The 144,179-nt window shown below is 39.1% G+C and overlaps 3 protein-coding genes and 1 non-coding gene across 8 annotated transcripts in view; 3 read left to right on the top strand and 1 right to left on the bottom strand.

Moving 5' to 3' along the window:
- The first annotated feature begins 6,790 nt into the window (after nucleotides 1-6,790).
- Klra5 (killer cell lectin-like receptor, subfamily A, member 5) lies at nucleotides 6,791-21,040 on the top strand. 3 transcript variants are annotated; one of them, NM_008463.2, is made up of 8 exons: nucleotides 6,804-6,888; nucleotides 8,544-8,678; nucleotides 10,077-10,166; nucleotides 11,036-11,254; nucleotides 13,287-13,426; nucleotides 16,386-16,489; nucleotides 20,581-20,736; nucleotides 20,815-21,040. In NM_008463.2, the coding sequence occupies exons 2-7, from the start codon at nucleotides 8,567-8,569 to the stop codon at nucleotides 20,714-20,716; spliced, it is 801 nt and encodes a 266-aa protein (NP_032489.1). In that variant the 5' UTR covers nucleotides 6,804-6,888; nucleotides 8,544-8,566; the 3' UTR covers nucleotides 20,717-20,736; nucleotides 20,815-21,040. The 3 variants fall into 3 exon arrangements, with proteins under 3 accessions (XP_030111061.1, NP_032489.1, XP_006505711.1); XM_030255201.1 differs by having other exon boundaries at nucleotides 6,791-6,888; nucleotides 20,581-21,026; XM_006505648.3 differs by lacking the exon at nucleotides 10,077-10,166 and having other exon boundaries at nucleotides 6,807-6,888.
- A 951-nt stretch (nucleotides 21,041-21,991) lies between these two features.
- Nucleotides 21,992-22,096, bottom strand: Gm23977. The gene has a single exon (XR_003956563.1). It is a non-coding gene; the product is annotated as a U6 spliceosomal RNA (small nuclear RNA).
- Nucleotides 22,097-43,355: 21,259 nt separating this feature from the next.
- Nucleotides 43,356-88,874, top strand: Klra17 (killer cell lectin-like receptor, subfamily A, member 17). 2 transcript variants are annotated; one of them, NM_133203.5, is made up of 8 exons: nucleotides 43,356-43,471; nucleotides 45,096-45,232; nucleotides 46,655-46,744; nucleotides 47,621-47,839; nucleotides 51,200-51,342; nucleotides 54,259-54,362; nucleotides 88,428-88,583; nucleotides 88,663-88,874. In NM_133203.5, exons 2-7 carry the CDS (start codon nucleotides 45,121-45,123, stop codon nucleotides 88,579-88,581), a joined length of 822 nt encoding a protein of 273 aa, NP_573466.3. In that variant the 5' UTR covers nucleotides 43,356-43,471; nucleotides 45,096-45,120; the 3' UTR covers nucleotides 88,582-88,583; nucleotides 88,663-88,874. The 2 variants fall into 2 exon arrangements, with proteins under 2 accessions (NP_573466.3, NP_001368891.1); NM_001381962.1 differs by having other exon boundaries at nucleotides 45,081-45,232; nucleotides 88,663-88,872.
- Nucleotides 88,875-135,757: 46,883 nt separating this feature from the next.
- The window catches only part of Klrh1 (killer cell lectin-like receptor subfamily H, member 1), a 17,703-nt gene continuing 9,281 nt past the window's right edge, over nucleotides 135,758-144,179 (top strand). For both annotated transcript variants that reach the window (NM_001014997.2, NM_001356340.1), the window contains exons 1-2: nucleotides 135,758-135,855; nucleotide 144,179. The exon at nucleotide 144,179 is cut by the window's right edge and continues 93 nt beyond it. The gene's annotated coding sequence lies outside the window, so the exon portion shown is untranslated. The remainder of the gene's footprint in view (nucleotides 135,856-144,178) is intronic.

The raw sequence follows: 144,179 nt of genomic DNA, 5'->3' as shown, positions 1-144,179 counted from the left end.
AACATGATGGTTGACCTAGAGAAGGAATTTGCTATGAAAAAGGGACTTTTCATACAGGACATTAGAATGCATCCCTTTCACATGTGGGTGCTTTGTGGAGTCAATGGCAGTTGTACAGAACTCAATCATTTGATCTTTATCCAGGGAGGAGCAGTTGGAAAGGCTTCTTTTACTGGCATCTCAAGAACTGCTCAGTATTGGGGAATGAATGCTGCCTCCCTGAACTCTAATTCCAGTGTAGAGATCACTGGGTTCAATAAAACTTTGGTAAACCAGATTAATTATCCAGCTACCCCAGTCTGTGTTTACCCCCCTGTCTTGTTTATCCTTTCAAATGATTCATTTGAAGGCTGTTCCAATGATTCTTGTTGGATTTCTAAATGTTGGGATGTAACAAAGGACACCGGCGCCATGGTGGCCCAGATCCCACTTTGGATCCCTGTTCCAGTGGAAACACCCTCCACCTTATCCCTGTTTAGAAAAAAAGAGATTATGGCATTACCGCCGCTGTGATCATAGCGATTTCAGCCAGTGCAGCTGCTGCTACAACTGCAGGGTACGCTGTGGCTAATCTGGTTCAAGCAGGCACAAAATTAAATCAGCTTTCAGTCGATCTGGCTGATGCCATCAATGTTCAAACTTCTGCTAGTGCTCAGTTGAAGGGAGAGCTGATGATTTTGAATGAGCGCCTCGATCTGGTTGAGGAACAAATAAGTGTTCTATACCAGTTGGCCCAGTTGGGCTGTGAAAGAAAATTGGGTGCTCTGTCCATTACCAGTGTCCAATATGAAAATTTTACTCGTGAAGCTAATCTGTATGGACAGCTCTCCTTGTACCTTGGAGTAAATTGGTCTGAGGGGTTCGATGAGACTCTTGAGGCCCTGAGGGCGGCAGTTTTAAGGATCAACTCGACACAAGTGGACCTGTCATTGACAGAGGGCCTCTCCTCCTGGATTTCATCTGCATTTTCTTATTTTAAGGAATGGGTGGGGGTAGTTTTATGTGTGTTCATGCTCTGGTTGGTTTGTAAGCTCAGAGCCCAACAAAACCGTGACAAGGTCGTTATTACTCAGGCACTTGCAGCCATTGAACAAGGGGCTTCCCCTGAAATTTTGCTATCCATGCTTAAGACTTAGATGGCATTTGCGTTCTCTGTTATTGCGTCCCACGGATTTGTGGATCCATTGCACTAGAATGAGAGATACTCAATGCTCATTGATCAGCACTTGCACTTCGCTGAGTTTTACTAATTCCTTTTTTTGGCTGGCCTCTTTTATAGAGTTTGCCCTAGGTCATTTGGCAGTTACTGTCACACAGTACTGCGGTATCCAGAGATGGGCAATTTTCCTCATGTACAGACCAACCTAAGACACGGGACCCCGTGGCGATAGGGTTGCCGTATGACAGGAAAGGCTGTGACATTGGAGGAATGACCTAAGACAGAAGCCACAGCAGATGGACATGACTGCAGAGGCCTAGACCAGCCTCAAATTTTAATAAAATAAAAAGGGGGAGATGTGGAGAGCCGTGCCGTGAGCAATCGCCATTATAAGATGGTGCTGGCTTCTACTGTGCCTAACTAGTAAACAAGCCTTATGTGCAAGTGCAAGAATGAATTCACGCCCAGTCACTGCCCATCTCAGGGCGTAGTAATGGGGTGATGGGTGAACAACTAATCAGGTGCTGTCATGCCATATCAGGTGCTGAAAAGTCACACTGCAGGCTATATAAGCAGCATCATTTTCTGGGGTCAGGGTATTCCTTATGTTGAAGCAATAAAAGCTTTGCAGTAGAAAGATCCGGTTGTCCCAGTGAATTCTTGCCGGCCAGATAATAGCTCGGGCTGTACTGAACTACAGCAGACCATACACTAGGAAAAAGAAATAAATTATAGAAAATGAGTGCTTTAAGGCAGATGAGCTGATCCTGAAGACTCCACAGAGGATGCAGTAGAGCTGGATTAAAGTCTCTGCTCTGAAGTATGACACAGTGAGAGAAAAGGGACTGAAGAGGCAAAGGTCTTATGGATTTTTGCCTTACTGTCTTCTCCAAAAGTGAATAATTGTATCCCTGGGTATTAAAGAGTCCTGATATCCTGGGCCCCTGTTATCATGTTTATTACATTCCTGAATCATCTTCCTCATTTCCTTGCTCTCAGTGCTTTAGCCCATCCAGGGTTATGTGTATTGGCAGATAAGGCAGAATGGTAAAATAGCTGTGAGTATAAATGCACAGGGTGGATACAAGCACAGGAAATCTCAAAAATAGAGCTGTTTGTGGTTTTCCTGAGACCTGTGAAGTTTACCATATTTCATGGTGTAAATGTTGCACCTTAAAAGACAGATGCACCAAGAGGTGGGATTCTGGACAGGATAAACAAGTCCTCCCAGTGAAGCAAGTGATCAACCCTTTCCTGTGGCCTGGTGACTACAACAGGTTTTCCTCACCTCAGCCTGGGACAGGAAAAGCAGCTTGCAGCTGTGCAATGATAGCTCTACAGTCCAAGGGTCTGACTGGAAGGTTTGAATGTGGGATTAATGTTGTGTCTGTCTCAACATAAAGGATTGGGCAATTGTGCTTTCACAACTAAAGTCTTTTACAAGAAAACCAGGAAAATAAATACATATGCATATATATATATATATATATATATATATATATATATATATATATATATATATATTGTGTTTATGTGTGGTTTTGTTTGTTGTTTGCTTTTTTCACAAAAAAAAATGTTTTTAGAAGACAGAACTTAAGAAAACAAAAATGTTTTCTCCTTTCTCTCCCCTGGTTTATTAGTCATTCTGTGAGTTCATTACTTCCTGTATTATGCTGCACTTTGGTGAAGGAAACAAAACTGGACTGTCACTCAATTTCACGACAAATGCTGTCACTATATCTTTCAGTGATAATTGTGCTCCTTAACAGTTTACATTCATCTATAAATTCAGAGCTCAGTTGTATAGAGCTTAGAGGAAGCTGCTACTCTTTGCCTGTACAGTTTTGGACATACTCCTATATCTGTTTAAAAAAACAAATATACAATCAAACAAAGAAACCCCCTCTCTGTTCAGTTTCTATTAACTACTCTTTCTTCATTGAGCACACTAGAAGGTCTCTAAGCTCCTGACTATGCTATAGTCACAGTAAGGAACAAACAGCTCTGATATTGTGCTCACAGTGTTTACATGATGTTAGACAAGACAAACAATATCCTTAAAGCACAAAGAAATGTGTCCTCTCTATGTGGTTTGCCTCCTTGTAAGGATGAGACCTTCTCAGCGGAGATAAACATGCAAGAAGGTCTCAACACAATTAATATTTCTGTGGACAGTGTGATATAAACCTCTCAGATGAGGGAGGGACATGTTCTGTAGAGCAACAATGTTGCAGTGCTGTAGAAGTGTCAGCTTCTCTCTTTTTCTCATGCACTCTCCCTGTCCTGTCCTTTAAAACACCTGCAATCTTTGAAATGATCAGGTAGAAAATCTACCCTGTTTTGTGTCTTAGAGTAGCTTCTTGAGACTAGAAGGCTCAAAAAGAGTTTTCTTGAAATATATGATCTTCTGTCTATACTCGTGATTACAGTAATTCGAAAGCCTAGGAAGTAGGTGACACACTCCTGACTATGTGAAAAACACAGGCTTGAAGAATCAGTGTTTTGCTCAGTGCTATAGGCTAAAAAATTTGGAGTGTTGCACTGCAAATAATAATGTTTAATGTAAATGCATCTTTCTACCCATTTATCAGATTATCATTACAAACTTTATTTGACACTGGATGTGTTGATTCATACCTTAATCCTAGAACTTGGGAAACAGACTCAGGCAAACCAGGTGCCTCTAGTGAGGTGCAGGCCAGCCAGGGTAAAATAGTGAAACACTGTCTCAGACATAACAAAATACAAAAAAAAAAGTTATTTGTGTATCTTTTTAAACCTTCAAGGCAACTTTGTAAAGAAATGGCTGGTCTAATTTGTCTGGTCAAAGAACTTTTGAATGATGGGACTTACAAGAAGTTACAAGAGCCTGGGTTGGTGTTTCCACTCATGTCTACTCATGTCACAGACTCATGGTTTGTGGGAAATCAAGGCCCAGGCCCTTCTAAGTTCTCATTGTATCCATATCGCGTGCAGTTGTTGATGGTGTATTTGAAGCATAGGCTCAGTGTGAGATATACAGTGTCCTTAAATACATTGGCTGAATTCTTCAGAGTCTTTCATGTGGAAAGCCCGCACAGGGACACTGGAATCACTTTCTTCAAAACTGCTGCTATGCCTTTCCCATATTCTCTAAAGGTGTGTGTGTGTGTGTGTGTGTGTGTGTGTGTGTAGGTGTGTGCGTAGGTGTGTGTATAGATATAGAGGGATTACCCCTGGGAAAGGGGTAGAGAAAAATAGACCAGCTTTTGAGATAAGTTAAAGCCTGTCATCAGTTTCAGGGGACCTTGGATGCATGATAATGGCAGACTTTAATGGTGACTCAGAGATATTTGGATTAAAGACCCAAAACCTGGAGTTTTGAAATATCTCAAAGTGTAAAAGCACTGGCCACACAAAGCCTAATGATATCCCCAAATTTGATCCATGGAATACTTGGTAGAAGAAAAGAACTAACTCCCCATAACTCCCCAAAGTTGTCTTCTGACAACCATGTGCACTACCTGGCAAGTATGCACTCAAAATCTATTTCACAATACACACACACACACACACACACACACACACAAACACAAACACAAACATTAAGAGTCAGGCTTCTCATTGCATCTTCAGTTCCTCTTCTAGTTTCAAACCATCTGCAATTTCCCAGTGCTTGGATAACCACTGTCACTTGATTTGAAGAACAGTTTAAACTGTTTTATCAAAAACAAGCCAGCAGGTTGGAAAAACTACAATCAAATGAAAGTGCAGTTTAGTGAGAGACTTATATATTTTTATCATGGGAAGAGACTATTGAAAACAAATAGTCTTTTAACTCCTCTCTTTATTCTATTATTATAGTCATTTTTTGTTACTATTATTGTCACTTGTGTTATTATTATTATCACTATTGTATGATATATGGTTAAGGCTTTGTATATGCCAAGCATGGCCCTACACTGAACTGCACCCTCAATCCCAGTGAAGTGTCTGAAGTATTCACTATGTGCATCCTCATTAGCAATGTGCACAGCAAGAGCTTTCAATGGAGGGCTACTGATACAAAAACCAGCTTTCACCTTATATGGAATAAAAATATATTCTGGAACCATTATGAGTGATCATGTATCCATGTTCCAATGTGGAAGCAGTTTCATGAAGTTTTAGAGTTTTAAGGAACCCAGATAGTCATGAATCCAGCCAATTTCAGTGTATAATAGTAGATTCATCAGAGAGGAGGCTGCAGTAAGATAGGAGAAACTTTTCTATAGGATATCTGAGGATATTCTTAGCCTTCATGTTGGTGGAAGGTAGTGGTCTGGTAGGTTCATAGATTTCATGAAGTTTTTATCTGCCAGTGACAGGATGTTTGTTCTGACACAGGTTATTTATAGGGCTAAACCTATTAACTGGTAAGATAATTACTTGTTAGATCCACAAAACAACAAAGTTCACCCTTCTCTGGACTTTCAATCTGTCTTTGCTGAAACATCTTCTTTCCAACAATTTTCATCACAAACCAATAGGAAAAACTCATAGAAGAAAACTCACCTCATCTACTCTCTAAAAAGTCAACTGTGAGAATTTTCACTATTTACCAATTGAATGAAAATAAAGGAGATGTCATCTGATATCCTATAATAGAGTTCTTTAAATGTATATCTCCTTGAGTCAGATGACTTCATGCATAAAATGTCTTGCTTAGTATGTTCTAAGAATATCTCATATAGTTTTTAAACTAAAAATAGCAAAATAGTATAAAACAACTAGGATATTCAGTAGCATTAGGTTAGCTAATTAATTTATGCTGTACATAAGTAATTAGTAATTATACATTACTTTAAATATATATATATATATATATATATATATATATATATATATATATATATATGAAATGCTTGTTCTTTATTTATTAACCTGGACTAAATTGGTGTCATGGTATACAGCTATAATTCTAAAACAGAAAAGAGTGAGAACTGAGGAATGTGAGTGTAAGGTCAGCCTATGCTACATAGTAACATAAAACATCTCAAACAATAACAATAACAAACAAAACAAAATAAAACAAATTAAAAAAAAACACCAGAACAAAACAAAACCAAGTCCTGAGTCTGTAGCTCAGGGAAAGAATATTTGCTGAGCATTTTCATTGTCTTAGATTTAATTTTCAGCACCATGACAACATAAGCATCAAAACACTCCATACAGAATGACATTAATGTTCAATGGAAATATTATCTATGATTGAAGATCTAGAAAATTAAAAAAAAAGACTTCAGCAGTGTAAATGTGAGTGCTTAAAAGCATTCTTAATATATACTTAGCTGCAATTAGCATAATTCAAAATCAAGGAGTAACTAAAAAATATAGTAACATAAGAATAAATTTCAAACAGTCTATGACAAAATTAGCCTACAAACTTCAGTCCCTCTTTTTCCTATTTGTTTTGCTAAAGGCAGTGTTTTGCCTTCTCTGTAGGAGTGTCTATCTTCTCTGTCTTAAAATATAAATTATTCACATTTGTTTTGTCCACCTGATACTATATGTTGTTTCAAATTGCAATAAGCAATTTCCTCCTTTTGCTTAGATAAAGAGGAGGGGCAGAAAATCATGAGGTTGAGTATCACTAGGTGGAAATTTAGTTCCGTCTTTCATTTTTGAAACTCGTAGGGGATATAGACCAGAAAACGCCAACTTTTCACCCAACTTTTCCCTCCACCAGAATCACTCCGGTAGAGACACAGGTAAAAATAACTGCTTTTTTCTACTAAATGATCAAATATAATCAAGAGAATTTCAAGGGGTGTGATATGAGATCTGGATTGATGGGGAAGCACACTGGGTTGTGTTAGATCTGGTTAACTCTGGCAGCATGTGACAACGGTTATTCTGCACTAATTGTTTTCTTAGGAGTATACTGTGACTTGTGTGCTAAGAAATTAAAGTAGAGGGATCTCTAAAGTTCATTACTCTATAACTGCATCAAATGTTTATATATTATCCATCTGAAAGATGTAATAATAGGATCCAGGTAAAACGGGTCAGTGTGTAAATGTACTTGCTACATAAGGCTGACTGACCACCTAGTTTGATCCCTGGACTTCACATGAATGTGGAGTGGGAGGATTCACTTAGTAAAATTGTCTTCTGGACATGTGTACCTCAGTTTACCCAGCCAAAGAGCAATGATAATAAATAAGAATTTTGAAAAAGAATTCTATGACAGAATGATTCTTTGTCAAAGCAAATTGTGAATCAATTCTGAAAACTTAATAAATTGAAAAACTAGTTAAGAATGTTCTCACATGTATATCTTGTATTTGTTATCTGCTGGCCCTCAGCTTAGTTATTAATGTAAGGGTAATGTCAGTTATAAATACTATTTACAAATACATTGATGTCTATTATCAGATGGTATCTATGTACTTTAGCTAATATGTACTGCATAGAGGCAAAATTTATTTTCATATAGCCTCCTCTTACAACATCATGTGCTTATTTATTATATGTGACATGATCATGTACATGGAATTATGTGAGATTAAAAATTCACATTGTATCCTCTATACCTCTCTCTCTGTTGCTCCTACACCCTAGCTGGCAATGGCCCTTTATGACTTTTCTGTTTGCTGCAGTTACTAAAAGTTACAAAGCATTTGTGATGACTTTGATCCAGGAGTCTCAGATAAGATAGACTATACCACATTTTTCTTTTTTCCCTACTCATTAGGAACTTATCTGTTTGAATTCACTTACCAGGTCCAACCATGGATAAGGATGTATAGAATATGGCTAGGTGGGCAGGTTGGACATCTCAGCTGATTGGGGCTTCAGGCCAATAAATATTTATGTGCCTTGGATCACCTGCAGTATTAATCTTCAAATATCTTATTGGGAAATTCTGAGAGTCATGTATAAATAAAAAAACTGAAAAAACAATTATATTATGTATTATCAAAATATATAAATAATTCTAAAACAACATTTTTATTTATTCTTAAATTTTCAACTCTTTGTTCTTTGAACTGATTGTTTAAATGTATGTAAATCATTTTTAGTGGTACCAATTTTACCTAATATTTCTCTTGCTAAATATTTTGAACAAATAGGCTGTATCAATGGTAGAATGGCATAGTAAATTTTTAATTTTTTTTCATATTTCTTAGGAATAATTGCTGTTACCATTAGAAATTTAAACAACTTTAGCAGAAATCTACAATGAGTTCTCACATGTAATGGAAATCGGGATCAATCTATGTCAGGGCGTTTGGATTATTAAGTGAGCTAGTCAGACTCTACATTTTTCCAACCCTCTGTCTCATCAGCTTCAGTTATCTTCCTATAGGTGAACACTTTAACATTTTTCTTAGAATTCACTCAAAGGCCCATTTTACCACAGAACATACTTCATGCACTCCCACGATGAGTGAACCAGAGGTCACTTACTCAACTGTGAGACTTCATAAGTCTTCAGGGTTGCAGAGACTAGTGAGCCATGAGGAGATTCAAGGGCCCGGAGAAGCTGGCTACAGAAGTAAGTGTTTAAAGTATCTAATATTACATATATTTTAAAATGCACTTTAAACTTGAAAAAAATAGAAATATTCTAGTTAAAACTATAATGATCCATCTCACCGGGGCTTGGTTATGCACAAGGATGGGAGGGAAGAAAAGAGTATTAGTTGGATGGTAGTCATGTACAAAATTAGTCAAATCTAAGTTTTAAAAAGAAAGCAAGTCCAGTTTTAAATTTTAAAAAAGAAAGAATAATTTATAACCCAACTTCTACACTTTAGTTATAACTGACTACAAAAGAAATAAAATTGGCAGAAAATAATTATGGAAATATATAAGAAAAAATTTTCTTGCTAATCAAGAAGAAATGAAAAATCATTAGGAGGTTTTTCATTATTCATACTAGTCAGGAAGTATTTTGAAAAAAATAAATAAATCTAACAGACAAACTAGAGTTTGAAAGTACACCAAATGTTCTAGAGAAAAAAATCCTAAGGAAACACAGATTTTTCATTTTTTCCTTCTCAAAAGAACTTCTTAAAAATATATCTAACACAACATCTAACACAACAGGCAATAACAGTTGACTATCAGAACAAGAAATCTCCTACTGGAAATAGTTTCAGATGAAAAAGGAAGAGATGACAGGATAGTGGGAATAGAAATGAATAAACCCCAGTAACAGTTCCAGAAAATGTTGAAGAACAATTTCATTTTTAGGGAAAAGCAGAAATCTCACTTTTTAATTTTTTTTTCTCATTTTACACTGTACCATGGTGCTTCAAGCTGAGATCTTTATCTTTTTCGATGTAGTGGTAACAAAAGGCATGAGTTTCAGATTCCAAATGCCTAAGATAAACCAAAATGTTTAGTATTACAGAGAGCACAATCAAACTTACAGGGACAAAGAGATAGTTGACTTATAGGCCCTTTCAAGAATCGGGATACATACAGGTCAAGAGGATCTGTGGTTCCCTACCAGTTCTGAAGAACATACATCACTCTTTCTTCCTCTCCATTCTCATTTACATTTCTTGGTGGACTGCATGCTCCAGTTTGGCATCTTGTACTGAGATTGTATCTATGCCTTCAGTGCCTTCTATAGAATTTAATTTTCTTTGTGTAGAACTGGGTCAGGGCACATGCCTGTTATCCAGCTCATTCTAGGCTGAGTCAGGAGAATGCACAATAAAAGGACAAGGCAGAAATAAGTTCAAATTTTTGTGGAAATTCACACACATTGGATTTCTACAATGGGTGAATTTTAGGTAGAAATGAAAATGTCGAGAGCATATTTTCAGTTTGTTTGTATCATTCACTTGTGAAAATTTTTCGCCTTGTTTCCATGCTACAAAAAATTAAAATTAGTCCTGAGATATGATCTTTTCATGATTTTCCTGCTTTTTTTAAATTTAAGAGTGTTCAGTACCCTGGCAGCTCACTGTGAGATCGCTTGGAATCTTCTGTTTCCTTCTTCTAGTAACAGTTGCAGTGTTGGCAGTAAAGAGTGAGTAATTGAGAGATATGTTGCTTTTCCTTCTGCCTACAGCTTTAGACATGAACTATGCAGTTATACACACTGTCCATGGTTCTGCCTAAAATCAGGGGATAAGCCAAAAATCTTTGGTGTTATAATGTTTTTTACCCACAAAGTGGAGTGTTCTGTTCTCTATCATACTTTATCTGTTGGCTCTGGGGCTGTTGAGAGTTCCCCTGTTCTGTCACTTTTGGTCATGTTCCTTCTGAGGACTGGGTGGTAGTCTACTTTCTGAGCTCAGGGGATTGTAAATCTAATGTAAACATTTTTTGAAAAACACCTATGCAAAGAATCGATGACCTTCCTTTTATAGTTTTTTCAATGTATACTGAAGTCTTGCTTAAGTAAAAACTTTTCATCTGTACAAAGACATTAAGGTTAAACTTAATTGGGTTTCTCTATATTAACATAGGGAATTACTTTCAGGCTGTGCTAAAATATAACTATATATGTGCATATATTATACTCCATATGCTCCAAGAATTGTGCCATTTCTTAACATGTTTTTTAGTTCACATTTTCATAGTGTGTTAAGTATTCACTGAATATTTTACTTAAGTAATTATCTGTAAATTTTTGCTGTAAAATTGAAGTGAATGGAAGTTACTTCTACCATAATTTTATTCAGCTGTATTATTTATTTTACAGTAAACTTAATTTAGAGAAAAATGAAGTATCTGTTTCTATAGTGAGTTAATTGAAGTGCTAATTTATGAATGTTAAAATTCCAATGATATTCATGATATGTGTTGGCTATCCACATGAAGCTATTTCTCTACCTTAAATTTTGATATGTATTTCTTATAAGCATTTAGATTTTATATCTGTGATTAATTTAGTTTTTCAGTATAGTCAACACAAACAAGAAATCCACGAAACTCTAAACCACAACCATAACTGCAGCAACATGCAAAGTGACATCAAATTAAAGGAAGAAATGTTGAGAAATAAGTCTATAGATTGCAGTCCAGGTGAGGAACTTCTGGAATCCCTCAACAGAGAACAGAACAGATGGTACAGTGAAACCAAGACAGATTTAGATTCCTCACAAGACACAGGTATGTAGCAGAGGAAAACCATGAGTACAGAATTGCATTATTATATATTATTTCTTCTCTGGAAGCTTTGACGTACATCCAGCAGCTGAAGATGCTTGTGATCTTTGGGTTAATCATTTGGGGGGTCACTTACTTCATGTAGAGATATGAAAAATCCGAAATCCATATTTGGATGAGGAGAATCTTAGAGTTTCTAGAAGCCAAATTCTGTTTGGCACTCCTACTGCACCCTGGAGAGGGAATTACAAATTGATACATTTGATACTTTTGATTTTTTTTTCTGTCTAGCAGAAAATCTGAGTCTCAAACTTTGCTCTTGACAGAATGTGGAAGGTTTTAATAAGAGTGCATTTATGAACTTTTTATGCTAAAATGGACTTAGTGCATTTACATGGATGCAGTTATAAGAAGAATTTTTGTTTGTGCATGTGTGTTTCCCATCTGACAGGTTTTGAAAGATCTGTACTATTTGTAAATAGGACCCTCTCTGGGACAGACAAGGGAGTTTAACCATGGTGTTTAAATGTTGCAACTCTGCCAGTGACACAGTGAATGAATGAGGCTGGGAAAATGAAAAAATCAAGAGTCACAAGGAACCTTTCTTGCCTATGCCAGTGACTGGTCATTTTTACTGACACAGTTTATCAATTATCATTAACTACTTTTTCAAGATTTGTAACAAAGAGCTCTTGTATATAATCTCACCACTCTGTGACAATAGGATGTGATGATTCTCATTATGTCAGGATTAATATATTTAAAACTGTTACATTATAAAATTTGTGATAGGAAAAAATAGCTCCAAAACAATCTTTGAAGTATTCCAGAGCCATGGAAAAACTTTTGTGCCATTACTTTAAAATAACTTAATTATCTGTATAGGACAGCACAATGATGTAATCCCTATGACTGTGAGATTGAGGGAGGAGTATTATAACATTCAGTAATATAAGGACATCCCAGAAATTTCAAGTCCAGCCTGAGCTACACATTGATTCCTCTTCACAGAAAAGTAATGGTTAGAAATAAACTTACCAAATAGATCATGGACATTCCCAGACACTATCTAAACAAAACATTCATATTGAGAGGATCTTGCGAAACCAACTGCACACATTTTAATGTATTCAACTTTAAAGATTTGGGCATGTGGGCACAACACTGGTGGAATCAACATAATCAGGAGAACAGACTTTCAACACCAAAACCTTTCTCATTTGGCTCTTATTTCTCTTAAAGTAAAAGAATTTAACACAGATTTCGGCACAATGCTAACCATATACAAGTGTGTGGATGAGTGTGGGCACAACGCAGTACTGCATATCTAGAATTCTGTCAGCAGTTTAACTGCCTCTGAGTAGCAAGTGCTCATTATCTGCCTCTAGTCCCTGGTATCTTGCAAGCCTCTGTTTCACAGAACTTGTTTTTTTTTTTTTTCAAAAAAAAAAAAAACAGATCTCTATGGAATCATATTGTGTGGCCCTATGCCCAGTGTGTTTCACTTTGCAAACCATCCTCAAGTTCAGTGATGTTTGTCACATAGGTCAGCATCTTGCTTTTGGATTTGCTGTGGAACAAGATGTCATCTGAATCCCAGGATGACTGGGAACTCACAATGTAGAGAAGACTGACATGAAAGTCATTGTTTAGCCAAGGAAGGCCTCAAACTGTTAGTGATCTTCCTGTCTTTCTCTTTAGAGTTCTCATGTCATAGACATAAATCATCCTGCCAAGCTGATTCATTTTCCTTTAAAGGATAAACTATATTTTTGTGTGTATGTGCTTCATTTTCTCTAATGATTCATCCATGATTGACACAGGAAATATTTTTAGATCTCTAGTGGTATTAACCATGTTGCATAGATCATGCATGAGTATGCAGGGGTGTTTGGCCATTATAGAATTCTACTTTCTGAGACCTATGAGATTTTACCTCTTTTTTTTAAAAAAAAAACAGATTTAATAAATATATTCCACTGATAACACAATACCAGAAAATAATAAGTTTAGACATTTACCTTCTCTGTTGTAGGGACAGGTGTTAAACACTGGTTCTGCTATGGTACTAAATGTTTTTATTTCATCATGAGCAAAAATACATGGAGTGGATGTAAACAGACCTGCCAGCATTACAGCTTACCCCTTGTGAAGATAGAAGATGAAGATGAACTGGTACTGTAGAGGCTCACTTGCCCCTTATTTTCTTAGACTCTGGCTCTAAACCTGAATAATGAGGTACTGGATCGATTTTTTGCATTTGTATATGATTTTCCTGTAATGTGAACATAACTGTGGGACACAAGTCTGTTAAGTGGAAACTCATTATTACAAAGACACTTGTGTCTTTCAGTCTCCTCCCTTTCTCAGGAGTGTACAAAAGAATCCTTCAGAAAGCATGTCTTTCCCAGATGAAGTACAATCTGTTGGTATAGCATATCCTGTTAACTGAGAGTCATTTATCTCCATCGAGGGCCAAGTAAACCCCTCTTTTTTAGGATTTGCTCTTTGGAACCTTTAAGTGAGTCTGCCTGAGATGAGCAATCAGATGACAACAGGGAAAGCAGTTGTGCTCTGGTCCTGTCTTCAAAATGAGATGATATGAGAAATGTGGAATTAAATGGTTGACCAGTTAGCTCCATAGTGATTGCCACTGAAATTGTTCACAATACTTACTGTATAGTATTCCTATGTCCTGTAAAAAGGATATCCATCTTTAGAAATGACTATTAAAAAAAAGTTTTCAAGATTCTGTCATTTCCTCTTTTAATTATTACTTATGAAATCTTTTCAAATATGAAGACTGTATTTTTCTAGAGAAAAAATTACAGGATCACCTTGAAAACTTTGTTATTTATAACATGGTATGATATTTATACATCAATTTAATAGATTTTTAAATAACATTCTAAAAGGATATTTGATGCCAAACAATAGTGTAATGTTCCTTTTGATACAGTAAAAAAAAAGTTTCTAAAATTTATTATTATTATTATTATTAGCTGCCTTAGTAACAGTAGTATTTGTAGTTGTAGTCATAGTTGTAGTCGTATTTATATTCATCGTAGTAGTATTTTATTTATTCATTTTAAATCCTGCTCACTGCCCCCTCTTGGTTACCCCTTCAATAATCCATCCCTAACCATCCTTCTCCTCTGGTTGGATGGGTGCACCCTAGGTATCACCACAACCTGGCCCAATACATTTCCATAAGAATAGGTGAATGTGCTCCCACTGAAACTAGACAAGGCAGCCCAGTTACAAGAACTTAACCCATGTACAGGCAATAGCTTTTGGGATAGTGCCTACTCCACTTGTTCAGAACATACACTGAAGGCCAAGCTGCACATATGCAGGGAGGCTGAGGTCCAACCTCACGTATGCTCTTTGTTTGTGGTTCCATATCTGAGAGTCCCAAGAGTCTTGATTAGTTGATTCTCTTGGTCTTACTATGGAGATCCTATCCCTTTCATAGCCCATAATCCTTCCACCTGTTCTTCCATAGATGTCCTCAAGCTCCATCCACTGTTTAGCTATGGGTGTTTGTATATGTATGATTCAGACTGTGGACCAAGACTCACAGAGGACATCTATGCTAGATTCCTGTTTGCAAGCATAACTGTGTATCATTTGTTGGGTCAAGGATTGATGATTTTTCATGGAATGTGACTCAAGTTAAGTTGGTTATTGGTTGGTTATTCCCTTAGACTTTGCTCCAACCACAATCCCTGTGTTTCTTATAGATGGGATAAGTTTAGGGACAAAGTTTTGTGGTTATATTGGTGGCCCTGTCACTCCTCCAGGATTCTTTATAGGCCACAGGAGGCAGCCTCTCCAGGTTACATAGAGATACAGCTAAGGATTCCCTGGACAATTCTTGTGTATTTTCCCTATGACTGGTATCTATCTCTTCTGGGAGATGTCCAAAACCAACCCCCCCATCAGTTGCAGATTTCCATTCATTCTCATGCCCATCAGGCCATTCCTCCTCCCCTATTCACAACAGATTATTAACCCTGACTAATCTCTTGATCTAATTTTTCACTCAGTTCCCTCCCTCTATCTACCTTCTATGATTATTCCATTTCTGCTTCCAAGTGGGACTCAAGCATTCTTGCTTGTGCATTTCTTTTATCCAGCCACTGGGGTCTGTGAAGGGTATCATGGACACCAGAATTTTATGTATAATATCAACTGGTACGTGAAGACATACCCTGAATGCCATTTTTGGATTTGGTTACCTCAGTTATGGTGACATTCTTACGTTCCATAAACATGCCTGCAAAATTCGTGATTTTTTTCCATAGCTGAATAGTACTCCATTGTATAGATGTAGCACATTTTCTTTATCCATTTTTCAGTGAAGGGACATCTAAGATATTTCCAATTTCTAGGTATTATGAATAAATCTGCTATGAACATATCTGACAATGAGTCTTTTTGGGATGGTGGAGAATCCTTGAGTATATGCCCTGGAGTGGCATAACTGGTTCTTGAGGTAGAACCAGTATCCTGAGAAACAACCAAATTGATTTCTACAAGTGTACCCCCCATCAGAAGTGTAGTGGTGTTCCCCTTTCTCCATATCCTTGTCATCATGTGCTATCACTTGACTTTTTAAACTTAGCCATTCCTATTAGGGAAAGACATGATCTTAGTTTTGTTTTAATTGGCATTTCTATAGTGGATAAGAGCCTTGAACATTTATTAATGTGCTTCTTGGTCATTCGAGATTCCTCTGTTGAGAATTCTCTGCTTAGCTCACTCATAGTAGATGCAATAGAATGAATTGATACAACAGTCAAAAAATGACAAACCTAAAACATGCCAGCCTTAAGTAGGAAGATTTTGAGTTCAAGGATCTCTTGGTTAAGTTCAGAGACTTGGTATAAGAAAAAAAATAACAAATCCTGTCATAAACTGAGGATTCTTGAAGTTTTTATTTAAATAGCTTATTGAATTGACATTAATTTGATATAAATAGGAAATCAGTTTAGAAAATGAATATGGTGGGACTGAGTGGTGGGAGGACAGGACATCAGAGAATGACATAGTGATGCTGGGAACTTTTCCTGCTTGTTCTCTCATCCAACAGATAGAAATTTCATCATAAGCAATGTTGTTTCCTTTACAGAAATTCCTTCAGTTCCAGGTTATTTCAGACAGTTACTGGATTGGATTGTCATATGATAAGAAAAAAAAGCAATGGGCATGGATTGACAATGGCCCATCTAAACTGTGAGTTTCTGATCCCTTCAGACTCTAACCCTCCCTTGGGGATTGAGAGGGTTGTCTGCAAAGGCTTTTCTCCATTTCTCATGGTTTTCCTCATTTTCTATGGAGCTCAGAAGTAAGGACAAGTTGTATAAGGCAGTTCCTGATAAAGTGTTACCAAAAGAAGATGTATAGTCAAGGAGATGACCAAAAGTGACTTAGTATTGCACACATCTAAGGATGGTGTGTTCTAACATGGGAAGGGCACTAGAAAGTCAATAACTTAAGATAGTTTATTTATTTATTATATGTAAGTACACTGTAGCTGTCTTCAGACACACCAGAAGAGGGAGTCAGATCTCATTACGGATGGTTGTGAGCCACCATGTGGTTGCTGGGATTGAACTCAGGACCTTTGGAAGAACAGTCGGGTGCTCTTACCTGCTGAGCCATCTCACCAGCCCTTAAGAAGGTTTAAAGTTAGGGAATGGTCAAGACAGATACAATGAGTCTGAGTATAACAGATATTCATTTGACTTTTTATTGTTGTTAGCTTTTATTATTGCCAGTTATTTATAAATATAAGAGCATTTTTATGTATACATACACATACATTCCATTTAAAGGTGTTATGTGTAAATCTTAAGTTTATTGTTTACCTATAATCTGTACAAATTTGTTTACTCATTAACTTTTTAAATAATATTACTTTTTCTTGAGTATCACATATACATCATATAATATATGAACATATATGCTCCTTCTCCTACTCAAATCTCTATCATGTGCCATTGATAGCTCTTGCCTTCGTAATTAACTGTCCAAAGGTTCATGGTGATAAGCCATGCACTGGAACAAGGAAAGCCACAAGTAGCCACACCCTCAATAAAGAATTGAAACTTACTTTTTCAGCAGCTGTCACCTAATAATGATTTCTAAAAAGAACAAATCTTTACAAAATTTCTTCTTTTCCAGAAGGCAGAATTTCACAGAGCCTTTCCCCTTCTCTGGTGCTTACATTTTTAATTTCCTCTTCCCTGTTGTTTGCTGACTCTTGCTGGTGGTATAGAGACTAAGAAGTTGATGTAGATGTCTCCTTTAGGGCTCAGCACATAAACACTTCTCCAAAGCACTTTGGACCATTCTGCCACACTGCATGGACTCTCCCTCACTGAATAAAGAAGCTTTCTCATGAAGGTTGAGAGTATCACATTTCTAGGCTACAACTGAAAATGTTAACTTAAACAGTATCCACTTAGCAGAGAGATTATACCAAGTTCCAACCTAGGGCATGTGACCTTCCCAATACTGGATTTTTTTATTTAGATTACAACACCAAGCATGCGTGCCTCCCATGGTAAAGGCTTCAGTTCCAATAAGAAATCATTTATCTTATTTTTTTTTAAATTTTTATTAGGTATTTTCCTCGTTTACATTTTCAATGCTATCCCAAAAGTCCCCCATACCCACCCCCTGAATCCCCTACCCACCCACTCCCCCTTTTTGGCCCTGGTGTTCCCCTGTACTGGGGCATATAAAGTTTGCAAGTCCAGTGGGCCTCTCTTTGCAGTGATGGCCAATTAGGCCATCTTTTGATACATATGCAGCTAAAGACAAGAGCTTCCAGGTACTGGTTAGTTCATAATGTTGTTCCACCTATAGGGTTGCAGTTCCCTTTAGCTCCTTGGGTAATTTCTCTAGCTCCTCCATTGGGGGCCGTGTGACCCATCCAATAGCTGACTGTGATTATCCACTTCTGTGTTTGCTAGGCCCCGGCATAGTCTCACAAGAGATTGCTATATCTGGGTCCTTTCAGCAAAATCTTGCTAGTGTTTGCAATAGTGTCAGCATTTGGAAGCTGATTATGGGATGGATCCCTGCATATGGCAATCACTAGATGGTCCATCCTTTCATCACAGCTCCAAATTTTGTCTCTGTAACTCCTTCTATGGGTGTTTTGTTCCCATTTCTAAGAAAGGGTAAAGTGTCCACACTTTGGTCTTCGTTCTTCTTGAATTTCATGCGTTTGGCAAGTTGTATCTTATAGCAGGTCACCATTGTAGCATACAGGGTCCAGTGCAGGATAGGACTACTCATACCCTTCTCCCCTGAAACCTGTAGATAGCCTACTAACCCTTTGCCTACCCAGGGGAAGGTATTTCCATATCGGTTTGAGATTGACTTCTCATGTCTTGATGTCAAGATGGGGAGTATCTTCAGCAACAAGGCCTTACCACATAGTTATGGAACCCAAGGGCAGGAGCAATATCCTGTGCTGTGTGGGAGCCCTCTGTCATCTCCTTGAGCAGTTAGTAATTTCTCTGAAGGTATCTTTTGCCTTGCACTCTGGTTTTCTTTCAAAAACTCATATCTTCTGTAATTGTTATTCTTTTCTAAAGTTTAATTTTTATTTTAATTACATTTTTCATAGAATATATTTTGATCTGTTTCCAGTCTCACACCTTGTTGCTCCCTACCTTCCTAAAGACTCAACGTCATGTTATTTTTCTCTGTAAAACAACCAAAACAAAAGGAAAATTAAATCAAGCAAGTAAATAAACAAACCAAAATCACAATAAGAAAATTTACTCCCCCATAACAAATAGGCAAACACCCAAACACACACACACATACACACACACACAAACACACACACACACACACACACACACACACACACAGAGGGAGAGAGATAGAGAGAGAGAGAGAGAGAGAGAGAGAGAGAGAGAGAGAGAGAGAGAGAGAGAGAGAGAGAGAAGCACACGCACATACAATACTCTAAACCACTGAAGAAATATGGAGTCTGTTTTGTCTTTGTCAAATATAAGCTTGCTAAATAGTGGTTTTCCTTAAGGCCTATATACATCCTTAGTTTTATTTTACACATCCTTTATTCTCTCTTGTTTCTTATTTTTCATAATCTTCCTTTGTCCTTGAACCCTCAGAATCCAAATCATATATTTTTTCATTTTTATCTGATTTGTTAAATTTTTTGCCATTCCTAAATTTGGTAAATTTAAATATTCAATTTCTCCTCATCCTAAATCCAAAATTCAAAAATGCTTTATTTTGCTAAAGACTCTCCTTTGGAAGTCTAGCTTCCATGTGCTTTCTGTGGATTTCATTCTCTTTCTCTCATGTGACAGGTTCTCATTAATCCAGTCTAGCCTCAAACATCCTACATATTGAAGGTTAAACTTGAACTGTTATCGCTCTACCTTCATTCCCTAAAAACTTGAAAGATGGATTGTGCCCCACAATGGCTGGCTGGATTTATTAGTACATTCCTTAGTCAGTTTCTGCTTTTAGGGGAAAAATAGCAACAGTGCTTCCCTGACCATCTGAGGTTTGTCCAACTCCTCCTAACACCTCGACCTGAGGAGAAATCTCATTTCTGTTGATTTATACAAGAGGATCTAAATTATCAATTACTAAATAATTACCTTTTTACTTCTAGTTTTGCTATGTAGCCCATGTGTACCAGAATGCACAGTACTCCTGTTTTTGTGGTAATTTGTCTGTGTTCTAATTTACCTTTTTAAATTAGCTTCAGTTTTTAAACAGAAAGTTAGTTGAGGCCCCTAAAATATCATACTGCAGAAATCAGCGTTCTGTTGCAGACATGGAATACAGTAGGATACTATGTGTCTGTGAAGACCCTTTAGTTATGGGGTGGTTAGGAATATAGGGAAACAATACAAAAACATTAGTTACAAGCACTCATCTCTGACTATATTTCAAATATGCCCTTTCTCCTTAAAACACAAACCTATAAGACCTTGTTTTGTGTGCCAAACACATCGGCTTTACTATTGTCCTCGCATTCTTATTGACAAAATGTAAATGTGAAAGCAAGATTGGTAAAATAATTTTTGGAAATATGGAAAATCAGATATATCCACTGATCAAACACTTGTGAGTGGGAAATGTGATGTAGAGTTTTGGTGTGATGAGACCATTTCTTTTTAATGAACTTAGATGAAAATATTTCGTGATGAACTTAGGATAAACAGTTCTATATTCTGTATAAATTGGCCAATAGAATTTTCAAAATCATGATTTTTTTTCAGTGAATGTTCAAATTTTACCAGTTGCCCACTCTTGTCTTTCTTCAGTGACATGAAAACAAGGAAAATGAACTTTAAGCCTGGAGGTTGTATATTTTTATCTAAAACAAGACTAGAAGATACTAACTGTAATAATTCCTACTTCTGCATTTGTGGGAAGAAACTGGATCATTTCCCTGGTTAACTTTCCAAAGAGAGTTAAAGGTAAAAATGAAATGTGTTGATCCTTATTAGTTTCTTGTAATAATTCATGACTCCAACAAACAATTATTTTGATTACAGAACATAGTCTGCTGTGAAGAGAAACAAAGCTGCAGGAGCATTGGGACTGTTCTCTGGTATCTATTTTGACAGAACAGAGTTCATCTTCCTTCCTCTTGGAGACAGAACACATCTACTCTGGGGAATGGGCACCCTTTGCATAAAGCCTTCAGAATTTTGTTCTTTCTGATTTCTTATACTCCTATAAAACTGAATAAAGAACCCTATCCCCCCCCCCGAAAAAAAACATCCTGAGTTTCCATTAATGATAAGACAAATTGTCCCATGTGCTGGGATCAAAGGTGTGTGCTGCCACTGCCAGGCAAGACAAACTGTCTCAATTGAAAGTACAATTAAGAGAAGAAATTTCTTTGTAGGCTTCGATTTCTCATGTTAGTTGATTACCATTTTGTTTTGTTTTGATTTTTGTTTCATGTAGAAGTTTTTCTCAATGGTTTAAATGTTTGCTTTGTCCATAAAATATAATATAAAATTTGGTGAACATTTGCAAGGGTAGGCCAAGGATATGGGGAATAACTTTTACCCAAATCATCTGTTGTCCTATCTACCCACTTTAATTCATATATAATTTTAGGTCTTACAAAAAAGGTGGTAATATTTGAAGTTTGCTAAATGTAGTAGATTACACTGTGATTCTGGCAATTAATAGGCTAAGACATGATTGTTGAAAAATGAATATAGCAAGATCCTAGGTCATAGAATCAAAAACAAACAAACAAACAAAATTGAGGCACACATGTTCCTCATTTTATACGAGGGACAATACTTTATATTATACAAGTGTATCCAAATGATCAAACTCAGGACAGTTAGTATTGATTCAGTAACTTGTTTTAATCTGGGAGCCATGTACCTCTCCACTGACTGGATACTGCCATGCTGGGAGTTTCCTCCATGTTCAGGTTCAGGTGCACTCAGTGATGGTGTCATTTTAATGTCTTTTTGTCCTGAAATTTTTTTATGCTTTCTGGGGTGTTGGTTTTTGTTTGTTTGGGATGTGTTTGTTTGTTTTTTCTGAGTCAGCTTTTCTTTGTGCTACCCTAGCTGCTCTGGAGCTCATTCTGTAGGACTGAGAGGGACTCAGATTCCTTTGCTTCTGCCTCCTGAGTGATGAGGTAAAGGCGTGCTTGTTGCTTTTTTTAAACCTTAATATTTTGTAAATGAACTTTAGAAGTGAGACAATGAAGTACAAAAAAAAAATAGACACACCTTGCACAGGGGCCATGCTAATCTTTTCTGTATCATTCCAATTTTTTATATGTGCTGCAGAAATTGATAAAACAACTTTGGAAGACAATCTGGAAGTCCCTCTGGTAACTGGAAATAGTTCTACCTGAAGACCCAGCTATACCACTACTGGGCATATACCCAAAACATACTCCAACATATAACAAGTACACATGCTGCACCATGTTTATAGCAGACTTTTTATAATAAACAGAAACTGGAAAAAACCCAGATGTCCCTCAACAGAGAAATGGATACAGAAAATGTGGTACATTTACACAATGGAATACTATAAAGCTATCAATGAATCAATGAGTTCATGAAATGCACAGGCAAGTTGATGTAACTAGAAAATATCATCCTGAATAAGTGTCAGAGACCATCCCGTAGGAAAGCGAGCCCTTCACAATCTCCCTAACAGGCCAAATGGCCTTGTGCTAGGAGCTGGTTATCACCCCCTCCTCCCTATTCCCTTCCTGGAACATGAAGCTGTAAAAGCTGAATTGTGGTCCCTCTTCCCTATCTCTTCCTGAACTCCCATGCCATCCAACATGAGTTACGCCTGAGCCCAGCCTGACACCCAAGCTGTCAAGGAGGATCTATTTTCCGGAGATAAGATGCAGAGTGCCCACTGCCTGGCGCCTGACTTCGGCCCCCATGTCAGCAGATGCCCGCTTCTTTGTTCTTTGTAAAATTCCCCCTCAACCCCTCCCCTATTCTCCGTGATGCATGCTTTAAAAAGAAGGCACCTCAGCATAATAAACTTGGTCTCCTGCCTCTACTTCCCTTCGTCCCATTTGCTTCTAGGTTTGCAGTCCCCCTCGCACCCACAAATAACTGAATCCTGCGGGACAGGATAAATGAGGTAACCCACACACAAAAGAACACACATTGTCCATACTCACTGATATGTGTATATTAGCCCTAAGGCTCAGAATACCCATGATATGACCCACAAACCGTATGGAGTTGAAGAAGATGGAAGACCAAAGCATACATACTTCAATTCTGCATAGAAGGGGGAACAAAATAATCACAGAAGATAGAGGGAGGGAGGGAGGGAGGGAGGGAGGGAGGGAGGGAGGGAGGGAGGGAGGGATCACCTGGGAGGGAGACAGGAGGTGGTGGGAAAAAAAGGCGGGGGCAGGATCAGGTAATGAATGGGATAAGAAAGAAGTATATATGGTCAGGAAATCAAATAAAAATATGTAGCATTACCTAAAATATGCTCCAATATATCACAAGTAAATCTTCCCAAATATTTTTATACCGGCTCTATTTGTACTAGCAAAATATGTGAAACAACTTAGATGCCTCTCACCTGAAGAATGGATAAAGAAAAGGTGGTAAATCTAAACAATGGAAAACAATATAGCCATTCAAAACAATTACATCAGGAAATTTGCAGGAAAGATGAATGGAACTATAAAATATAATCTGAAGTGAGGTAACCCTGACCAAACATATTATTCATTTCTAAGTGAACATTAGCTATAAAGTACAGGATACCCATGCTACAGTCCACAGAGTCAAAGACTCTAAGTCACAAGGAGGACTCAAGTCAAGAAGCTTATATCTCACTCAGATGGAGAAAGAAAATATGCATGATAGATGGATAAATGGAGTGAACTAGGTAAGAGAGTGGGTGAAGAGAGGAATGGGGATGGGGATCCAGTGTGGTGGGTGTGAGGGTGCAGGAAAAGGCTGAGACAGAGAAAGGAAACCAATAGGAGGGCATCTCAGGGAATAGCCTGAGACCTGGGATAGGGGATGCTCTAGTGTTTATGTGGTTCTTCCTTATTGAAACTCCTGGCAGCTGAAGATACAGAGTCTGAAGTGGCCACCTCCCATTAGCAAAGTGGGACTTCCATTGGAAAGAAATGGACAAAAACCTACCCACAATACCTTGAGTCAAATTTTGTCCAGCCTACAAGATTCACTTAAATTAATATGGAGCAGAGATGGTAGGAATAGCCAACCAATGACTGCTCCAACTTGATACCTATTTCTTGGAAAATACTCAAGCTATGACAAGATTAATGATATTCTCTGTGCATGCAGACTGGGACCTAGCATAACTGTCTCCTGAGAGTCTTTATCCATTCATTCATCTGAAGGAAACAGATGTAGAGTCCCCACTTTCAAATATTAGTCAAGGCTCAGGGAATCTTGTGGAACAGTGGGGGATAGGATTGAGGGAGCCTGAGAGGTCAAGGACACCACAGGAAGATCTACAGTGACAACTGACCTGGACATAAGGGTGAACATAGAATCTGAACCAGCAACCAAAGAGCATGCAAGGGCTGGACCTATAACCTCTACATATTTTAACAGCTGTACATCTTGGTTTTCATATGGATCCTCTAAGAATCAGAGAGGAGGCTTGTGGGATTGTGTTAGGCAGCCTATTTTTGTTGAATGGTGCTTGCTCCAGTGTTCCAATAGAGAAATCTACAAGGGATAGAAAGGTGAGCCATGTTCCCATAGTTCAAGCCTGTCCATAATTCTATGACTATCAGTCATGAAATGTTCCAAACTTCTGGCATTCTGGCTAGATTCCACCGCCACAGTTACCTGACTATAGCCAGGTATGCTTCTTACCACAGTTACCTATCAACAGAAAGATAGCTCAGCAGACGATAATAAGGGCTTCTTGGCCCCTCCTTGCTCTCTTTATCTCTCATCTTTCTTACTCTCTAGCCCTTCTTCTCTCTCTTCCTTCCCTATTCTCTCCACATGGCCATGGCCATGGCAAGCCTCTCTCTATCTCCTTCCTCCCTGCCTTTCTACAATAAAGCTCTAAAACCGTAGCCTGTCTCTGCTCATCAAGACCAGCCATGCTTGAAGGATGGGATGGGCTTTCCCCTAATGAGCATCATCTAACCTTCATCTAGAAAGCCATCCTGTGCTCCAGCCACAGACCTGACCTCTTGCCTACATGGGAACCATCCAGTGCCCCTTCTCCCTCTTCCCTCCCCTTCCTTCATCCCCGGGGCTGAGTGCCACCCCAGGGCCCCTATTCTATTCTCAGCTCCTCTTCTGTATCTATTGTGAAATGCAGGAGGCTGAGATCCAGGTACCTAGGGCTGCCTCTTATCCACCACCTGCCTAGATGGGGTCAGTGGCTTAACACAGACAGACACCCACACAGGTCTGCATGTCAAGCATGTGGCTGTCCACCGACCCAGAGCACCTGAACTCTGGCAGGACACGGGTTCTCTCCCACACCCTTCTTTCCCCCATACCCACGGCCCTGCAAGGCTCTGTTGCTTACCTTGGATCCCCTTCCTCAAGCTGGACTGCCTGGTCTGGCTTTAGTGGTAGACGATGTGTGTGCTGTAATTAGAGGTGCCAGGTCAGGTTCTTTTTTATGAATTATTATGTTTTTATATTAATTGATATTTTTATTTGATATTCTATTTACTCTTCAAACTTTGTACTCTTTCCAGTTTCCCCTTAGCAAACCCCTTATCCTATCCCCCATTTCCCCTGCTTGTACACCCTGTGAAGGTGTTCACCCACCCTTATGCCCATTCCTGCCTCACCACCAGAGCATTCCCCTATACTAGGGCATCACAGGATAAAGGGCTTCCCCTCCCAGAGAAGCCAGAAAAGGCTGTCTTCTGCTACATATGTAGGTGGAGCCACAGGCCCCTGCATGTATACATTTTGGTTAGTGATTTAATCCTTGGGAACACTGTGGGTTATGGTTGGTTGATATTGTTGTTCTTCCTATGGGGATACAAATCCCTTCAGTTCCTTCAGGCCTCCCCTAAGCCCTCCATTTGGGTCCCCATGTTTTGTAGACTAAGGGCTGGCTGCAATCATCAGCATCTGTATTGTTCATTTCCAGGCAAAGCCTCTCGGGAAACAGCTATAGCAGGATCCTTTCAGCCAGAATTTCTTGGCATCAGCAATAGTGTCTGGGTTTGGTGACTGCATATAGGATGGATCCACATCTAGAAGGGGCAGTTTCTGGATGGACTTTCCTTCAGTCTCTGCTCCATTATTTGTCCCTGTATTTCATTTAGACAGAACTAATTCCGTGTTAAATTTTTTTGATACATGGGTGACCCTCTCTGTCAACTGGGGGCCACATCTAACCACTGGATTGGCCTCTACAGATTCTCTGCCCCCTCCCTTTGTTTGGGTATTTCAGCTAATATCATTCTTTTGGGTCCTGGGACCCTCTTGCTTTTATGGGATCTGTGACTTTCTAGTGGCTACACCCAGTTCCCAATCCCCCACTGATACACACCTCTGTTCAATTTCCTGATCTGTTGTACATCTACCGAGTCTCATCCCACACCTGACCTTGTCACCCTTTTTCCCCATCGCCCTCCTCTCTCAATCCAAGCCCCTCCCTCCTATGATTATTTTGTTCTTACTCATGGAGGGTTTTCCCTTCTCTGAGAAAATGGCAAAGGGTTAATGTGGAAGGGGTATGTGAGGCTGGGAATAGGAGGAGAGGAGAGAGTGGTGAATAGTGAAATAAATTATGAAAAAAGGAAGAAATGAAAGAAATGAAAATAGCTAAACCTGAGCTATATTTCAAGTCAGAAAAATAGTTCCCCTGTGGTTTCTTCTTTGAGCCTTCACCTAAATTCTTATTCCATATTCCTTTAACATTCAGTAGTAACATGTAAAATGAAATAATCCATTCCCTCATAAGTGTGTTTGGTTTAGTGTCCAGAATGAGACAGAGACCTGAGATAAGGCAGACACCCAAGACTCAGTGAGGGTATCCTTAAATGTGACTAACTATGTTGGGGATATGGAACTTGAAGTGGTGTATGAATACCATTTGTTTTCAAGCTAGTAACTCTAAGAAAACATATATGGGGATTTATTAATTCTGCACATGCTACACAGTTAACAATTGTATATTGTGATCCTTAACAGTTTATAGTGCAATTTGTATCCCTTTAATCTCTTTTTGTTGTCTAATTGCTCTGGCTTGGGATTCAAGTACTATATTAAATAGGTAGAGAAAGAGTGGGCAGCTTTGTCTAGTTCCTGATTTTAGTGGGATTGCTTCAAGTTTCTTTCCATTTAGTTTGATGTTGGTGACTGATTTGATGTTTATTGTTTTTACTATGTTTCTGTATGGACCTTGGAGTCCTAATCTTTCAAAGATTTTTACCATGAAGGGATGTTGAAAATAATAGAAGAGAAAATGAGGAAAGCTCTCAAATACAAGTACACAGCAGAAAAAAATCCTGAACAGAACACCAACTGTGCATGTGATAACATCAAGTGTTGTCAAATAAGACCTCATAAAATTGTAAAGCTTCTGTAAGGCAAAAGACACTGTCAATAAGACAAAAAGGCAACCAACAGATTGGGAAAAGATCTTTACCAACACTAAATCTGATAGAGACCTAATATCGAATATATACAAGAATTCAAGAAGTTAGACTCTGGAAAACCAAATAACCATTAAAAATGGGATGCAGAGGTAAACAAAGAATTCTCAAATGAGGAATACTGAATGGCTGAGAAGCACCTACAATAGTGTTCATCATCCTTATTATCAGCGAAATGCAAATAAAAACAACCCTGAGATTCCACCTCACAACAGTCAGAATGGCTAAGATCAAAAACTCAGGTGACAGCAGATGCTGGCAAGGATTTGGAGAAAGAGGAACACTCTTCCATTACTGGTGGGATTGCAAGCTTGGACAACCACTCTGTAAATCAGTCTGGCATTTCCTCAGAAAATTAGACATAATACTACCGGAAGATCCAGTAATACCAGTCCTGGTCATATACCCAGAAGATGCTCCAACTTGTAATAAGGATATATAATACACTATGTTCATAGAAGCCTTTTTTATAATATCCAGAAGTTGGAAAGAACACAGATGTCCCTCAAAAGAAGAGAAAGCAGATACATAAAACGTGATACATTTATACAATGGAAGACTACTCAACTATTAAAAGCAATGAATTTATGAAATTCTTGGAAAATTGGATGGATCTGAAGGATATTCTGAGCAAGGTAAACCAATCACAAAAGAACATACATGATATGCACTCACTGATAACTGGATTTTAGCCCAGCAGCTAGGAATACCCAAGACACAGTTCCCAAAATACATGAAACTCAAGAAGGAACACCAAAGTGTGATTCTTCAATCCTTCTTAGAAGGGGGAACAAAATACTCATGGAAGGAGTTGCAGAGTCAAAGTGTGAAACAGAAACTGTAAGAATGACCATCCAGATACTGCCCAACCTGGGAAACCATCCTATATACAATCACCAAACACAGACACTACTGTGGATGCCAACAAGTGCTTGCTGACAGGAGCCTCATATAGCTATCTCCTGAGAGGCTCTGCCAGTGCCTTACAAATACAGAAGTGGATGCTCACAGCCATCCATTGGACAGAGCACAGGGTCCCAAATGAAGAAGCTAGAGAGAGTACCCAAGGTTCTGAAGAAGTTTGCAGACCCATAGAAGGAACAACAATATTAACTAACCAGTACCTCCAGAGATCCCTGGGACTAAACCACCAACCAAAGATTATACATGGTGGAACTTGTGGCATTGGCTGCATATGTAGAAGAGGATGGCCTAGTTGGTCATCAATGGAAGAAGAGACCCTTGGTCCTGTGAAGGTTCTATGCCCCCATACAGGGGAATGCCAGGTCCAGGAAGTAGGAGTCTGTGGGTTGATGAGCAGGGGAAGTGGGGAGTGGATAGGAAGGCTTCGGAGGGGAAACTAGGAAAGGGGATAACATTTGAAATGTAAATAAATAAAATATCTAATAAAAATTTTAAAAATTACAATAGTCTATAGACTCAGACCTCATTTATACAAGGCATAAAGGAAGCTACTGCTCTTTGGCTTTACATGTATGGGTATATTCCTACATCTGACCAAACAAAGAACCTCCAACTCTGTGCTCAGTTTCAGTTTACTACCCTTCTCCTTCATAAAACACACTGATAGACCCCCTCAATTCCTGCTAATGCTATGTCCACAGTAATGAACAAACAACTCTGAGGTTTGTGCTCACAGTCTATGAATGATGTTAGAGGGCCAAATTATATGCCAAAGCCACAAAGAAGTGAGTGTGCATGTGGTTAGCCTCCATGGTAATGATGACACTCTCCCAGCAGTGATAAGGATGCAAAAAGGTCTCAGCACTCTTAATATTTCCATGGGCAGTGTCACATAAACCTCTCAGGTGAGGGAGGAATGTGAGATTTCTAGAGCAGCAATGGCTCAGTGCTGTAGATGTGTCAGTTTCTCACTTTTGCTCAAGTACCTGTGTCCTGTCCTTCCAAAACCTGCACTCTTTAAAATGGTCAGGTAGGAAATCTAGCTCATTTTTTGTTTTAGAGAATCTTTGGGAGGCTAAAGGCTTATATATATAGAGAGATATAGTTATAGATGATAGATAGATAGATAGATAGATAGATAGATAGATAGATAGATAGATGTGTGTATACACACACACATACAAACACACACACACACACACACACACACACACACACACACACACACACACACACACACACACACATATATATATATATATATATATATATATATATATATATATATATATATATATATATTCTCTTGTAAACTATGATATTCTGTAAATATTCCTAATTAATTCCTCAAAACCCAGGAAGTAGATGACACACTCTTGATGACCACATGATCACAGACTTGAAGAGTCAATACTTTTCTCAGATTTACATTCTAATCAAAGATTGGAGTGTTGCACTGGAAATTATAATGTTTAACTTAAATGCAACTTACAATCAATTTGCCAGGTTGTAATTAAATTTTTAGTTTTACAAATTAATTTTTATTGGATATTTTCTTTATTTACATTTTAAATGTTATTCCCTTTGCTGGTCCCACCCCTCCTGGAAGACATCTATGCCATCCACCATATCCCTGCTTCTATTAGGGTGTTACAACACCTACACAAACACTCCAACCTCCCTGCCCTTGATTCCCCTACACTAGGGTATCCATCAAGCCTTCATAGAACCAAGGACCTCTCCTCCCACTGATGCCTGACAAGTTCATCCTCTGCTACATATGCACATGGAGTCCTGTGTAATAATTTTGTTGGTGGCTTAGTCTCTAGGAGCCACTAACCTATAGGGTCTGGTCAGTTGATTATTTTTTGTTTTTCCTATGGGGTTGCAAACCCCTTCAGCTCTTTCAGTCCTCTTTCTTACTCATACATTGTGGACCCCACTCTCAGTCCAATGGTTGGCTACAAGCATATACCTCTGTTAAGTCTCTCGCAAGGCCTCTCAAGAAAAAAACTATATCAGGTTCCTTTCAGCAAGCATTTCTTGGCATCCACAGTAGTGTCTCGATTTTGTGTCTGTATATGGGAATGAATCCCCAAATGGGACAAACTCTGGATGGCCTTTCTTTCCTTCAGTCTCTGCTCTACACTTTGTCTCCTTATTTGCTCTTATCATTATTTTGTTCCCCTTTCTAAGAAGAACCAAAGCACCAATACTTTGGTCTTCCTTTTTCTTGAGCGTCATGTAATCTGTGAATTGTATCTTGGGTATTTGCAGCTTTAGGCTAATATACACTTATCAGTGAATATGGACCATTTGTTTTATTTTGTGGTTGGGTTACCTCACTCAGGAAGATATTTTCTAGTTCCATTCATTTAGCTAAGCATTTCATGGATTCGTCTTCTTTAATTGTGGTGTAGTACTCCATTGTTTAAATGTACCACATTTTAAGTGTCCATTCCTATGTTGAAACACATCTAGATTGCTTCCAGCTTCTGGATATTATAAATGAGGGATGCTATGAACATAATAGAGCATGTGTCTTTGTTATATGTTGGAAAATCTTTTGGGTATATGAACAGGAGGGATATAGCTATGTTCAACTTTCTTAGGAACGTCCAGACAGGTTTCTAGAATGATTGTACCAGCTTGACATTCCACCAACAATGGAGGAGTGTTCATCTTTCTCCACATCCTCACCATTATCTGCTATCACCTGAGTTTTGAATATTAGCCATTTTGACTGGTGTGAAGTGGAATCTCAGAGTTGTTTTAATTTGCTTTTCCCTGATGACTAAAATGTTGAACATTTCTTTAGGTGCTTCTCAACCATTTGATATTCATAAGTTGAAAATTCTTTCTTTTGCACTGTACCCCATTTTTAATAGGGTCATTTGGTTTTCTGTAGTCTATCTTGTTAAGTTCTTTGTATATACTGAATATTAGCTGTCTGTCAGATACATGGTTGGTAAAGATCTTGTCTCAATCTGTCAGTTGCCATTTTGTCCTATTGACAGTGTCCTTTTTCTTATAGAAGCTTTGAAATTTATGAAGTCCTATTTGCTGATTTTTATTCTCAGAGCATAAGCCATTGGTGTTCTGTTCAGGAAGTTTTCCCTGTGCCCATGTTTTTGAGGTTCTTCCCCACTTTATCCTCTATATGTTTCAGTGTATCTGGCTACATGTGGAATTCCTTGATCTACTTTTACTTGACCTTTGTTCAAGAAGATATGAATATGTCGATTTGAATTTTCCTACATGCTAACAACCAGTTGTACCAGCACCATTTGTTAAAATGCTTTCTTTTTTCAACTGGATGGTTTTAGCTCCTTTGTACAATATAATGTGACCAGAGGTAAATGGGTTCATTTCTGGGCCTTCAATTCATTTCCATTGATCTTCCTGCCTGTCTTTGTACAAATACCACACAGTTTTTGGTACTATTTCTTTTTAATAAAACTTGATGTCAGGAATGGTGTTTCCCCCAGAAGGTTTTTTATTGTTGAGAATCATTTTTGCTATCATGGGTTTTTGGTTATTCCAAATGAATTTGCAAATTGTTCTTTCTAAATCTGTGAAGATTTGAGTTGGAAATTTGATGGGGATTGCATTGAATCTGTAGATTGCTTTTGCCAAGAAGACCATTTTTACTATATTAAACCTGGAAATCCATGTGCATGGGAGATTTTTCCATCTTCTGAGAACTTCCTCAATTTCTTTCTTCAGATTCTTGAAGTTCTTGTCATACAGATTTTTCACTTGCTTGGTTGAAGTCACACCAAGGTATATGATGATATTTGTGAGTATTGGGAATAGTGTCATTTGCCAGAGTTCTAATCAATAATTAGCATTTCTTCATTTTATATATCTAGATCTCAAGATATTTAAAGCCATATATATCAATTAATCACTTATATACAGCATGAATTAATTAGATAATTCTTCACTGCTGAACGTTCTGGTTGTTTTGTAGTATTTTATTATTGTTAGTTTGCAAAATTCATGGGATATACTTTAGAACACACTAACAAAGTTATTTTATGAACGAAGTCACTGGATTCAAAGGGATATATATTTTAGGAACTCTAATATAGATTACTACATGACAACTAACTAACTTAATTATCAGTTGGCATGAAAATATTCAAAATTGAATATTTTAGAGATGAGATGGGGCAATTTTTCTTTTATGAATGTTGGTCACATATTTGAGATGAGAACTCCTGGAAAGAAGCTGTTTCAGCAAGGACTGATTTAAACTACAAAGATGTGGTTACATTATAATGGTGTGGATCTGGGAACTAATTATCTTACCAGAGGCTAGTTTTAGCCCTCTAAGTAATCTGTATCAGAACTAACATCCAGTAACTGATGGATAAAGTTCATGAAATATATAAACAGAGCAAACCACTAAGTTCTACCAACCTAAAGGCTAAGAATTTCTTCTGATGACCTGTAGAAAATTTTTACCTACATTACATATTAAAGAAAGTTGGTGGGCTCCTCTGATAAATGGATGTTCCCTACAGACACATAAAGTAACATCTAAGTCACTCCCATATGCAGGTGTTTACAATGGTCTAGGAGGAATGTGAGTTGTGGTCTAAGAAGGAACTAGAGTAAATACTTAAAATAACAGCTGAGTCACTCCCATATACAGAAATTTACAATGGCCTAGGGAGAAGGTGGATTATACAATAGAGTAGAGTTGGAACTATGTCAAGTGCATAAAGACCTTGCCCCTGTCTTCTAAGAATATGATGACCTTAGGTAGGGCTGATTTTTATTCCAATTGTAAACACTGATTTTTATCCCAGTTGTAAACACTGCCTGAGTCCTGCAACTTTTATGTATGCCTTTCTCTGTTTTGTGTAGAGTCCTTTTTGCATTGAGTAAACTCAGTGTACCTTGGATGACCTTAATCTATCACCTAACTTCCTTGTTTTCTTCTGTAATATAAGTCTGATGCTCACTTTGAGAAATTACACAAAGATCCAGCACTCCCTTTTGTTAGTGTCTGTTTGTCATTTCATAGACTCCTTGCCCACAAGTGTACCAGGACCCTGACCCTACCACGGGTTCAGGGACCAATTGAGTCCAGTCTGTGGCATGAGCTATTACTTATCCTCTTACTACTGCTTTCATTGTGTCTCATAAATTTTGGAATGGTGTGTCTTCATTTTCATTAAATTCTAAAACGTATTTAATGTTTTCTTCATTTCTTCCTTGACCAAGGTATCATTGAGTAGAGTGTTGTTAAACATCCAAATGCATGTGTGCTTTTTTTTTGATATTGAAGACCAGCCTTAGTCTGTGGTAATCTTATAGGATGCATGGGATTATGTCAATCTTCATTTATCTGTTGAGGCCTGCTTTGTGACCAATAATATGGCCAGTTTTGGAGAAGGTACCATGAGGGACTGAGATGGTTTGCTTTAGGATGAAATATTCTATAAATATCTGTTAGACCCATTTGTTTCATAACTTCTGTTAGTTTTACTGTATCTCTGTTTAATTTCTGTTTCCATGATCTATCCATTGCTAAGAGTGAGGTGTTGAGGTCCCCCATTATTATTTTGTGAGGTACAATGTGTACTTTGAGCTTTAGTAAATCATTTTATGAATGTGGGTGCCCTTGCATTTGAAGCATAGGTGTTCAGAATTGAGAGTTCATCTTGGTAGATTTTTTTCTTTGATGAGTATGATTTGCACTCCCTTATCTTTTTGATAACTTTTGGTTGAAACTTGATTTTATTCAATGTTAGAATGGCTACTAAAGCTTGTTTCTTGGTACCACTTGCTTGAAATAGTGTTTTCCAACCTTTTATTCTGGAGTAGTTAGGGCCTTTCTTTGTCACTGAGGTCCTTTTCCTGTATGTAGCAAAGTACTGTGTCCTGTTTATGTATCCAGACTGTTAGTCTGTATTTTTATTGGGGAATTGAGTTGATTGATGCTGAGATATATTAGGGAAAAGTGATTGTTGGTTCCTGTTATTTTTGTTGTTAGAGGTGAAAATAAGTTTGTGTGACTATCTTCTTTTTGGTTTGTTGAAAGATTACTTTCTTGCTTTTTCCTAGGGTAGTGTTTCCCTCTTTGTGTTGGTGTTTTCCATCTATTATCCTTTGTAGGGCTTGATTTCTGGAAAGATATAGTGTAAATTTAGCTTTGTCATGGAATATCTTATTTTCTCTATCAATTGTAATTGAGAGTTTTGCTGAGTACAGTAGCCCTGGCTGGCATTTGTGTTTTCTTAGGGTTTGTATAACATCTGCCCAGGATCTCCAAGATTTTGTGGTATCTGGTGAGAAGTCTGGTGTAATTACTTTATGCCTGTCTTTATATGTTACTTGTAACTTTTTCCCTACTGCTTTTAATGTTCTTTCTTTGTTTAGGTCATTTGGTGTTTTGATTATTAGGTAATGGTAGGAATTTCTTTTCAGGGCCACTCTACTTCAAGTTCTGGAAGCTTCTTTTATGTTCCTGGGCATCACTTTCTTTGGGTTGGTAAGTTTTCTTCTATATATTTGAAGATATTTACTGGTACTTTAATTTGGAAATCTTCACTCTCTTCTACATCTATTATCCTTAGGCTTGGTCTTCTCATTGTGTCCTGAATTTCCTGGATGTTTTGGGTTAGAAGCTTTCTGCTTTTGGGGTTTTCTTTGAATGTTTTTCAATGTATTCTATGTTATCTTCTGCCTCTGAGATTCTCTCTTCTATATCTTGTATTCTGTTGGTGATGCTTGCTTGCATCTATGGCTCCTGATCTCTTTCCTAGGTTTTCTAACTCCAAGGTTGTCTCCCTTTGTGATTTCTTCATTATTTCTATTTCCATTTTTAGATCCTGGATGGTTTTGTTCATTTCCTTTGCTTCTTTGATTGTGTTTTTCTGTAATTCTTCAAGAAAATTTTGTCTTCTACCTGCTTACCTGTGTTCTCCTGTATTTCTTTAAGGGAGTTATTTATGCCCTTTTAAATTTCTCTGTCATCATCATGAGAAGCGATTTTAGATTCAAATCCTTCTTTTCCAGTTTGATGGTGCATCCAGGACTTGATATGGTGGGGTAATTGGGTTTTGATGATGCCAAGTAACCTTGGTTTCTGCTGCTTATGTTCTTACACTTACCTCCCACGTTCTGGTTATCTCTAGTACTAAGTGCCCTCACTATATCTGACTGGAGCCTTTCCCTCCTCTGATTCTGGTTGAGTCAGAACTCCACAGAATCCAGATTATCCTTTGATACTGAGATCCTGGGATCCAGAAATCCTGGGTGTGTCAGAATGCCTGGGAGTCAATCTCTCTTTGGGACCTTGAGATACTGGTATGACCAAGTTCCAGTGATCCTGTGATCCTGTGATCCTGTGATCCCAGTTGTGTTAGAGCATCTATGACTGCAGCTTCCTCTGGGAAAAGTGAGACTGGATGCAGATTTGCACCCAAGGTCTGCTCAGGACCCTGGCCCAGACTGGAAAGAACCCTTAACTCTGGTTGGGCAGGGTGTTGGGACAGATGCCATGTCCTCCTCACCTCTGATCCTATGATCATGAGTGTGTTAGAATGCCTGGGAGTGGACCTTCCTCCAAATGCTGTGGGACTGGCTATGGAGTTAACACCCAAGGTCATGATTAAAAATTTTATTTGAAGCTGAGTATGGTGATTCATACCAGCATTTGGGAAATAGACTCTGGCAATCTCTATGATTTTGAAGTCAATCGGGTGTCTATACCAAGTTCCAGGCCATCCAGTGCTAACTAGTGAAACTGAGACACAACAAAATAATAAGCTATTTGTGTATCTTATTAAACCTTCACAGCAACCCTGTAAAGATATAGCTCTTTGGGATTTTGTGGTCAAGAAAATTGAATGATATAACTTACATGAAATCACAAGAGCCTGGGTTGGTGTTTCCACTCATATCTCCCCAATTCCCATATTCCTGCTTTGTGGGAAGCTAAAACTCAGGCCCTTCTAAGTGCTCATTGTATCCACATTATGTGCATGCATTAGTGATGTATTTGAAGCAGAGGCTCAGTGTTAGTTATACAGTGTCCTTAAGTAAGCCATCTGACTTCTTCAAAGTCTTTCCGTTGGAAATTTGAGATATCACAAACATCTGCCTGCACTGGTACACTATGAACACTTTGTTAAACCCTGCTGCTTCTCCAACCCACGTCCCATGTCCTCCAAGACTATATGGGGATGTGAGTGTGTGTGAGGGGGTTGTGTGTGTGTAGGGTAGAAATACAGGGTTTCCCCCAGGGCACGGGGTAGAGGCAATAGAGACTGGGGATAATACAGAAATATCTACACTCCATCCTTGGAACTTTTCTTGTGCAGTTGATATGATTTAATATCTGTCAACTCTTTCAGGGGACTTCAGGTGTATTATAATGGCAGACTTGAATGGTGACTCAGAGATATTTGGGTTAAAAAAACAAAAATTAGACTTTGAAATGTCTCTGAGTGTAAGATCACTGGCCACACAAAGCCTGATGACATCCCCATATTTGATTCATGGAATCCTCTGTAAAAGAAAAGAACTAACTCCCCAAAGTTGTTTTCAAATGCACCACATGGAATGTATGCACTCAATCTCTCTCTCTCTCTCTCTCTCTCTCTCTCTCTCTCTCTCTCTCTCTCTCTCTCTCTCTCTTCTCTCTCCCTCAGTACACATTCACAGACATGTACAAAAATAATGTTCAATATTCACAGACATGTACAACAATAATGTTCAATATACAAGTTCTTTTTTTCTTTAAGGCTATAAAAGAAATGATTTATGAAACAGAACCTAATCATCTAAGACAAAGGCAGCTCAGGCTTTTGGTAAGTACATGAGTAGATTAAGAAGTGGGATAGAACATTGGAGGTGGGAGTGAAAAAAGAAATAAAGAAACCTCTGAGCAGTGCAGACTTAAAACTGGCTAAAGTTTTGTGTTTTGGTACTTCCTGTTTTATGCTGCACTTTGGTCAATACTTCCGCCAAGTCTCTTTTGTATCTACCCCCTTTCCCTGGTGGGATCCCTATATTTCTAGCCTTCAAATTTCTACCTTTCACACGCACACACACACACACACACACACACACACTCAAACACACTTGCACACACATACACATGGGCAAAGCAATTTCATGAAGTTTTCTAGATTTTTTTTTCCTTTAGGAATTTTATTTATTTACACACACACACACACACACACACACACACTCAAACACACTTGCACACACATACACATGGGCAAAGCAATTTCATGAAGTTTTCTAGATTTTTTTTTCCTTTAGGAATTTTATTTATTTACACACACACACACACACACACACACACACACACACACACACACTTGGAGGATATGGGAAGTGTGGTTGAGGAGCAATGGTACTCAAGAATGTGTTTACAATGTCCCAGTTCAGGAAAGATGCGTGTGCTGTCTTAGCTTTCCACAGGAAAAGTCAGCTGACTTAAGGACACCATATAACTAACACTGGACCAATTATTCTCATTGATATTATTCTTGTTGTTATTATCATTATATTGCATAAGTTCAAGTCTTTGTACATGTCAAGCATGACCCTACCCTGAACTGTAACCTCAATTCCTCTGAAGTGTCTAAAATAATATACATATGCAGCCTCCCTAGAATATATAGTCTCACTTGCAGCATTCACAGCAAGATCTTTGAAAGTAGCCCTATTCATGCAAAAACAAGCTTTCACCTTAAAATGAATAAAAGATAGTATATTATGAAAACATTGTGAGTGACTATTGCTCTGTGTTCCAATGTGGAAGCAATTTCATGAAGTTTTGTAGTTTTTTTTTTCCTTTAGGAATTTTATTTATTTACATTTCAAATGTTATCCCCTTTCCTGGCTTAGCCCCTGAAAGCCCCCATCCCCTCCCCCAGCTCATCAACCAAGGGCCCCTCCTCCCATTGATGACCGGACTAGGCCATCCTCTGCTACATATTCAGCTATAGCCATGAGTCCCACCATGTGTTTTCTTTGGTTGGTGGTTTAATCCCAGGGAGCTCTAGGGGTACTTGTTAGTTCATATTGTTGTTTCTCCTATGGGTATGCAAACTCCTTCAGCTTCTTGGGTACTTTCTCTAGCTCCTTCATTGGGGACCCTGTGCTTCGTTCAATGGATGGCTGTGAGCATCCACTTCTATAATTGTCAGGCACTGGCAGCATCTCTCAGGAAACAGCTGTATCAGGATCTGCCACATACTATCCCCGTTTTGGGTCTCCTATCTGCGTGGAACAGATCTCTGGTTGTAGGTGGACAAGGAGTTGGCGAATGACAAACAGAAGCAACACACGAGATTGTGTAGAATCTGAATGTAATTTGTCAATTGAGCATCAGACTTTATACTTTTTTCTTCTTTTATCAGAAGAAAATAGGGAAGTTGGGTGACACACCAGCAAGGTACAAAGAGGTTACTGGATTCTTATACAAAACAGAGGAATGTAAACATAAAAGGACTGGCAGGAACCAACTGGGATAAAATTCAATATTAACAACTGGGATCAAAAACAGCTCCACCTAAGGTCCACTTAATCTTAGAAGCCAGGAGCAAGGGTTTCGTGCCCTTGTCATAGTTCCTATACTAGTCTATTGTATAGTCCACCTTCCCCCCTAGGCCATTGTAAATACTTGTGTATGGGTATAACTCAGTTATCTATAGTTCTAAGTGTCTACTCTGGTTCCTTCTTAGATCACAAACTTCTTTCTTCCTAGATAATGGTAAATTCCTGTGTAGAGCAGTGACTTAGATATTCATGCCTAAGATCGGATCAAGGACTGCCTAGAATCTAACTTAGCGATATGTAAAAAAATCAATCGTTAGAAGAACTTCTAATAAAGCAATATTAAGGGAAAGCACACAGATCTGTTTACCAACTAAAGCAAGGACTTTGGAACATTCGTTATACAGGATGTCATGATTCCAGGAGACTAAGTTTCCATGAACTTTTCGCCTCAGGACAGCACCTAGGTTTTCGGGGCCTGTCGCACTTATCACTACTGGAGTGGATATAGCAAGGATCTGGTCAGCAAATACTTGTTCCATAAGAAATAGTGTCTGGGTTTGATTTCTGTATGTGGGATGGATTCCCATATGGGGCAGTCTCTGGGTAGTCTTTCCTTCAGTCTCTGCTTCAATCTTTGTTCTTGCATTTCCTTTAAACAAAAGCAATTCTGGATTAAAATTTTGGAGATGGGTGTGTTGCCCCATCCCTGAATCTAAGGCCATGCCTAATCTCTGGAAAATGGACTCAACAGGTTCTCCTTTCCCTTTGTGGAGTATTTCAGCTAATGTCATCCCTGCAGGGACCTGTGAGTCTCTTGATTTCCTAAAATCAGGGACCCTCTGGTTACTACCTCCAGTTCCCCATTCCCCATTGCTACACATGTCTGTTCAATTTCACAAACTTCTGAACTTCTCTTCCCACACCTGATTCTTCCCTATTTCCCCTCCCCCTCTTCTCTTCCTCCCAAGTTCCTTTCACCCTCTACTTTCCTTGACTGTTTTGCCCCCCCCTTCAAAGTAGAACTGAAGCATTCCACCAACCCTGCATCCAATAGAGGGATAATATCCAATATATAAAAGGAACTCAAGAAGTTAGACTCCAGAGAACGAAATAAACCTATTTAAAAATGGGGAACAGTGCTAAACAGAGAATTCTCAACTGATGAAATTCAAATGGTGGAGTAATACCTAAAGAAATGTTCTTTTGTGATTGGGTTACCTCACTCAGGATGATGCCCTCCAGGTCCAACCATTTGCCTAGGAATTTCGTGAATTCATTCTTTTTAATAGCTGAGTAGTACTCCATCTGATAAGTGGATATTAACCCAGAAACTTAGTATAGCGAGATATAAGGTACAATATGTAAAACATATGAAACTGAAGAAGAACGAAGACCAAAGTGTGGACACTTTGCTCATTCTTAGAATTGGAAACAATCACCCATGGAAGGAGTTACAGAGACAAAGTTTGGAGCTGAGACAAAAGGATGGTCCATCTAGAGACTGCCATATCCAGGGATCCATCCCATAATTAGCCTCCAAGCGATGACATCATTGCATACACTAGCAAGCCTTTGTTGCAAGGACAGTGATATAGCTGTCCCTTGTGAGACTAGGCCAGGGCCTAGCAAACACAGAAGTGGATGCTCACAGTCAACTATTGGATGGATCACAGGGACCCCCCAATGGAGGAGCTAGAGAAAGTATCCAAGGAGCTAAAGAGATCTGCAACCCTATCGGAGGAACAACATTATGAACTAACCAGTACCCCAGAGCTCTTGACTCTAGCTGCATATGTATCAAAAGACGGCCATCACTGGAAAGATCAGCCCATTGGTCAGGCAAACGTTACATGCCCCAGTACAGGGGAATGCCAGGGCCAAAAAATGGGAATGGGTGGGTAGGGGGTGGGGGGGGGAATTTTTGGGATAGCATTGGAAATGCAATTGAAGAAACTACGTAATAAAAAAAAAAAAAGAAAGAAAGAAATGTTCAACATCCTTAGTCATCAGTGAAATGCAAATTGAAATGACCCTGAGGCGAAATTTTTTCTATAGGTTATCAGAAGAAATTCTTAGCCTTCAGGTTGTTAGAACTTAGTGATTTTCTCTGTTTATAGATTTCACGAACTTTTTATCTATTAGTTACTGAATGCTAGTTCTGATACAGGTTACTTAGAGGGCTAGAACTAGCCTCTGGTAAGATAATTAGTTCCCAGATCCACACCACTGTAATGTAACTACATCTCTGTAGTTTAAATCAGTCCTTGCTGAAACAGCTTCTTTCCAGGAATTCTCATCTCAAATATGTGACCAACATTCATAAAAGAAAAATTGCCCCATCTCATCTCTAAAATATTCAATTTTGAATATTTTCATGCCAACTGATAGTTAAGTTAGTTAGTTGTCATGTAGTAATCTATATTAGAGTTCCTAAAATGTATATTCCTTTGAATCCAGTGACTTCATTCCTAAAATATCTTTGTTAGTGTGTTCTAAAGTATATTCCATGAATTTTGTAAGCTGACAACAATAAAATACTATAAAACAACCTGAACGTTCAGCAGCAGAGAATTATCTAATTAATTTATGTTGTATATAAGTGATTAATTGATATATATGGCTTTAAATATCTTGAGATCTAGATATATAAAATGAAGAAATTCTCATTATTGATTAGAAAAATTACTATGACAAAAATGGAGTATATTGGTGTAGTGGTATACAGCTATAAATCTAAGACAGAAAAGAGTGAGTCCAGAGAATTGTGAGTATATGGTGAATCTATGCCACAGGTAAGATGCAACAACTATCTCAGATAACAGCAACTAAAATCAAATCATAATAAAATACCTGAACAAAACAAAATCAAGTCCTTTGCTCAGTGGAAGATATTTTCTGAGAATGCTCATTGTCTTAGATTCAATACTGCAGCACCATGAAAACATCAGCAGTAAATCACTCCACATATAATAACATCAGGACAAAACAGGATTGATATTATCTGAAATGCCCTACAAAGGGCAGAAAAAAACCTAAAGAGACCATATCCAGGTTAGTTAAGGCTACTGTTTAAAGGAGGGGGCCAAAAACACATGTCAAAATTTATAACACAGAATTGCTCCTGTCTAAACAAAATGCAGGGACAAAGAGTAGAGAAGAGACTGAAGGAAAGGCTACCCAGAGACTGTCTCATCTAGGTAGGTAACCATGCTATATTCAGCCACTAATCCCAGACACTATTGCTGATGTCAAGAAGTGCTTGCTGACAGGAGCCTGGTATGACTGTCTCCTGAAAGGTTCTACTAGATCCTGACCAATATAGATGCTGAAGCTGGAAGCCAACAACCATACACAGATAGGGACACCAATGGAGGAGGTAGGAGAAAGCCTGAAAGAGATGAAGGGATTTGCAACCTTATTGGAAAAAACAACATTATCAACCAACCATATCCCCCAGAGCTCCCAGGGACTAACCCACAACCAAAGAGGGAGGGACCCATGGTTCCAGCTGCTTATGTAGCAGAGGATGGCCTTATCTGGCATCAATGGGAGGGGAGTATGCTCCAATGTAGGGGAATATTGGGCAGTGAGGCAGGAGTGCGTGGGTAGATAGGGAAGCTAGAGAAAGTAGCCAAGTAGCTAAAAGGATCTGCAATCCTATAGGTGGAACAACAATATGAACTAACCAGTACCACCACCACCATCCTCCCCCTCCCCCGGAGCTCGTGTCTCTAGCTGCATATGAATCAGAAGATGGCCTAGTCAGCCATCAGTGGAAAGAGAGGCCCATTGGTTGTACAAACTTTATATGCCTCAGTACAGGGTAACGCCAGGGCCAAGAAGTGGGAGTGGGTGGGTGGGGGAGTGGGTGGGGGAGCCTGTGGGGGACTTTTGGTATAGCATTGGAAATGTAAATGAAATAAATACCTAATTTAAAAAAGAAAACAATAAAATAAAAAGAAGCAGAGGGAGAGTTGAGAGGGTAGGGAGTTTGGGGAAGTGATAATGGGGAAGGGGATAACATTTGAAATGTAAATAAGTAAAATAACCAATAAAAGAAAAATCAAAGTTAAAAAAATAGCAAGAAGATTATAATGAAGACTTTACCAGTGGAAATATGTGTGCTTTAAAGCATTCCTAATACACACTTAGCTGCAATTAGCATAACTCAAAATCAAAGAGTAACTTAGAAAACAGTAACATAAGAGAAATTTTTCAACAGCCTATTACAAACCTGGAGCTGAGGAACCTGAGCTGCACATTTTTCTAGTTGTTTTGCTAAGGACACTGGTTTTGCTCTCTCTGCAGCAGTGTTCATCTTCTCAGTCTTCAAGTTTCAATTATGGACATTTCTTTTGCAGCATCTGGCACAATATGTTACTTCTTTCCTTTGCTTTCAGAGTCAGGTTTCATTAAGCAATTTCCTCTTTTCGATTTGGTCAAGGAGGAGGGGCAGAAAATCATGAGATAGAGTATCACTCAGAGGAAAAAATTAGTTCTGCCTTTCTTCTTGGAGCCTCTTACAGGATAGAGACCAGGAAAGACAACTTTTCCCCCATAACTGCAGGATCTATTATCTTCACCAGAATCTCTTCAGGGTAGAGACACAGGTAACAATAGTTGTTCTTATTGGTTTTCTATCAAATGATCACTTATACTCTAGAGAATTTCACATGGTGTGACATGAGATCAGGATTGATGCAGAAGCTCTGTTGGTTGTGTTAGATCAGCTAAAGGCTGGTAGCATGTGAAAACTGTCATTGTGTACTGGTTATTTTCTTTCAGAATGTGCAGTGACTTGTGTTGTGTACTAAGAAATTAAGGTAGAGGGAACTACAGTGTTCATTAATGTTTAACTTCATCAAATGTTTATATATTATCCATCTTAAAGATGTCATAATAAGAGCCAGATAAGATGGGTCAGTGTGAAAAGATAATTTCTCTAACACGTACATGAGGGCAGAGTGAGAGAACTCACGTTGTAAAGTTGTCTTCTGTACACATGTATCTTGGCTTGGCCAGCACCACTCCAAAAGCAAAAATAAAAAATAACAATTTTATAAAGAATTCTGTACTGGAAGGATTTTTTTTGGACCAAGGAATAAGGCAAAACGTAAATCATGTCATAAAACTTCATGAATTAAAAAAAACTATATAATAATGCTGTGACATGTCAACCTTGTCCTTATTATCTTCTAGTTCTCCTCTGAGATCTTAATGTGAGGGTAAGGTCAGTTACGAATACTTACTATTTACTAATATGTTGATATCTATTATCACATTGTACCTTTTATGGGCATTAGCTCATGTATGCTGCATAGTGACAAAATTCATTTTCATATATCCACATCTTGTAATATCATTTTATATTATATGTGACATGATTTTGTACATGGAATGACGAGTTTAATACTTCATATTTTATTCTCCATGCTTTGCTATGATGCTCCCACACCCCACCAGGCAATGTCCCGTTATACTTTCCTGGTTGCTACAGTTACTAAATGTTATGAAACATTTCTGAGGACTTTGAGCAGAAACTCAGATGAGAGAGGATATTTAATATTGCCTTTCTGGGTCTGAATTATTCCATTTAGTAGGATCTTTTCTAGTTGAATCCATTTACCAGGTCCAAGAATGGTAAGGAATATGTAGATGATGGCTGGGTGGAGATGTTGGACATCTTCGCTGATTGAGGCTTTAAACCAAAAGATATACATGTGTCTTGGATCACCTGCAGTATTCACCTTCAAATAGTGTTTTGAATATAGTATCTGAGAAACTCTGAGAGTTGTGCATAAATAAAAAGTTTGAAAGAACATTTAATATTTGTGTTTTTATCAAAATGTGTAAATAATTTTAAAGCAACAGTTTATTCCTAAAGCCTTGCCTCTTTGTTATTTGAGTAGATTGTTTTACAAGTTTTTCAATGATTTCCAGTGGTTCCAATTTTACCTAAACTTTTTACATGCCAAATATTTTATACAAACGAATGTGTCAATATCATAATGACTTATTAGTTAATTTCATTTCTTTCATATTTCCTAAAAGTAATTGCTGTGACTATTAGAAATATAATGGATTTTAATATGCAGAGTGAGTCCCAGTCAGGGTCATTAAGTGAGTTAGGAAGACCCCACCCTTTCCCAGCCCTCTGAATCATCAGATTCAGGTACCTACTTAAAAGTGAACACTTTGTTTCTTTAAATATCACTAAAGGCACCATTTTAACAGAGAACACACTCTACATACACCCATGATGAGTGAGCAGGAGGTCACTTATTCAACTGTGAGATTTCATAAATCTTCAGGATTGCAGAACCAAGTGAGGCCTGAGGACAATCAAGGGTCAAGAGAAGCTGGCCACAAAGGTAAGTGTTTTACATTTCTTTTTACATATTTTAAGGTTTAAAAATTAGAAATATCATACTAGCATCTATGGAAAACTATAATATTCCAGTTCATCTGGGCTTGTTTATGAACAAGGGTGGGAGGGAAGAAAAGAATTTTAGTTGGAGGGTAATCATGTACAAAGTTGTTCAAAACTAAGCTTAAAAACTAAGCAGTCAAGAAAAAATTGTAAACTTACTTCTACTGTTGTTAGCTAGTTAGAAAGGAAGCCAGATGGGCAAAGGAGAACAATGATAGTCTATACAAAAAAAAAAAAAAAAAAAAAATCTTGAGAATCGAGAAGTGAGAAACCATTAGGAGTTTTTTTTTATTATTATTATCATTTAGTCTAGTCAAGAAGAATTCTGAAACCTTTATAACTAACAGACAAACTGGAGTCTGAAAAACCACCAAATGTTCTAGACAAACAAAATTTTAAGTAAATGAAGATTGCATTAGGAACAATACTTTCAATCTCTAAGAAAGTATTTTAATAGTCATAAATATTCCCAGCATTTAATGCAACAAGGCAAAAACAGTTGTCCATCAGAAGAGGAAGTTTCCCCTGGAAATAACATTGCATAAGAAAGAAGAGAGGATGACAGGTGAGGAGGGCTGGAAATTAGTAAACCCCAGTGTGAGTTCCTGAAATCATCAAATAATAATTCTGTTCATGAATAAAAAGCAGATATATAACTCTTTTTTTTCTCTTTTTAGTTACTCTGTAAACACTGTCACAGCTGTGTTCCAAGCTGAGATCTTTCTCTTCTTAGATATAATGGTAATCAGAAGCATGAGTTTCAGATTCCAAATTTCTTATATACATCAAAATGTTCAATATTATATTGAGCAAAATCAAACTTGCAGGGACGAAGATATCGTTGACTTATAGAGCCTTTCAAGGACAGGGATGTATACAGATCAGGTCCAGAGCAGCTGTGGTTCCCTACCAGTTCTCAAGAACATCCATCCCTCTTTCCTCCTCTCTGTCCTCAGTTATCTTTTTGGTGGACTGCATGCTCCACTTTGTTATCTTGTACTTGGATTGTATCTATGCCTCCCGTACATTCTCTAGAGTATACTTTGGATCCTGTAGAAATGGCTATGGGCATGTTCCTAACATGTAGCTCCTAGTTTGAGTCGGGAGGATTCACAATACAGGGCAAAAGCTGAAATAAGTTCAAAATATTGTTAAACTTCACAGACATATGATTTCTACAGTGGGTTCATTTTACAAAGAAATCTACAATTTTGAGAGCACATTTACAGTCTATTTGAATCATTCACTTGTGCAAAATTTCCCCTAGTTTTCAGGCTACAGAAAATTGTAACTAGTATTGAGATGTGCCCTTTTCATGTTGATGGGGTTTACTCATTTTCTTGCTTTCTTTTGTTCATTTAAGAGTGCTCTATCCCCTGGCATCTCATTGTGATAGCTTTTGGAATCCTCTGTGTCCTTCTTCTGGTAATTGTTGCAGTGTTGGTGACAAACAGTGAGTAACTGAGATACATCTTCTTTGACCTTCTCCCTAAAGAGTAGCTTTAGACAGGGACTATGCAGTTACACACTCTATTTTCCTGTCTCTAATCAGGTGATGATCCAGAATCTCTGGACTTTAATATTTTTTCCTGACAGACTGCAGTGTCTGTTCTCTTTCATACCTAATGTGTTAGCTCTGGAGCAGTTTGGAGTTGCTCTGTTCTGTCACATGTTTTGGTTATGTTCATTCTGAAGTCTTGGTGATAGACAGTCTGTCTGCTTTCTGATCACAGATGATTGATAATATTAAAAAAATTAGTGAGAAACAGCTATGCAAAGAATTAATGTCTTTCTTTTCCTACTTCTTCTGAGTATATTGAGGTCATGTTTAAGTAAAAAGACTTCATCTGTACAAAGAAATTAAAAGTTAAACTGTATTGGATTTCTCTACATTAGCAGAAGAAATGACTTCCAGGCTGTGCTAAAACATATCTATGTATGTGAATATATTGTATTACATATGATCCAATAAGAATTATGCTATTTCTTAATATTTTTAGTTCATATTTTATGGTGTGTTAACTATTCACTGAATATTTTACTTAGGTTAATATTTGTACAATTGTCTTTCAAAAAATTAAGTGATTGGAAATTACTTCCAACATAATTTTGTTCAGTTGTATCATTTTATTTTACAAATAACTTACCTTAGAGGAAAAATTGATCTATCTATTTTTATAATGAGTTAATTTAAGTGCTAATTTATAAATATTAAAATATAAATGAAAGCAATTATATTTATTGAATGTCAAGATGAAGCTTTTTCTCATCTTAAATTTTAATATATACCCCTTATAACATTTTGATATTATATCTGTGCCTAATTTAGTTTTGCAGTATAAGCAAGAAAAACATGAACTGCAGGAAACTCTAAACTGCCACCATAACTGTAGCACCATGCAAAATGACATCAACGCAAAGGAAGAAATGCTGAGAAATATGCCTCTAGAGTGTAGTACAGGAGATGATCTTCTGAAATCCCTCAACAGAGAACAGAAGAGATGGTACAGTGAAACCAAGAGTGTTTTAAATTCCTCAAAGCACCCAGGTATGTAGTGGGGGAGGGATGTGAATACAGAATTGCATTATCCTTTATTCTTTATTCTCCAGAAGCTTTGAAGTCCAACCAGGAGCTTAAGATCATGATAATGTTTGGGTTGATTATTTGGGGGTTCCTTATTTCATGTAGGGACATAGAAATCCAGAAGTCTGTGTTTGCATTAGGAGAATCTTATCATTTCTAGAAGTCAGTAAATCTTTGGTACTCTTACTACTCCCTGGGGATGGAATTAAAAAATTAGTACCCCTGAGAATTTTGATAGTGTTGGACTTTGTGAAAATCTGATTCTCCAACTTTGTTGCTTACAGAACATGGAACATTTTTTTTTACATTTTTTTATTTTATATTTTCTTCATTTACATTTCAAATGATATTCTCTTTCCTAGTTTCCTCTCTGAAACTCCCATATACCCTGCCCTCTCCCCCTGCTACCCAACTCACCCACTCCCACTTCCTGGCCCTTGCATTCCCCTATACTGGGGGATATAATCTTCACAAGACCAAGGGCCTCTTCTCCCACTGATGGCCAACTAGCCCATCATCTGCTACATATGCAGCTAGAGACACGAGCTCTGGGGGTACTGGTCAGTTCATATTATTGTTCCTCCTATAGGACTGCAGACCCTTTCAGCTCCTTGAGTACTTTCTCTAGATCCTTCACTGTGGACCCTGTTTTGCATCCAATAAATGACTGTAAGTATCCATTTCTGTATTTGCCAGGCACTGGCATTAGCCTCACAGGAGACAGCTATATCAGGGTCCTGTCAGCAAAATCTTGTTGGTATATGCAATAGTGTCTGGGATTGGTGGTTGTTTATGGAATGGATCACCAGGTGGGGCATTCTCTGGATGGTCCTTCCTTAAGTCTCAGCTCTGAACTTTGTCTTTGTAACTCCTCCCATGGATATATTGTTCCACCTTTTAAGAAGGAATGAAGTATCCACACTTTGGTTTTCCTTCTTCTTGAGTTTCATGAGTTTTACAAATTGTATCTTGCGTATTCTAAGTTTCTGGGCTAATATCCACCTATCAGTGTGTGCACATCATGTGTGTTCTTTTGTGTTTAGGTTACTGCACTCAGGATGGTATCCTCCAGATCCATCCATTTGCCTAAGTATTTCATAAATTTGTTGTTTTTAATAGCTGAGTAGTACTCCATTGTGTAAATGTACCACATTTTCTGTATCCAGTCCTCTATTGCGGGACATCTAGGTTCTTTCCGGCTTCTGGCACTTGATTTTTGACAAAGGATCTAAAACCATCCAGTGAAAAAAAGACAGTATTTTCAACAAATGGTGCTGGCTCAATGGGCTGCTATCATATATAAGAATGCGAATTGATCCATTCATATCCTCTTGTAAAAAGCTCAAGTTGAAGTGGATCAAGAAACTCCACATAAAATTAAAGACACTGCAACTGATAGAGGAGAAAGTGGGGAAGAACCTCGAAGATATGGGCACAGGGGAAAAAAATCCTGAACAGAACAGCAATGACCTGTGCTGTAAGATGAAGACTTGACAAATGGAACCTCATAAAATTGCAAAGCTTCTGTAAGGCGAAGGACACGGTCAATAAGACAAAAAAGGCCACCAACAGATTGGGAACTGTTTAGAAAGGATGTATTTATCAGCTATTTATGCTAAAATGGACTTAGAGCATTTACATGGATACAGTTACAAAACTAATTTATGTGTGTTTGTGTGAGTGTGTGAGTGTGTGAGTGAGTGTGTGTGTGTGTGTGTGTGTGTGTGTGTGTGTGTGTGTGTGTGTGTGTATGTGTGTGTGCACCTGTATTTTATATGACTTCTTGGAGAGAGTTGGCCTGTTTGTAACAAAGGAACACTCCCTGGAGCAAACATGGTAACTTCACCATGGTGTGCACACATTGCAGCTCTGTCAGTGACACAGTCAATGAAGCTAGGATGATGAAAAGATCAAGTGTCTCAAGCAATGTTTCTCACCCTTCATTCTGATTGGTCATCTTTAATTGACACAGTTTATCAATCATCATTAAATATATTTTTCAGGATTCAGAGTTTACAAAGACATATTGCATATAATCTCAAAATGCTGTGATAGTAAGAGGTGACAATTCTCATTATGTAAGGACTAATATATTTAAAATTGCTACATTATAAAATTTGTGACCAAGAAAGTTCCAAAAACATCTTTGAAGTATTCCAGACCCATGGAAAATGTATTGTGTTATTACTTTAAAATAAATTAATCATCAGAAGAGGGTAGCATAATGATGTAATGTCTATGATTATGAGGTTGAGGAAGGAGTAGTACAGCTTTCAGGACAATCCAGACATCCAGCAAATTCTAGGCCCACGTGAACTACACCTGGTACCTCTTCACAGAAAATGAAGGTTGGAGATAAAATTTGTTAATAAAGAATGGCCATTCCCAGACCTTCACCAAAGAAAATATTCATATTGAGTTGATCTTGATATACAAACTGCAGACATTATAAAGTATTCAACTTGACACATTTGTGAATGTGGGTATACCATGAATGCATCAACATAATCATGAGAATAGACTATGATCATCTAAACCACCTTAGTATGTCTCTTTCTCCTCTTATGGTATGAACATGTAACACAGACCATGCTGAGTGCACAGTAGTTTGTGGACCAGTGTGGGTACAATGCACTACTGCAGATCTAGAGTTCTGACATCAGTTTGACTGCCTCTGAGTAACAAGTGCTCATTGCCTCTTCTACAGACCCTTGTATCTTACAAACTTCTGATTCATAGAGTTGGGCTGTTTTAGAAACCTGATCAGTATGAGATTATAAAGTTGTTCCTATACCTGGTGTGTTTCACCTTGTACACCATCCTCAGGTTCATCCATTTTCAACATATACATCAGCATCTCTCTTTGGGTTTTACTGTCAGACATGATGTCATTCTCCAACCCAGTGTGACTTGGAACTCACTGTATAACCATGGCTGGACTGCAATTTACCACTTAGCCTAGGCCGGTCTTAAACTGGTGGTGACCCTACAGTCTTTCTCTTTTGAGTGCTCAGTTTATAGGGATAAGTCATCATGCTGGGCTGATTCATTTCACTTTAAAGGATAAATCATATTCTTTTGTGGATTTGTACTACATTTTCTCTACTGACTCATCAGTGGTTGACACATAAAATGTTTTTCTGTATGTCTACTGTTACAAACAATGTTGCATAGATCATAGGTATACAGGGGTCTCTGGGCATTATAGAATCTCAATTTCTGAGACGAGTGATATTTTACATTTTTTACACAGGCTTAATACATTGATCTGATAAGAGAATATCAGAAAATAATAAGCTTAACAATTTACATTCTCTATTGTAGGTGGAAGCCTGGAAATACACTGGTTCTGCTATGGTATAAAGTGTTATTATTTCATCATGAATAAAAAAGGATGGCGTAAATGTAAACAGATATGTGAGCATTACAGCTTATCCCTTCTGAAGATAGATGCTGAGGATGAACTGGTACTGTACTGTAGACACCCCTTATTCTCTTAGACTCTGTCTGTAACCCTGGACAATAACATACTGATTCCAATTTTACTTTTTTTTTTTACATTTGTATATGGTTTTCATATAATGTGACTAAGACTGTGGAACACGGGTCTGTTAAGAAGAGACTCATTATTATAGAGACACTTCTGTCTTTCAGTCTCCTCTCTTTCTCAGGAGTCTATAAGAGAGACACTGGGAATGCATGTCTTTCCCTGATGAAGTTTAACCCTTTGATACAGCACATCCTCTGGCTGACTGTAATTCATCTCCATAGAGTGCCAAGTAAATTCCCTTTGTCTAGGGTCTGTTCATTGAAACTTGAAAGTGAGGCTGCCTGAGATGAGTAGTCTAATCTGATGACAACAGGGAAAGTAGTTGAGCTCTGGACCTGTCTGCACAATGAGATGATATGAGAAATGTGGAATTAAATGGCCCCATGATGACTTTCATTGAAATTGTCCACAATTCTTACAGCATATAATTCTTATGTTCTTTTTTAGAAATGACTATTTAAAAGAAAATTTACAAGATTCTGTCATTTCCTTTTATAATTATTAGTAATGAAATCTCTTCAAATATGAAGACTATATTTTTCTAGGGAAATAATTGCATCATCACCAATACTTATACATGTATTTAATACATGCTTAAACAAATGAAAAAGATGATTAATGTAAAATAATTGTGTAATTTTTGACACAGTAAACATAACCAATTTTAAAAGTGTAGTAGTAGTAGTAGTAGTAGTAGTAGTAGTAGTAGTAGTAGTAATATTTTACTTACTTATTCTCCATCCTGCTCCCTGCCTCCTTCCTAGTCATCCTCTATCATAATCCATCCCCTTTCACCCACACCTCCTCTGATAGGGTGGTGGCCTCCTAGGTATTCCCAAACCCTGGCACATCAAATCTCCATGAGACTAAGTGTGTCTGCTCTCAGTGAGGCAGGCAAGGCAGCCCAGTTAGAAGAACATAGCCAATGTATAGGCAGTATCTTTTGGGATAGTGCCTTATCCAGTTGTTGAGAACTCACATGAAGACCAAGCTGCACATATGCAGGTAAGCTGAGGTCCATCCTGGTGTATCTTCTTTGTCTGGTGGTTCTATCTCTGAGAGCCCCAGGGGTCCAGGTTAGTTGATTCTCTTGGTTTTCCTTGGAATTTCTATCTCATTCACAGCCAACAATCCTTCCACCTGTTCTTCCATAAAAGTCCCCTAGCTTTATCCACTGTTTGGCTGTGAGTATCTGTGTATGTATGAGTGAAATGGTGGACCGAGCCTCACAGAGGACAGCCATGTTAAACTCCTGTCTGTGAGTGTAACTGAGTATCATTAGTGTGGTCCAGGATTGATGTTTTTTTCATGGAATGTGTCTAAAGTTAAGCAGGTTATTGGTTATTCCATGAGACTTTGCTCCATCCCCATTCCCTGCATTGCCTGTAGACAGGGTAAGTTTAGGGCGAAAAGTTTTGTGGAAGTATTGGTGCCTCATCACTCCTCAAGAGTTCTTTTCTGGCCACAGGAGGCAGCCTCAAAGGCTACACAGAGTCAGAGCTAAAGATGCCCCCATTGATTCTTATATGTCTCCCCTATCACTAGTTTCCATGTATTCAGGGAATTGGTCCCAAACCAATCCCCACCCCATCAAATGCAGATTTCCATTGATTTTCATGGCCTCAGGCCATCCTCCAAACCCTCTGCATACCCTACCCCAAACCTTCACTCGTCTCTGGATCTCTTTCCCCACTCAGTTCCCTACCTCTGTTTGCCTTCTTTGATTATTCCATTCTTGCTTCCAAGTGAGACACAAGCATCCTTGCTTGTGCCCTTCTTCCTGTCCTGCCTACTTGGGTATTTATATTATAGCATGGGAATCCTGAATTCTATGGCTAATGTCCACCTATAAGTAAATATATACCATGCATATACTTTTTTGACTTGATTAGCTCACTGAGGATATTTTCAAGTTTCATCCATTTACCTGAAAATTTGATGATGCCTTTATTTTTCACAGCAGAATAGTATTCCATTGTATACATGTACCACATTTTCTTTATCCATTATTCAATTGGTGTAAGAGGGACATCTAAGATGTTTCCAGTTTCTGGCTACTACAAATAAAATTGCTATGAACATAGCTGACAATGAGTCTTTGTGGGATGGTGGAGCATCTTTTGGGTATATGTACAAGAGTGGTATAGCTGGTGCTTGAGATAGAACTATTACTAGTTTTCTGAGAAACCAATGAATTGATTTCCAAAGTGGTTGTACAAATATGCCTTCTCACCGGCAGTGCAGTAGTGTTCCCCTTTCTCCACATCTTTGCCAGCATGTGCTATCACTTGACATTTTAATCATAGCCATTCCTATTGGTATAAGATGGGATCTCAGTGTTGTTTTGATTTGCATTTCCCTGATGGCTAAGGACTTTAAACATTTACTTATGTGCTTGGGAGACATTTGAGAGTCCTCTACTGAAAATTCTCTGTTTATCTCAGGCATAGAATATGTAATAGAAGACATTGATACAACAGTCAAAGAAAAATGATAAATCTAAAACATTCCTTCTTTAATTAAGAAGATTGTAAGTTCAAGGCCAGCCTTGATTACATAGTGAGACTTTGTCTAAGAAACACAGTCATGAATCATCCCAATATTCTCAGGACACTTGGAGTTTTTATTTTAAATGACATATTGAACTGACATTTATTTTAATATAAATGTGCTACTAGTAGGAATTCAGTTTGGAAAATTATCATGGTGAGGCTAAGCAGTGGGAAGAAAGGACAGTAGAGAATGACACAAGAATGTTGAGAACTTTCCTTCTTGTTCTTCTTTCATCAAACAGACAGACATTTTATCTTAATATCTGTTGTTTCCTTTACAGAAATTCCTTCAGTTACAGGTTACTCCAGACAGTTACTGGATTGGCTTCTCATTTGATAAGAAAAGTGAAAAATGGACATGGATTGAAAATGGCACATCTAAATAGTGAGTTTCCGAGTCCTCCAGACTCTAACAGTGGTGTGGGAATTTGGAGGATTGTGTACAAAGGCTTTTCTCTCATTTCACATGGCTTTCCTTATTTTCTATGCAACTCATGTGTAAGGAGACGTTGCATAAGGCAGTGAAAGTGCATAAGGCAGCTTCTTTGAGGAACTGACCAAATGTGAGTATATACTGCATATATCTCAGGAGTATGTGTTCTAAGATGCACAGGGCACTAGCAAGACAGCAACATAAGATTGTGTGAAGTGGCTGAAACATTATGAAATAGGCAATGAGTCTGATTCTATCAGAGATTCATTTGACATTTTTACTGTGGTTATCTTATATAATTTTTGTTATTTATAAATATAAGTATAATCATTTCATCAATACTTTTTTCAAAAGCTTCTTCTGCATCAACTCTATGTGTGTCCAGCTAACTCATGCCTTCATAATTGACTGTCCAAAGGTACATGGTTATAGGTCATCCACTAGAGCAAGAAAGTCCACCAGTGTCCACACCCTCAAAAAAGTGAATGTCATAAAGGTGGATGACGTTTGGATTGTCAATGGAGAGAATATTTAATAAAAAAGGCAGAAAGAAAAAGAATGAATCTCACTTTTCCAGCAGAAAACAATAGTTATTTCTTATGATGAAATTATCTGCAGAAATTTCATGTTGTCCACAGCCTGCATTTCACAGAGCTCTTTCCCTCCCTCCTCTGGTGCTTACATTCTTTCTATGTCCTCTTCCCTGCTGTTCTCTCAGTCTTCCTGGTGGTATGGAGCAGAAGAAGTTGATATAGATGTTTCTTTTAGGTCTGAAAATACATTCTCTTCCTCTAAGCACTTTGATCCATTCTGCCTCTTTGCACTGACTTCTATCAACTGTATAAAAAGTTTTTTGGATGGAGGGGAGAACAGGTCTAAGCCACAAGTATAAATATTAAGAATGCATTTAACCCCTGACCACTTAGCAGAGTGACTGTAACAAATTCCAACCTAAGGCCGGTGACTTCCCCAGTCTTGGGCTTTTGATTTGGATGCAACACCAAACATGATTTCCTTCATGTAGTGAAGGCCACAGTTCCAATAATAAAGCAGTTAGTTATTCTGCAGGTCAGTACAGTGACATTAATCTTTTCCCACCTGTAGACTGCAAAGAACCTTCTGACCCTTTGAAAAATTTGGCTAAAACAAAACAAACAAGTGAAAAACCAACAACAACAAAATTTAGCCCAAGGGAGATTGTTTCCTAATTGATTTGTTTAGAAGCCTTATCTGGTTCTGGGAGCCCATGCTTCCAGAAATAAGACTCAGACTCAAAATACATTTACAAGTATCTTGCCCATCTAGCTAGTCTCTTTTCTGACTTGATAATCACTAGAAATGCCCCATTTATTCTCAATAACATTCTGCCACATGACTGGTTACCTGTGCTCAGGCACCTTGTGCCCATTGTACCAGGCATATATCCCAAGCCTAGCTCTATCACAGAACTCTTTCTGCCTCCCAGACATCCCAACTTCTATTATACCCTTTCCTATAGGCCATAGTTTTCTTTTTTTTTTTAAATTGGCAGATTTCAGTTTGACTTCTCTTTGACCTTGTCTTGAGGTCAAAGTTGCAACATCTTCAGCAATAGAGCCTTATCATATAGTTACGTTGGAAAACCAAGGACAGTGGCAAAAACTTCTGTTGTTTGCAATCTTCTGTGTTCTCCCCAACCAGTAATTCCCTGGAGGTATTGCCTGCCTTGCACTTTGATTTTCTTTTAATAACTTGTATCGTCTGTGATTCTACTTCTTCTTTTTTTTTTTTTTTTCATTTTTTTTTATTAGGTATTTAGCTCATTTACATTTCCAATGCTATACCAAAAGTCCCCCTTACCCACCCACCCCCACTCCCCTACCCACCCACTCCCCCCCTTTGGCCCTGGCGTTCCCCTGTACCGGGGCACACAAAGTCTGCGTGTCCAATGGGCCTCTCTTTCCAGTGATGGCCGACTAGGCCATCTTTTGATACATATGCAGCTAGAGTCAAGAGCTCAGGGGTACTGGTTAGTTCATAATGTTGTTCCACCTATAGGGTTGAAGATCCCTTTAGCTCCTTGGGTACTTTCTCTAGCTCCTCCATTGGGAGCCCTGTGATCCATCCATTAGCTGACTGTGAGCATCCACTTCTGTGTTTGCTAGGCCCCGGCATAGTCTCACAAGAGACAGCTACATCTGGGTCCTTTCAGTAAAATCTTGCTAGTGTATGCAATGGTGTCAGCATTTGGAAGCTGATTATGGGGTGGATCCCTAAATATGGCAGTCTCTACATGGTCCATCCTTTCATCTCAGCTCCATACTTTGTTTCTGTAACTCCTTCCATGGGTGTTTTGTTCCCACTTCTAAGGAGGGGCATAGTGTCCACACTTCAGTCTTCATTTTTCTTGAGTTTCATGTGTTTAGGAAATTGTATCTTATATCGTGGGTATCCTAGGTTTTGGGCTAGTATCCACTTATCAGTGAGTACATATTGTGTGAGTTCCTTTGTGATTGTGTTACCTCACTCAGGATGATGCTCTCCAGGTCCATCCATTTGGCTAGGAATTTCATAAATTCATTCTTTTTAATAGCTGAGTAGTACTCCATTGTGTAGATGTACCACATTTTCTGTATCCATTCCTCTGTTGAGGGGCATCTGGGTTCTTTCCAGTTTCTGGCTATTATAAATAAGGCTGCTATGAACATAGTGGAGCATGTGTCCTTCTTACCAGTTGGGGCTTCTTCTGGATATATGCCCAGGAGAGGTATTGCTGGATCCTCCGGTAGTACTATGTCCAATTTTCTGAGGAACCGCCAGACTGATTTCCAGAGTGGTTGTACAAGCCTGCAATCCCACCAACAATGGAGGAGTGTTCCTCTTTCTCCACATCCTCGCCAGCATCTGCTGTCACCTGAATTTTTGATCTTAGCCATTCTCACTGGTGTGAGGTGGAATCTCAGGGTTGTTTTGATTTGCATTTCCCTGATGATTAAGGATGTTGAACATTTTTTCAGGTGCTTCTCTGCCATTCGGTATTCCTCAGGTGAGAATTCTTTGTTCAGTTCTGAGCCCCATTTTTTAAGGGGGTTATTTGATTTTCTGAGGTCCACCTTCTTGAGTTCTTTATATATGTTGGATATTAGTCCCCTATCTGATTTAGGATAGGTAAAGATCCTTTCCCAGTCTGTTGGTGGTCTTTTTGTCTTATAGACAGTGTCTTTTGCCTTGCAGAAACTTTGGAGTTTCATTAGGTCCCATTTGTCAATTCTCGATCTTACAGCACAAGCCATTGCTGTTCTGTTCAGGAATTTTTCCCCTGTGCCCATATCTTCAAGGCTTTTCCCCACATTCTCCTCTATAAGTTTCAGTGTCTCTGGTTTTATGTGAAGTTCCTTGATCCACTTAGATTTGACCTTAGTACAAGGAGATAAGTATGGATCGATTTGCATTCTTCTACATGATAACAACCAGTTGTGCCAGCACCAATTGTTGAAAATGCTGTCTTTCTTCCACTGGATGGTTTTGGCTCCCTTGTCGAAGATCAAGTGACCATAGGTGTGTGGGTTCATTTCTGGGTCTTCAATTCTATTCCATTGGTCCACTTGTCTGTCTCTATACCAGTACCATGCAGTTTTTATCACAATTGCTCTGTAGTAAAGCTTTAGGTCAGGCATGGTGATTCCACCAGAGGTTCTTTTATCCTTGAGAAGAGTTTTTGCTATCCTCGGTTTTTTGTTATTCCAGATGAATTTGCAAATTGCTCCTTCTAATTCGTTGAAGAATTGAGTTGGAATTTTAATGGGGATTGCATTGAATCTGTAGATTGCTTTTGGCAAGATAGCCATTTTTACAATGTTGGTCCTGCCAATCCATGAGCATGGGAGATCTTTCCATCTTCTGAGATCTTCTTTAATTTCTTTCTTCAGGGACTTGAAGTTTTTATCATACAGATCTTTCACTTCCTTCGTTAGAGTCACGCCGAGATATTTTATATTATTTGTGGCTATTGAGAAGGGTGTTGTTTCCCTAATTTCTTTCTCAGCCTGTTTATTCTTTTTGTAGAGAAAGGCCATTGACTTGTTTGAGTTAATTTTATATCCAGCTACTTCACCGAAGCTGTTTATCAGGTTTAGGAGTTCTCTGTTGGAATTTTTAGGGTCACTTATATATACTATCATATCATCTGCAAAAAGTGATATTTTGACTTCCTCTTTTCCAATTTGTATCCCCTTGATCTCCTTTTGTTGTCGAATTGCTCTGGCTAATACTTCAAGTACTATGTTGAAAAGGTAGGGAGAAAGTGGGCAGCCTTGTCTAGTCCCTGATTTTAGTGGGATTGCTTCCAGCTTCTCTCCATTTACTTTGATGTTGGCTACTGGTTTGCTGTAGATTGCTTTTATCATGTTTAGGTATTGGCCTTGAATTCCTGATCTTTCCAGAACTTTTATCATGAATGGGTGTTGGATCTTGTCAAATGCTTTTTCTGCATCTAACGAGATGATCATGTGGTTTTTGTCTTTGAGTTTGTTTATATAATGGATTACATTGATGGATTTTCGTATATTAAACCATCCCTGCATCCCTGGAATAAAACCTACTTGGTCAGGATGGATGATTGCTTTAATGTGTTCTTGGATTCGGTTAGCGAGAATTTTATTAAGGATTTTTGCATCGATGTTCATAAGAGAAATTGGTCTGAAGTTCTCTATCTTTGTTGGATCTTTCTGTGGTTTAGGTATCAGAGTAATAGTGGCTTCATAAAATGAGTTGGGTAGAATACCTTCTACTTCTATCTTGTGAAAAAGTTTGTGCAGAACTGGAGTTATATCTTCTTTGAAGGTCTGATAGAACTCTGCACTAAACCCGTCTGGTCCTGGGCTTTTTTTGGCTGGGAGACTATTAATAACTGCTTCTATTTCTTTAGGGGATATGGGACTGTTTAGAAGGTCAACTTGATCCTGATTCAACTTTGGTACCTGGTATCTGTCCAGAAATTTGTCCATTTCGTCCAGGTTTTCCAGTTTTGTTGAGTATAGCCTTTTGTAGAAGGATCTGATTGTGTTTTGGATTTCTTCAGGATCTGTTGTTATGTCTCCCTTTTCATTTCTGATTTTGTTAATTAGGATTTTGTCCCTGTGCCCTTTAGTGAGTCTAGCTAAGGGTTTATCTATCTTGTTGATTTTCTCAAAGAACCAACTCCTCGTTTGGTTAATTCTTTGAATAGTTCTTCTTGTTTCCACTTGGTTGATTTCACCCCTGAGTTTGATTATTTCCTGCCGTCTACTCCTCTTGGGTGAATTTGCTTCCTTTTTTTCTAGAGCTTTTAGATGTGTTGTCAAGCTGCTAGTATGTGCTCTCTCCCGTTTTTTCTTGAAGGCACTCATAGCTATGAGTTTCCCTCTTAGAAATGCTTTCATTGTGTCCCAAAGGTTTGGGTACGTTGTGGCTTCATTTTCATTAAACTCTAAAAAGTCTTTAATTTCTTTCTTTATTCCTTCCTTGACCAAGGTATCATTGAGAAGAGTGTTGTTCAGTTTCCATGTGAATGTTGGCTTTCTGTTATTTATTTTGTTATTGAAGATCAGCCTTAGTGCATGGTGATCTGATAGGATACATGGGACAATTTCAATATTTTTGAATCTGTTGAGGCCTGATTTGTGACCTATTATGTGGTCAATTTTGGAGAAGGTACCATGAGGTGCTGAGAAGAAGGTATATCCTTTTGTTTTAGGATAAAATGTTCTGTAGATATCTGTCAGATCCATTTGTTTCATCACTTCTGTTAGTTTCAGTGTGTCCCTGTTTAGTTTCTGTTTCCATGATCTGTCCATTGGTGAAAGTGGTGTGTTGAAGTCTCCCACTATTATTGTGTGAGGCGCAATGTGTGCTTTGAGCTTTACTAAAGTTTCTTTAGTGAATGTGGCTGCTCTTGTATTTGGAGCATAGATATTCAGAATTGAGAGTTCCTCTTGGAGGATTTTACCTTTGATGAGAATGAAGTGTCCCTCCTTGTCTTTTTTGATGACTTTGGGTTGGAAGTCAATCTTATCAGATATTTGGATGGCTACTCCTGCTTGTTTCTTCATACCATTTGCTTGGAAAATTGTTTTCCAGCCTTTCATTCTGAGGTAGTGTCTATCTTTTTCTCTGAGATGAGTTTCCTGTAAGCAGCAAAATGTTGGGTCTTGTTTGTGTAGCCAGTTTGTTAGTCTATGTCTTTTTATTGGCGAGTTGAGACCATTGATGTTAAGAGATATTAAGGAAAAGTAATTGTTGCTTCCTGTTATTTTAGTTGTTAAAGGTGGCATTCTGTTCTTGTGGCTGTCTTCTTTTAGGTTTGTTGAGGGATTACCTTCTTGTTTTTTCTAGGGCGTTGTTCCCGTTCTTGTATTGGTTTTTTTCTGTTATTATCCTTTGAAGGGCTGGATTCGTGGAGAGATAATGCGTGAATTTGGTTTTGTCGTGGAATACTTTGGTTTCTCCCTCTATGATAATTGAGAGTTTGGCTGGGTATAGTAGCCTGGGCTGCAGTTTGTGTTCTCTTAGTGTCTGTATAACATCTGTCCAGGCTCTTCTGGCTTTCATAGTCTCTGGTGAAAAATCTGGTGTAATTCTGATAGGCTTGCCTTTATATGTTACTTGACCTTTTTCCCTTACTGCTTTTAGTATTCTATCTTTATTTAGTGCATTTGATGTTCTGATTATTATGTGTCGGGAGGAATTTCTTTTCTGGTCCAGTCTATTTGGAGTTCTGTAGGCTTCTTGTATGTTCATATGCATCTCATTCTTTAGATTTGGGAAGTTTTCTTCAATAATTTTGTTGAAGATGTTTGCTGGACCTTTGAGTTGAAAATCTTCATTCTCATCCACTCCTATTATCCGTACGTTTGGTCTTCTTATTGTGTCCTGGATTTCCTGGATATTTTGAGTTAGGATCTTTTTGCATTTTCCATTTTCTTTGATTGTTGTGCCGATGTTCTCTATGGAATCTTCTGCACCTGAGATTCTCTCTTCCATCTCTTGTATTCTGTTGCTGATGCTCAAATCTATGGTTCCAGATTTCTTTCCTAGGGTTTCTATCTCTAGTGTTGCCTCGCTTTGAGTTTTCTTTATTGTGTCTACTTCCCTTTTTAGGTCTAGTATGGTTTTGTTCATTTCCATCACCTGTTTGTATGTTTTTTCCTCTTTTTCTGTAAGGACTTCTACCTGTTTGATTGTGTTTTCCTGTTTTTCTTTAAGGACTTGTAACTCTTTAGCAGTGTTCTCCTGTATTTCTTTAAGTGATTTATTAAAGTCCTTCTTGATGTCCTCTACCATCATCATGAGATATGCTTTTAAATCTAGGTCTAGGTTCTCAGGTGTGTTGGGGTTCCCTGGACTGGGCGAAGTGGGTGTGCTGGGTTCTGGTGATGGTGAGTGGTCTTGGTTCCTGTTAGTAAGATTCCTCCGTTTACCTTTCGCCATCTGGTAATCTCTGGAGTTAGTAGTTATAATTGACTCTGTTTAGAGATTGTTCTTCTGGTGATTCTGTTACCGTCTATCAGCAGACCTGGGAGACAGATTCTCTCCTCTGAGTTTCAGTGCTCAGAGCACTCTCTGCTGGCAAGCTCTCTTACAGGGAAGGTGCGCAGATATCTTGTATTTGGACCTCCTCCTGGCCGAGGAAGAAGGCCCAAAACAGGACCTTTCTCAGACAGTGTGTTGCTTTGGCAGTTCCCAGGTGGTACAGACTCTCACCTAAGCAGACTAAATTCCTAAGTTCCTTGGAGTCCCGGGACCAAGATGGCGACCGCTGCTGCTGTGGCTTAGGCCGCCTCCCCAGCCGGGTGGGCACCTGTCCTCCGGTCCAGAAGGTGGCCGGCTGTCCCCGGCCCACTCAGGGTGCTGCCTCAGCGCCTCTGTGCTTCTGCCTGTTCCAGAAGCTGTCAGGTTCTCTGGCGCACCCTCTCACCTGTTCAGACTAATTTCCTAAGTTCGGCGGGTCTCGGACCAAGATGGCGACCGCTGCTGCTGTGGCTTAGGCCGCCTCCCCAGCCGGGCGGGCACCTGTCCTCCGGTCCGGACGGTGGCTGGCTGTCCCCGGCCCACAAAGGGTGCTTCCTCAGCGCCTCTGTGCTTCCGCCTGTTCCAGAAGCTGTCAGGTTCTCTGGCGCACCCTCTCACCTGTTCAGACTAATTTCCTAAGTTCGGCGGGTCCCGGACCAAGATGGTGACCGCTGCTGCTGTGGCTTAGGCCGCCTCCCCAGCTGGGTGGGCACCTGTCCTCCGGTCCGGAAGGTGGCCGGCTGTCCCCGGCCCACACAGGGTGCTGCCTCAGCGCCTCTGTGCTTCTGCCTGTTCCAGAAGCTGTCAGGTTCTCTGGCGCACCCTCTCACCTGTTCAGACTAATTTCCTAAGTTCGGCGGGTCCCGGACCAAGATGGCGACCGCTGCTGCTGTGGCTTAGGCCGCCTCCCCAGCTGGGTGGGCACCTGTCCTCCGGTCCGGAAGGTGGCCGGCTGTCCCCGGCCCACACAGGGTGCTGCCTCAGCGCCTCTGTGCTTCTGCCTGTTCCAGAAGCTGTCAGGTTCTCTGGCGCACCCTCTCACCTGTTCAGACTAATTTCCTAAGTTCGGCGGGTCTCGGACCAAGATGGCGACCGCTGCCTCTGTGGCTTAGGCCGCCTCCCCAGCCGGGCGGGCACCTGTCCTCCGGTCCGGACGGTGGCTGGCTGTCCCCGGCCCACAAAGGGTGCTGCCTCAGCGCCTCTGTGCTTCCGCCTGTTCCAGAAGCTGTCAGGTTCTCTGGCGCACCCTCTCACCTGTTCAGACTAATTTCCTAAGTTCGGCGGGTCCCGGACCAAGATCTCTACTTCTTCTTTAAAGTTAATTTTTTATTTTGACTAAATTATTTTTCATAGAATATATTTTGATCAGGTATCATCCCCCCAAAATACTCCTTATTTGTCCCCAAATTCCTACCCACTCAACATCATGTTATTTCTCTCTCTTCCCAAAACAATAGGAAAAGGAAAAATCAATCAAGCAGCAACAAACAAACAAACAAACAAACAAAACCCAGTAAGTCAATGTTCTCACAAACAAACAAATAAAAACTCTGCCACAGATTCTCTGGGTCCCTGGTCTGTGAAGAACGGGATTTCTTAGGCAGATAGGCAAAGAGGTCGGATGAAAATGACAGACAGATTACACGAGAGGTGTGTTGAATCTGAATGTAATTTACCAGTCGAGAATCAGACTTTTATAATACAGAATAAATTGCAGAACAAGGCACATTGAATTATTCCAGGTGCAAAAGGAGTGACTTCAAAAGGAACCAGATAAATGTATAGCACCAGAGATAAGCACAGATGCAAGGAGTGACTACAAAGGGAATTTGTAGGGACCAGATAAATGTTTACATTAGAGATTAGCACTTTCTGCCAGGCAAGAGTTTTACACTTAGAGTTAATTGCCTCAGGGTAGTTAACTCTTGACACGCCTCAAGAATAATGTAGTGTCACTGACCCCAAAATTCTCTAGGCCTCGTTAATTCTTATCAATATCTGAAGACTGTCTATTTTCAGTATAGTATACTAATTTGCTCTTGGCATGGAATGTAGTCTGTAATAAGAATTTCTATCTCAGTGAGAATTTTAGTCTCTATCTGTAAACTGCTGAGTAAAATGGCAAGTGCTTAATTGTTTACTGAATGGGTAAAGCTCCTTGCTGCTATCTGGAGTCTAAGAACACTGGGAAAAGGCTTTAGCTATGTTAGAATACAATCTTAAAAGGCATTTACTATAAGGTGATGCTTAATAGAGTGCACGTGAATCTATACACTAGATTAATGTGGTGGAAATTAGAATATAATGGGTTAGGGAAAGAGATGCCATAACTCTGGGAGGAAAATTTCCCTGGACTCTTATCCTCGTGAAACAGCTTCCAGGCTTTTCGCCTGACAAACCGATCCAAACTGGAGAGTTGGCTTTCGCCAGAATATCCAGGAGGAGAGTCCTAGAAATTCATTTCTCATGAGCAGCTTTTTGGCATTTCTGCCTCACAAGCTGACTCCACCAGAGTATCCTGACATCTCACCCTTATTTTTTTTTAATTTATCTTTATTTCTCAGCCGAAGTTCCAGGATGTCCCGCTTCGTCGTAGCTACAGATTTCAGGAGCACTCTAAAGATGAGTGGAAACACAATGATTACTAATAAAGTGATGCCAAAAATAACAACAAGTAGGATTATATATTGAACCCAATCCAGGGGGTTCAATGTACTTAAGTTGTTTTTCAAATCTCTAGCCAATTCATCAATATTCCAAGTGTCCAGATGGCTTTTACTAATATCTGAAATTTTTACCTTTAGCTGTTCTAAGTCATGAGAAATATCAGTATCTTTCCATATACCCTGTAAATGAGTTTTTGTCCTTTCCCAATCTGTGGTCGTGTTGTAAGGTAAAGGCGTTACACAAATGTATTGGAAAGAAGCATGACATTTAGTAGCTAACCTGGTCTTGATATTAGCAATATCTTGCCCTATTGCCAGCACGACTTCTTCTAGGGCGTTAACCTTTGCTTCCAATTTTTTATCTATAAAATACAACTCTGACAAGGCTACAGAGATATTCTTATGCATGTCATTAACAAAATGAGCAGTATGCAGTTGTTGTACTAAGGCTGTGGTGGATATTGTAAGGGTAGTTAAAATAGCAATTAAAGCAGTAATTCCCAGGATCAAAGCTGCTACAAATCTCTTAGGTCTAATAAGTTCGTTTAGTCTTTTTAAAGCTTGCAATCCCGAATTCTCAAACCAAGGATCGTTTCCTAACTCTACAGGCAGTAAAACATATCCAGGTCTCTTAAGCAAAATCATAATAGCAGATTCCTTGTCTAAATTAGGTTCTACACAATTAGTTAATTGACAGGAATTACACTGGATATAAAAGGACTTGCCATGATTGGTGATCTTAACTCTGTCAGGACTTCCCAATAAAATAGCATATGGGTAAGGTACGCAAGCTTTCACATATATGGGGGAGTCGACTAGAGCTTTGGGCTCCTTTAAAAAAATCGTGTTGGTGGCAGCAACAAGTCTAAACAATTCTGGTTGAATAGCAATAGTATTGTGAGTAATAGAACGACCAACCCAAATTGGGGCTATAAATCCCAGAGTAGAATAACGTTTTAAGGGCTCATTCCCCATATCAGGGTCAAATCCATGATACCGAACATCTGAGCGTTGCTTAAAATAGCGAGTGAGGTTAGCATGGGGACCTGGGACAGAAAAGTCTGTTACTGGGTCTTGAGTCCCCCTAGGGTGAAAGACAGTGGCCGAATATTTAAATCCACAATCTAGCCAAATAGGGTACTTAGTAACCATACTATTCCAAGTATAGTCTTTATCTTCATTTCTGGTAAGTTCCGTACAATCGGGAATTGGCAAATTAGATACGGTTTCAGAAGTTTCATTATAATTTTCGTACCCAAGCGTCTGGATTCGCAGTTTCCATACCCAGTGCTTAAATTTATCCTCATAATCAGGAGCATCAGTCACAAAAGATCTATAATTGACTGGCAAACACCCTATCGGTACCGGCCCTTTAAGTGCTAGACAAATAGGGGCTACATCAGATCTCCCTTCATAATTAAAACGCTTGGAAATATGATGGTCCCTACCAAAATCCAGGAAACCACCTATCAGCTCAGAATTATTAGTCATGACCTTAATATGATTCTGCTCATCCCACCCGACTGGATGAAGAAGGGGTGGCTTAGGTATGTACGCCCAAAAACTATCCCCCGCTACAGCAGTCACCTGCATAGCTACTAAAGCAAGCATGGCCAAAAACATTGTTTCAGAGGAGAGTGTTTTGCTGGTCCTCTGCACCATTCCTTCCGCCTCACGAGTCAGCTTCCTTAGTTGCTCCCAACTCGGTACCCGCGCGGCTCCAGTTGCTGCAGTCTGCGGTGGAGATAGGGAGAGCTTCTTCATTTTAGCTGCAAGTGCTCCCTCCTTCTGCTTCCTTTTTCTCTTCTTAGCGAGTCTTTGTGCGCGGGAGGGGCGGGGCCGGCCGGATGAGTTGGTCTGGGATCCAGATGGGGGATTCAGCATCCTGTGGAAAGACACATGCATATCCTCTCCCCAAAGTGATTAAAGTGTCTGGACCTCTCCAGACTCCATTTAAAAGATCTTTCCAAATTACTAATGGTTGTGCCTTTAAGGCAACCGGTCCCCAATGTCTCATCATAGGAGTTTCTCCCTGTTCATTGGTGTTAAGATGATTAATTACAAATAAAGCATGATTTAAAGCATGATGGGGTGAGTAAAACTGATTTGCAGCTCTTACTCTATCAAGCTGATTCTTTAACACTTGATGAGTTCTTTCTATTATTGCCTGTCCTTGTGGGTTATAAGGAATTCCAGTGGCATGCTCAACTTTCCACTGATTCAAAAATTTTGCAAATGCTTTAGAAATATAAGCTGGCCCATTATCCGTTTTTATTTTCTTTGGGACACCTAGGTATGAAAAACAAGCCAGCAAGTGTTGTATAACGTCTTTTACTGCTTCTCCTGTTCTGGCAGTGGCCATGACAGCATGCGAGAATGTATCCACCGTAACATGCACAAAGCACAGCTTTCCAAACTCTGGTATATGGGTGATATCCATCTGCCATAGGATCTGTGCCTTTAAACCTCGTGGGTTAACACCCATTTTTGGGGGGTGGTGTACCTCAGGACAATGCTGACATTGCTTCACGATTTGTCTGGCCTGTTCCCTAGTAATTTGGAATATTCTTTTTAATGCCAGAGCATTTTGATGATGTAGCTGATGACTATGCTGAGCTCTTTCTATGGCATTCATGATTATTTCTTTCGTATATTTGTCTGCTAATGAGTTTCCTAAGGACAGTGGACCTGGAAGTCCTGTATGTCCACGGATATGTCCTATAAAGAATTTCTCTTTTCTTTTCTGAATTAGAGACTGTAGTTGTTGTAATTGCTTTAGGATTTTAGAATCGCCAGAAAGCAAGGCTGTCTCTATAGCCGGGAACAGGCCAGTGACATATTTAGAATCTGTATAAAGATTAAAAGCCTGAGGAAAATTTTCCAAGGCTAAAATTACAGCAGTAATGTCTGCCTGTTGAGCAGAAAACTCTATTACCCTTTTTATTGTAGGAGGATGATTTTCTCTATACACTACTGCCCTGCCATTTGAGGAACCATCTGTAAAAAGCAGGAGTGCTTCCTGCAGAGGCTCTTTAGAAACTTTGTTAGGAAAAACAAATTCAGTATTTTTTGCAAATTCAATTAAAGGATGTCTAGGTAAATGATACTTAATCTGTCCAGTATATCCTTGTAATGCTATTCCCCAATCTTCATCATTTTGTAATAACTGTTCAAATTGCTGTCTATTAAACGGGACAATTATATTTTGCATTTCTTTACCAAATAATTCTTTGGAACGGGTTCGAGCCTTAATAATCAACATTGAACACATAAACAAATAAGAAGACACCATTCTGGTTTGCGTATGAGGTAGATAAATCCATTCCAGTACTCCCTCCTGCCAGAGGCACCCAGTAGGTGTATAAGCAGTCTTAAGGATTAAAAACTCCCATTCTTTAGTGTAGTCCAACTGCTGTACTTTGGCCTCTGTAAGTCTCTCCTCTACCAAAGCAATGGCTTGTAAGGCTTCAGGAGTTAAAACTCGAGGCGAATTAGGACGAGTGTCTCCCTTTAGGATGTTAAACAGGGGGCTTAAATCTCCTGTGGTAAGTTTCAAGTATGGTCTAACCCAATTAATATCCCCTAACAATTTCTGGTAATCATTTAAAGTTTTTAATTTATCCAATCTAAGGGTGACCATTTGAGAAGAAATACAATCTTTATATTTTAAGTGCCCCAGGTAGCTTAAAGGTCTATTATGCTGAATTTTCTCTGGAGCTACAATTAACCCATATCTTGTTAAACATTCTATAGTTATTTTCAAAATCTGTTCTGTTTGCTCTTTACTCTCCATAGCTATCAAAATGTCATCCATAAAGTGCAGTATATATGCCTGTGGAAATAATTCTCTAACTTCCAATAAGGCTTTATCTACAAATTTTTGACACAGTGTAGGACTGTTTTTCATCCCTTGAGGTAAAACCTTCCATTGAAGTCGCCTATAAGGTCTTTGCAAATTCACTGAGGGAATACTAAAAGCAAATCTTTTGGAGTCTTCTGGATGTAATTTTATAGTAAAGAAGCAATCCTGTAAATCTATAACTACAATATAATATCGTTTTGGAATAGCAACTGGCGAAGGTAGCCCTGGTTGCAGAGCTCCCATATCATGCATAGTAGAGTTAACTGCTCTAAGATCTTGCAGAAGTCTCCATTTTCCAGATTTTTTCTTTACGACGAAAACTGGAGAATTCCACGGACTGTTGGACTCCTCTATATGCCCCTTCTCCAACTGTTGCTTTACTAATTCTTCAATAGCCTGTATTTTTTCTCTAGTCAGGGGCCACTGATTAATCCACACAGGCTCTGAGTCTTTCCATTCTATTTTGTCAGCATATAAATTTTCATCAGTGACCCCTATGAAAAATCCTGCCAGTTTAAATTGTCAGAAGTAACCAGTTTAACATTTATTCCTTCCATAATATCTCTTCCCCAAAGTGAGAAAGGTAGGGAAGCTATAACGTAAGGTTTTATATGCCCTGTTTTTCCCTCACACTTCCATCTTAATATTTGTGAGCTTTGGGCCACATTAGCAGCCATTCCCAAACCTTGAAGGGTAGAGGAAGTCCGGTGGACTGGCCAGGATGAAGGCCAATCTTTACCAGCAATACAGGATCTGTCAGCGCCAGTATCCAAAAGGCCCTTAAACGACTTTCCATTTATAATGATATTCTTGAAAGGCCTCTGATCATTGATTTCCTGTACCCAAGCTACAGCGTCTGTAGATCCAAATTGTCCCCTGCCTCGCACTCCTTTTAAAGTAGGATTTGGGAGCTGTAAATAAGGTAATAACAGGAGCTGAGCTATCCTTTGACCTTTATGAAGCTGAACTGTTTCCTTCAATGCTTTAACCATAACTTTAATTTCACCTAGAGTGTCAGAATCTACCACTCCAGGGACCACCTCGAAGCTTTTCTTAAAATTCGAGCTACGTCCTATGATGAGACCAACAGTCCCTGGAGGCAAAGTACCAGACACTGAAGTGGAAATGAGGTGCACGCCATCCCAACTAGAAATTATAACGTCAGTTAAAGTTGCAAGATCTAGTCCTGTGCTCCCTGGGGTGGCTCTAGGGTAAATGATGAATAGTAAACTCCGGGGCTTCTGGGTTCAGAGGAGCGGGTTCTCTACCCTCCTCTTGACTCTGTGCCTCTCTTTTTTCGGGGCTGAGAGGCAGCCCCTCATCTAGTTTTTTGGCTGTCCCGCTTCTCTGGTGAGCGGAGTTCCATCCTTGTGGAACTTTGATCTACACTCATTTTTCCAATGTTTTCCTTTGCCACATCGTGGGCAGGGACCCGAAGGAATGTTTTTCTTACTTCCTGAGGGATTTTTACAATCTTTCCTCAGGTGCCCCGGCTTTCCACACTGGAAGCATGAAACTCCGTAAGTGTTTTTAATATAGGCGCCAAATTTCTGTCCTTTCATCGCTGCGGCGTAAGCAATCCCCTGAATTACGACCGGTGAGGCATCTATACACGCTTTTATATAATCTTGTAGGGAGCCTGTCTTACGGATTAGTCTGATCAGGTCTTGACACAAGGTATTAGCGTTTTCCCAAGCCAATTGTTTCATTAGTATATCAGTGCCTTCCGAGGGAGGAAGCATCCTGGAAACTGCCTCTTCCAATCTAGCTACAAAACTTTCATAAGATTCATCATGCTTTTGTCTAATTCCTGAAAGGACTGTGGACTTAGCCCCAGGTACAGGTAAACTCTGCCAGCTAGATACAGCTATTTGATTGATTCTCTCCAACACTGCCTTAGGAATATTTAATCGCGCTGCTGGTCTAGCATAGTCTTTTTGTCCAAGAAGCATAGGCACTGTGGGTTTAGCCCCATTTCTCGATGAAGATCTTTCCTGAGCTAACTTTCTGGCCCTTTCTTCATATTCTGTTCTCCAGAGAATGAAATCTCCGGGGGCAAGAGTAGCTTTCGCGGTTTGGTGCCAATCATAAGGAGTCAGCCACTGGCTAGCTACTGCATCCAGGACCTGTAAAGTATATGGTGCAGTAGGGCCCAGAGTTTTTACTGCTGATTGTAATTCCTTAAGAGTTTTTAACGGCAAAGGTTCCCATCGCGGCTCACTCCCTTCTTCACAGATTACCGGGCAAGTGAGTGTAAAGTCTCCTTGCCTTTTTGCCTCTGCTACAGCAGCATCAAACGTGGCTTTGGCACTGGTCTGCGGGTGGCTGGTGTCATGATTAAAGACTCCTCCTCACTACTATCTGTGAGTTCACGAAAACGATTCCTTCTCCCCTTAATTTCGCGCTTTGCCATTCCCTTAGTAATTTCCCATTCATCATTTTCGCTGTCTGTGATCTCTGATTCACTTTTTTCTAGCTTTATCCCTTTTATGCTTGAACAGTATGTTCTCCCTTTACAAGCATCAGGTTTCACTTTCTGATCCTCAGAGGGCTCTGAAGGAGCTTCCTCTGCAAGGAATTCTAGGTCTGTTTTCTCAGTCAATAGATCTCTCATTTGTTGCCACAGTAAAAAGGCATTGTCGGGGACATTCTTAGATAAATTTTCCTCATGGAATTTTTTCATATCCTTTCCTACGCGCTTCCAATCTTCTAGTGTCAAGCTTCCCTCCTCTGGAAACCAGGGACTGATCTTTACCACGAAATCATAAAATTCTTGTAAAGATTTATCCGAGATTTTTAGGCCTCTTCCAGACAACATGTGTTTAAACACTGACAGGAATAACTTTTTCCCTTTTGATTCTGACTGCCCCATGATAAATACTTACCCATCTTTATAACGGACACGCCGGTCCGTCTGCCTGCAGCGCAGTCCAACGGGATCCTATCTTTGCCTGAGAAAATAAAGAATAGAAAGAAAAAGAAAAAGAAAGAAAAGACTAATCTGCCCAGTTGTCCCTGTTCGAAGGCGCCAACTGCCACAGACTCTCTGGGTCCCTGGTCTGTGAAGAACGGGATTTCTTAGGCAAATAGGCAAAGAGGTCGGGTGAAAATGACAGACAGATTACACGAGAGGTGTGTTGAATCTGAATGTAATTTACCAGTCGAGCATCAGACTTTTATAATACAGAATAAATTGCAGAACAAGGCACATTGAATTATTCCAGGTGCAAAAGGAGTGACTTCAAAAGGAACCAGATAAATGTATAGCACCAGAGATAAGCACAGATGCAAGGAGTGACTACAAAGGGAATTTGTAGGGACCAGATAAATGTTTACATTAGAGATTAGCACTTTCTGCCAGGCAAGAGTTTTACACTTAGAGTTAATTGCCTCAGGGTAGTTAACTCTTGACATGCCTCAAGAATAATGTAGTGTCACTGACCCCAAAATTCTCTAGGCCTCGTTAATTCTTATCAATATCTGAAGACTGTCTATTTTCAGTATAGTATACTAATTTGCTCTTGGCATGGAATGTAGTCTGTAATAAGAATTTCTATCTCAGTGAGAATTTTAGTCTCTATCTGTAAACTGCTGAGTAAAATGGCAAGTGCTTAATTGTTTACTGAATGGGTAAAGCTCCTTGCTGCTATCTGGAGTCTAAGAACACTGGGAAAAGGCTTTAGCTATGTTAGAATACAATCTTAAAAGGCATTTACTATAAGGTGATGCTTAATAGAGTGCACATGAATCTATACACTAGATTAATGTGGTGGAAATTAGAATATTATGGGTTAGGGAAAGAGATGCCATAACTCTGGGAGGAAAATTTCCCTGGACTCTTATCCTCGTGAAACAGCTTCCAGGCTTTTCGCCTGACAAACCGATCCAAACTGGAGAGTTGGCTTTCACCAGAATATCCAGGAGGAGAGTCCTAGAAATTCATTTCTCATGAGCAGCTTTTTGGCATTTCTGCCTCACAAGCTGACTCCACCAGAGTATCCTGACAAAACTCCAGATCACCATGTAAGCATGGAGTGTGTTTTGTGTTGGCCAGCTATAATCTTACTAACTATAGAGTTTCCATAAGACCCTTTATAGATCCTTGGTTTTTTTTAACCCATCCTTTATTCTCTCCTGTCCCTTATTTTCCAGGACTCATCTACCTTTATCCTTAAATCCTCAGAATCACTCTTCTGCTTACAATTATGTGTTTAGCATTTTTTCTGATTGTTGATTTCATTTAGAAAGTCAAATTTTAAGAAATCCACTCTGAATTCTGTTTGCCCTTTAATAACTTTCCTTGGTATTAGTATGTTAAGGTACTTTTTATATAATTTAAAAATAAATTTATTTTTATTATTCGTTTTCATTATTTTTATTAGTTATTTATTTCATTTACATTTCCAATGCTATCCCAAAAGTCCTCCAACCACTCCCCCACCCACCCACTCCCACTTCTTGGCCCTGTTTTTCCCCTGTACTGAGGCATATAAAGTTTGCACGACCAATGGGCCTCTCTTCCCACTGATGACCGACTAGGTCATCTTCTGATACATATGCAGCTAGAGACATGAGCTCCAGGGGGTACTGGTTAGTTCATATTGTTGTTCCACCTATAGGGTTGCAGATCCCCCCAGCTCCTTGGGTACTTTCTCTACCTCCTCCATTTGGGGCCCTGTGATCCATCCAATAGCTGACTGTGAGCATCTACTTCTGTGTTTGCTAGGCCCCGTGTAGTCTCACAAAAGACAACTATATGTGGGGTTGTCTTTATTTCACATGTGTTAGATAGTAATCCTGTTATCTGTCCTTTTGTGGGTTTAACATTCATTTTCTCTTGTCATTTGTTCATGATGTCATTTTTCTTTGTGGCATTCATTGGGTTTCTTCTTCAGCAGCTACAGAAACTATCTAAAAGGCAGTCCATCCACAGTGGAAACTTTCTCAAGAATCTTTCTTCCATTCAGTGTCAGGAACATTACAGGACTAGCTCACTCCTATTCTAAATGTGGCCCCGTCCGTGTTGACACCTAGGTTCCAAACATTCTGGAAAATTTCTATTTCCTTGGAGGACATTCTTCAGCAAGCTGTCACAGAAGTGGCTATAGGATTTACACCCTTACAAGTTGAACTAATATATTCTAATCACAGAGGTTAGTACTATTACCAAGTTTGGTTTGTCTATGTGAAGTATCATTTCACACAGACTAACCCTAGTCTTCCTGTCGCGTCCCACTCAACCGGCAAGAAAGATCCAACCACCGGTTCTTCTGCGGCAAGCTTTATTGCTTCTTCAGGAGGGAAGACCCCAACCCCAGAAAATGCCGTTGCTAATATAGCCCTCAGCCATGGCATTTCAGCACCTGATGTGGCGTGTCAGCTCCTGATTCATTGCTCGCCCATCACCCCATTACTACGCCCTGAGATGGGCAGTGACTAGGCGTGAGTTCACTCTCGCACCTGCATACAAGGCTTGTTTACTGGTTAGGCACAGCGGAGGCCAGCGCCATCTTATAATGGCGATTGCTAGCGGCACGGCTCTCCACACTTCCTAGAACCATCTCCCCAGCAGAGGATTTCTTGTATTGGACATTTTGATTAGCCATGGAGATAACAAATCTTTTTATAGTCTCTAGCATCATATAGAGTCAGAGATGGGCAGGTGATAACATTTAAAGTGAGGTGCCAAAGGGAGAGAAAATGCCTGCTTTCAAGTTAAGAGACCTTTGTGAACTTTGCCTATGTTTCAAAACTATTCCCTGACAGTGGTTTTGTTACTAGGACCAAAAATGAAGTTTAAGTAAGGAAGGGAGTCAAGTGGTCAGAATGTTCCTATGGTCATCCCAAGCACTTTCTCCTGTGCGAAGTCACAGAAGCTTGCCCATCTGTTACAATATCATCTTCTAATGAATCCAGTGAGCAGCTGTAAGATTCACTTGTGTTTCCTGTGGGCAGGTATAAATGAGCATCACTATGAGATTAAAGTTAAGAGCTCATGATGGAGAACATGTGCTTTATGTGTATCTGGAAATAGTGTCAGTTGGATCTTTTTCTTCTTTGTCCAGGTTCAATGTACATCCTCTATTGTTACCAAATGAAATCGCATTCCTGGCTAATGCATATACTCATTCCTACTGCATCTACCATCTCCTGTCTGTTTTTTGTTGTTGTTGTTGTTGTTGTTGTTGTTGTTGTTGTTGATGTTGTTGTTAGACCTATTGACAGCATCCTTTGCCTTACAGAACATTTGCAATTTTATGAGGTTTCATTTGTCATTTCTTGATATTAGAGCATAAGTCACTGATGCTCTGTTCAGGAAATTTTCCCCTGTGCCCACTTGTTCAATTCTCTTCCCCACTTACTTTTCTATTAGTGTCAGTGTATCTGGTTTTATATAGAGGACCGTGATCTACTTCCCACTTCGACTTGAACTTTGTACAAGGAGATAAGAATGGATCAATTTGCATTCTTCTGCATGATAACTGCTAGTTGAACCAGCACCATTTCTTGCAAATTCTGCTTTTTTCCACAGGATGGTTTTAGCTGCTTTGTCAAAGATCAAGTGACCATAGGTGTGTGGTTTCTTTTCTTGATCTTCAATTCTATTCCAATGATCTAGTTTCCTGTCACTTTACCAATACCATGCAATTTTTATTACTATTGGTCTGTAGTACACATTGAGGTCCTGCCAATCCATGAGCATGGGAGATCATTCCATCTTCTGTGATCTTCTTTGGTTTCTTTCTTCAGAGTCTTGAAGTTCTTGCCTTATAAATCTTTCACTTGTTTTGTTAGAGTCACATCAAGATACTTTTTATTGTTTGTGACTATCATGAAGAGTGTCATTTCACTAATTTATTACCCTGTTTATCCTTTGAGTATAGGAAGGCTACTGATTTATTTGAGCTCATTTTTTTTCTGGCTACTTTGCTGAAGCTGCTTATAAGCTGTAGGAGATCTCTGGTGGAGTTTTGGGGGTCACTCAAGTATACTACCATATCATTTGCAAGTAGTGATATTTTGACTTCTTCCTTTCCAATTTGTATCCCCTTGACCTCCTTTTATTGTCTAATTGCTCTACTTAAACATCAAGTACTATATTGACTAGAAAGGGAGAGAGAGGGCAGCCTTGTCTAGTCCCTGATTTTAGTGGGATTGCTTCAAGTTTCTCTCCATTTAGTTTAATGTTGGCTACTGGTTTGCTGTATATTGCTTTTACTACATTTAGTTATGGGCCTTGAATTCTTGATCTTTCTAAGACTTCTAACCTGAAGGGATGTTGAATTTTGTCAAGTGCTTTTTCAGCATCTAATGAAATGATCATGTGGGTTTTTTTCTTTAAGTATGTAGTTGATTACTTTGATGGAATTCGGTATATTGAACCATCCCTACATCCCTGAGATGAAGCCTATTTGATTGGGGTGAATGATCAATTTGATGTGTTCTTGGATTCAATTGGCAAGAATTTTATTGAGTATTTTTTGTATCGATATTCATAAGGAAAATTGGTGTCAAGTTCTTCTTTGTTGGGTCTTTGTGTGGTTTTGGTATCTGAGTAATTGTGGCTGCATTGAACGAATTGTTTAGTGTTCCTTCTGTTCGATTTTGTGGAATAGTTTGAAGACTATTGTTATTAACTCCTTTTTGAAGATCTGATAGAATTATACACTAAGCCGTTCTGGTTCTTGACTTTGTTGTTGTTGTTGTTGAGAGGTTTTTAATCTCTGCTTCTATTTCTTTAGGGCTTATGGGATGGTTTAGATGGCTTACCTGATCCTGATTTAACTTTGGTATTTGGTATCTGTCTAGAAAAGTGTCCATTTTATCCAGATTTTCCAGTTGTGTTGAGTATAGGCTTTTGTAGTAGGATCTGATGATTTTTTGAATATCCTCAGTTTCTGCTGTTATATCTCTCTTTTCATTTCTGGTTTGTTTGTTTGTTTGTTTGTTTTTGTTGTTTTGTTTTTTGTTTGTTTTTTTTGTTGTTGTTTTTTAATTTGGATACTGTCTCTGTGCCCTCTGGTTAGTCTGATTAAGTGTTTATCTGTCTTGTTGATTTTTTCAAAGAACCAGCTCCTAGTTTTGTTGGTTCTTGTGTAGTTCTTTTTGTTTCTACTTGATAAATTTCAGCCCTTAGTTTGATTACTTCCTGCTGTTATTTATGTCCTTCTTAAAGTCCTTTATCAACATCACAAGATGTGACTTCTAAATCACATCTTTTCTGGTGTGTTGGGGTAGCCAGGGTTCACTGGGGTGGGAAAACTGGGTCCTGATGATGCCAAGTAGCCTTAGTGTCTGCTGTTTATATTCCTGTACTTGTCTTTCACCATCTGGTTATCTCTGGTGTTATCTGGTCTTGCTGTCTCTGACTATGGATTGTCTGTCCTCCAAGTCTGTGTGTCAGTACTCCTGGGACCAGTTCTTTCCCAGAGGAATTTAGGTATGGAGAGATGTGGCAGAGGATCAGCTCTGGGTTCACCTAGAAACCAGAAGACTCCAGTCCCAGGCAGGTCCTCAGTTCCTGTGTTCTCAGATTTCCAGGACAGTTTTTCTCAGCAGAAGTGGTGTTCCTACCTGTGCTCAGTACTCACAGGCCTGTTAGCACTCCTGGGAATCTAGCTCTCTCCTGATGCCCCCTTGGTATGTAGTCCTGTGGCAGAGAACTGGGTCTATGCACCCTTCTGTCTGTTATTAATGGTCACATTTATCTTCCTTTTCTGTTCCTACAGTAAGTTGAAATATTCTGTTTCTCCCTGGTTTAAATCCAAAGTTAAAGAAAAGTGATCATTTGGTAAAGTTTTTTTTTTTTTTTTTTTTCCTTTCCCATTTCAGCTCCAAGGAGCTTGGTGTCTTTCTCTGTCTGGCATTCTTTGACATAGATTTTTACTATGCTAGCCTTGTTTAAATTCACTGAATTTCCCATAAATGCTTTGAACTCCCGATCTTCATGGATTCATTATTTAGTATCTAAGTGACCATTTCACAAAGATCCACTATTCTTCTTGCCTTGATTATTAGAAGAAAGACTGGCTGCCAGGCTTTGTTGATGTGAAGTTTCATCTCTGCTGAAGCCTAAGCCTGTATAAACATCTGCTTACTGACTGTTCTTAAGTGCATCAAGTGAGGTTTTAATAATTTACTAATATTTAATTGTATCTTGCTCTATAACCTAGTCTCACTTGGTTATATTCCCCTTAATTCAGCCTCCCAAATGTTGAGGTTAGAGGTCTACCTTTCCTAGTGCCTTATTTTTTAGTCTACATTTTATATTACAATTTCCCAAGAGTATATTTTGGCACTTAATGCACCATCCTGTAGAGATTGCACTTGAGTTGCATTAAGAGAAGTCAGGGAATCACCATATTTCAGTGAAATCCTGTTACCTCTGGGGGAAGGGAAGCAAGAACCACAACAACAGTCACGAACTCTCTTCTGTGACTGTATTCCAAACCTCCCTTTTCTTCTTAAAAAGGAAGTGTATATGACCTTGTCCTGTGAGCAATGTAATGTATTTCTTATTTATTTATTTATGTATTTATGTATTTATGTATTTATGTATTTATTTATTTATTATTTTTATAGTTTATATTGTTTATTTACATTTCAAATGTTATCCCCCTTCCCAGTTTCCTCTCTGAAACCACTCCCATTCCACCCCCCTCTGGAGTCCACAAGGTTGCTCCCCCACCCACACACCTACTCACGAACTAATTCCGCAACACCCTATCATTCCCCTATGCTGTAACATCAAGCCTACACAGAATCCAAGACTTTGATGCCAGACAAGGCCATCCTCTGCTACATATGCAGCGGGAGTCATGAGTCCCTCTGTGTATATTCTATTCTTTGGTTGGTGGTTTAGTCCCTGGGAGCTCTAAGGGGTCTGGTTCGTTGGTATTATTGTTCTTCTTATAGGGGTGCAAACCCCTTCACCTCCTTCAGTACTTCCCCTAACTCTTCCATTTGGGGTTTCTGTGCTCAGTCCAGTGGTTGTTTGCAAGCTTCCACACTGTATTAGTAAGGCTCTGACAGATCCTCTCAGGGGACATCATTATGAGGCTCCTATCTGCAAGTACTTGGCATCAGCATATGCCAAGTTTGGTGGCTGCATATGGGATAGATCCCCAGGTGAGTTAGTCTCCAGATGGCCTTTCTTTAATTCTCTGCTCCACTCTTTGTTCTTGTATTTCCTTTAGCAAGGGTCAATTTTGGATTAAAATTTGGTGAAAGGTGGGTGGCCCCATTCCTCAACTGGGGTCCATGAATACTGCCAAGACATGGTCTTTACAGTTTCTTTCTCCCCTTTTTTGGGTATTTCAGCTAATGTTATCCCTGTAGGGTCCTGGGAGGAGCTTGCTTTCCAGGAATCTGGTGGCTATGCCTAGATCCTCATCAACCATTTCTAAATACCTCTGTTCAGTTTCCTGACCCTCTCTCTATACATCTCACCCACCTCCCCCCACACCTAATCATCACCATCTCTTTTCCTCTCCCCCTCCTAAGTACCCCCACCCTCAACCTCTTGTCATTATCTGGCTCCCCCTTCTAAGTAGGACTGAGGCACCCATACTTTGGTTTTCCTTTTTCTTCACCTTTGTATGGTGTGTAAGTTGTATCGTGGGATTCTGAGCTTTTATGCTAATATTTACTTATCATTGAGTACATACCACCTGTGTTCTTTTGTGACTATTACCTCACTCAGGATGATATATTCTTTCTTTGTTTAAAGTTTTTATTGGATATCTTATTTATTTACATTTCTAATGTTATCACCTTTCCCATTTTCCCCACCAAAACCACCCCATCCTAATCCCCTCCCCTTTTTCTATGACGGTGCTCCCCCACTAACCCACCCACTCTCACCTCACCACACTAGTATTTCCCTACATTGGGTTACCAAGCCTTCAGGGGACCAAGGGCCTCTCAGTCCACTGATTCCAGATAAGATTATCCTCTGCTCCATATGCAACTGAAGCCATGGTTCCCTCCATGTGTACTGTTTCGTTGGTGGTTTAGTCCCTGGGAGCTTGGTTGTTTTATATTTTTGTTGTTTCTATGGGGTTGCAAACCCTTTCAGCTGCTTCATTCCTTTCACTAACTCCTCCTTTGGGGTCCACATGCTCAGTCAAATGGTTGGCTGCCAGCTTCTGCATCTGTCTTTGTCAGGTGCTGGGAGAGCTCTCAAGAGACAGCTATATCAGGCTCCTGTCAGTAAGCATTTCTTAGTATCAGCAATAGTGTCTGGGTTTGGTGTCTGTATATGGGATGGATTTCTAGGTGGGGCAGTATCTAGATGGCCTGTCCTTCAGTCTCAGCTCCACACTTAATCCCCATATTTCACTTAGACAGGAGCAATTATGGTTTAAAAATTTGGAGATTAGAGGGTGAGGATCCCTCAACCAGGTGCCTTGCCTAACCTTTGAGTATGTTTTCTATAGGTTATTCCTCCCCTTTGTTGGGTATTTTAGCTAATGTCATCACTGTTGGGACCTGGGGGCCTGTTGCTTTCCTGGCATCTGGGATTTTCTGGTGGCTAACCACAGTTTCCCATCCCCATTGCTACATACTTCTGTTCATTTTTCTGACCCTCTATCTAGCATCTCCATCTCCTCCCATACCTGATCCTAAACCCTTCCATCCCTCCCCCTCCTCTTTTCCTCCCGAGGCCCTCTGATCCTGTATCTCCTGTGAGTATTTTTCCCTATTCTAAGGAGTACTGAAGGCTCCACAATGTGATCTTCATTCTTCTTGAGCATCATATGGTATGTGACTTGTATCATGGGTATTGCTAGCTTTTTGCATAATTTCAACTTATCAGTGAGTACTTACCATGAATGTTCCTTTTGTGACTGGGTTACCTCACTCCGGTTGATATTTTCTAGTTCCATCCATTTGCCTGCAAATCTGAGGAAGTCAATTGTTTTAATGGCTGAAGAGTACTCCACTGTGTAAAAGTAAAAATTTTCTGTATCCACTCCTTTGTTGAGGGACATCTGGGATCTTTCCAGCTTCTGGCTATTATAAATAAGGCTGCTGTGAACATAGTGGAGCATGTGTTTTTCATATACATTAGAGCATCTTAGGCCATTCACTGGAGCTAGGACACACACAAGTGACCAAACCCTCAAAAAGGAATAAATCTCTTTTTCCAGTAGTAGTCAACTAACAATACTAATTTGTTATGATGTAAAGAGCCCTTCCCCATTTTTGCATAAATTATCTTGTTTAGAAGGCTGAATTTCACAGAGCTCTTTCACTTCTCTAGGTCTTACATTCTTCCTGTGTGTTCTTTTCTGATGTTCTCTGAGTCTTGCTGGTGGTATGGAGGGGAAGAAGTTGATGTAGATATCTCCTTTAGGGCTGAGCACATATTCTCTTCTCTTAAGCACTTTGACCAATTCTGCCTCACTGTACCAAATTTTGCCCATTGTGAAAGAGGCTTCTCTGATGGAGGTTGAGGGCAACCCAGGTTTAGGCAATAACTACAAATGATAAGAATACAACTTAAACCCCTGAACACTTAGCAAAGTGATTTTGATAGTTTCCTACCTAGGGCCTGTGACCACCCTCAAACTTGGGTTTTGATTTTGATTACAACACCAAATATGATTTCCTTGTGGTAAAGGCCACAGTTCAAATAAGAAAGCATCTACTTATTCTGTAGCATATCATTCCTAGCAGGTATGCATTGTAGCATGTAGGGTCCAGTGCATGATAGGACTTGTAATCCTTTGAAAGCCAGCCCAAAGGAAGATATTTCAATATTGGTTTGAGATTGACTTTTCCTGTGTTGATGTCAAAGTGTGGAGTATTTTCAGCAATAGGGTCTTACCATGTAGTTATGGTAAGCAAGGGCAATAGCAATAATCTGTACTGCATGGGAGACCTCTGTTACCTCCCTGACCAGTAAGTAATTCCTCTGGAGGTATCCTTAGCCTTGCACTTTGGTTTTCTTTTAAAAACATAACTTCGGGCTGGTGAGATGGCTCAGTGGGTAAGAGCACCCGACTGCTCTTCCGAAGGTCCAGAGTTCAAGTCCCAGCAACCACATGGTGGCTCACAACCATCTGTAAAGAGATCTGACTCCCTCTTCTGGAGTGTCTGAGGACAGCTACAGTGTACTTGAAAGAAAGAAAGAAAGAAAGAAAGAAAGAAAGAAAGAAAGAAAGAAAGAAAGAAAGAAAGAAAGAAAGAAAGAACCATAACTTCTGCAACTGTAACTCTTTCTTAAAGTCACATTTTATTTTTAATTACATTTTTTCATGGAATATATTTTGATCAGGTTCCTTCCCCACTACATACTCCCTTTTCCTCCCTACCTTCCTAACCACTCAACTTCATGTTAATTCACTCTCTCCAAAAATCAACAGCAATAACAATAACAAACAAAACAAAAATGGAAAATAAAATCAATCGACCAAGCAAAATTATCAAAAACCCAAGAAGACAAAAATTGCCCCTAAACAAACAAGCAAACACAAAAACAAAACCACATACACAAAACCCTCCAAATCAGCAAGAAATCACAGTGTGTTTTGTGTTGGTCAGCTTTAATCTTACTAACTAGTGGTTTTCCATAAGGCCTTTTATACATCCCTAGTTATGGTTAACCCATCCTGTATTCTCTCCTGTCCCATATTTTCCAATACTCATCCACCTTTGTCCTAGAATCCTCAGAATCGTCCTTCTGCCTTCACACCATGTATTAATCTTTTTTTTCTGAATGTTAAATTTTTTAGAAGTACAAATTATAAAAATCACCTCATAATTCTGTGTTTTCTTTTAATAACTTTTCTAGGTATTTAGATGTTATGTTGTTTTTTATATAATTTTAAAATAAATTTAATTTTTATTATTTTGTTGATATTTTGAGATAGGGTTCCATCTCATCCAGGCTGTCCTTGAACTTATGATCTTCATGTGTCCATCTCCCAGGTGTTAAAACTACAGGCAGGCCTGTCTGACTGGTATATCTTGAAAGATGTCAATCATCCTTACTTTACAAGTATTAGTTGGTAATCCTATTGTCTTTAATTTTATGAGTTTCATGTACTGTTGTCTTTTGTTCATGATGTCATTTGCTTTGTGGCATTCATTGGGTTTCTTCCTCAACAACTGCAGAAACTATTTGAGGCATGGTGCCCACAGTGGTAACTTTCTCAGGAATCTTTCATGCAGTGCCTGGGAACTTGGCAGATATGGCTCACTTCTATTCTAATTGTGGTCCTGTCAGTGTGGACAGCCTGGTTTCAAGAGTTCAGAAAAATACCTTCCTCTCTGTCCTTTAAGGACACTCCTAAGCTGTCTATCACAGAAGTGGCCAGAGGACAGACATCCTTACAAGAAATACTAATATTTTCTAATCACAGTTTATTATTACTGTTATTAATTTTGATTTGTCTATAGGAAGTATCATTTCACACAGAGTTTCCCTAGTCTTCCTGGCTCTATCTCCCAAGCACTGGGATGTCTGGTATTTGCCACAGAGTTATTGAATTTGTTTATAGCTTACAGCAGCATACATAGACAGAGATGGGCCAGTAGTAGCATTTAAAGTGAGATACCAGCAACTGAGAAGATGTGTGCATACAGGTTAAAAGATCTTGGTGGACCTTGACATGCTGCAGAACAGTTCCCTGGTGGTGATGTGTTTCTTAGGGACAGACCTAAGACTTCAGTAAGGTTATCTATTATCAAGAAGGCTTCTCTGGCCACCACAAGCATTTTCTACAATGGGAAGATGCAGAAGCTTGCTCATCTGTTACAGGGACAACTTCTAATGAGTAAGCAGCTGTGAGACTGACTTGTGTTTCTTGTGTACAGGTCTAGGTGAGCCTCACTAGGAGAGTAAAGTTAAGAGCTCATGATGCAGCATATGTGCTTCATGTGTATCTGTGAATAGTTAGTATCTATTGGATCCTTTTCATCTTTGCTCATATTCAACATACATTCTTAATGATTGTACCCATAAGGATATCCCTTGGATATCTAATGTGTGTATCCATATTGCTTCTTTATCTCACCTCTCCTGTCTGTTATCCATAGGCCATGTAGTTTCATTCATCTTTCTTTTCTCTTTCTATAATAAATTTAAACATTTTGTTTCTCCCTCATTTGAATGCAATTTTAAAGAAAGGTAAATGTTTGTTAAAGTTTTATCCCTTTGGGATTTCAGCCTCATGGATTTTGGCAGATTTCATTTTCTGTCTAGTATTCCTTGACATGGATTCTCATTATTCTAGCCTGGTTCAAAGTCACTGTACTTCCCAAACCTGTCTTGAACTCTTGATCAGCCTGGATTCATCATGTAGTATTTGAATGGCCATTTCACATAGATTTATTTTTCTTCTTGCTCTGAGTAATAGGAAAGAGACTGGCTTCCAGGCTATGCTGATCCTCTGAAGTGTCAGCTCTGCTGAAGCCTAAGCTTAAATAGGAATCTGCTTCCTGACTGTTCATAAGAATATTGAGTGAGGCTTTAATTATTAGTTAATATTTGATAAGATCTCACCTCATATCCTAATCTGACATGGGTTATAATCCTCCTAATTTAGTCTCCTAAGTGGTGAGGTTAGAGGCCTTACCTTTACTAGTGTTTTGTTTTTTTAGTTAACATTTTAAATTAAAATTGCTAAGAATGTAGTTATGACACTTAATACAGCATCCTGAAGAAATTGTAGTTATGTTTCATGCAGAGAAGTCATTTGATCACCATGCCTCAGTGAAGTCCCATTGTCTGGTGGCAGGGAAGCAAGAACCACAACAGTAGTTACAAACCCTCTTCTGTGACTACATTACAATCCTCACCTTTCTCCTTAAAAGGGAGGCATAAGAGATCTTGTCCAGTGTGCCACATAACTTCTTTCTTCTTTTCATCTATCTTTTTAGCAAAGAGTATCAGAGAAAACCAACTTCAATATAAAGCTATCCCATAGAAATATTGAAAATTAACTTCCTAATGAAAAATTAACAGTGCAGACTATATGAGGAGTTAAGTTTTGATCAAAAGACCATTTTTCTTTTTCATTTTTATGTCATTTACTTTTGTGCTTTGTACTCACATGTACATGTGCATTTCATAGCACGAATGTAGCTAGAGGGCAATTAGGGAATTACTTCTCTCCTACTTTGTGGGGTATGAACTCTGAACTCAGGTTGTTAGGTTTAGTGAGCCATGTTACTGGCCCAAGACCTTTTTTTAGGAGTTTAAGAAAATTAATTTTTTTATGATACACTTATAGTTAAGTTCATATTCTTTATACTTTGATCAATAAACCTTGTTTTAAAATTCTGAGCCTAAATCAATATTAAACTTCAAACACAAATAACTGTCTACTATATTTTTGTTTTATAATGATTTTTTAAAATATTTTATTTATTTACATTCCAGTCATTGCCCCCCTCCCAGTCCCCTTCCTACAGTTCCTCTGAGATGGTTCTTTCTCCCTCCTCCCTGGGGCCTCAAGTATCTAGAGAATTAGGCACATCTTCCATTGAGGCTAGACCAGTTATTCTTCTGCTATATATGTGTTAGGAGCTTCAAACCATTCCATGAATATTGCCTGGTTGGTGGCTAAGTCTCTGGGAGCTCCCTGGGATCCAGGTTATTTGAGACTGCTGGTCTTCCTATGGGGTCACCCAACCTTTCTGCTTCTTCATTCCTTCTCCTAATTCAACCATACGGGTCCCCAACTTAAGTCCAATGGTTGGGTGTAAGCATCTGCTTCTGTCTCAGTCAGTTGTGGGTAGGGCCTCTCATAGGACAGGCATGCTAGGCTTCTCTCTGTAAGAATACCATAGCATCAGTGATAGTGTCATGCTTTATTGTCTCCCCATGAGGTGGATCCTCAGTTGGGCTAGTCACTAGACCACCTTTCCTTCAATCTCTTCTCCATTTTATTCCTGAGGTTCTTTTAGAGAGGAACAATTCTGGGTCAGAAATTTTGACTGTGGGTTAGTAACCCTGTCCCTCCAATTGAGGCCCTGTCTGTCTACTGGAGGTGGATTCTTTGAGTTGCTTCTCCCCATTGTTGGATATTTTGGCTAAGGTTACCCCTATTGAGTCCTACGAGACTCTCACTCCCAGGTCTCTGGTACTTTCTAGAGGGTGCCTCACCTCCAAGGATGCATCACTACACAAGACAGAGAAAGTGCATTTTTCAGTTTCCCAGGTATAATAATGACTGTGGTAAACCCTGCTCCTGTTTCTGTGAAAAGAGAGCAAATAAATACCCAAATTCAGTCTGACGAGTGAAGGAAAGATAAAAGTAGACTGTTTTGTCATTTTGTTGATTTCTTGTGATGATTTGTGACTCCTTAGGTTACCACAGATCACAATGTTTTAAGTACAGGTCTCAGTCCACTATACAAATATGGTGATGAGCTGAAAAGGGAAGAGATACTCTCCTGAAGTCTGTCTTAACACAGCAGAAGATATCTTTCTTCCTGGTTCCTGGAGTAGCTTTGTCTGTAGAATGGATGCCTTTGTTCTAAACCCTGAGGAATTCCTCTCTGTTTCCCATATGACAGAGATGCAAATGCATAATCCCAATAAACAGAATACCCTCCATCATCACTAGTATCAACCATTTCAATATCCTATGTCTCTGATAGCACGATTAAGAACTAGGATGTCACTGTGGGTTTCTATTGGTTGGTTGGTTGGTTAGTTAGTGTTTGTTGCTTTTTTTGTACATAGGATAAATTATACTTTTAGAGTGAATTTATTAGCAGTAAATGTTTAGAGTTGATTAATAGTTGCCTGAGTCGTTCAAGAAACTCATTAAACTTCAGTAATCTATACATGTCCTCGTTCAATCTCTGTATCTCTTGGATCCATCTGATGAAAAGGAAATCACACAGATATAGTAATACTCACTTCAGCCTGCTGCTTAAAATAGCTCAAGACTTACAATCTTATAGGTACATGGGTTTGGTGGGAGCCTAGGATTCAGAGTATGTTTGAAGTCGCTGTGTGCTACAGAATGAGACAATGTGTCTAATGAATCTAATAATAATAATAAGCTGCTCAGAAATACTTCCTAGGGTGAAGCAATTTCTTTTATAGCATTATACTTACCTTTTAAAAATTCAGTATAGATCTAGTAATATTTTTAATACATAATCTATATTCATAATTATCAGTTTCTTGGATCATGCCTCTGTTGATATTTCTTCATATTTAAGATCATGCAGTATATTCATTCACAATGTCCTTAAGTTCTGAAACAGTTTGACTCACTGTTTGAGAATTAGATTTAATAATTTAAGTCTTGATGTTGGAGTCTGCATATAATAAAATGAGTGTGGCCTAGAGAAGAGCATCATATACTATGCACAGATCTTTGATTAGCTCCGTATTTTTCTGCATCTTTCCATATTATTGTTCTTACTATGATGTTCTAGCTAACTCAAGCTGTTTTTTTTTTTTTGGATTGGTGTTTCATTCTTTTAGTTATAAACCACTTTTGTACAGCACAAAAATATCCCACAATATTTCTCCAATCAGATGTGAACTTATGTGTTTCTAAACTTTGACAATTATGAATTTTTGACAATTGCAACAGCTGTCATGTCAATTTATGTGCAAGTCAGTGTGTGAACATACTTTTTCTTTTATTAATTATCTTTTGTTAAGATCTGGTGTATGCTGTGTTATTTCTTTGGCCAATGTTCAAAATGCCCATGTGATTTTCTGAATGTACACATGAGTATATCTCATGGCTGACTAATGTACGTATTCATTCCTAATAAATATTACCTGTTATATCTATGCTACATAAGTCACTTAGTTTCATTTACCTTGTATGATTTTTGTTTTTAGTTTTATTTTACATTCCTAAATTTGAATTTTCTGTTTCTCCTCATCTTAAATCCAAAAGTCAAAGACAGTGACATATTTTGCTAAAGACTAACTCCTTTGAAGTCTCAGTCCCAAATAGTTAGGGTGGATTTCATTCTCTTTCTCTCTGTCTTTGACAGAATCTCATTAACACGGACTAGCCTCAAACTTCCTATATATTGAAAGTTAGCATTGAACTTTGATCCTCCAATCTTCATTCCCATACAATGGACTACAAGTCCCACAATTCCTGGCTGGATTTATTATTGAGGATCTCCATTTTGAGCACATTCTTTAGACAGCTTCCTCTATTAGGGAAAATAAAAACTTCATAGTATTTCCCTGACCATCTGAAGTTCCTTCCAACTCCTGCTAACACCTCAGCCTAAGAGGTTAATCTGATTTCTGTTGGTTTATACAATAGGATGTTAATTATCAATTATAAGATAACTACTTTTTATTTCTTGTTTTGTTACCTAGCCCAGGCTGTCCCAGATCTCACAATCCTTCTATTTTGGTGGTAATTTGTTCTGTGTTCTAATGTATTTTTTTCTCATTTAGTTGCATTTTTTTAACAGAAGTGTAGCTGTGGCCTCTATTATAACATCCTGAAGAAATCAGAGTTGTGTTGCATACAGGCAATTCAGTAGATTACCTTATATCCCTGTACCCATTAGCTATGAGGTAGGGAAGAAGAAAGGCAAATAGTCCAAAACATTAGTTACAAGCCCTCTCTGTGACTATATTTCAAATCTCCCCTTTCTTCTTAAAACACAAACATAAGGCATTGTACTCTATTCCACACACATCTTTTGTATTACCCTACCACTTTTATTGACAAAATATAAATGTGAAAGCAGTTTTAGCTAAAATAAATCTTAGTAAATATTGAACATCTGATTTACCTGCTGACCAAATAATTGTGAGTGGGAAATCAGTTGGAAACATTTTGTGATCCTGAGACCATTTCATTTCAATGAGCTTACAGAAAAGAAAACATTTTGGTGAACTTATGATTAATAGTTCTGTGTTCCGTATACTTTGGCCAATGGAATTTTTAAAATCATGACTTATTTCAGTGAGTGTTCAAAACCAAATGGTTTCCTATTATTGTTCCTCAGTGCCTTGAACATGTCCACATACAATGTAAAGAGTGGAGAATGTGTGTTCTTATCTAAAACAAGACTAGAAAATAATAAATGTGAACATGTCTACCCATGTATTTGTGAGAAGAGACTGGATAAGTTCCCTGATTCGCTCCCCAACAACAGTTAAAGGTAAAAACAAAATGTCCTAATCCTCATTTGCTTCCTGTAATAATTTGTGACTTCTTACAGACAAGTGTTTTGTTCACAGGACTTAGTCTGCTGTGTAAACAGAAGGAAGAGCTGGAAGAGGTCAGGAATGTTCCCTGGAATCTGATGTGGCAGAGGCTTCTTCCTACCTGGTGGAAACAGGACACACCTCCTCTGGTTTTTGGATACACTTTGCCCCCAAACCTCCAGAACTCTGCTCTTTCTGCTTTCTTAAACTCATATAGAGCTAAATAAAGAACCCCAATAAACAGCCTGAGTAGTATTTCATTATCATTAGAATAAATCTTCCTAATGGAAAGCACAGTTAAGAGATAGAATGTAGTTGTGGGTTTTGGTTTCTCATTTGTTATTCGAGTAGGTTTTCTTTTTTTGCTTTTTGTTTGATATAGAAGTTTTTCTTGTTGTTATAAACAGTTCTTTTGGCCATAAAATGTAATTTCAAGTTTGATGAACTTTTGCAAGGATAGTTCAAGGAAATTCAGAATATCTTTTATCCAAGGCATCAGTTGTCCTACCCACCCGCTTTGACCCATCTATGATGAGTTGAGGCCTTATAGAAATGCTAATAATTGAAGTTGGCATTGGCGAGATGTAGTTGCTTACACTTGTGACCTTGGCAATTAGGAGGCTAAGACACAATTGCTGAAAAAATGAATTAAGTGAGAGCGTATGTCATAGAACCAAACAAACCAAACAAAATCAAGACATGCATGTTCCTCAATATTTTCCAGGGACACTTTATATTATACAACCATACACAAATGACTAATCTCAGGACACTTAGTATTGGTACAGTAACTTATTCTAATCTAGGATCCATGTACCTATCCACTGACTGGATACTGCCACCTTAGGTATTTCCTCCATGTTCAGGCTCCCATGCATTCATTTATGGTGTTATTTTAGTATCCTTTTGTCTGGATGCTTTTTTATGTTTTCTGGTCATTTGTTTCTTTTCTCTGTGCTACCCTAGCTGTCCTAGAATCTCTCTCTCCCTCCCTCCCTCCATCTCTCTCTCTCTCTCTCTCTCTCTCTCTCTCTCTCTCTCTCTCTCTCTCTCTCTCTTGCTACATCCACTCCAGTAGTGACAATCGCGACAGGCGTCAAAAACCTGGGCACTGTCCCGAGGCAAAAAGTTCATGGAAACTTAGTCTTCTGGAATCGTGGCATCCTGTATAACGAATACTCCAATGTCCTTGCTTTAGTTGGTAAATGGATCTTTGTGCTTTCCCTTAATATTGCTTTTTTATAAGTACTTCTAAGGATTGAACTTTCGACATATAGCTAATTTAGATTCTAGGCAGTCCTTGAGCCGACCTTAGGCATGGATAGCTAAGTCACTGCCTTACACAGGAATTTACCATTATCTGGGAAGAAGGAAGTTTGTGATCTAAGGAGGAACTAGAGTAGATACTTAGAACTATAGATAGCTGAGTTACACCCATATACAAGGATTTACAATGGCCTAAGGGGTAGGTGGACTATACAATATACTAGAATAGGAACTATGGCAAGGGCACGAAACCCTTGCCCCTGGCTTCTAAGATTAAGTGGACCTTAGGTGGAGCCGGTTTTGATCCCACTTGTTTACATTGAATTTTATCCCAGTTGGTTCCAGCCAGTCCTTCCATGTTTGCATTCCTCTGTTTTGTGTAAGAATCCAGTAACCTCTTTGTACCTTGCTGGTGTGTCACCTATCTTCCCTATTTTCTTCTGTATAAAAAACTTGATGCTCGATTTGACAAATTACATTCAGATCCAGCACACTCTCTCCTTTCTGTGTCTGTCTGTCAATTCCCGCCTATTCTACGCCCCTCAGTCAGAACCCCTGATTCCCACGGACTGAGGGGGCCAACAGGGTCTTGTCTGTGGCTCTCTCTCTCTCTCTCTCTCTCTCTCTCTCTCTCTCTCTGTAGAACGGGCTGACTTTGAACTCAGAGATTCATTTTCCTCTGGTTCTTGAGTGCTAAGATTAAAGGCATAGTGGTGACTTTGTTCTTTTGCAGGGATATTTTGAAAATCAACTTCTGAATTGAGACTGTGTATATAAAATATATATCCAATTCATATCATGAGAAATATGAGCATACACACATACACACACACACACACACACACACACACACACACACACACACACTGGCCTTGGTTCTTGCTATACAGACAAAGCTGCCCTCAAACTCATAGAGATTTGCCTTTGCCTCACAAGTACCAAAATTCAAAACTTGTGGAACCAAACCCTGCTGAGAAACATGAGCTTTAATAAATAAGTACACTTCTTATCTTCCATCAAATACAAATAGCATTTCCAGCTCCTCTGAAAGTCTTTTCCTGCACCAGCTGTGTTCTCTTACATTGTAAATTAATTCTATTTCCTTTACAGCTTTTTATCTCCCTTATTTTTGCTCAGCAACTTTTTAAACATTAACCTATAACTTCTTTTTAAAAACAATATTTCATTAATTCTTTGATAATTTCATACCATATATTTCAATCATATTCATTTTCCTTCATCTAACTACATCCACTTCATTCTTAGCTCCCTACATGTCAACTCGCTCTTCCATCTTCTCTTTCCTTTTTAAAAGCTCATCAAGTTATTGTCTAGCAACTTTTAGGTATGAGGCAGGTCCTGGAGTTGGTTTATTGAAAATGTTAATAAGGCTTACTAACCTTTGGCCAAATTAACCAAAGTAAACGGAGATGATCCAAGTTAATAAAGTCAGATATGAAAAGAGAAACATTACAACAGGCACCAAGGAAACTCAGGGAATTGTAAATACATTTGGTAAAAATCTTTATTTCACCTAGGTGACCACCAGCTGCACCTAAGTTTGGAGCACAGGAGAATCACTTCCAAGTGCTTTTTGGGACTCGAGAGAATGTTTAAAATTGGAAATCATCTAATGGATTTTTCCTTTAATGTATATGAAATGACCTTTCCTGCTGCTTCTCACAAGTTTCTATTTGAAGGTTATTTTGTCAGATTACTTCTTCAGAAAGTGATCATTTTGAAGTTTATTTTGGCAGAATAGATATGGCTGTTTGTTTCTTAGTTCTGTTTGCTTGGAATATCTTTTCCATCCTTTCCTTCTAAGTTCTAACGTTTATTTTTCTAATGTTTGTTAGAATTCAATGACTAAAACAATTTATAGTAGCAAATGTTTATTTTAGGCCTAGGGTGCCAGAGAGTTACAGTCCTTGAAGGCCAAGAAGGACATAGTAGAATAAATGAGAGCTCACGTCTCATATCACAAACAGGAAGCAGAACAAGCTAACTCCAAATGTAGTGAAGCCTTTTAAAACTTCAAGGCCTGCATTCACTGACATGCTTCCTCCAGCAAGACCACAACTCCCAATCTTCCTTAAACAGCCATCAACTGAAGACCAAGTAGTATTGAAATGCCTGAAATTTATGGTGTACATTTGGTTCAAACCACCCTTAGTGCCCTTAGTGTTGAGTTGAGATTTATTGAAACTTATGAAAGTGAACTTCTTGGGGTATTATTAAAGAAACAGAGAAAGGAGTGCATTCCATCTGACTATCATAGAAAACAGAAAACAAAACAAAACAAAACAAAAATAAAAACAGTGAAGGCTTAGGTTTAAAATAAAGCTCAAGAGATATGCATAAATAAGAAACACTGTTCATAGTACAGTTCCAATTATCACCCCAGTCTTTGCTTCAGTCTCTTCTGCAGTATGGTCTGGCAACTTTTTAAAAACTTGTTTCAATAGCCAAAGAACAAAATAGAAAGGTATGCATATCTCTTACCAGAATATCTTCACTTCTACCAGGATGAATATACTGCATTCTTCAAAGCATTTTGGGGGGAAGGGGGCACATGTGTAATTCACATTCAATAGTGTGAATTACTAAGTGTCTTTGAGACATCTTCTTTACTATAAGTTACTTCTTACTCATATTCCTGCAAGTTACTCCAATAATCTCACTGGAATACTTTTTTATTTATTATTTTTATTTATTATTTTTTAACCCAATAACCATTGCTCTATCTGGAGTGAAAAGGAGTTTGTTCATGTGGCCCAAAGAAAAGCCAAACAACATATAATAAACTTGGTAAGGATTTGTTTTTTACTGAAAGTATACAAATAAACTATTTTTTTTAAATATTTAAATTTTTACTTTGGGTACAAAACCATTGATGGAAATCAAGTTATTCTTTCTCAGTTTTTAGCAGTATTCCTGACTCAGTTTTCATTTCTAATTATCTACAAAATAATATCCATTTGTTTTGCATAATTGGTTAATTATTACTATTTGCAGAACATTCTATTTGTTACTGAAGTCATACTGGAAAGTAAGCCATAAGTCTTTCCTTAGAGGCTTAAAATGCAAGGATCAAAAGTGGTTGGAAATGGTAAGCCTGTATTATGTGAGTTGGTAATCTGATTATCTGATTTACTGAAAGAAAATGACTGATTTCATTATCAGATTTACAGATATTAGTCTTGGGTCATTCTTCATGCTGCTCCTCACACCTCATCCTCTGCAAACTGCATCAGACCAATCTGTCCTGACTTCACAGTCCAAATAGTTTGAGGTAGGGCTGGATTGTTTTAGATGTTCTATCATTGCTATTTGACATAAATCCCACTCATGATCCGCCTCCATAAACTGGAGAGTAACTGTGTTATGATCATTTTGTAGTGAGATAAATCTGACGTTTAGAAATACTCAGTGACCCCCAAAAGGATCCTCAATGGATAACTATGCATCTATACATGTTTGTATTGTACTGGTTTGTTGATTATTTTACAGATGCGGAATGAATACCATCACCAAAAGCTGAAAGAATAAAAAATTAAAAGACTTAAGCACATACTCTCCCACTGAGTGCCAAACCAGGCAGTTCAGGAAGGGAAAGGGATCCAATAGCAGGCAACAGAATCAGAATCAGCCCGTGCTCCAATTGTTATAGGACATACATGAAGACCAAGCTGCACATGTGCTACAAAAGTGTAAGAGGTCAATGTCCAGTTCCTGCATGCTCTTTGGTTGGTGGTTCAGTCTCAGCAAACCCCCATGAGTCCAGGATTGTTAGTTGATTCTCTAGGTCTTCCTGTGTTGTCCTCTCTCAGTCATATCTCCAGACTTCTTCCACAAGACTTCCCATGCTCTGCCTGATGTTTGGATGTGGGCCTTTGTATCTGTTTCCATTGGCCTCTGGATGAAGCATCTTGGGAGACAATTATGTTAGATTCCTGTCTGCAAGCATAGCAGAGTATCTTATTAGTGTGGGGGATGAGCTTTCTCACATAGGATGGGTCATTGGTTAGCTTTTCCTGCAGTCTCTGCTCCATCTTTATTCCTGTGCATCTTGTATGCAGGACAAAGGTTTGGGTGGGTTAATGTTCCCACCTATCCACTCGAAGGGGCGCTTCTCTCTGGATGTTAATTAAAAAGAACTAAATTATTGAAGAAAAACATATATAGTAGTAAAAGAAAAATATTTTAAAAAGAAAATAGGATCAATGGGGGAATGATAGAAAATCCTTTGGAATCTTGTTATAACATTCTACCAATAATGTTGTAATAATAATCTCCTTTTTCTTCACCAAGGAGACTTGTTTCCTAATTTCTGAGGCTTGAATTTACTGTGGATTATTGACTGTGCCCTCTGGTGGCCAATGCACAAAAGTCATACAATCTGTTGATCTTTTGAAAAAATTTAATCCAAAACTGACAAATAGTACAGATATTAATGCTTCAAAAGACATATTCTTATTTGAATAAAAAAAATTGAAAAGCCATTACAAACCAAGTTACAGACTGTGTCAAATGGTGATCATTAAGTCATCGATTCTACCTGGATTCCTGAAACACCTTCCACATATACTTAGTGACTTTCCAGTTTACTGAGGGTATATCTATAAGTGAATGTATCATTAAAACTCATGATCAAAGAGTGGTATGTAAGGTTTTCCTCCCTCTTCCTATTCTTTCTCCTCCTCCTCCTCCTCCTCATTTTTCCTTCTTCTTTTCTTTCTCCCTCCCCTTTTCTTTTTCTTTTCCTTCATGCTCATTTCCTTCTCTTTCACCCTCATCCATTCATTCATTCCTACATAAAACAAACTGCCATAAAGCATATAGTCCTATGGAGCAAAGAATTTATGACTTTCATCAACAGAGTTCTCTGAGTGTAGTTGACTAGTAGACATGAGTTGGGCTAGAAGTGGGTCCTCCCTAACTGTGCCTTCTGATAATGAAATCAGTCATTTTCTTTCAGTAACTCAGATAATCAGATTACCAACTCAACTAATACAAAATATAAAGTAAAGCACTTGTGAGAAAATATTTTTAAAATACTGAAGAGCCCCCTTGAAGTCATTTTTAAAAACCTCAACAACTCTTGGACCTAAGCACTATATATTTTAAATTAATTAATTAATTTTATGTGTAGAAATATTTTATCTGCATATGTGTCTGTGTATTACATATGCGCACTGACTGTGGAGACCAGAACAGGGCATCAGATCCCTACAATTTGAGTTATAATCTGTCATGTGGGTGCTGGGAACCCAACCCAGGTCTTCTGAAATGGTAGCCAGTGCTCATAACTGCTGTGGTGAATTGAGAGAGGATGAGTCTAAAGACTCATGTATCTAAAGACTGCTTGGTCTCCAGGGCCTGGAACTGTTTGGGAAGAATCAGGAGGTGTGGCTTTGTTGAAGGAAGTGGATCACTGGGCGTGGGTGAACTTTGAGCTTTCAAAAGCCCATGCTATTTACAATTAGCTTTTTCTGACTCATGCTAGTGGATCAGATGTAAGTTCTCAGTTACTTCTCTAGCCCCATGCCTGCTGCCATGCTCCCTGCCATGCATGCCATGGACTCTAACCATCTGAAACCATAAGTCCTCAATTTAAATGTTCTCTTTCATATATTCCTCTAGTCATAGTATTATGACAAAGCAATAGAAAAGTAAGAAAACTGTGAAGCCCTCCTCCTCAAACATGCACTATATTTTTAATAATCAGCCATTTTAGTGCAATACCACATTCTCTCATGAATTTCACTTGTATATATCACTTCTCAAATTTCAAACTTTTACTAGTGTATAGATGAAAAGAAGAAAAGAGACATTTTTTTGTAAGGGTCATCTTTCCCCTTGTGTGAAAAGTTCTCTACTCTGGGTTTGTAGTCTACAAAACATGACCTCCTGAGTCTGCGGTTTCCTGTGTGGTTTAGTACAAACATCTTAAGTCCAGCAGACACTTCCTTTCCTCTGTTAGGCTAACCACTCAGAAAATATCTGCTATGATTTTATATCTTATTTTTACATAATCTTTATATACAGTGCTTTAAAATATCCAATCAATTCTTGTGATGGTAGGGAGATGGCATAGATGAGCTATAAACTGTCTAGAACCTGTTAGTTATTTAACTGCATATCATATTTCTCCTATTGGTTTGAGTATACGTTGAGAAAGCAGTTGCCCAATTGTTGCTGGGATCTCATTCCAAGTTTTGTTTATCCCTATAGTCATTGTAATCTCAAATAAGACAGACTGTAGGTTAGAAACAGGCAATTAGTCATCCAGTTAGACCAGCACCATATTTTGAAGATGCTTTCTTTTTCCCATTGTGTGTTTTTGAATTCTTTGTAAAAAATCAAGTGTCCATAGGTGTGTAGGTTTACTTCTACATCTTTGATTCTATTCAATTGATGAACCTCTCTGTTTCTGTATTAATACTATGTAGTTTTTATCACTATTTTTCTGTAACACAGCTTGAGGTCAGGGATGGTAATTCCTCTAGAGGTTCTTTAGTTGTTCCAGATTGAACTCTATATAAAGTTGAGAATTGCTTTTTCAAGGTATGTAAAAATGTGTGGTGGAATTTCAATGGGAATTGCATTGAATATGTAGATTGCTTTTAGTAAGATGATCATTTTCACTATGTTAATTCTACCAATCCATGAGCATCTTTCCATCTTCTAAGGTATTCTTCAATTTCTTTCTGTTAGGCTTTCAGATAGGAGCCTAACATAGCTGTCCTCTGAGAGGCTCTACTTAGCAGCTGATTGAGACAGATATAGATACCCACAGCCAAACATTAGACAGAGACTGGGAACCTTAATGGAGGAGTTAGGGGGAGGATTGAAAACCCTGAGAGGGATGTCAAGACCACAAGAAGACCAAAAGTGTGAATTAGCCTGGACCTCTGGGAGCCCCCAGAGACTGAGTTACCAACCGAAGAGCATACATTGGCTGGTCTGAGGCTCTTCCCACTACACATATGTAGCAGTCGTCTGCCTTGTATGGCCACAGTTGGAGATGATGTGCCTCATCCTGCAGAGACCTGATGTACTAAGATAGGGGAATATCCAGGGGGAACATCTTCTCAGAGGTGAAGGGGAGGAGGAATGGAAGGAGTAACTCTTTGAATGTCAGCAGGTATGGTAGCATTAATTAAAATACTCAGTTTCCTCCTATGACAAATGGGGTCCAAGTACCAACATCATCTTTAGGCCAGTATTTCTCAATGTCCCTAATGCTGCTACTATTTAATACAGTTCCTCATGTTATGGTAACTCCCAAACATAAAATTATTTCATTGCTACTTCATTACCATAATTTTACTACTGTTATGAATATCAATATAAATACCCAATATGGAGGATAACCAATTTTTGACCCCTAAGGAGGTCATGATCCACAGGTTGAGAACCTCTGTTTCAGACAGAGCCACCCTGCCTTTCGTGAAAGAATGGAATTTCTATAGAGTACTTTCATTCAGTGGCATCTTGGCATTGTGAAAAGAACAGAGTGGATAATAGAATCCTTGCAGAAATATGCCCAGCAGACAAGGAGGAACCCCTGCTCAGGAGAATGTGTCAAGTACAGGAATAGGTTTGCAAGCTCTCAGAGAGTTGTTATCTGATAAGTTGTGACTCACAGGAGGCTGTAGGTTAAAAATAAAACTACATAATAAATACCATTGCTATTAGATAGATGCCAAAACCGACTCAGGATAAGTTGATATTTTGTTTATAGGAAGCATACCACTCTTGCTAGGTGTTGGCCACTATCTGTGAAATTGTTGGTGCTACCACATTAAAGACTATATCATAATATAGAGGAGTTTGACAGTGGGGTATAATTGTCTCATTTCTTTTCAAAAGTTCCCTTACTTTCTGCAAAAAAAATAATACTGTACATTATTTATTCCAAATACTAAAATATTATTAGTTCAAGATACAATCACTGAAAAGAGTGTTGAAATCATTTGCATTTTTTAATCAAATCTTCAAGTTTAGTTTGCATTATACATTTATTGCATCTCTAAATCCAGACCAAACACATCACATGTACCCAGTGGGGGAAAAATGTTTGACAAGAAGCTACCATATTGGGTAGGGAGCTCTAAGTGATGGTTTAATTCAGTTTATATACCTAGATTTTATTTACTCATATTGCAATCATTATGAAAATTTCTATAGACTTCTTATGAAGGGCTATACTTATCTTCTTTTCTCCCATATTTAAGCCCATATGCTATTGCTATAACTCCACTTTAAGACCATGGATTACTATGTCCAATTTTCTGAGGAACAATCAAACTGATTTCCAGAGTGGTTGCACCAGCTTGCAATCCCACCACCATTGAAGGAATGTTTCTCTTTTGCCACATCCTCACGAGCATCTGCAGTCTCCTGAGTTTTTTATCTTAGCCATTCTGACTGGTATAAAGTGGAATCTCACAATTGTTTTGATTTGGATTTCCCTGATGATTAAGGATGTTGAACATTTCTTTAGGTGCTTTTCAGACACTCAGTATTCCTCAGTTGAGAATTCATTGTTTATCTCTACACCCTATTTATAATAGGGTTATTTGATTCTCTGGAGACTAAATTCTTGAGTTCTATGTATATATTGGATATTAGCCCTCTTTCGGATGTGAGATTGGTGAAGGTCTTTTCCTAATCTGTTGGTTGTTGTTTTGTCCTATTGATAATATCCTTTGCCTTATAGAAGCTTTGCAATTTTATGAGGTTCCATTTGTCAACTCTTGATCTTAGAGCATAAGTAATTGGTGTTCTGTTCAGGAACATTTCCCCTGTGCCCATGTGTTCAAGACTTTTCCCCACTTTCTCTTCTATTAGATTCAGTGTATCTGGTTTTATGTAGAGGTCCTTGATCCACCTGGACTTGAACTTCATACAGGAAGATAAGAATGGATCAATTTTCATTCTTCTACATGTTGACAACCAGTTGAAAAATGCTGTCCTTTTTCCATTGGATGATTTTAGCTCCTTTGTCAAAAATCAAGTGGCTATAGGTGTGTGGGTTCATTTCTGGGTCTTCAATTTTCTTATATTGATCTACCTTCCTGTCACAGTGCCCATACCTGAGGACCTAGCTATAACAATCCTAGGCATATACTGAGAAGATGATCCAACATATAATAAGGATACATGCTCCACTATGTTCACAGCGGCCATATTTATAATTGCCAGAAGCTGGAAACAAACCAGATGTACCTCAACAGAGAAATGGATGCAGAAAAAGTGTTACATTTACACAATGAAATACTACTCAGCTATTAAAAACAATGACTTCATGAAACTGGCAGGCAAATGGATGGAACTTGAAAATATCAAACTGAGTGAGGTAACTCAGTCACAAGAGAATATACATGCTATGTAAACCCTAACAAGTGGATATTAGACAAAAGTATGGAATAAAAAAATTCTATTCACAGACCATATGAAGTCAAAGAAGAAGGAAGGCCAAAATGTGGATCCTTTAGTGCTTCTTAGAAGGGGGAAGAAAATACTCATAGGAGGATATATCGAGACAAAGTGTGGAGCAGAGACTGAAGGAAAGGCCATTCAGGGACTGCCCCACTTGGGGATCCATCCCATATAGAGCCAGCAAATGTGGACGCTATGGTGGATGCCGAGAAGTGCTTGCTGATGGAAGCCTGATATGGCTGTCTCCTGAGAGGCTCTACCAGAGCTTGACAAATACTGAGGTGGATGCTCACAGTGAACCATTGGACTGAGCGCGAGAGTTCCAGATGGAGAAGTTGCAGAGAGACTGAAGGAGCTGAGAGGGTTTGCAGACCCATGGAAGGAGCAACATTGTCAACTGGCCTTACCCCGCAGAGCTCCTGGGAACTGGACCACCAACCAATGAATACACATGAAGGGACCCATGGTGCTGGCCACTTATATGACAAAGGACAACATGGTTGTACATTAGTGGGAGGAGAAGCCCTTGAGCCTCATGTTGTTCACTGTAGGGGAATGCCAGGGCAGGAAGACAGGAATGGGTGGACAGATGGAGGAGCACCCTCATAGAGGCAGTGGGAGGGGGCAGGGGATAGGGAGTGTCCAAAGGGAAGACTTGGAAAGGGGAAAACATTTGAAATGTAAATAAAGAAAATATCCAATAAAAAATAAAATATAAAAAAGAGCATGGTTTACATTCAATCACATATAAATTTTGAGATAGGGTCTTTCTATGTAGCTCTGGCTGTCCTGGATATTATTATGGAGAACAGACTAGCTTCAAATTCACAGAGACCCACTTGTCTCTGCCTCACTTGTGATAGGATTAAAGGCATGTAATACAACACCCAGCCAAAATGGTATTTTATTAAGAATAATTTTTGCAAATCTTATATATACACGCACAGTTTTCTTACTTCTTAAAATCATTAGTCCATTCTTGTTCTGATTTGCTTGCAAGTTCCATAAGAGCCTCCGTATTCAGAAATGCTAAACCTTTTTGTAAGGTAGGAAAGAGAAATGCTAACTACAGGAACTGTAAATCTTCATGTGTAGAGATCTGCCCCCTTAGATCCAGGCTTGGATACTCCTCAGAGGAAGGCTGCAGTAACACTCACCATCCCTGGGCAAGGTACGAACCCAATCTTCACACAGAACTTGAACTGTGACAAAATGAGTTCATGGCATGTCTGAAGGTGGGAGTGGAAATGTTCTTTTTTTTTTAAATTCACTTATTTTTATGTTATGGATATGGATATTTTCTCTGCATGGCTTTGTGTGTACCACATGCGTGCCTACTCCTCTCAGAGGCAAGAAAAAATTGCCAGACACCTGAAATGTAGTCATGGACAGTTAAGTCACTATGTGGGTTCCAGAAACCACAAATACACTTAACTAACTTTCTAGGACTTCCTTAGCTCCTTTCAAGTTGCTCTGTTATGGTATTTTCCCCATTATCAAAAGAGTACTAATATCTGAGATCAATGTCTGGCCCTGAGTAGAACACTTACTTTCTGAACTACCAGGAGTATTACAAGATTACAGTCTAGCATGGGGTTTTCTGGTAAAAGACAAAAATATCAGTTCCTCCTCCTTTCAACACCAGTCCAATGGGCCTATTATTCATCTGGGCAAGAAAATAGTCTTCAGAAAATCCAAGAGACATTAGAATAGCACAGAGTCTATCTAAGTATGTAAAGTGGCATAGATTCACTGGTTTATTTAAAAGAAAGCAATAATAAGACAGGGTGTTGGGCAAATGATGGGGTAGTGGCTGAGAGAAACAGGAGGGAGAAATTAGGAGAGAATATCATTGTAAGACTGCATATGTCTATGAAATTTTTTTTAAATCTTCAAGTATTTGTAAAATAATCTAGTCCAAATTTATCTTCTTGATAGAACCAAAGTAAACCTGAAACTATCATAATACTACTAAAATCATTAAATCACTCCATCATTATAACTATAGATTCATATCCTTAAGTATGTATGGATTATATATATATATATATATATATATATATATAGAGAGAGAGAGAGAGAGAGAGAGAGAGAGAGATGATCATGAAGAAGATGATGATGATGATGATAAGAGTAGTATTATGCCCATTTAAGGGTTAAGCAGAACCATAATATGCAGTTTTTAAACATTAAAACTGTGAGAATATTTTATCTATTCAATGTTTTTGGTAAAGCATTTTCTTCTTTATGAAAACGAAAATGAAATCTTAGAGTTTTATCTTTTAATTTAATAAATTTGTACTGATAAACTTCAGACTTTCACGTTTATAAATATCAGAAAATGTTGGATAGCAACTGTATTTTTTTCTCATGAATATCTGAGACCACAACTTCAGCAAGGATGATTTATCCTACCTCTGTGTAGGATTTATCCTGGCTCACAGATTGGGAAGGTAAGAAGACCTGATGAAGGGAGAGAGAAGTCGCTGGTCAGATTGAACACACAGACAGGAAGCATAAAGACATGAAAACTGGAACTCAGCACTCTTTGTCCTTTTCATTCGGTGCAGAACCTCATTGGTGGGAATTGTGATGCCCACACTACACCTAGGTCTTCTGTCTGTTGTTGAACTTCCCTGGAAACAAACTCGGGGATGTGCCTAGAGGTTTGTCTGACACACCAGAGGAGCTGGGTGCCTGATTGTTACTCTTCTGAGGTTTTTACTGAGATGAGCATGGAAACTCTTCTGCCCAAGATCATATGAATCATGCATGTGAAGACTGACACCCTACTTCCTTGAGCTGATGGAGAAATAAACAATTAACCACTTTCCAACATGTTGGTTTGACTCAGAAGTCAGTTGAAGGCTATTCTGTGTAGCCAACCACATTTGTTACCGCAAGTACCCCAACACCTTTTGTTTGCTGGAGTCCAGGAAAGCACAGTTAATTGTATTTACTGGTATTAATATGAAAGTCAGCTTTTTGGGCAGTTCAGGGTCCCAAACTACTGCTCTGGTTCACGTTGAACTAAGATATTTGAGAATTGCCTGACTATTAACATATAAAAGTTTTAAAATGCTCTTTGAGAATCACTTTGGTTGAATCTCCAACTCTTATAACCACCATTTGCCTTGACTCACCTAGTCACACCATTCACATTGATTTAGCTGCATCCTGCTGTCATTCTTAAATGTTCTGATTACATATTCTATCATAAGTCTCTATGTCTTCATTATTTAGTCTTTCACATTTTATTTATCTATTCATTAGTTTTCATCTAGAAGGTGACTTCAAAAGCCTTTAGCATATATTGCATCCAATTTCATTTGCACTTTTATTTGAAGATTGATTAAGCTAGTTGAACATAAAAATGTTAAATCCAACTGACATTAAAAGAAAAAATAAAGTTTTTGCAGAAAAGAGTTTAGTAATGGAAGCATTCTAAGAAGCACTGAAATGCACTAATATTTTAATTACAAGTAGTTGTGAAATAGTGTCTGTGTGCATGTAAGTGTGTGTGTGCCTGTATGTATACGTGTTTATGAATCTATGTGTGAATATAACTGTGTGTATGTGTCTGTGTGTGAGTGTGTGTATGTGTGTTTATGTGTATATATATGTGTGTATACATTTTGATGACAGGAAATAGTTTTAGAGAACATGTTTTTATACTCGATATATACTCTGGCAATAATAATATGTTCTTACCCATAGTAAATATAATTGGTCAAATATTTAGCTCCATCATTTCTTTGATGTTTTAGATTACATTCATTTTTATTTAATAAAGCTGGTAGTTTATTATTAAAACACCAAGAACTAAAATATAATATCTTTTCTTTGGCTGTTTGCCATATATTTTCAGGTACTTATATATAGGTATATGCATATAATGTATGCATATCATTTATCATGTGCAAGGTATATATTCTATGTATCAGATTATTTGATAATACTAAAACTTATAAATGCAAGAAAAGATGACTTTAAAAACAGAAAAGCAATGGATTACTACAATTACTTACATGCTAAATTTAAAACCAATATTCTATTTGCTGTTAAGCGGCCGGAGAGGTGGTAAGAGGGCTTGGTGTTTCTTCAGAACTCAAGTTTGGTTTTCAGTAAGCAAGTCAAATGGCTCAGAACTTTCCATAACTCCAGCTCAGCAGATGCAATATCCTCTTCTGTCCTCCTTGGGAAGATACATACATGTGGCATGTATTCTCACAGACATCACAACCACAGACACATGCTCATGCACAGACACATGTACATGCACGTGAAAATAATTCTAGCAAAAGATATGCTGTTAAATATTCATTTGTTAAATGACACATATTGATTGTCACAGACTGAGCTGAGCATCATGCAGCGCAGTAATCAATACCTATGAGCTCAGAGCATGGCTCATGAGCGTGTCTATAGACCTGTGCCTAGATGTAAGGAACCTGCCTGGAGAATTCCACAGTGTTTCCTTATTATTACTTATGTTGGAAACTGACTGCTGGAAAGTTTCCCTTAATTCTTACATGGGGAAAAAAAAACACAAATTAAGTCAAAAGTATGTCTACCTTTTAAAAAAGCTAGAAATTTCTAAAACATTTCCTCTAAGTTATTTAGTATGCAAAGCTAGCTCAGTATAGTCTGCACTGCTATTCATTATAAGTAATAAGATTATCTGGACCTGCTCTAAGTGGTTGAAATTACTGGCTAGAATTTATATGCTCTTTGATGTTTCTGCTTTTCCAACAATGGAAAGCTGTTGCAGGTTTCTTTTTCAATTCTATATAAAAGTAAAAATTATTCCAGACAGGATATATAAGCACATACCTCTCCTACTTTTGATCATTTATAAAACTTAGTTGTTAATTAGTTCCCATATTCATCAAATTCTGAGTTTATGCCTTCCTCAAACTCACTAACATCAAGATTTCAGGAAACAAATGTTTCCTGACACAGGTTTTGTTTCTTGCTCTTAATTGATACCAAATTGGAAAATGTAATCGTGACTTCAGCGAAACTTTTGATATAGGAATGCAGACTGACATCATAGACTGTCCTCTACTATCATTACCCTGAGACAGTGATACCTATCAGTAAGCCCCTCCCAATGTCACTGTGCAGGTAAAAGACTAGCAAAGCTAGCTCTTCATAGGTCTCAGCTAGCTTCCAGACCATCCCTGCCGTCCAGCCAGTGAAAACCAAAAATAGACCCAGGAACCATCAGAGACTGTGAGTGTGGGATGGGGACTGTGCTCTCATGCTGTCTGGAACAAAGGCATAAAGTGGAATGCCATAGGAAGCTGGATAGAAAGTTTGGAGGGCTTTGGATTGTTGCCAGATAGAACTGACCTCAGCCTGCACACTGATATCCAGTGTTGACTTCATCCCAGAAGTGAGGATAAGATATTGGATCATAATGAGTGTGTATTTAAAAATTATTCACCAATTAATGTGCAGATGATTTTTAACTTATCAGGTAATTTTGAAAATACTTATTACATTTGTAGACATTATAAATAGTTGTTATTTACTCTACTGTGACTCTAATTTCTTCAAATTCCAGAAGAATCACTTGGCTACCTACTAATTTGTTTTTAATAGTTTAAGAATCGTGCTTTCTCATAAACATTAACCCAATTCAGTCCTCAGAAATACCAGAAGCTTTGGTTCTGGGGAAAGCTGCTTGTTCCACTTACATCACTAAATATTCCATATTTCACTAGTAATGTATTTTGAATTTATCGAAATGGTATTCTAAATATGACTTTTATGAAATCATGCCAGTCAAGGCAAAGCAGTCAAGCGATTATTTCCCACTGTAGTTCTAACAACAAACACAGAAATAACATATCTAGCATGATTTTATAGATGTAGAAAGTAAACCGCAAGAATCCAAATTGTGTTCCACAAATCAGACACCCAATAATCGACATTCCTTATTTTGTGTGAATATCCATAAATTCAAAAATTAAAAATTTTTTAAATTATAAAATCAAACTCATCTAAGCAAGTCTAAAAATGTATAAAATAAGTTTTGCCTTGACTGGCATGATTTCCTATTTTTCTCATACTGTAAAATGGGGAAAATGAAGTCCACTGACTACAAAACTAACAAACTAGGAAAATGAAAGTCTGTTTAGTATAATGGAATAATAGTTTGTATAAGGGCTTGCCTTTGCTAACAATGACTCTATACAAAGTCTACTATTTTTGCCACTGGGGCTAATTGCAGACATCAAGTGATCAGATATAAATATTCAACAAGATATATGAGTCTAAGTATCTCTAGATAATTAATGTACATTGAATTCTAAATTTTAGCAACCAGTAGGATTATTTTCAATTGCCTAATAGCTTGAGATAATAGCTGTTATAAGTGTCACAGATCATTATTAAATTGTTTTAAACTTCTGGTCTAAGTTGTCACAGAGAAAAATTTTAAATATCATTCATATTCCTAAAGAAATTCACTGTTTCCAGATCATTCTTTTTACCCAGCTCTCTCTATTACTTCATGGAGTGTGTTCTCATTATCAATTGGATTAATTATACCTTGTAAGGCAGAGATGAATAATAGTATATAAAATTCAACACAATTAGATAATAGTCCATGACAGTTATTAGACGATTTTTCAAATAATTCTATTGCTAAAATTTAGAAATAAATATACATTACCTCCAGATACCTAGATTCATATACTTGTAAATGTTTGCTGTGCTCCTTCTTGTAGCAGCCATCAGAAATGAATGAGGAAAGGCCAACATGTGGAGAGCTGAAATTATCCCTGAAGAGTAAGAAGGAAAAAAACCAGTCCACTCAGAAAAGGAGAGGTATTATTTTTCTGCCTGACTCTCTCTCTCTCTCTCTCTCTCTCTCTCTCTCTCTCTCTCTCTCTCTCTCTCTCTCTCTCTGTGTGTGTGTGTGTGTGTGTGTGTGTGTAGAAAACATAATATCAAATATGAAAAAGCTGTTATTAATATATATTAATCATGTTCATATATATTTGATGTTACATGTCTCTTATTGAAAAAGGAATTTATTGGTGAATAGCCAATGAGAGGAGATCAAATCACAAACCTCATTAAGAAACATCTGTTCTGCTCTAATCACAAGGTTTTCTTGTTTGTTATGTATCCTGCCTGTTGGTCTCATGCAGAATATCCATGGCACATAAGTGTTGTGATCCTGGGAACAGTATGTCTTTGTCTTCTGATGTCAAGCACAGTCTTGGGATATGTGTGTGAATATGATACATAAATATTTTATGGGAACAATGAGAATAGAAACATAATTGCAACTGCTAAACCTGTGTAGGTTTTGAAATTCTGTAGACATCCTAGCAATATGGGGATTGGTGATACTGATGATGGTGATAAAGATTTTAGTGGCATGTTATATTTCTGCTTTTATGATATATAAATGAATACACTGCTATAATTACATAGAAACGTGAGTAAGTATAATGTATATATACATATATATATATATATATATATATATGTATGTATGTATGAAATTTATATATAAACAAAATGTGTATAATTTCAGTGTGCTTCTTAAGTTGGGTACATTGTTCTTTCTTTTGTGTTTATAATTTGGGCACTTTTTAGATTGTCTTCCAGTCACTCAAGAGACACACAAGAGGCTGGAGAGACAGCTCTGTGGTTAAGAGCACTTGTTCTTGCAGTTCTTGCAGAGGTTAAGAACACAGCTCTAGCAGGACCTTGGTTCAGCTCTTGGCACCCATTTGGTGGCTCACAACCATCCATAACTCTGATTTCAGGGGGATTTAACTTCTGGCATCCAAGGGCACTAAGTGGACATGATGTAAATACATACATTCTGGCAAAACATTCACACACATAACATAAAATAAATAAATAAATAAATATTTAAAAAATCATACAAATGTTTAGCAAAAGACTCGGCTAAGCAGGATATATGCTGTAGGGTAAGTGAGCAATCCATTTAATAAAACTTGAGATGCATGTGCACTTCAAGTTCTCAGCTTCCTGTGGAACCACTGGAACTGAAGAATAAAAATTTTTACTGAACTCTTCTTCACCCCAGAGCCCGACCCCTCCCATCTAGAGATTGTTCCCGGAACACTCCTGAACTCTTCACCCCAGAATGCATTCCTGAACTCCTCACCCTAGAGTTCGAACCCTCCCAACTAAAGACTGTTCCAAGAACATTCTTGAGATAAGGGCCTCCTGGAACAACCTCAAAATAAACCGGGTACAATGCCAAATGATAGGACATGACCCCTTAGTTACGTAGATTCCCTTGGCAGAACCCCTTGTCCCTTGGCAGAACCCCCTAGTGATGTAAACTTGTACTTTCCCTGCCCAGCTCTCCCCCCTTGAGTTTTACTATATAAGCCTGTGAAAAATTTGGCTGGTCGTCGATTCTCCTCTACACCACTAGGTGTATGAGTTTCGACCCCAGAGCTCTGGTCTATGTGCTTTCATGTTGCTGCTTTATTAAATCTTACCTTCTACATTTTATGTATGGTCTCAGTGTCTTCTTGGGTCCGCGGCTGTCCCGGGGCTTGAGTGCTTGAGTGAGGGTCCCCCTTCGGGGGTCTTTCATTTTGGTGCATTGGCCGGGAATCAGCACGACCACCCAGAGGTCCTAGACCCACTTAGAGGTAAGATTCTTTGTTCTGTTTTGGTCTGATGTCTGTGTTCTGTTTCTAAGTTTGGTGCGATCGCAGTTTCGGTTTTGCGGACGCTCAGTGAGACCGCGCTCTGAGAGGGAACGCGGGGTGGATAAGGATAGACGTGTCCAGGTGTCCACCGTCCGTTCACCCTGGGAGACGTCCCAGGAGGAACAGGGGAGGACCAGGGACGCCTGGTGGACCCCTTTGAAGGCCAAGAGACCATTTGGGGTTGCGAGATCATGGGTTTGAGTCCCACCTCGTGCCCAGTTGCGAGACCGTGGGTTCGAGTCCCACCTCACGTTTGGTCACGGGATCGTGGGTTCGAGTCCCACCTCGTGCAGAGGGTCTCAATCGGCCGGCCTTAGAAAGGCCATCTGATTCTTTGAGTTGCTTGTGGTCGACGCAGAGTCGCCGCCGTTTCTGGTTTCTTTTTTGTCTTAGTCTCGTGTCCGCTCTTGTTGTGTCTACTGTTTTTCTAGAAATGGGACAATCTGTGTCCACTCCCCTTTCTCTGACTCTGGAGCATTGGAAGGAGGTGCGGGTCAGAGCCCACAACCAGTCGGTAGAGGTCAGAAAGGGTCCGTGGCAGACCTTTTGCGCCTCTGAGTGGCCAACGTTTGGAGTGGGCTGGCCACCTGAGGGTGCTTTTGACTTGTCACTAATCGCCGCCGTCAGGCAAATTGTTTTTCAGGAGGAAGGGGGTCACCCTGATCAGATCCCCTACATTGTGACCTGGCAGAATCTCGTCCAATTCCCACCTCCGTGGGTCAAGCCTTGGACCCCAAACTCTTCGAAACTGACGGTCGCGGTTGCCCAGTCTGATGCAGCCGGAAAGTCCGGCCCATCAGCACCCCCCAAGATCTATCCAGAGATTGACGACCTCCTCTGGATGGACTCCCAACCTCCCCCTTACCCCCTGCCCCAACAGCCACCTGCAGCTGCCCCACCACAGGGACCAATAGCGAGAGGGGCTCAGGGACCGGCGGGGAGGACTCGGAGCCGCCGAGGCCGAAGCCCCGGGGAGAAAGGGGGGCCAGACTCAACAGTTGCCTTGCCACTCAGAGCACATGTGGGAGGGCCAGCACCAGGACCTAATGATCTCATTCCTTTACAGTACTGGCCTTTTTCCTCTTCTGATTTATATAATTGGAAAACTAACCACCCTCCCTTCTCAGAGAACCCCTCTGGACTTACTGGGCTCCTTGAGTCACTTATGTTCTCCCATCAACCCACTTGGGATGATTGTCAGCAGCTTTTGCAGGTTCTTTTCACCACAGAAGAAAGAGAAAGAATCCTGATGGAGGCGAGAAAAAATGTTCTGGGAGAGGACGGCACACCCACTGCCCTCCCTAACCTCGTGGATGAAGCTTTCCCCTTGAACCGCCCCAACTGGGACTACAACACCGCGGAAGGTAGGGGACGCCTCCTTGTCTATCGCCGGACTCTAGTGGCAGGTCTCAGAGGAGCCGCTAGACGGCCCACCAATTTGGGTAAGGTAAGAGAGGTCTTGCAGGGGCAGACTGAACCACCCTCAGTCTTCCTTGAGCATCTAATGGAGGCATATAGGAGATACGCCCCTTTTGACCCCTTGTCAGAGGGGCAGAGAGCCGCTGTAGCCATGGCCTTCATTGGTCAGTCCGCTCCCAACATTAAGAAAAAGCTGCAAAGGCTGGAGGGGCTCCAAGATCATACGCTCCAAGATTTAGTAAAAGAAGCAGAGAAAGTCTATCATAAGAGGGAAACAGAAGAAGAGAGGCAGGAGAGAGAGAAGAAAGAAATGGAGGAGAGGGAAAATAGACGGGATCGCCGTCAGGAGAAAAATCTGAGTAAAATTTTGGCCGCAGTTGTGAATGATAGACAGTCAGGAAAAGGTAAAATAGGGCTCCTGGGCAACAGGGCAGTGAAACCGCCAGGTGGCAGAAGGATACCACTGGAAAAAGACCAGTGCGCCTATTGCAAAGAGAAAGGACACTGGGCTAGAGATTGCCCTAAAAAACGGGAGCGATCCAAGGTCCTGACCCTAGAAGATGATTAGGGAAGTCGGGGCTCAGACCCCCTCCCTGAGCCTAGGGTAACTTTGTCCATGGAGGGGACTCCCGTCAATTTCCTGATAGACACCGGAGCAGAGCATTCAGTACTCACTAACCCCCTAGGCAAGCTAGGCTCCAAAAAGACCATGGTAATTGGAGCCACTGGTAGTAAATTTTACCCCTGGACGACCAAACGAGCTCTTCAGATAGACAAGAACATAGTGACCCACTCCTTCCTGGTGATACCTGAGTGTCCTGCCCCCCTCTTGGGGCGCGATCTGCTAACCAAACTAAAGGCTCAAGTCCAATTTACCTCAGAAGGCCCACAAGTAAGCTGGGGAAAAGCCCCTGTTGCCTGCCTTGTCCTCAACACAGAGGAAGAGTATCGGTTGCATGAAGAACAACCCAAAAATGCAGTCTCTTCAGGTTGGCTAACTGCGTTCCCCAATGTTTGGGCAGAACAAGCAGGAATGGGGTTGGCTAAACAAGTGCCTCCGGTTGTGGTAGAACTTAAAGCTGATGCCACCCCCATTTCGGTAAAACAATACCCCATGAGCAAGGAAGCTAGAGAAGGCATCCGGCCTCATATCCAGAGGTTGCTAGGCCAAGGAGTTTTAGTGGCCTGTCAGTCCCCCTGGAATACACCACTTCTGCCGGTTCGAAAACCAGGGACCAATGACTATCGCCCGGTGGAAGACCTCCGGGAGGTTAACAAAAGGGTCCTGGACATTCACCCCACAGTCCCGAACCCGTACAATTTATTGAGCTCTCTCCCACCTGAGAGAACATGGTATACAGTTCTGGACTTAAAAGATGCCTTCTTTTGCCTGCGTTTGCACCCTAAGAGTCAGCTCCTGTTTGCTTTTGAATGGAGGGACCCAGAGGGCGGACAGACTGGTCAACTAACTTGGACTAGGCTACCACAGGGGTTCAAAAATTCCCCCACCCTGTTTGACGAGGCCCTCCATCGGGATCTCGCGCCTTTTCGCGCTCGAAACCCTCAGCTTACCCTACTACAGTATGTGGATGATCTCTTGGTCGCGGCGGCCTCGAAGGAGCTGTGTCACCAGGGAACTGAGAGGCTCCTCGCAGAACTGAGTGACTTGGGGTATCGAGTTTCGGCTAAAAAGGCACAAATCTGTCAAACTGAGGTAACCTACCTGGGGTATACCCTCCGAGGGGGCAAAAGATGACTCACAGAGGCCCGGAAGACTGTTATGATGATCCCATCGCCAACTACCCCACGGCAGGTACGTGAGTTTCTGGGGACTGCTGGCTTTTGTAGACTCTGGATTCCAGGCTTTGCAAACCTAGCAGCACCTCTATATCCTTTGACTAAGGAATGGGTTCCTTTCGAGTGGAAAGAAGAACACCAAAGAGCTTTTGAGGCTATCAAGTCGTCTCTAATGACTGCCCCCGCGCTAGCATTACCAGACTTGACTAAGCCTTTCGTCCTATATGTGGACGAGAGAGCGGGTGTAGCCAGGGGAGTATTGACACAAGCACTGGGACCCTGGAAGAGACCTGTAGCCTATTTGTCAAAAAAATTAGATCCTGTTGCTAGTGGATGGCCCACATGTCTGAAAGCTATTGCAGCAGTAGCCCTGCTGATCAAAGATGCTGACAAACTGACAATGGGACAGCAGGTGACCGTTGTAGCCCCTCATGCCTTAGAAAGTATCGTGCGGCAGCCACCTGACAGATGGATGACAAATGCCCGAATGACACACTATCAGAGCCTGCTGCTAAATGAGCGTGTAACCTTTGCGCCCCCTGCCATCCTCAACCCAGCTACCCTTCTCCCTCTAACAAATGATTCCGTCCCAGTACATCAATGTATGGACATCCTCGATGAAGAAACTGGGACCAGAAGTGACCTGACTGACCGACCCTGGCCTGGAGCTCCCAGTTGTTACACGGACGGCAGCAGTTTCCTGATAGAGGGGAAGCGAAAGGCTGGAGCTGCGGTGGTAGACGGGAAAAAGGTAATTTGGGCAAGTGCTTTGCCTGAAGGAACATCGGCACAAAAGGCTGAACTTGTAGCGCTTATACAAGCCCTCCGAGAGGCTAAAGGTAAGATCGTTAATATCTACACTGACAGCCGATATGCTTTTGCTACCGCACACATCCATGGGGCCATCTACAGGCAGCGAGGGCTATTGACCTGGGCTGGTAAAGACATTAAAAACAAAGAAGAAATTCTGGCCCTGTTGGAAGCCATACATGCACCTAAAAAGGTAGCCATCATCCACTGCCCCGGCCACCAAAAAGGAGAAGACTTGGTGGCCAAGGGCAACCGAATGGCAGACTTAGTGGCAAAACAAGTTGCTCAAGGGGCCATGATCTTAACTGAAAAAGGTGATCCGCCCAAAAGCACTGAGGATGAGAGGTATAACATAAAAGAACTATGGTGGACTAGTGATCCCCTCCCATATTTTTTTGAAGGGAAAATAGAATTGACTCCCGAAGAAGGAATAAAATTTGTGAAAGGACTACACCAATTCACCCACCTGGGAGTTGAAAAAATGATGAGACTAATTAAAAATTCCCGATACCAAGTCCCCAACCTGAAGTCAGTGGCTCAAAAGATTATAGACTCCTGCAAACCATGTGCATTCACTAATGCGACTAAAGCCTACAGAGAACCTGGAAAGAGACAACGGGGAGACCATCCTGGAGTGTATTGGGAGGTAGACTTTACTGAAGTTAAACCTGGAATGTATGGTAACAAGTATCTGTTAGTATTTGTAGACACCTTTTCAGGATGGGTTGAGGCATTTCCCACTAAAACAGAGACTGCCCAGATTGTGGCCAAGAAGATCCTTGAAGAAATCCTGCCAAGATTTGGAATCCCTAAGGTAATCGGGTCCGACAATGGACCAGCCTTTGTTGCCCAGGTAAGTCAGGGCTTGGCCACTCAGTTGGGCATCGATTGGAAATTACACTGTGCTTACCGCCCTCAAAGCTCAGGACAGGTAGAGAGGATGAATAGGACCTTAAAAGAGACCTTGACTAAATTAGCCATTGAGACCGGCGGAAAAGACTGGGTGGCTCTCCTTCCTCTTGCGCTCTTCCGAGCCCGAAACACCCCTGGTCGTTTCGGGCTCACTCCTTTTGAAGTTCTGTATGGAGGACCTCCCCCCTTAATGGAAGCTGGTGGAACATTAGTTTCCGACTCTGACCCTGTCTTACCCTCCTCTTTGCTTATTCATTTAAAGGCCCTAGAAGTGATTAGGACCCAGATTTGGGACCAACTGAAAGCAGCCTATACCCCAGGGACCACTGCAGTACCCCACGGGTTCCGAGTTGGAGACAAAGTCTTGGTCAGACGGCATCGAACCGGCAGCCTTGAGCCACGGTGGAAGGGACCCTATTTGGTGTTACTGACAACCCCTACTGCGGTAAAAGTTGACGGAATCGCCTCCTGGATCCACGCCTCCCACGTCAAGAGGGCCGCCAATCAAGATGAAGAAAACCACGATGACAATTGGACAGTGGCAGCCACTGACAATCCTCTTAAGCTTCGTCTGCGCCGCAGGCGCCACTCTAGACCTAGGGAACCTTAACCCTCATGCTCCAATTCAACAGTCCTGGGAGGTGCTTAATGAAAAGGGAAACATTGTATGGGCAACCACTGCAGTCCATCCCCTCTGGACTTGGTGGCCTGATCTCACGCCTGACATCTGTAAGTTAGTGGCAGGATTCCCCAATTGGGACCTCTCAGATCATACTGATCTTAGCAACCCACCCCCTGAGGAGCGGTGTGTCCCAAATGGGATAGGGAGCACATATGGGTGTTCGGGGCAGTTCTACCGAGCTAATCTTAGAGCTGCACATTTTTATGTTTGCCCTGGTCAGGGTCAGAGCAAAAGGCTTCAACAAGAATGCAGGGGGGGGGCATCAGATTACTTTTGTGGTAAATGGACATGTGAAACGACAGGGGATGCTTACTGGAAGCCCTCCTCTAAATGGGACCTAATCACGGTAAAACGAGGTAGTGGCTATGATAAGTCAAACGAAGGAGAAAGAAACCCCTATAAATATCAAGAGAGTGGGTGCGCTTTTAAAAACAGAGCACCCTCAGGACCATACAAAGATAAATACTGCAACCCCTTACGTATAAGGTTCACCGAGAACAGAAAACAACACCATCTAAGTTGGCTTAAAGAAAATAGGTGGGGTTGGCGAGTATACATTCCACTAAGAGATTCTGGGTTCATTTTCACGATCAGACTGACAGTGAGAGACCCGGCAGTGACACTCGTAGGGCCCAACAAGGTCCTTATAGAACAGGGCCCCCCAGTCGTACTGGCTCCCCCAAAGGTCCCGACTGTACCAGCTCCACCAACTCCACAGCCCAACACAGTGGTACCCTCCCTAGGAACTCATACTCCCCTCATAAAGCCTACCTTGGCTTCCCCACCGTCCCTAGAAACAGAGGACCGTCTGGTCAGTCTAGTCCAAGGAGCTTTTTTAGTTCTAAATAGAACTAACCCTAATATGACTCAATCATGCTGGTTATGCTATGCCTCTAGCCCCCCTTATTATGAAAGAATAGCTCAGATCAGGACTTATAATACTACTTCAGATCATTCTCAATGCCTTTGGGGAAAAAACAGAAAGTTGACCCTAGCAGCAGTTTCAGGAAGAGGGCTTTGTCTGGGCCGGGTACCTCAAGATAAAGGGCACCTCTGTAATCAGACCCAGGACATTCAGTCTAGCAAAAGTGGTCAGTATCTGGTGCCTCCCCTAGACACAGTGTGGGCTTGCAATACCGGTCTCACTCCTTGTGTGTCTATGTCTGTTTTTAATAGTTCCAAAGATTTCTGCATTTTGGTTCAGCTTATTCCCAGACTCTTGTATCATGATGATAGCTCTTTTTTAGATAAATTTGAACATCAGGTCCGCTAAAAAAGAGAACCCGTTACCTTAACTTTGGCAGTTCTATTAGGATTGGGAGTAGCAGCTGGAGTAGGTACAGGAACCGCTGCCTTAATTAAGACCCCCCAATACTATGAAGAACTACGTGCAGCTATGGATATTGATCTTAGAACTATAGAACAGTCTATAACCAAATTAGAAGAATCTTTAACTTCCCTGTCCGAAGTGGTGCTGCAAAATAGAAGGGGATTAGACTTATTATACCTTAAAGAAGGAGGACTCTGTGCTGCCTTAAAAGAAGAATGTTGTTTTTATGTTGACCATTCAGGAGTAATCAAAGATTCTATGGCTAAACTTAGAGAACGCCTAGATATACGTAAAAGAGAAAGAGAAAGCCAACAAGGATGGTTTGAAAGCTGGTTTAATAAGTCCCCTTGGCTCACCACTCTCCTCTCCACTATAGCAGGACCTTTAATTACACTTATGCTTTTGCTTACTTTTGGCCCATGCATCCTTAATAAGTTAGTAGCTTTTATTAGAGAAAGGATAAACGCAGTCCAAGTTATGGTACTAAGGCAACAATATCGGGTCCTTCAGGAGGTTGTAAACTCGCTCTAAGATTAGAGCTATCTCCTAAAAGAAGTGGGGAATGAAGAATAAAAATTTTTACTGAACTCTTCTTCACCCCAGAGCCCGACCCCTCCCATCTAGAGATTGTTCCCGGAACACTCCTGAACTCTTCACCCCAGAATGCATTCCTGAACTCCTCACCCTAGAGTTCGAACCCTCCCAACTAAAGACTGTTCCAAGAACATTCTTGAGATAAGGGCCTCCTGGAACAACCTCAAAATAAACCGGGTACAATGCCAAATGATAGGACATGACCCCTTAGTTACGTAGATTCCCTTGGCAGAACCCCTTGTCCCTTGGCAGAACCCCCTAGTGATGTAAACTTGTACTTTCCCTGCCCAGCTCTCCCCCCTTGAGTTTTACTATATAAGCCTGTGAAAAATTTGGCTGGTCGTCGATTCTCCTCTACACCACTAGGTGTATGAGTTTCGACCCCAGAGCTCTGGTCTATGTGCTTTCATGTTGCTGCTTTATTAAATCTTACCTTCTACATTTTATGTATGGTCTCAGTGTCTTCTTGGGTCCGCGGCTGTCCCGGGGCTTGAGTGCTTGAGTGAGGGTCTCCCTTTGGGGGTCTTTCAGAACCACAGGGGAAAATAAACCTGACCACTTTGCCCCACGAGCACAACACCATTTCCGATTCTGATACATCTCTAATCAGTTAGTTTAATTGCTTATTTAGTTGATTTTGTTGCTTAAGACAGGATCATTTCTGGTGACCCTGGATGGTTTGGAACTCACTGAGATCCATTTGCCTTAGACCCCTCTTGTCCCCCAGTGCTAGAATTAAAAGCTTGGCTGTCATACCTGGCTGAAGTTGTTTTGTAACTCCACATGCTCCTTCCTGCCTTTGTCTACCAATACTGAGATTACAGTGCTACAGCAATACATATGGATCTAACAAATTTTAACAATTGTACTCTACAACTTCTTTCAGTATATTTTTCCTATTTGTTTAAAAATATTTTGCTTTAAATTATTTCTTTTATTCACTTAATAAACAAATTTGGTTATCTCTCCTGGAACAAAAGCTATATATGCTATATGTGTGTGTGTGTATATATATATACACAAACACACACACACACACACACACATACATATACATGTGTTTACTTGAATATGTGTGTGTGTGTGTGTGTGTGTGTGTGTGGTGTATACAAAAGTGGATCCATTTGTAAAATAAAATGAGTACAACTATAAGAGCACGAAGAGATGTTATGTGAGTGGCTCATGACATCACAATATTATGAGTTTCACCCAGAAAACTTCTGGGTGAAGACAGTAATTTATGTTAAATAATAAATAAGTAAGACCTAAGACACTGATAGAGAAACCCATCTAAGTTGAGTGAGCAGCATGAACAAGAAACAGAGTTAGAGAATCATGGATAGTTCCAGGGTAGTGAAAGAATAAGCTAAACATAAGCTTGGACATGCAAATTGCTTATTGCACCATGACAAGGAACTTTAGAGTTCATCTGGAAGCCAATTGAAATATAAATAACCTAACCATCTGATGGTTATAAGTGAAGAGCAATATGACTCAAGTTACATGGGCTGATAAGGCCTTGGGTAAGAGCAGGCTCAGTAGATTGGAAATGAGTGGGAATGTGAAGGAAACTTTCAGGAGACAAATTAAGTGACCATGATTATCCAGGTTTGCATCGTGATAGAAGTCATGAAGTCATACAGGGAAATACAAGAAAAATGGATGAGCTATAGAGTGACTAGAGTGTACCTGGTCAAGTAAAGAAGGGACAAAATGGAATCAGCAATCCCATTTCATGTCAAGCCCAGACTCATGTATCTTCACAGGCAAAGTTGTATTAAATGTTAGTGTAAACATGAGAACACTAAGCTACGGTGTGATACACACACACACACGGGGGGGGGGGGCAGAGAAATGGCAAAGTTTCAGGGGCATATAGCACATCAGTGAAGATTCCCACAAAGTTTATGTTTGAGTTATTTCTTTATAGTAAGCTGTTGTCAATAGTTCCAGGGCATCAACACACACATGAGATTAAGATAAATATCTAGATTAGAAATATTGTGTTGAATTGTGCTCAGTCAATACAGAAACTGCATGAAACCATGTTAAAAGGAGATGGAAGGCAGATCATGAAAATAATTTAACCAAGGGGTACAGTTTCCATGTTAGAAAAATGAATATTAAAAAAAGGCGATGGTGGAAAAATGAAAAATTGACTAGTAGATAGTTGGATATGCAGCTATTTAGCATCAGGCAGGGCATTCTGGCAGAAGTAATCTGACAGTCTACACAGATGGGACTTTGATTAGGAGGAATATAACTAATGCTTGTTGCTGGTGTAGATTTGTTAGAACCATGGTGCAAACCAAACCAGATTGCAATGGATGGAATGTGTTCAGGTGAGAAATGGAAAATTGTATTATGCAAGTGCTGATAGTATGTTGATTTACATGGTTTATTGAATGGATTTGGAATATAGAATGTTTGCAATAGTCAAAAAATAAACTATAGTGATATAGATTAATATTAGCATGATGATGTAAAATAAAGTAACAAACTAAGAGTAGTTTTAAGAAATAATAGATTCTAAATGTAGCTGTAAGCTGAATCAGGGGAACAATATCTAAATAGATACAAGGAGTGATCAAGGTGCTATCTGGAACAGCTATGTTTTTAAGATAAAAGTCTAAATAAAACTATATAAACAAAGAAAAGTTCATGGAGCATTAATGAGCACCCTATAAACAAGGAATTCCAAGCAATGAATTTTTCTGGATAACTGAAAAGAAAAGAATTATAACTGAGAGAACGGCTGTGTGACAAAAACTAGATAGATCTGGAAGATACTTTGATTTATTCTTTTAAAGTCTTATTATTTTTTAATGATGTGTACATGTATATGTGTATGTACAGATGTATGCAAGTGAGCAGAGTCTCTGGAGCCCAAGAGAGAGCCTCAGAGATGGAAAAACTGGAGTTTCAGTCAGTCCTGAGATATCTGCTGTGAGTACTGGGAACCAAAATTGGGCCATCTACAAGAGTAATACACATCTTTTTTTTTATACTTATTTTTTTACACTACATATTTTATCCCCACCCCTATCCATCCTCTGACTGTTCTACATCCCATACCACCATCCCCCTGTCTCCACCAGAATCTCCCCACCCCCCACCCCACCCAACCTCTGAACTCCCTGGGGCAACCAGCCTCCTGAGGATTAGGTGAATCGTCTCTGAATGAACACAGACCTGGAAGTCTTCTACTGTAGGAGTGCTCCTTTTTCTCCACATCCTTACCAATATGTGTTGTCATCTGAGGTTTTGATCTTAGCCATTCTGATTGGTGTAAAGTGGAATCTCAGAATCTTTTTGATTTGCATTTCTCTGATCATTAAAGTCTTTGAACATATCTTTAGGTGCTTCTCTTCCATTCATGATTCCTCAGTTGTGAATTCTTGGTTTTGTTCTATACCCCATTTTTTGATTGGGTTGTTTGGGTTTTTGGTGGTTAGCTTCTTAAGTTCTTTATATGTTTTGGATATGAGCTCTCTATTAGGTGTAGGGTTGGGGAAGATTTTTTTTCCCAATCTGTAGGTTGCAATTTTGTCCTATTAATGGTGTCCACTGCCTTACAGAAGTTTTCCAGTTTGATGAGGTCCCATTTATCAATTCTTGATCTTAGAACATGAGTCACTGGAGTTCTGTTTAGGAAATTTCTCCCTGTAACAATGACTTCAAGGCTCTTTCCACTTTCTCTTCTATTAGATTCAGTGTATCTGGTTTTATGTTGAGGTCCTTGATCCACTGGGACTTGAGTTTTATGTAAGGTGACAAATTTGGGTTTATTTTCATTTTCCTACAAACAGAGAGTCAGTTAGACCAGTACCATTTATTGAAGATGCTTTTTTTCCCATTGTATATTTTTGGCATCTTTGTCGAAGATCAAGTGTCTGTAAGTGTGTGGTTTTATTTCTGGGTCTTCAGGTGTATTCTATCAATCAAATTGTCTGTTTCTGTGCCAATACCATGAAGTTTTAATCACTATTACTCTGTAGTAAAGCTTGCGGTTAGGTGATTCCCCAAGCTGTTCTTTTATTGTTAATAATTATTTTCACTATTCTGTTTTTTTTTTCCTTTCCAGATGAATTTGAGAATTGCTCTTTCCATGTCTTTGAATAATTGTGTTAGGATTTTGATGAGCATTGCATTGAATCTGAAGATTGCCTTTGGTAGGATGGGCACTTTTACTATATTAATTCTGTCAATCCATAAGCATGGGATATCTCTCCATTTTCTGAGTTCTTCTTTGATTTCTTTCTTGAGAGCCTTGATGTAATTGTCATACAGGTCTTTCACGTGTTTGGTTAGAATTACACGAAGATATTTCATATTACTTGTGGTTATTAAACATGCTTAGTCATTCAGCTATCTCAAAATTCCCAAGATTATGATTTCTTACAGAGATTTTTTGGTTTTCTTTGCACATGAAAAGTGTCTCCATGACTTTGTCTATCTCTATTATTTGAGTCCATTTTAAATTTAATATAAAGTCAGATTCATTAAACTATACATGTAAACATTAAATTGATTAATAAACTACAGGGAATAAAATTAGTTTATACACTTTTCTTCTTTTCAGTTGACCTTTGTTTTATTTATATGTTATAAATACCTTAAAAGTAGTGTGTTGCAAGTTATAAATAGTTGTAGTTTAAAATCTGTTTTATATTCTAGCACTTGAAAATACTTCATATTTTAATTGTTGTACTTTAACACCATCTATTTATAATCACAATTAAGTAGTTTTAACAAAGTAGTCAGTTATCACCATTTGTGTTTCTAATCTCATAGCATGGCCTTAGTTTTTCAGAGCACTTAAAGCTTCGAAATTCAACATGGGAAAGATGCAAATGAAATTGCTATCTCCTCAATGGAAGTAGTAGATCCTTTCGGTTTACCACCTACTACAGTTATGCATTGGAACTTGAACTGAAAAGTGGTATACTTTTAGAAAAAATGTTACTGGTTATTTTGTTTATATATATTTAGAATGTTATCTCCCTTCCCATTTTCCTCTGAGACCCCAATCCCACACCTCTTTCCCTTCCTCCATGAGGTGCTCCCACACCCACCACACTGCCCTAGCATTCCACTATGCTAAAGCATCAAGTCTTCACAGGTTCTATCCCCCTTTCTGATGACAGACAAGACCATCCTCTGCTACATATGCAGCTGGAGTCATGGGTTCCTCCATGTGCAGTTTTTTTTAAAATTGATTTTAAAGATGTATGTATGTATGTATGTATGTATGTATGTATTATATGAGTACACTGCAGCTGTCTTCAGACACACACTAGAAGAGTGCATATGTAGCACTTTCTTTGCAAGTGATGGATATCCATATAAAAGCCCAGAAATGATATCTAAAATTTAGTTGTTTGAATTTGACAAGAGGAAAGGAGATGTAACAGGCAAAAATAAGTGTTTTCTTTTGTATTTTTAATTTACTTTTTCCATTGGATATTTTATGGATTTACATTTCAAATGTTATCCCATTTCCCACTTTCCCTTTGGAAACCCCCTATACTATCCCCCCCCTACTTCTGTGAGGATGCTCCCCCTCTCACCTACCCATTATGTCATATTATGCCATAGCAACTACAAGTCAATTATGATTTTACTTTAATATATTTATTTACTTTACATCCTAATTATAGCTTCTCCCTCCTTTACTCCTAGTTCCTCTCTTTCCCCTCCCCCACCCCTCTAGGAGAAATGAAGCCTCCCATGCATATCAACCTGCCTATCAAGTTGCAGTAGGACTAGGCACATCTTCTCCCATTGAGATAGACAAGGCAGCACAGTTAGGGCAAAGGGACCCTCAGACAGGCATCAAAGTCAGAGACAGTCCCGGTTCCTACTGTTAGAGGTCTCATATGAAGACCAAGCTGCACATCTGTTACATATGTGAATAGGGCTTGGCCTGAAACATGCCTGTTCTCTGATTGGCAATTTCCTCTCTGAGAAGCCCTATGTACCCAGGTTAGTTGACTCTGTAGGTTTTCTTGCAGTGTCCTTGATCTTTTTGGTTTCTTATACTTCCTCCTCTCTTCAATATAAGTCCCTGAGTACCACCTAATGTTTGGATGCAGATTTCTTGCATGTTTCCACCAGCTGCTAGGTGAAGCCTCTTAGATGATAGTTATGCTAGGTTCTTATCTACAAGTATAGCAGAATATCATGAATAGTGTCAGGGGTTGGCTGTCTCTCATGGTATGGGTTTCAAGTTGGGTCAGGCATTGGTGTCAAATCTCCTATAGCTAGACTTAGGGGTGGATATGAGGGACCAAATGCATGTGCTTGGAATCAAACCCAGATCCTCTGCAAATAGCAGCAAGTACTCTTAACAGGCGAGCCATCTCTCTAGTCCTTGTATATGCTTATTTTCCTTTCTTATTGTGGGTTTTAAAGAAAAACTTGTTAGACTAGACATTGCCTGAAGAACCTGTGGTTTATTTCTCTTGGAGACCTTGTGAAGGCAAGCAGAATTTTGATAGCCTAGGGAGGAGAAAACATGGTCCCTATAAGACAGAAGTAACAATAAGCAAGCAGAGTCATAAGCAAGTAGAGTCATAAGCAAGTAGAATCTTGACTGTGAAGAGAAAGGAGATTGCTATAAGTGGACACAGGTGCTAGGTTTCTGGAAAGGGATCAAAGGGCACTGGGGCAGTCTGACAAGGAAGAAACAAGTACTAAATCATGGTAATATAGTGGTAAGGTCCGAGGAAAGAAAAATAATATTAGGTGGCCTAGGAAGGAGGAAGGATTAGGCCCTACTCAGTGGCACCATTGTCATCGAAGTCCCAGGGAAAAGTGATGGGGTGCTGGGCAGCCTAGAGAGGAGGAAATGTCTTACACAAATGATGTGAGGTTTACATCTGCATTTTATTCCTAGATGTATGCAAATAAATAAATTTATGGTCATAAAACTTATGTGGTTTTAGAGTTATAAAATATACACTTTAATATGCTTCTATGATGTCCATGCATTTTTCTTGTATTGCAAATTTTTTCTTGTAAACATTAATTATACTGCAAGATAACAGGGTCTCTGGACTATGTGGACTCTCTCTTTCTGTGTGTGTGTCTGAAAGAAAAGACAGAGAGAGAGAGCTATATTCAGAGAGGAAAATAAATAAAGTTATATTACTTTTAGCAACAAAATTAATTGCCATAGATTGTCATATATAAGAAAAAAATTTAAGTGTACAATATATACATACCATTTATAGAAAAGATTACAAATGATTGTCACATTGAAACTCATTGCTTCAGTACAAAAAAATCTTCAGACAGATAGTATGACCTACACAAATAGTTTTTATATTTCAGACTATATAAGACAATATATGACAAAGATGGAGTTTATCTGTTCTTTTTCTGTTGCATATAATTTTAAAATATCTATGCTATCAGCTTCCAAGGGCTGTGCACTTGGCTTAACTCCAGTAACATCCTGCTGATGAACTCACTCCTGCCAATGGCCCTGACCAGGAACTGAGATCATTCCCCCAATCACCCATGGCTTACTCTACCATTCCACCAAAGACCGCCTTGGCTGCCCTGTTATCCTACTGTCCAACTTATTGCCACAGATGGAAAACATGAGACAGTTTTAACACAATAACACAATTTCTGGACACAGAATATATTGCCCTAAACTTATCAGCTATCTTATATCAGAATTCTGAAGGGTGGCAGGGGCTGCCACTGGTTTTATTTGACCCCAGGCCTTACATTGGTGCTCATGCTTCTCCCTCCAATGCCTGGCCAAAAAAGTCCCTCTTCTCTTAATCCCCTCCTCTTCCTCCGGGGACATGGAAATCCCACCTTTTTCACTTCACCTAGCAATTAGCTTCAGCTATCTTTATTAACACAATCAAGAACCAATCAAGAACCAATTAGGGAAACAATACATTTATCTAGTCACACTAATATGCTTTTATGTCAACATTCCCAAACTTCTGTGCAATACTGTTCTATGTGCCTTCTCATTGTCTAACATAACTGTAGGAGTAGAAATATTACATAATAGGGTATATAAATTTTAAATAATGTCCCAGTACTATTCAATGTAATACCAATAACATTAGTAAGTACATTCCTTTGATCATACCAACCACGGGACTTCTCTAGTTATTTATATCTCACTTGAGGTGATTAATTGAAAAACATAGCACAAAAACTTTAACTTGACTGCCTTGATTGCCATGGGCATGTCTGTGTTTACTGACCTGTAGATGCTTGCAACATGTCAAGTATATTTTCTTGTCTTTTTTATTTTTTCTATTGAAAAATATTTCTTCATGCTGACTTACAAAATTATATTGTCCTTTAAATAACTACTAGAATCTCCAAATCTGAGGCTTCTTTTAGAAGTTTCTAAAATATCTTTTGATACTGAGAAATTCTAAACTTAGTGTAGCTGGATTTTGAACCTGGTGTATAATATATCTGATTATATTAGTGATATTACTAGGAATACTAAAATTCTAATTTTCTCACAGAACTTTATTCAGTCACGATTGAATTACAGCAATTGGGTTGGATTATGTAAAAAAGGAGGTCAGTTCCAGTGGGTACAACATAAGGATGTAAAACTTTCTTCAGGTTTGTAAGTCATTATTTCATATACTTAATTAATAGCTGATTTATACTTAATAGCTTAAGGGAAGAGCCTTGTGACTTAGAACATACCTTTAGTTCACAATTACTATATGTAGAAACTTATGCAATATTAAGGCCAAATTAAAAAGACTTGTACATGTCACTCTTATTTCCTCAGATGAAGAGATGAGATGAGAGCCCTACTCAAGATGTGGAAGTACATGGCTTGGGCTAAACCCAAAGCATTTCATTTCTTTCTCTGTTCTAACTATCCCTAGACCCAGGCTTGGAAGCTTCTAGACTCTACAATCTTGCAGTTCCAAGTTGACTGATTCAATCCAACATGGCCATCCAGAGACTGCCCCACCTGGGGATTCATTCCATATACAACAACCAAACCTGGATGCTATGGTGGATGCAGGAAAGTGCTTGCTGATGGAAGCCTGATATGACTCTCTTCTGAGAGGCTCTGCCATAGCATGACAAATACAGAGGTGGATGCTTACAGTCAACAATTGGACTGAGAGTTGGGGTTACATAGGAGGAGTTGGAAAAGAGACTGAAGGAGCTGAGAGGTTTTTCAACCCCATGGAGGGAACAACATTGTCAACAGGCCAGACACCCCGAAGTCCAGGGAACTGGACCACAAACCAAAAAAATAAACATTAAAGGACCCATGGTGCTGGCCATGTATGTGGTAGAGGATGGTGTTGTTGGAATTTAGTGGGAGGAGTAGCCCTTGGGCCTGATGATATTCAATGCCCCAGTGTATGGGAATGCCAGGGTGGGAAGGCAAGAGTGAGTGAATATTTGGAGGAGCTCCCTCATAGAAGCAGGGGGAGGGGGCATGAGATAGGGGGTTTCCAAAGGGGAGACCTAGAAAGGGAAAACATTTTAAATATAAATAGAGAAAATATCCAATAAAATATAATAAAGAGCATGGTTTACATTCAATCACATATAAATTTTGAGATAGGGTCCTTCTAAGTAGGTCTGGCTTTCCAGGATATTATTATGGAGAACAGACTAGCTTCACATTCACAAGAGACCTACTTGAATCTTTCTCCCTTGTGCTAGGATTAAAGGCACCCAGTAAAAATGTATTTTATTGTGATTAATTTTTGCAAATCTTATATATACGCACAGTTTTCTAACTTTTTAAAATCATTAGTACATTCTTGTTATGATTTGCTTGCAAGTTCCATAACAGCCTCCTTATTAAAAAATGCTAAACCTTTTTGTAAGGTAGAAAACAGAAATGCCAACTACAGAAGCTGTAAATCTTCATGTGTAGAGATCTGCCCACCTAGATTGGGGCTTGGATACTCCTCAGATGAGGGCTACAGTAACACTGACCATCCCTGGGCAAGGTACAAACCCAATCCTCACACAGAACTTGAACTGTGACAACATGAGTTCATGGCATGTCTGAAAGTGGGAGTGGAAAAAAAAAGTCTTTTTTTTTTAATTCACTAATTTTTATGTTATGGATATGGATAATTTCTCTGCATGGCTTTGTGTGTACCACATGAGTGCCTACACCCCTCAGAGGCAAGAAAAATGTGCCAGACACCTGGAAATCTACTCAAGACAGTTACGTCACCATGTGGGTTCCAGAAATCACAAATTCACTCAACTAACTTTCCAGGCCTTCCTAAGCTCCTTTCAAGCTGTTCTGTCATGTTTTTTCCCCCATCATCAAAAGAGTACTAATATCTGACAACAATGTCTGGCCCTAGGTAGAAAACTGACTTTCTGAACTACCAGGAGTATTACAAGATTACAGTCTAGCATGGAGTTTTCTGGTAAAAGACAAAAATATCAGTTCCTCCTCCTTTCAAACACAGTCCAATAGGCCTATTAATCATCTGGGAAAGAAAATATTCTTCAGAAAATCCAAGTGATATTAGAATAACACAGAGCCTATATAAGTATGTAAGGTGGCATAGAGTCACTGGTTTATTTAAAAGAAAGACAGAAATAAGACAGGGTGTTGGGCAAGTGATGAGGTAGGGATGGAGAGAAACTGAAGGGAGTATTCAGGAGAGAATATCATTGTAATATACTGCATATGTATATAAAACATTTTTTAAAAAATCTTAAAGTATCTGTAAAATAATTTAGTTCAATTTATCTTCTTGTTAGAACCAAAGTAAACCCAAAACTATCTAAATACTACTAAAATGATAACATCGCTATGACTATAGATTCATGTCCATAGGTATATATGTATATGACATAATATAGATAGATAGATAGATAGATAGATAAAATGGTAATGAGAAGGAGGAGAAGGAGGAGGAGGAGGAGGAGGAGGAGGAGGAGGAGGAGGAGGAGGAGGAAGTTAAGAGTAGTATTATGCCCATTTAAGAGTTAGACAAGGACTCCGCCGAAAAGTAGTCTGCACAGGTGAGAGTGTGCACCCAGAAGCTGACAGCTTCTGGGACAGGCAGGAGACACAGAGCTTCTGAGGCAGCGCCCATTTCGAGCTCCACACATCCGACCACCTCCCTGCCCAGGGGACAGGTGTCTGCCCAGCACAGGAGGCCTTTGCCTCAGGATCAGCGTGGGCCATCTTGGTTCCGGGACTCCACCGAAAAGTAGTCTGCACAGGTGAGAGTGTGCACACAGAAGCTGACAGCTTCTGTGACAGGCCAAAGCAACACAGCTTCTAGGAAAGATTCTGTTTTGGGCCTTCATCTTCGGCCAGAAGGGAGGTCCGAAAGCCAGATATCTGTGTACCTTCCCTGTAAGAGGAGAGCTGCCTGCAGAAAGTGCACTGACCACTGAAACTCAGAGGAGAGAGCTAGTCTCCCAGGTCTGCTGATACAGGGTAACAGAATCACCAGAGGAACAATCTCTAAACAGAGACAACTATAACAATTAAATACAGAGATTACCAGATGGTGAAAGGTAAAGGTAAGAATCTTACTAACAAAAACCAAGACGACTCACCATCATCAGAACCCAGCACTCCCACTTCGCCCAGTCCAGGGCACCCCAACACACCCGAAAAGCTAGACCTGGATTTAAAAGCATATCTCATGATGATGGTAGAGGACATCAAGAAGAACCTTAATAACTCACTTAAAGAAATACAGGAGAACACTGCTAAACAGGTAGAAGACATTAAAGAGGAAGCACAAAAATCCCTTAAAGAATTGCAGGAAAACACAACCAAACAGGTGATGGAATTGAATAAAACCATCCAAGACCTAAAAAGGGAAGTAGATACAATAAAGAAAACCCAAAGTGAGGCAATGCTGGAGATAGAAACCCTAGGAAAGAAGATGTGAGCATCAGCAACAGAATACAAGAGATGGAAGAGAGAATCTCAGGTGCAAAAGATTCGATAGAGAACATTGGCACAAAAATCAAAGAAAATGAAAAATGCAAAAAGATCCTAACTCAAAACATCCAGGAAATCCAGGACACAATGAGAAGACCAAACTTACAGATAATAGGAGTAGATTAGAATGAAGATTTTCAACTCAAAGGACCAGCAAATATCTTCAACAAAATTATAGAAGAAAACTTCCCAAACCTAAAGAAAGAAATGCCCATGAACATACAAGAAGCCTACGAAACTCGAAATAGACTGGACCAGAAAAGAAATTCCTTCGGACACATAATAATCAGAACAACAAATGCACTAAATAAAGATAGAATGCTAAAAGCAGTAAGGGAAAAAGGTCAAGTAACATATAAAGGCAGGCCTATTACAATTACCAGAGTCTATGAAAGCCAGAAAAGCCTGGACAGATGATATACAGACACAAAGAGAACAAAAATTCCAGCCCAGGCTACTATACCCAGCCAAACTATCAATTACCATAGATGGAGAAACCAAAGTATTCAACGACAAAACCAAATTCACACATTATCTTTCCACAAATCCAGCCCTTCAAAGGATAATAACAGAAAAAAACCAATATAGGACAGAAACCACATCCTAGAAAAACCAAGAAGGTAATCCCTCAAGAAACTTAAAAGAAGACAGCCACAAGAACAAAACACCAACTTTAACCACAAAAATAAAAGGAAGCAACAATTACCTTTCCTTAATATCACTTAATATCAATGGGATTAACTCCTCAATAAAAAGACATAGAATAACAGACTGGCTACACAAAAAGGACCCAACATTTTGCTGCTTACAATAAACTCATCTCAGAGAAAAAGACAGACTCTACCTCAGATTGAAAGGCTGGAAAACAATTTTCCAAGCAAATGGTAGGAAGAAAGAAGCTGGAGTAGCCATCCTGATATCTAATAAAATCGACGTCCAACCCAAAGTTATCAAAAAAGACAAGGAGGGGCACTTTATAGTCATCAAAGGTAAAATCCTAGAGATGGCTCAGTGGTTAGGAACTCTCAATTCTGAATATCTATGCTCCAAATACAAGGGCAGCCACATTCATTAAAGAAACTTTAGTAAAGCTCAAAGCACACATTGCACTTCACACAATAATAGTGGGAGACTTCAACACACAACTTTCGCCAATGCACAGATCATGGAAACAAAAAGTAAATAGGGACACCGTGAAACTAACAGAGTTATGAAACAAATGGATCTGACAGATATCTACAGAACATTTTATCCATTAAACAAAAGGATATACCTTCTTCTCAGCACCTCATGGTAGCTTCTCCAAAGTTGACCACATAATCAGTCACAAAACAAGCCTCAGCATATACAAAAATATTGAAATTGTCCCATGCATCCTATCAGATCACCATGGACTAAGGCTGATCTTCAATAACAAAATAAATAATAGAAAGCCAACATTCACGTGGAAACTGGACAACACTCTTCTCAATGATACCTTGGTCAAGGAAGGAAAAAAGAAAAAATTAAGGACTTTTTGGAGTTTAATGAAAATGAAGCCACAACATACCCATACATATGGGACACAATGAAAGCATTTCTAAGAGGAAAAATCATAGCTCTGACTGCCTCCAAAATGAAAATAGAGAGAGCACACATGAGCAGCTTGACAACACACTTAAAAGCTCTAGAACAAAAGGAAGCAAATTCACCCAAGAGGAGTAGACAGCAGGAAATAATCAAACTCAGAGGCGAAATCAACCAAGTGGAAACAAGAAGAACTATTCAAAGAATCAACCAATCTAGGAGCTGGTTCTTTGAGAAAATCAACAAGATAGGTAAACACTTAGCAAGACTCACTAAAGGGCACAGGGAAAGCATTCTAATTAACAAAATCAGAAATGAAAAGGGAGACATAACGACAGATCCTGAAGAAATCCAAAACACCATCAGATCCTTCTACTAAAGGCTATACTCAACAAAACTGGAGAAGCTGGATAAAATGGACAAGTTTCTAGACGGATACCACCTACCAAAGTTAAATCAAGATCAGTTTAATGATCTAAACAGTCCTATATCCCCTAAAGAAATAGAAGCAGTCATTAAGAGTCTCCCAACCAAAAACAGCTCAGTACCAGGTGGGTTTAGTGCAGAGTTCTATCAGACCTTCAAAGAAGATCTAATCTCATTTCTTCACAAACTATTCCACAAAATTGAAACAGAAGGTACTCTACCCAACTCATTCTATGAAGCCACAATTATTCTGATACCAAAACCACAAAAAGACCCCACAAAGATAGAGAAATTCAGACCAATATCCCTTATGAATATTGATGAAAAATACTCAATAAAGTTCTCACTAACCGAATCCAAGAACACATCAAAACAATCATCCATCCTGACAAGTAGGTTTCATCCCAGGGATGCAGGGATGGTTCAATATACGGAAATCCATCAATGTAATCCAGTATATAAACAAACTCAAAGACAAAAACCACATGATCATCTCATTAGATGCAGAGAAAGCATTTGAAAAAAAATCCAACACCCATTCATGATAAAAGTCTTGGAAAGATCAGGAATTCAAGGCCCATACCTAACCATGATAAAAGCAATCTATAGCAAACCAGTAGCCAACATCAAATTAAATGGTAAGAAGCTGGAAGCAATCCAACTATAATCAGGGACTAGACAAGACTGTCCACTCTCTCCCTACCTATTCAACATTGTACTTGAAGTCCTAGCCAGAGCCATTAGACAACAAAAGGAGATCAAGGGGATACAAATTGGAAAGGAAGAAGTCAAAATACCACTTTTTGCAGATGATATGATAGTATATATAAGTGACCCTAAAAATTCCACCAGAGAACTCCTAAGCCTGATAAACAGCTTCAGTGAAGTAGCTGGATATAAAATTAACTCAAACAAGTCAATGGCCTTTCTCTACACAAAGGATAAACAGGCTGAGAAAGAAATTTTGGAAAAAACACCCTTCTCAATAATCACAAATAATATAAAATATCTTGTCATGACTCTAACTAAGGAAGTGAAAGATCTGTATGATAAGAACTTCAAGTCTCTGAAGAAAGAAATTAAAGAAGATCTCAGAAGATGGAAAGATCTCCCATGCTCATGGATTGGCAGTATCAACATTGTAAAAATGGCTATCTTGCCAAAAGCAATCTACAGATTCAATGCAAACCCCATCAAAATTCCAACTCAATTCTTCAACGAATTAGAAAGTACAATCTGCAAATTCATATGGATTAACAAAAATCCTAGAATAGCAAAAACTCTTCTCAAGGATAAAAGGACCTCTGGTGGAATCACCATGCCTGACCTAAATCTGTACTACAGAGCAATTGTGATTAAAAACTGCATGGTACTGGTATAGCGACAGACAAGTAGACCAATGGAACAGGATTGAAGACCCAGAGATGAACCCACACACCTATGATCATTTGATCTTTGACAAGGGAGCTAAAACTATCGAATGGATAAAAGACAGCATTTTCAACAAGTGGTGCTAGCACAACTAGCTGTTATCATGTAGAAGAATGCGAATTGATCCATTCCTATCTCCCTGTACTAAGATCAAATCTAAGTGGATTAAGGAACTTCACATAAAACCAGAGACACTGAAACTTATAGAGGAGAAAGTAGGGAAAAGCCTCAAAGATATGTGTCCAGGGGGAAAGTTCCTGTTTAGAACAGCAATGGCTTGTGCAGTAAGATTGAGAATCAATAAATGGTACCTCATAAAGTTGCAAAGCTTCTGCAAGGCAAAAGACACTGTCAACAAGACAAAAAGACCACTAACAGATTGAGAAAGGATCTTTACCTATCCTAAATCAGATAGGGGACTAATATCCAATATATGTAAAGAACTCAAGAAGGTGGGCTCCTGAAAATCAAATAACCCCATTAAAAAATGGGGCTCAGAGCTGAACAAAGAATTCTCACCTGAGGAATACCAAATGGCAGAGAAGCACCTGAAAAAAATGTTCAACATCCTTAATCATCAGGGAGATGCAAATCAAAAAAACCCTGAGATTCCACCTCACACCAGTCAGAATGGCTAAGATCAAAAATTCAGGTGACAGCAGATGCTGGGGAGATTGTGGAGAAAGAGGAACACTCCTCCACTGTTGGTGGGATTGCAAGCTTGTACAACCACTCTGGAAATCAGTCTGGCAGTTCCTCAGAAAATTGGACATAGTAATATCAGAGAATCCCGCAATACCTCTCCTGGGCATATATCCAGAAGATGTCCCAACCGGTAAGAAGGACACATGCTCCACTATGTTCATAGCAGCCTTATTTCTAATAGCCAGAAGCTGTAAAGAACCCAGATGCCCCTCAACAGAGGAATGGATACAGAAAATGTGGTACATCTACACAATGGAGTACTACTCAGCTATTAAAAAGAATGAATTTATGAAATTCCTAGGCAAATGGATGGACCTGGAGGGCATCATCCTGAGTGAGGTAACCCAACCACAAAGGAACTCACACAATATTTGCTCACTGATAAGTGGATATTAGCTCAGAAACTTAGATACCCAAGATATAAGATACAATTTGCTAAATGCATGAAACTTAAGAAGAACGAAGACCAAAGTGTCTTTGCCCCTTCTTAGAATTGGGAACAAAACACCCATGGAAGGAGTTACAGAGACAATGTTTGGAGCTGTGATGAAAGGATGAACCATCTAGAGACTGACATATCCAGGGATCCATCCCATAATCAGCTTCCAAACGCTGACACCATTGCACTCACTAGCAAGATTTTGCTGAAAGGACCCAGATATAGCTCTCTCTTGTGAGACTGTGCCGGGGCCTAGCAAACACAGAAGTGGATGCTCACAGTCAGCTATTGGATGGATCACAGAGCTCCCAATGGAGGAGCTAGAGAAAGTACCCAAGGAGCTAAAGGATCTGCAACCCTATAGGTGGAACGTTATGAACTAACCAGTACCCCGGAGCTCTTGACTCTAGCTGCATATGTATCAAAAGATGGCCTAGTCGGCCATCACTGGAAAGAGAGGCCCATTGGACACGCAAACTGTATATGCCCCAGTACAGGGGAATGCCAGGGCCAAAAAAAATGGGAATGAGTGGGTAGGGAAGTGGGGGGGAGGGCATGGGGGACTTTTGGGATAGCATTGGAAATGTAAATGAGGAAAATACCTAATAAAATTATAAAAAAAGAGTTAGACAAAGCCATAAACATGTAGTTTTTAAACACTAAAACTGTGAGAAATTTTTATCTATTCATTGTTTTGGGTAATGCATTTTCTTCATTTTGAAAGCAAAAATGAAATTTTAGAGTTTTATCTTTTAATATAATAAATTTGTACTGATAAACTTCAGAATTTCAAGTTTGTAAATATCAAAAAATGTTGTATAACAACTGTATTGATTACTTTTCTCATCACTGTGGCAAAATATTTGAGATAGCAACTACAGCAAGGACAATTTATTCTGGCTCAGTGTAGGTTTTTTTCCTGGCTCAGTGTAGGATTTATTCTAGATCACAGATTGAGAAAATAAGAAGGCCTGATAAAGAGAGTGAAAGGTGTCTGGTCACATTGCACACATAGACAGGAAGCATAAAGACATGAAAACTGGAACGCAACACTCTTTGCCCTATTTACTCAGTGAGAACCACATTGGTGGGAATTGTGATGCCCACTCTACCTAGGTCTTCTGTCTGTTGTTGAACTTCCCTAAAAACAAATTCAGGGATGTGCCTAGAGGTTATTCTGACACACCATAGGAGCTCGGTGCCTGATTCTTACTCTTCTGGTGTTTTTACTGAGATGAGCATGGAAACTCTTCTCCCCAAGATCATATGAATCATGCATGTGAAGACTGACACCCTACTTCCTTGAGCTAATGGAGAAATAAACAATTAACCACTTTCCATCATGTTGGTTTGACTCAGAAGTCAGTTGAAGGCTATTCTGTGTAGCCAACCACATTTGTTACCGCATGTACCCCAGCAGATTTTGTTTGCTTGGGTCCAGGAAGATGCAGTTAATTATATTTACTGGTATTAATAAGAAAGGCAACTTTGTGGGCAGTTCAAACTACTGCTCTGGTTCATGTTGAACTAAGATGTTTGAGAATTGCCTGACTCTTAACATCTGAAAGTTTTAAAATGCCTCTTTGGGAAGAAACTCCCACTTTTATAACCACTATTATGCCTTGTTTCACCTAACCACACCATTCACATTGATTTAGCTGCATCCTGCTGTCATTCTTCCATGTTCTGATTACATATTCTATCACAAATCTCTTTCTCTTCATTATTTAGTTTTTCACATTTTATCTATTCATTAGTTTTCATCTAGAAGGTGACTTTAACAGCCTTTAGCATATGTTGCATTCAATTTCATTTGCACTTTTATTTGAAGATTGATTAAGCTAGCTGGACATAAAAATGTTAAACACAAATGACATTAAAAGAAATAAGAAAGTTGTTGTAGAAAAGAGTTTAGTAATGGAAGCATTCTAAGAAGCACTAAAATGCACTGATAGTTTAAGTATAAGTAGTTGTAAAAGAGTGTGTCTATGTGCATGTAAGTGTGCTTGTATGCATGTGTGTGTGTGCCTATATGCGCATGTGTTTATGTATCTCTATGTGTGAATGTAACAGTGTGTATGTGCCTGTGTATGTGTGTTTATGTGTGTACATATGTGTGTATACATTTTGATGACCGGAAATAGTTTTAGAGAACATGTTTTTATAATCGATATGTACTCTGACAATAATATTATGTTTCACCTGTAGTAAATATTATTGGTCAAATGTTTAGTTCCATCATTTCTTTGATGTTTTAGAATACTTTACATTCATTTTTTAATAAAGCTAGTAGTTTATTATTAAAACAGCAAAAACTAAAATATAATTTCTTTTCTTTGGCTGTTTGCCATATATTTTAAGGTATTTATATATAATTTTATGCATATAATTTATGCATATAGTTTATTATGTGAAAGGTATATATTCTATGCATCAGATTATTTAATAATATTAAAAATTATAAATGTGAGAATACATCACTTTGAAAACAGAGAAGCAATGTATTAGTACAATTACATGCTAAACTTAAAACCAATGTTCTATTTGCTGTTAAGGGGCTGGAGAGGTGGTAAGAGGGCTTGGTGTTTTTTCAGAACCCAAGTTTGGTTTTCAGTAAGCAAGTCAAATGGCTCAGAACTTTCCATAACTCCAGCTCAGCAGATGCAATATTCTCTTCTGGCCTTCTTGGGAAGGTACATGCGTTATGTGGCATACATTCTCACAGACATCACAACCACAGACACATGCTCATGCACAGACACATGCACATAAAAATAATTCTAATCAAAAGATATGCTGTTAAATGTTCATTTGTTAAATGACACATATTGATTGTCACAGACTGAGCTGAGCATCATGCAGCGCAGTAATCAATACCTATGAACTCAGAGCATGGCTCATGAGCCTGTCTATAAACCTGTGCCTGGATGTAAGGAACCTGCTTGGAGAATTCTACAGTGTTTCCTTATTATTACTTATGTTGGAAACTGACTGCTGGAAAGATTACCTTAATTCTTACATGGGGAAGAAAAAAACACAAATTAAGTCAAAAGCAAGTCTACCTTCAAAACAAAGCTAGAAATTTCTAAAACCCTTCCTCTGAGTTAATTAGTATGCAAAGCTAGCTCAGTATAGTCTGCACTGCTATTCATTATAAGTAATAAGATTATCTGGACCTGTTCTAAGTGGTTGAAATTACTGGCTAGAAGTTCTATGCTCTTTGATGTTTCTGCTTTTCCAACAATGGAAAGCTATTGCAGGTTTTTTTTTTCCAATGCTATAAAAATGTAAAAATCAATCCAGACAGGATGTACGAGCACATACATCTCCTACTTTTGATCATTTATAAAACTTAGTTGTTAATTAGTTCCCATATTCATCAAATTCTGAGTTTATACCTTCCTCAAACTCACTAACATCAAGATTTCAGGAAACAAATGTTTCCTGACACAGGTTTTGTTTCTTACTCTTAATTGACACCAAATTGGAAAACGTAATCCCGACTTCAGTGAGACTTTTGATATAGGAATGCAGACTGACATCATAGACTGTCCTCTACTATCATTACCCTGAGACAGTGACACCTATCAGTAAGCCCCTCCCAATGTCACTGTGCAGGTAAAAGACTAGCAAAGCTAGCTCTTCATAGGTCTCAGCTAGCTTCCAGACCATCCCTGCCGTCCAGCTGGTAAAAACCAAAAATAGACCCAGGAAACATCAGAGACTGTGAGTGTGGGATGGGGACTGTGCTCTCATGCTGTCTGGAACAAAGGCATAAAGTGGAATGCCATAGGAAGCTGGGTAGAAAGTTTGGAGGGCTTTGGATTGTTGCCAGATAGAACTGACCTCAGCCTGCACACTCGTATCCAGTGTTAACTTCATCCCAGAAGTGAGGATAAGATATTTGATCATAATGAGTGTGTATTTAAAATTATTCACCATGTAATGTGCAGATGATTTTTAACTTATCAGGTAATTTTGAAAATACTTATTACTTTTGTAGACATTGTAAATTGGTGTAATTTACCCCACCGTGACTCTAATTTCTTCAAATTCCAGAAGAATCACATGGCTAGCTAGTGATGTGTTTTTAATAGTTTAAGTTTAATTGTGCTTTCTCATAAACATTTTTGAGTCCTCAGAATTAACAGAAACTTTGGTTTGGGGCAAAGCTACTTCGTCCACTTAAATCACTAAAATATCCCATATCGCACCAGTAATTTATTTTCAATTTATCCAAATGGTATTCTAAATTTGACTTCAATAAGATGCATTAAAATACAAATGTAACTAGCTGCCTCGTCTAGCCTCAATAGAAGAAAAGGCACCTAATCTTACTGCTACTTTATATGCCAAGGCTGGTTGATATCCATAGGAGGCCTCTATTTTTCTAGGGAAAAGAGGTGGAGGGGTAGATGGGGCAGGGAGGTGAGGGGGGGCTTGGAGGTAAAGAGGGAGCAGAAGCTACAATGTAAAGAAAATATATAAGCAAGAAAAATATGAATGTAACAAGATTTTAAGTACTTATGAGATTAAGAATTTTTCAATACATTTCTTTTGCCAGATCTACCACCAATCACCTAGTTTTTGTAACCTATAATCTTGTTAAGGCAAAATCTGTCTTACTTGATCTAATTGCTTTAGTAGATAGAGAAATTAAAGTTCACTAGATTGGGACACCACTATTCTCTTGTTCGCTTTTGTTTGCTAGAAATATTGCTGCTCTGCCTCTAGAGCTCTGGGGTTTCAGGCATGTACTTCTAGCATTGATAAACTGGTTTCAGTCTCGCACATCACTATTTTCTTTGATTGTGTGCTCCTGTCTTGGAAGAAAAGAATGTACTTTGTTCTTATTAGTAGTAGTCATTAGCTCAGAAGAAAAGGTTTTCTGTTGATTCAAACTATTCCCTTGATTTCTGTGGAAGGGAGCTTAATTTATACGTTTTCAGATTTGCTTAGATGAGTTAGATTTTTTGAATGTTTGAATTTTTGATTCTATGTATATCCACACAAACTAAGAAATGTCGATTATTGGATGTCTGATTTGTGGAAAATGATTTGAATCCTTGCAGTTTAATTTCTCCATCTATAAAACAGAGCAAGCTATGTTATTTCTCTTTGTTGTTAGAACTACAGTAGGAGATGTTCTCTTGACTGCTTTGCCTTGACAGCATGGTTTCATATTTTTTCTCATACTGTAAAATGGAGAAAATGAAGCCCACTGACTACAAAACTAACAAGCTAAGAAAATGAAAGACTGTTTGGCATAATGGAATAATAAAGTTTACATAAGGGCATGCCTTTCCTAAAAATGACACTATACAAAGTCTACTATTTTTGCCATTGGGTCTAAAGTAGGGATTAAGTGATCAGACATAATTTTTCAACAAGAAATATGATTCTAAGTATCTAGAGATAATTAATGTACATTGACTTCTAAATTTTAGCAAACAGTAGAATTACTTCAAAATTGTTCTATAAGGAGATATTTATGATAACTGTCAAAGAACATTATTTAATCGTGTTGAACTTCTGGTCTAAGGTGTCACAGAGAAAATTTTTAAAAATCATTCATGTTCCTGAAGAAATTCACTTATTTTTAAATTAGTTATTTTCCTCATTTACATTTCCAATGCTATCCCAAAAGTCCCCCATAGTCTCCCCCTACACCCCTACCCACCCACTCCCAAATTTTGGCCCTGGAATTCCCCTGTACTGGGGCATATAAAGTTTGTAAGTCCAATGGGCCTCTCTTTCCAGTGATGGCCGACTAGGCCATCTTTTGATAAATATGCAGCTAGAGTCAAGAGCTCCGGGGTACTGGTTAGTTCATAATGTTGTTCCAACTTAGGGTTGCATATCCCTTTAACTCCTTGGGTATTTTCTCAAGCTCCTCCATTGGGGGTCCTGTGATCCATCCAATAGCTGACTGTGAGCATCCACTTATGTGTTTGATAGGCCCCAGCATAGTTTCACAAGAGACAGCTATGTCAGGGTCCAAGCAGCACAATCTTGCTAGTGTATGCAATGGTGTCAGCGTTTGGAGGCTGATTATGGGATGGATTCCTGGATATGGCAGTCTCTAGATGGTCCATCCTTTTGGCTCAGCTCCATACTTTGTCTCTGTAACTCCTTCCATGGGTGTTTTATTCCCAATTCTAAGAAGGGGCAAAGTGTCCACACATTGGTCTTAGTTCTTCTTGAGTTTCATGTATTTTGCAAATTGTAACTTATATCTTGGGTATTCTAAGTTTCTGGGCTAATATCCACTTATCAGTGAGCACATCTCATTTGAGTTCTTTTGTGATTGGGTTACCTCACTCAGGATAATGCCCTCCAGTTCCAACCATTTGCCTAGGAATTTCATAAATTCATTCTTTTTAATAGCTGAGTAGTACTCCATTGTGTAAATGTACCACAATTTTTGTATCCATTCCTCTGTTGAGGGGCATCTGGGTTCTTTCCAGCTTATGGCTATTATAAATAAGGCTGCTATGAACATAGTGGAACATGTTTCTTTCTTACTAGTTGGAACATCTTAAGGATATATGCCAAGGAGGGGTATTGCGGGATCCTCTCATCGTACCATGTCCAATTTTCTTAGAAACCACCAGACTGATTTCCAGAGTGGTTGTACAAGCCTGCAATCCCACCAACAATGGAGGAGGGTTCCTCTTTCTCCACATCCTTGCCAGCATCTGCTGTCACCTGAATTTTTGATCTTAGCCATTCTGACTGGTGTGAGATGGAATCTCAGGGTTGTTTTGACTTGCATTTCCCTGAAGATTAAGGATGCTGAACATTTTTTTCAGGTGTTTCTCAGCCATTCGGTATTCCTAAGGTGAGAATTCTTTGTTCAACTCTGAGCCCCATTCTTTAATGGGGTTATTTGATTTTCAGGAGTCCACCTTCTTGAGTTCTTTATATATACTGGATAGTGGTCCTCTATCTTATTTAGGATAGGTATAGATCCTTACCCAATCTGTTGGTGGCCTTTTTGTCTTATTGACGGTGTCTTTTGCCTTACAGAAGCTTTGCAGTTTCATGAGGTCCCATTTGTCAATTCTCTATCTTACAACACAAGCCATTGCTGTTCTATATAGGAATTTTTTCCTCTGTGCCCACATCTTCGAGGCTTTTCCCCCACTTTCTCCTCTATAAGTTTCAGTGTCTCTGGTTTTATGTGGAGATCCTTGATCCACTTAGATTTGACCTTAGTATAAGGAGATAGGAATGGATCAATTCGCATTCTTCTACGTGATAACCACCAATTGTGCCAGCACCATTTGTTGAAAATGCTGTCTTTTTTCCACTGGATGGTTTTAGCTCCCTTGTCGAAGATAAAGTGGCCATAGGTGTGTTGGTTCATTTCTGGGTCTACAATTCTCTTCCATTAGTCTACTTTTCTGTCGTTATACCAGTACCAGGCCATTTTTATCACAATTGCTCTGTAATAAAGCTTTAGGTCAGGTATGGTGATTCCACCTGAGGTTCTTTTATCCTTGAGAAGAGTTTTTGCTATCCTAGGTTTATTGTTATTCAAGATGAATTTGCAGATTGTTCTTTCTAATTCGTTGAAGAATTGAGTTGGAATTTTGATGGGGTTTGCATTCAATCTGTAGATTGCTTTTGGCAAGATAGCCATTTTTAAAATGTTGATCCTGCCAATCCATGAGCATGGGAGATCTTTCCATCTTCTGAGATCTTCTTTAATTTCATTCTTCAGAGACTTGAAGTTCTTGTCATACAGATCTTTCACTTCCTTAGTTAGAGTCACACCAAGGTATTTTATAATATTTGTGACTATTGAGAAGGGTGTTGTTTCCCTAATTTCTTTCTCAGACTGTTTATTCTTTGTGTAGAGAAAGGCCATTGACTTGTTTGAGTTAATTTTATATCCAGCTACTTCACCGAAGCTGTTTATGAAGGTTTAGGAGGTCTCTGGTAGAATTTTTAGGGTCACTTATATATGCTATCATATCATCTGCAAAAAGTGATATTTTGACTTCTTCTTTTCCAATTTTTATCCCCTTGATCTCCTTTTGTTGTCGAATTGCTCTGGCTAGGACTTCAAGTACAATGTTGAATAGGTAGGGAGAAAGTGGGCAGCCTTGTCTAGTCCCTGATTTTAGTAGGATTGCTTCCAGCTTCTCACCATTTACTTTGACATTGGCTACTGGTTTCCTGTAGATTGCTTTTTATCATGGTTAGGTATGGGCCTTGAATTCCTGATCTTTCCAAGAATTTTGTCATGAATGGTTGTTGGATTTTTTCAAATGCTTTCTCCACATCTAACGAAATGATCATGTGGTTTTTGTCTTTAAGTTTGTTTATATAATGGATTACGTTGATGGATTTTCGTATGTTAAACCATCCCTGCATCCCTGGAATAAAACCTACTTGGTCAGGATCGATGATTGTTTTGATGTGTTCTTGGATTCGGTTAGCAAGAACTTTATTGAGGATTTTTGCATTTATATTCATAAGGGAAATTTGTCTGAAGTTCTCTATCTTTGTTGGATCTTTCTGTGGTTTAGGTATCACAGTAACTGAGGCTTCATAGAATGAATTGTGTAGAGTGCCTTCTACTTCTATTTTGTAGAATAGTTTGTGCAGAACTGGAATTAGATCTTCTTTGAAGGTCTGATAGAACTCTGCACTAAACCCGTCTGGTCCTGGGCTTTTTTTTTTTTTTTTTTTTTTTTTGGCTGGGAGACTATTAATAACTGCTTCTATTTCTTTAGGGGATATGGGACTGTTTAGATGGTTAACTTGATCCTGATTTAACTTTGGTACCTGGTATCTGTACAGATATTTGTCCATTTCGTCCAGGTTTTCCAGTTTTGTTGAGTATGGCCTTTTGTAGAAGGATCTGATGTTGTTTTGGATTTCTTCAGAGTTTGTTGTTATGTCTGCCTTTTCATTTCTGATTTTGTTAATTAGGATGCTGTCCCTGTGCCCTCTAGTGAGTCTAGTTAAGGGTGTACCTATTTGTTGATTTTCTCTAAGAACCAGCTCCTCGATTGGTTGATAATTTGAATAGTTCTTCTTGTTTCCACTTGGTTGATTTAGCCCCTGAGTTTGATTATTTCCTGCTGTCTACTCCTCTTAGGTTAATTTTTCTTCCTTTTTTTCTAGAGCTTTTAGGTGTGTTGTCAAGCTGCTAGCATGTGCTCTCTCTAGTTTCTTTTTGGAGGCACTTAGAGCTATGAGTTTTCCTCATAGAAATGCTTTCATAGTGGCCCAAAAGTTTGGGTATGTTGTGGCTTCATTTTCATTAAACTCTAAAAAGTCTTTAATTTCTTTCTTAATTCCTCTTTTGATCAAGGTATCATTGAGAAGAGTGTTGTTCAGTTTCTAAGTGAATGTTGGCTTTCCATTATTTATGTTGTTATTAAATATCAGCCTTAGTCCATGGTGGTCTGATAGGATGCATGGGACGATTTCAATATTTTTTTTATCTGTTGAGGCCTGTTTTGTGACCAATTATATGGTCAATTTTGGAGAAGGTTCCATGAGGTGCTGAGAAGAAGGTATATCCTTTTGTTTTAGGATAAAATGTTCTGTAGATATCTGTTAAGTTCATTTGTTTCATCACTTCTGTTAGTTTCACTGTGTCCCTGTTTAGTTTCTGTGACCACATTTGGTCCATTGATGAAATTGGTATGTGGAAATCTCCCAATATTATTGTGTGAGGTGCAATGTGTGTTTTGAGCTTTACGAAAGTGCCTTTAATGAATGTGGCTGCCCTTGCATTTGGAGCATAGATATTCAGAATTGAGATTTCCTCTAGGAGGATTTTACCTTTGATGAGTATGCAGTGTCCCTCCTTGTCTTTTTTGATAACTTTGGGTTGGAAATCGATTTTATTCGAAATTAGAATGGCTACTACAGCTTGTTTCTTCAGACCATTTGCTTGGAAAATTGTTTTCCAGCCTTTCACTCTGAGGTAGTATCTGTCTTTTTTCCTGAGATGGGTTTCATATAAGCAGCAGAATGTTGGGTCCAGTATATGTAGTCAGTCTGTTAGTCTATGTCTTTTTATTGGGGAATTGAGTCGATTGATATTAAGAGATATTAGGGAAAATAATTGTTGCTTCCTATTATTTTTGCTTTTAGAGTTGACATTCTTTTTTTGTGGTTGTCTTCTTTTTGGTTTGTTGAGCGATTACTTTCTTGCTTTTTATGTGGCGTGGTTTCCTTCCTTGTATTTTTTTTTCTTTTTTTTTCTGTTATTATCCTTTGAAGGCCTGGATTCGTGGAAAGATAATGTGTGAATTTGGTTTTGTTGTGGAATACTTTGGTTTCTCCATCTATGGTAATTGAGAGTTTGGCTGGGTATAGTAGCCTGGGCTGGCATTTGTGTTCTCTTAGGGTCTGTATAACATCTGTCCAGGCTCTTCTGGCTTTCATAGTCTCTGGTGAAAAGTCTGGTGTAATTCTGATATGCCTGCCTTTATATGTTACTTGACCTTTTTCCCTTACTGCTTATAACATTCTATCTTTATTTAGTGCATTTGTTGCTCTGATTATTATGTGTTGGGAGGAATTTCTTTTCTGGTCCAGTCTATTTGGAGTTCTGTAGGCTTCTTGTATGTTCATGAGCATCTCTTTCTTTAGGTTTGGGAAGTTTTCTTCTATAATTTTGTTGAAGATATTTACTGGCTGGCCCTTTAAGTTGAAAATCTTCATTCTCATCTACTCCTATTATCTGTAGGTTTGGTCTTCTCATTGTGTCCTGGATTTCCTGGATGTTTTGAGTTAGGATATTTTTGTATTTTATATTTTCTTTGATTGTTGTGCCGATGTTCTCTATGGATCTTCTGCACCTGAGATTCTCTCTTCCATCTCTTGTATTCTGTTGCTGATGCTTGCATCTATAGTTCCAGATTTCTTTCCTAGGTTTTCTATCTCCAGCGTTGCCTCACTTTGGGTTTTCTTTATAATTTCTACTTCCTTTTTTTGGTTTTGGGTGGTTTTATTCAATTCCATCACCTGTTTGGTTGTGTTTTCCTGCAATTCTTTAAGGGATTTTTGTGCTTCCTCTTTAAGGTCTTCTACCTGTTTAGCAGTGTTCTCCTGTATTTCTTTAAGTGAGTTATTAAAGTCCTTCTTGATTTCCTCTACCATCATCATGAGATATGCTTTTAAATCCGGGTCTAGTTTTTCTGGTGTGTTGGGGTGCCCAGGACTGGGTGGCGTGGGAGTGCTGCATTCTGATGATGGTGAGTGGTCTTGGTTTCTGTTAGTAAGATTCTTACGTTTACCTTTTGCCATCTGGTAATCTCTGGAGTTAGTTGTTGTAGTTGTCACTGGTTAGATCTTGTTCCTCAGGTATTTATGTTAGCCTCTATCAGCAGACCTGGGAGACTAACTCTCTCCTGAGTTTCAGTGTTCAGACTACTCTCGGCAGGTAGGCTCTCCTCTTGCAGGGAAGGTGCCCAGATATCTGGTGTTGAACCTGCCACCTGGCAGAAGTTGTGATCCACTCACAGAGGTCTTAAGATCCCGTGGAGCGTCCTGTGTATACCTTTCAGGTGTCCACAGACTCCATGCCCTAGGTACCCCTGTGCTGGCATGGACCGGAAGGGACTTGTGCCCCTGACCAGGCCAGGTTTTCTGCTTCCCTAATTAATGCAGTCTCAGGTCCCATGCAATTGGATTGGAGCAGATGCTGTGTTCCACTCACCAGAGGTCTTAAGATCCTGTGGCAGGTCTTGTGGTTATCTGGAGGGTGTGCAGGTCTGGAAGAGAAATTCACTTTTTCGAGATCATTCTTTCTACCCAGCTCTCTCTATTACTTCATGGTGTGTGTTCACATTATCAATTGGATTAATTATAGCTTGTAAAGCCAAATGAATATTAGTATATGAAACTCAACACAACTAGATATTAGTCTGTGACAGTTATTAGATATGTTATCTTAAGCTATTAGACAATTTTTCAAATAATTCTATTGGTTGCTAAAATGTAGAAATAAATATACATTACCTCCAGATACCTAGATTCATATACTTGTAAACGTTTGCTGTGCTCCTTCTTGTAGCAGC

Source organism: Mus musculus, chromosome 6 (genome assembly GCF_000001635.26).
Source record: "Mus musculus strain C57BL/6J chromosome 6, GRCm38.p6 C57BL/6J".
NCBI lineage: Eukaryota > Metazoa > Chordata > Mammalia > Rodentia > Muridae > Mus > Mus musculus.
Note: the sequence above shows the minus strand (reverse complement) of the source record. Positions and strands in the feature narration are given on the sequence as shown.

Bases quoted from the DNA above. Each gene is read 5' to 3' on its own strand.
- Klra17 (NM_001381962.1), top strand. From the start codon at position 45,118: ATGATGAGTGAGCAGGAGGTCACTTATTCAACTGTGAGATTTCATAAA. The intron at 45,233-46,654 runs GTAAGTGTTTTA...TGTTCATTTAAG, and splicing joins AAGAGAAGCTGGCCACAAAG to AGTGCTCTATCCCCTGGCAT. The intron at 51,343-54,258 runs GTACTGTACTGT...TTTCCTTTACAG, and splicing joins TAGATGCTGAGGATGAACTG to AAATTCCTTCAGTTACAGGT.
- Klra5 (NM_008463.2), top strand. From the start codon at position 8,567: ATGAGTGAACCAGAGGTCACTTACTCAACTGTGAGACTTCATAAGTCT. The intron at 11,255-13,286 runs GTATGTAGCAGA...TCTCTGTTGTAG, and splicing joins AGATTCCTCACAAGACACAG to GGACAGGTGTTAAACACTGG. The intron at 13,427-16,385 runs GTACTGTAGAGG...TTTCCTTTACAG, and splicing joins TAGAAGATGAAGATGAACTG to AAATTCCTTCAGTTCCAGGT.